This window comes from Sceloporus occidentalis, unplaced genomic scaffold, assembly GCF_023333645.1.
Source record: "Sceloporus occidentalis isolate IW3139 unplaced genomic scaffold, rSceOcc1.0.p SCAF_1, whole genome shotgun sequence".
Lineage (NCBI taxonomy): Eukaryota > Metazoa > Chordata > Lepidosauria > Squamata > Phrynosomatidae > Sceloporus > Sceloporus occidentalis.
Window position 1 is genome coordinate 264,737,572 of NW_028316981.1, and position 144,179 is coordinate 264,881,750.

General features: G+C 40.6%; 1 protein-coding gene and 1 long non-coding RNA gene across 2 annotated transcripts; both read left to right on the top strand.

The window, feature by feature from the left end:
• Window positions 1–12,075: 12,075 nt before the first annotated feature.
• PCSK1 (proprotein convertase subtilisin/kexin type 1) lies at window positions 12,076–69,690 on the top strand. Its single transcript, XM_089492906.1, has 14 exons — window positions 12,076–12,344; window positions 20,190–20,294; window positions 25,630–25,740; window positions 30,685–30,831; window positions 31,396–31,472; window positions 33,176–33,264; window positions 36,686–36,858; window positions 47,803–48,015; window positions 51,346–51,446; window positions 53,243–53,476; window positions 56,115–56,272; window positions 59,415–59,548; window positions 64,595–64,756; window positions 65,852–69,690. The coding sequence occupies exons 1-14, from the start codon at window positions 12,165–12,167 to the stop codon at window positions 66,209–66,211; spliced, it is 2,244 nt and encodes a 747-aa protein (XP_089349032.1). The 5' UTR covers window positions 12,076–12,164; the 3' UTR covers window positions 66,212–69,690.
• A 2,181-nt stretch (window positions 69,691–71,871) lies between these two features.
• Window positions 71,872–85,510, top strand: LOC149323831 (uncharacterized). The gene is made up of 5 exons (XR_016280250.1): window positions 71,872–72,086; window positions 77,827–77,956; window positions 81,573–81,642; window positions 82,277–82,411; window positions 84,462–85,510. It is a non-coding gene; the product is annotated as an uncharacterized LOC149323831 (long non-coding RNA).
• The last annotated feature ends 58,669 nt before the right edge of the window (window positions 85,511–144,179 follow it).

The following is a 144,179-nucleotide window of genomic DNA, read 5'->3' on the forward strand; positions in this document are numbered from 1 at the left end:
ACTGGGCAAAAGAAGTTGTAGCATAAGCTTTCATACACTTGGTCTTCATCTCCTGACCAAATCTACAAAAATTTATGCTACAATTTCTTCTGCATGGTTAGTCTGAAAGGTGCTACAAGACCCTTTGCATAATAAATGACTGTGAGTATATGTGCCTTCAAGTCACTTGTTTACTTAATATGCAGTATTAAATAGGGCAAGAAATATGGCATATGAGTTAGACAAAAAAATGGAAGAAGGAAAACCTAATGGGAGGGAACTGGGTATGTCTAGATATTTCAGCATACATATATTTCATAGAATCATAGAATCGTAGAGTTGGAAGAGACCACAAGGGCCATCCAGTCCAACCCCCTACCATGCAGGAACTCTCAATCAAAGCATACCCAACAGATGCCCATCCAGACTCTGTTTAAAGACCTCCATCTTGGGAGATTCCATTACACACCAAGGAAATGTGTTCCACTGTCAAACAGCCCTTACTGTCAGGAAGATCTTCCTAATGTTGAGATGGAATCTCTTTTGCTGTAGCTTGCATCCATTGTTCCATGTTCTAGTCTCTGGAGCAGCAGAAAACAAGATTCCTCCCTCCTCAATATGACACCCCTTCAAGTATTTAAACAGGGCTATCATATCACCTCTTAACTTTCTTTTGTCCAGACTAAACATCCCCAGCTCCTTAAGTCGTTCCTCATAGGGCATGGTTTCCAGGCCCTTCACCATTTCACTCGCCCTCCTTTGGACACACTCCAGTTTCTCCACATCCTTTTTGAATTGTGGTGCCCAAAACTGGACTCAGTATTCCAGGTAGGGCCTGACCAGAGCAGAATATAGTGGCACTATTACTTCCCTTGATCTAGACACTATACTTCTATTGATGCAGCCTAAAATCGCATTTTAGCTGCAGCATCACACTGTTGACTCATGTTCAACTTGTGGTCTACTTGGACTCCTACATCCCTGTCACATGTATTTGCAGCTGTCTCTGTCCACTGGCCATCTGTAGCATGGTGTGAAGCAACAGGCTCTGGTGGCACAGTGGTTAAATACCTGTACTGCAGCCACTCACTCATAAACCACAAGGTTGTGAGTTCAACACCAGCCAAGGGCTCCAGGTTGATGCAGCCTTTCATCCTTCCATAGGTCTCTAAAATGAGTACTCAGCTTGTTGGGGGCAATTAACTTACATTTTGTAAACTGCTTAGGGAGTGCTTAAGTGCACTGATAAGCAATATAGAAATGTATTTGCTATTGCTGTTGCAATTGGGGTTTTCCTCTGGTCCTTAAGGGTAACCCACAGGGTCTCACTCCTTTCTCCATGACACCATTGTTTGATGGTTTTCTGTTCCCAACTCACTTGGCATGCTGAGCTACTAGCAGCAAAAACTTTCAGCGCACAGAAAAATACAATATTCATCTTCAGTTGTTGTTTCCTTTTCCCAGAACCAGAACTCAAGACAGCTTACAAAAATTAAAACATATACAGACAAAAGTACATATCATTAAAACATGCAAAAAACGTAAAATATATGCATGCTATCTATTGATTTAAAAACATTTTATATTGCCGTGAGCCTTCAAGTAATTGGTTTTTTTTTTAATGACAATTGGTTTTTTTCTTGGCAAGATTTGTTCAGGGAGGGTTTTCCATTGCCTTCCTCTGAGACTGAGAGACTTGCTCAAGGTCAGCCAGTGGGTTTCCATGGTCTCCTAGAGTCCTAATCATACATTTAAATGATACATCATGCTGGCTCTCTCAATTTATAATATATCCATCAAAAAGGTGAAAAATAAAATCAGCACAGGATACTATTAAAAGCCATTTCTTTATAGAGAGCTTCTCCAAACCTGTTGTAATAAGGAAAAAAAGACTTCCTCTGCTGACTGAAGGGTAACAAAGAGGAAGCTACTCTAGCCTCCCTTGGAAACTGGGACTAGGGCCTGACAGCAGGCAACAAGAAGACCCTTTCCCATCAGATGTATTTCCAGCTCCAGTTGCTTGCTTTTGGTCCCATCCATGCCATATAGCTCTGCAAGACTACAGGGCAGAGCATATTTTCCCCTTATGCTGCTAAGAAAGAGAACTGCTATTTGGTTAGATATTTCAGCCTGCAAAAATAGGGATGCCCACCCATGCACTAATGGAAGGATTTCTTTTGTAGCAGGGCACCTTTAGATCCAACCATTTGTGCTGTGAGCTACAGTGTTGTTTTTTTTAATTGTTCTCTTCCCTTCTTTGGAGGGTGCCTCACTGCAATGCAAACTCTCCCAGCAATAGCTGATGCACATACCAGACTGCAAAGTTCTGATCATAATGAGGAACACAACCCTTGCCCATTTTCTTCAGAGAATGGAACTGAGAAGTCAGTGTTTATAAAAATAGCAGCAGCCATATGTTCCTCCTGAGGAGGTGATGCCATCAACCCATCCGCCAAACATATCTCAGTTTAGTTCTAATCTAAGCAATTAAAAAGGAAAACAAAGAGGAGATCCTGTCGTTCTGTTCACATTTGTATGTAAAATGTACCTTTTGTCAAATGATCTGAAAATGCATCACCCAAGCCAGATGCAACTACACTTGTCTCTCCATATTCGCTAGGGTTAGGGGCAGAAGACCCCCATGAATATGGAAAAACCACAAATAACAAAAACACCACGTTTTTAATGAGAGGACACCTCTCTAGGTATCTCTGGATCCTCCAGTGCAACTCTGTGGTTGATGTCCGACAGACACTGACCATAGAACTGCCCTGAAGGACTACAAAGGCCTAGTAGAGCATTCTCTCTTTAACTTTTAGTTAAAGTTGACCATAGAGTTGCGCTGGAGGACCTAGATATTCCGAGAGAGAACATATTAATCAAATCCGTGAATAATCAAATCCGCAAATATCAAAGCTGCAAATATGGAGGGATGACTGTAGATGCATCACTGAGAAGCCATGATCAGGATCTCTTTGGTGGTGTGTTTTTTTTTAAAGTAGAGATGGATAATACTTGGCCCTTCAGATTTCATTGGGTTGCAACTCCTATGATCCCTCATCCTCAGGTGCTCTGGCACCATTTATGGAAGCTGCAACCCAACAGCAGAGGTTCACACATTTCCCAACTCTGTTTTAAAGGTTAATGGAGGGGGGGGGGTAAACTGGGATCAATGGGACAGAAGAAGGTGAGTTAGTCCTTTCCCCCTGCATTGCTTTCTGAATGAAAATCATTTTCTTCCCCCTCAAAATAGCTATTTGTCCAATGAAAGATACTATCTCTTATCAGAAATGTTGCTTGCTTTCCATACTTCAGTGCTGAAAGGAAAAAAGTATTCATCAACCACTGGTGTTCATAGATACCATGTCACACTGTAGCTATCAATAGTTTTCTTCATATAGTTGCATGTTTATCCTGAAAATGCAAGACCATATCATTTGTTTAGTAGGTCCTTCCTCTTCTCAAAGTAGTCTGTCAGGATCACAGGGGAAGGAAGACCCTCCTATTACATCCACTTTATTACCATCTCTGGTTTATAGCAATACTGATTAGCATTTGACCTCCTCTGCAATTTGAAAGCGCATAAGCTTTGTAAGGTTGATACAGCATACAGTAGGGATGGGGAACATGCTACTCTCCAGATGCATTTAAACTCCCACCATCATCTCCCATTGTCTATGTCGTGTATAAGGCTTCTAGAAGTAAAGGTCCTTTGGTGGTCTACATCTTCCCCACCCTTGACCAATGAGAACAACATGTAGGAGAACAATCTATAATTGGATAGAAAACCATGTGCAAAGAGTTGTTGTCAATGGCTACACTTCAGACTGGAAAAAGATCTCAAGTGGAGTGCCTTGGGGTTCTATCCCTATTACTCTTCAATACTTTTATCAGTGAATTAGATGGTAGCGTGGTATCTGTATCAAGTTTGCGGATGACACAAAACTGGAAGGGGTGGCTAAAACATTGGAAGATAGGGACTTAATTCAAAGGGACCTAGATAAATTAGATCTAGATAATAAACTGAAACTCAATAGAGATAAATGGAAAATTCTACATTTACCACAAAACTCAACTGCACAGGTATAGGATGGAGGTACATGGCTCAGCAGTATTACATATGAAAAGACCTTGGGATTATTGTTGATTATAAGTTGGACATGAGCTAACAGTGAGATGCTGCAAATGTTATCTTACTCTGCATTAATAGAAGCATGGTTTCCAAGTCAAGGAAACTAATAGTCCCACTATATTCTGTTCTGGGCAGGCTTCATCTCGAGTACTGCATTCAGTTCAGGGTGCCTCATTTTAAGATGGATAGACAAGTTGGAGTAGGTTCAGAGAAGGGCAGCAAGATTGGTAAATATGGAAAACAAAACATATGAGGAAAATTTAAAGGAGTTAGGCTTGGTGAAGAGAAGACAGAGAGATTACATGATTCCATTTTTTAAATACTGTAGCTCAAGGCCTGCTGCAACAAGAAAGGTACAGACCTCTTCTCTGCTGCCCCAGGTCTAATGGTTTGAAGTTAGATTTCAACTCAGTATTACAGTGGCCCCTTGTTATCTGCTGGGGTTTGGTTCCAGGAATCCCCATGAATAACAAAATCCATGTATGCTCAAGTCCCATTAAATACAATGGCATAGCAAAATGGTGTCCCTTATATAAAATGGGAAAATCAAGGTTTGATACTTGAAATGGATCCTTTCTTAAAAAATATTTTCAAGCCGTGGATGCTTAAATCTGTGTATAAAAATTCCATGGATAAGGAGGGCCAAGTGTATAAGGATCTTCTTGACAGTAAGAGAAGTTCAGCAATGGAACCAACTGCCTAGAAAAGTGGTGAAGTCTCCTTCTCTGGCTGTCTTTAAAAAGAGGCTGAACCTGTTGGGGATGCTTTATCTGGAGATCCCGCCAATGCCCATGCAGCCCCTTGCTACTCTATGATCCTATAAAATGGAATGGTTAAAATCTTGATATTGACTTGCAAACCATGCATTCTTTAAGAAGTAATTTGGCTGGAACAGCAGGTCAGGCGCTGCCTTCATGCATTTAGCTAAGCAAGCTGCAATCCATGAAAATAAATGCCAAACAAAAATGGATGGTAAACATGCAGGGGTAGCTGTCTTGGCCATTTAGCAAATTCAATAATAATTGAATACCTTTTTTGGCCAACCAAAACGTTTTCCTCCTGTTTGGTTTGTAACATCTTGCCTGATGAAGAAGTCAGTGGAGCTTTGAAAGCTTGCCACAAGTCCTTGTGAATACCAGCCAGCCTGCCTCCTGAGAGGAACCTCTCCTGAATGCTGACCTTCCCTCCCTCTTCCCACTGTTCTGGGACTCCTTGGAAGTAGCAGCAGCAGCTCCAGCTCAGCAGACTGAGAGTTGGGGCAGCATCCCCTCGGCCATCCCTCCCTCCCTCACCCTTAGAACCTGGGACGTCCAGAGGCTCTTATAGCTACCCTTCTCCTTTCTCAACTCCCTCATGTCTTGGGATCGTCAGCCCATCCCATCCAGCACTGTTGGACTGCACCTTTATTTTTCTGCTTTTCTCTTTTCTACATTTTCTCCTGCCATCTGTTTGTCACCCAAACCTCTCTTCCCCATGGCTCCTCGCACCTCTCCTTCTCCCTATCTCATCCCTATCAGCCCCCTCCCTATCTCTCAACTCCCATTCTCCTGCGCTCTCTGGAACTGCCGCTCCGCTGCCCCAAAAGCAGCGGCAATCCATTATCATTTTCTGTCACAATCATTCAATCTTCTCGCCCTCACTGAAACTTGGCTTCCGGCCCATGATATCGCTAACTCTGCTGCCCTTTCCCTTGGCGGTCTCTCTTTTACTCACACTGGCCGCCCTGAGGATCGCAGAAGAGGGGTCAGCATCTTATTATCAAAGTCCTGTCAGTTTCAGGTTCTCTCTCCTCCCCCCAGCTACTCCTTCTCCTCATTTGAATTACACTCCATTAGACTCTATTTCCCTCTGCAACTTTGGGTTGCCGTCATCTATCGTCCTCCTGGTTCAGCGTCTCAGTTTTTCTCAGATTTCGAGTCTTGATTGACAATTTTGCTTTCAGATACTGTCCCCTCCCTGATCTTAGGTGACTTTAACATCCACCTTGACGATCCCAAGAATTCCTCAACCTCTCGCTTCAGCTCTCTTTTAGCCTCCTTCGGTCTCCAACCACATTCCAACTCTCCAACCCATTTCCCTTGGTCACTGTCTTGACTTAGGCCGGTTACAGACCGGCACTTTAGTGCGTGACGAGCACGCACTAGGGTTACAAAAGGGCGGTGCTTCTGCACCGCCCTAACCCTAGTGCGTGCTCGTCACGCACTAAACGGCGGCGGCCCTTCCATACGGCCGCCGCCGTGAGGACGTCATGGCCGCGCCGCCTCTAGACGGGACGGCACGGACGTGACGTTCTTGCTCCGCGCCAGGGCGCTTAGTGCGCCCTGAACACGGAGCAGGAAGGAGCTCCGTTTCGGAGCTCCTTCCTGGTTTAGTCCGCTGGGCGCAGCCTTCAGACGGCTGCGCCCAGCGGACTAAAAGAGAAAGGGGCCAAGCGGCCCCTTTCTCCTTCTCCCCACCACCGCGGGGTGTCCTTGGGGCTTGAAGCCCCAGGGACACCCCTTTTCAGGCTGCGGGGAAGCAGCGTTTGGCTGCTTCCCCGCAGCCTGAAAAGCGGCGGATCGGGGCCTCAGCGGCTGCCGTTCTGGCCACTGAGGCCCTGATACACTGGGGAAAGGGGCGGGTGCAGACCGCCCCAAATGGGCGGTCTATAACCCGCCTTAGTTCTCCTTTCCAAGTGTGTCGTGTCCAACTACTCAGCTTCTGATTTTCCACTATCTGATCACCACCTACTTTCCTTTACTGTTACCTACATCCCACCTCCCCGTCATACCGTCCTCCACCAGTTCCGCGATCTTCATTCTCTTAACCTTAACCATTTCACTCAGTCCTTGGACTCATCCTTCGCTTCTCTCAATCTTGGGGACTCTGCTGACTCAGCTATGTCTTTATTGAATTCTACTCTCTCCTCAACTCTTGACAGGTTTGCCCCAGTATCTACACGCGTGTCCGCCTCTTCCTCTACGACTAGGCCTCAGCCCTGCATCACTCCCATTGTCAGATTTTTCCGGTCCTGCTCCCGAGCAGCCGAACGTCTCTGGAGAAAGTCCAGGAGTGGGCCGACTTTATCCATTTTAAGTTCATTCTTTTATCCTTTTCACGCGCCCTGTCGATGGCAAAACAAGACTACTTTAAATCATTGATCTGCGCCAACGAGAGGCGCCTGCAGCGCTTGTTCTCCTGTTTCAACACACTGTTAAAACCCTCTCCTCCCTCCGTCTCTCCATTATTTTCTCCCTCCGACTTCGCCAATTACTTCATTACAAAGATCACTACCATTCGTTCTTAGTTAACTCCTCATGATTTGGCTCCCACCATTAATCTCCTCACCCCTCCTACTAATAAACTCTCTGTGTTTCCTCCTGTTTCTTTGGAAGAACTCTCTTCGCTGCTGAACTCATCAAAACCCACCACCTGCTCTCTTGACCTACTTCCTTCTCGTCTTCTAATCTCTATAGCCCCCTCTTTGTTACCCTCCCTCCTCTATATCTTTAATCTCTCTCGCTCTTCGGGTTCCTTCCCCTCAGTCTTCAAACATGCCTTAGTTTCCCCTATCCTGAAAAAACCCTCTCTCGACCCCTCTTCCTTGGCTAGCTATCGTCCAATCTCTCTTCTTCCTTTTCTCTCTAAGGTGTTGGAACGAGTTGTCTATTCACGCTGTCTTGAGTTTCTTGAAACCAACTCCATTCTGGATCCCTTCCAGTCTGGTTTTTGCCCACGGCACTCCACAGAGACAGCCCTTACTAAGATCTCGAATGATCTTTTGCGGGCCAAGGCGAATGGCCTTTATTCTATCCTTGTCCTTCTCGATCTGTCTGCGGCCTTCGACACCGTGGACCACTCTCTCCTAATAGATGTACTCTCTGACCTTGGTTTCTCGGGCCTTGTTCTTGATTGGTTCACATCTTACTTGTCAGATGGATCTTTTTCAGTGGTCTCGGGTGGTCAGACCTTGTCTTCTGTCCTCTTATCTGTTGGAGTTCCTCAGGGCTCTGTTTTGGGTCCCCTTCTGTTCTCTTTATACACACTCTCCCTTGGCAAACTTATCAGTTCTTTTGGTTTCTCCTACCATCTTTACGCCGATGATATCCAGCTGTACCTTTCCACCCCTAATCTCTCACCAGAGCTAGAGCAGCAAGTGTCATCCTGTTTAACAGCTGTCTCCCACTGGATGCACCATCGGCGTCTGAAGCTCAATATGTCCAAGACTGAGCTTCTTGTTTTCCCTCCTAAGCCCACCCTTCACTATTCCTTTTCTATTTCTGTCAATAACGTCTCTATCCAGCCGGTCCAGGAAGCCCGCAGTCTTGGTTTCATCTTTGACTCCTCTTTGTCATTCATCCCCAGATCCAGACTACTGCCAAAGTCTGTAGATCTTTTCTCTATAATATCGCCCAAATCCGTCCATATCTCTCAGCTTCTACCGCAAAGACACTGGTCCATGTCCTAGTGGTCTCACAACTAGACTACTGTAACCTCCTCCTGGCAGGGCTTCCTCTCTCTCACCTCCACCCATTAATTTCTGTTCAGCATTCAGCTGCACGCATTATTTCACTCGCTCACCGTTATGATCATGTCTCCCCTCTGTTGTCCTCCCTTCACTGGCTCCCTCTTCCTTTCTGCATCAGGTACAAACTCTTGCTACTCACCTTTAAAGCCCTGCATGGGCTGGCCCCTCTTTATTTAACTGATCTTCTCTCTCCCTACATCCCTACTCGCACTCTCCGCTCTGGTAGCCAAAGTCTCCTCTCTCAACCCAGGATTTTCTCTGCCCCATCCCGGATCCGTCCCTTCTCTCTTGCTGCCCCTCATTCCTGGAACCTTCTTCCTCTGCATGCACGGCTCATCACTTCCCTAACCAGCTTTAAGGCTGAGCTGAAAACCATATTGTTTAGGGAAGCATTCTCAGGGAATTTGTGATTGTCATCTGGCTGTCTGACAATATTTGATGTGATGTGATTGTTTTATATTTGATGTTTTTAATTTGTTTTTTTCTTCTCTATATGGTAATTTTATCTATTCCTCTTTTTAATTGTTATTATCTTAGAATGTACGCCTTGGGCAGGCTTTTATTTACTCTTTAATTTTACCGACTTTGTACAGCGCTGTGTATAATTACAGCGCTTTAGAAATAAAGTTTAATAATAATAATAATAATAATAATTTTGCTTGGCGAAATGTTTGATAGTTTTTTGTTTTAAAATGGCTGGTGTTTAAGGTATCAAGGTAGTCTGGTCCTTAAAGTCAAGCCTGAAATCCTGAGAATCTGGGGCTAAGTTGACAGGGGAGATTAGCAGAGACACAGCCAGAATAATTCAGCTGTGACTCTGAAGTACAGGCTGCCAGAATATAAAGTTCATAACTCCCCTGCTCACTTCCTCCCATCTATCTAAAGATGTAGAATTCAAGATTCAGCCATGTTAGTCTATAAAATCAGTAGTGAGAGAGATCTTGTAGCACCTTTGAGACAACTTAAAGAAAGAAGTTGGCAACATATGTTATGCATCTGAGGAAGTAGACTTTAGGAGTTTATTACATAGGGTTTATCCTGTGCAGAAATGGGATTTAAAATTGGAAAATCCCACAGCAGTGGGACCGTTTTCACACAACATCATGCATTAATGCACACAGAAAGTGGACAAATCCCACATTTTCACATGACATTGGGGGCATCGAGCATTAATCTGGCACTAACCCGCCCAGAAAGTGGAGTAAAATTGGCTGCTTTTTACTTTCGGGATTCTCCTGAAAGTAAAAAGCGACCAATTTTGTCCACTTTCTGTGTGGGCCGCTTTCGCATCCATGCTCAGTACACCTGGTGAGTCTGAAAATGATTCGACTTTTGTGGGATTTTTCTGGGATTTCTGCGTGGGATTTAGGCCCTTAGCCTCCTGTGTGATTAAACTCCTATCAAAGCTCCTACTGCCAACTTCTTTCTTTAGTTAGTCTCAACGGGGCTACAAGACCTCTCTTGTCTAAAGATGGTGAGGGTCCTCTTTTCTGTTGGTTTTTGTTTTTCCCTCCTAAGTTTTTAGCCTAGAAAGATTCTGCCTGGTTTGATATCATTGCCAGGGTTGAAGGGCAAAGTAGCTCCAGCTGAAGATGTGGGTTTCTTCCACCCCCATTTCTTCCTCTCCTTTTGACTCAGTGCAGACAATCCAACCTCATTGTGTGCCTAGAGACATCACCCCCTTTTTTTGGTCTCTCCATCCCCTCCCCTCCTTCCAGTTTATGGAGGATCTCTTCAGCATCCCTTTTTCCTCCTGGGGTACAAACCTTCCCAAGAAATAGCTGCATCTCCACCAGGGAAGCTGGACTGGCAACCACTGTCTCACCCCCCCCCCATCCCCACTCCATATATATATATATATATATATATAGAGAGAGAGAGAGAGAGAGAGAGAGATCTGGCAGCCTTTCAAAAGGCAATCCCTCTGCTTCCCTCCTTGCCACCCCAAAAGGTCTGAAGAGGCTCTTGACAGCCGGAGCTTCAGAAAAAGGATTGACACCGGATTAGGAAGCCCTGCCAAGGGTCTGGTAATTTAAGTCTCCATCCCTTTGTGAGGAGGGAAAAAAGACTGGGTCCAATGCGGAGTGCGGGGGGGGGGGAGCCCCATTTCTTAGCAGAGAAACCAGCCAAGGGCGCTTTACAGAGAAAGACAGCTCGACAGATAGGTAGGTAGGTAGGTAGATAGATAGATTATTGGTAGGTAAGTAGGTAGGTAGATGATAGGTTGGGAGATAGAGAGACAGACAAACAGGCAGATAAGTAGATTGATGATGGATAGATAGATAGATAGATAGATAGATAGGAGATGGTAAGTACATAGATGGATTCATAGATACAATGAAATAAATAAATAGATGATGATAGATAGATAGATAGATAGATGATAGATAGATAGACAAGATAGATAGTGAGAGAGAGATGATAGAGAGATGACTGGTAGATAATGGTAGATAAATGGGTACATAAATAGATGTTAGATTGATATATAGATAGATGATAGATGGATAGATAGATAGATAGACAGATGGAGCTTGATGGCTGCCACATAGCTAGAAGAGGCAGACTCTGAGGAGGCGGCGAGTGAGATGGCTTGGAGCCTGCCTGCCTGCCTGCCTTCCACCTTGGACAGCTCCTGGCTGTGTCTGGGGAGCTCCCCCTCCTCCTCCCCTGGGCTGCTCCTGGGGCTCCTCTTGGCCAAGGCCCCCTGGGCCCCTCCCTCCCTCCTTTCCCCAGAGACCAGGGAGCAGCAGCCCCCGCCAGGATCCGAGGGGGCCTCTGACGTCAGGGCTGGGCTTTCGTCGTCGTCGTCCTCTGACGTGGGAGCCCCTCCCCTCTGGCTGCTGGGCTGCGACTGGGGGCAGCAGAGGACCCGGCGGCAGCGGCAGCAGCAGCAGCAGCAGCAGCAGAGCCCTCCTTTGCTTCGGGTCTCAGGGAGCCTCCCTCCTTCTCTGGCCTTTGACTCGCGGAGGGGACGCCAGGCGGGAAGGGACCCTCCGCTCCTGCCTCCCTCAAAGGAAGGGAGACCAGCCCCGCTGACCCCAGCTGAGCTCCCCTGGAAAGTTGCGCTTCTTGTTGCTCTTGCTGTTATTACTATTCCTCCTCCTCCTCCTCCTCCTCCTCCTCCTCCTTTTCCTGCTGCCTGCCTGCCTTCTTGCTTTCCCCTTCCTTCCTTCCTTCCTTCCTTCCTTCCTTCCTCTCTCTCTTTTCTTCCTTCCTTCGTTTCTCATTCTCTCTCCCTTCCTTCCTTCCTTCCTTCCTTCCTTCCTTTCTTCCTTCCTTCCTTCCTTTTCATCTGTTTCTCTCTCCCATCCCTTCCTTTCCTTTTCTTCCTCTTTCCCTTCCTTCTTCCTTCCTTCCTTTCTGTTTCTTTTCTTCCTTCCTTCCTTCTTTCTTTCTCTTCCTTCCTTCCCCTCTCTCACTTTTCCTTCTTCCTTCCTTCCTCTGTTTCTCCCTCCCTCCCTCCATCCCCTTCCTTCCTTCCTTCCTTCCTTCCTTCCTTCTTTCCTTCCTTCCTTCCTCTCTCTCCCTTCCCCTTTCTCTGCCCCAATGGCCGGGGCCCGGGGCCCTCTGCTGCTGCTGCTGCCCCTCTTGCCCTGGGCTTGGCTGGGGTCAAGGGGCGCTGAGGCAGAGCGGCAGTTCGTGAACGAATGGGCGGCGGAGATCCCCGGGGGGCCCCAGGCGGCCCAGGCCATCGCCCGCGAGCTGGACTACGCCCTCCTCGGGCAGGTAAGCCCCCGCTCCTCACCCTCCTTCGGGGGGATGCAAATACGGGACTAGGGCCAGCCTGGGAGTTTATCAGACAAGGGAAATTGGACGTATAATCCAATGGCAATCTGAACGCAATCATGGGGTTTCACATTATTGCGTGATAGACTACCACATGCAATTTCACTCAATGGCAAGCTATTTTTGGGCAATGGGAAGTCCATTCGAATGCAATTTGAATTCACATAAATTTGCTGAACTAGTGAATTCACATGAATGCATTCTGGCCCCACTTTCTTTTCATTCAAAATTAAGAGAAATTCCTCCCGTGTGATAAACTCCCTGGTCATGACTCTTCTGGAGAGCTGGATTTGAATCCAGACTCAACCCTGAAGCTCACTGGGCAACTCTGGACATGCCACACTCTCTCAGCCTCAGAGGGTGGCCCTGGCAGACCCCTCTCTCTGAAGACCTTTCCCCAGAAAACCCTGGGGCAGGTTCCCCTTAGGGTCACCAGAAGTCAGCAGCAATGCCAAGGTGGCCCACAACTACCTGCAAATCAATAAGAGATGTAGTTGGCAGGAGGAACAAGGGGCAGAGAGCTGTATTTGCCCCCTGCTTGGTTCTGCCTCTGTGAGGGAGTTACAAAGATCCTCTCAGGTATGGGACTTCCTATGGCCCTTAAGCCATGCCTCCCCAGAGATTGTGGATCTGTGGTTGCTGCCTCTTTTGAAAGGATGGGGCTCACAAACTCAGGAAGGCAAGTTTCTGGTGGGTTTTTCAGGCTATCTGGCCATGTTTAAGAAGAGTTTGTTTCTGACGTTTCACCATCATCTGTGGCTGGCATCTTCAGAGAATGCTGGCATGAAAGAGAGTGGGGTATATATATATACTGTGTGATCCTGGGTGAGGAGGAGTGATTTCCAAGTTAATCTCTCTATTGTTCTGTTGTTGAATGGCAAGGCCATCAGGAAGGCAACTTGTTTCTCTTGACAGCAAATGGAGTTTCTTTGGGGGAGTCTCCAGAGAGTTCCTGAGCACCTTCCAGCCCTATTCCTCCCAAGAGACTCTTGGTGCCTGGTTCCCACTCCATCCCCACCAACCCCCCTGTTGCCTTGAACATGGCAGCATTTCAGTCAAGAGGCAGCTGGGTGCTAAGCTTCTCGAAAGGTGGCACCTTCCCCATTGAGCTCTGCGCTCTTTGGCTCTCTCAGCAACGAGCTGAAATGCAGCGGAGTGGAGCAGAACTGGCAGCAGATGTTGGAAACTGCAAGGCATGGGGCAGAGAGAAGCCTGGTAGGAAGGAAGCCCCCCCCCCCCAATCCAACCTTGCTTTGCCTTTAACCCTTGTAACTCCCTCACTGCCATTGCAGAATAAGGAATACATCTAGTTAGGTCTTCGGTGCCTCTTTTGCTTGTCAGGAGCTCAGCTTTTGAAATGTGTGACATAGCCACCTAGGGAGAGGTGCTCCTGGGCGTGTGCAGAGTACCTTCTCTTCACTCCTGACAAGCCACAGATATCTGGGATTGTGATGCCGAAGGCTTTCGTGGCCGGCACCCAAAGTTTTTTGTGGGTTTTTCAGGCTATGCAGCCATATTTTAGAAGAGTTTGTTTCTAAAACATTGCCACATAGCCTGAAAAATCCCCCCAAAAACTATATCTGGGATTTGCAGAAAGAAGTCACCCCACAGTGGGTGCTGCTTCTAGGAAGAGCTGAGCCCCAGGACTGGCCTCCTATTACTGCTTCTCTTTTTTCTTTGAAAAGAAGAAATTGATAAATAGTTTTTTTGTGGGTTTATTGGGCTATGTGGCCATCTTCTAGAACATGGCCACAAAGCCCAAAAAACCCACAAAAAACTATGAATGCCAGCCATGAAAGCCTTTGACTTCATACATTGATAAAGTTGCACCAACCCATAGGAATGGACCCTTCTGCCACCGCAAGAGCCATGTTCTTTGGAGATTTTTTTGCCTCTGTGTGTTGGTGAAGGTATCCAATGGATTAGGAAAAGAAAACTCCCAGATCCAAAAATTTCATTGTACTCCTTTGTGAGGAGTCCCCCCCCCCAACACACTTGGATTTCTTCCCTATTGCACCCCAACCACCACCACCACACCATTTTGGCATGGCATGACGTCAAGGTTGTCAGGGATGAGTAACTTGGTTTACGTAATAGCACAAGGCTTGCTTCTGTGGTCTTGTAGGGCTTGCTAACTGTATCCTGCTCTCCGACTATTGACTTTCACAGTACTGAAACCAATCTCCTCTGATTTGGTTTCTAAAGAAACAGCCAAGTTGGTCCAAAGACAAGCAGTGAGAGCTGAGAATGAAAGGGATAGAGATCAAGGTCTGACACTCACTTTTTAATTACAGTATTCTCATTTTACCACAGTTGTAAGCAAACTCTGTGCTGAAAGCAAATCTCTCTCCCTCTCGCACACACAGAGACATATATGTTAAAAGTACTGACTAAAGGACAAGTTCATTGAACTGCTCTGTGGACAAACAAAAGTACTTATTATTATTATTATTATTATTATTATTATTATTCCGTTTAGTTATAGCCCAGTACAGGGAGTCAAGGCGGCTAACAAATCTATAGGATCAGAGTCTCGCTGTGCCCTGCATGCCATGAAAAGGAGATGAGCTGCTCTGTTAGACAGCAGTGGGCATTGATTAAATTTGCACTGGCATCAACTCAGAGCACCCAGCAAAGAAGCACAGATCTGGTGTATAGTGTACTGATGAATACACCAACTTGCACACTAGTGGTAGGCAATTCTGAATGGTTCAGCGGATATTTTCTGTCCCTGGCATTTAACAGGACTACTACCATGGAGTCCCAAAAGTTCACCCCCCAACACAGAATGCCCCCCCCCAAAGTGGTTGAAAGTTTTTTGGGGTTTTTGAAAAAGAAGCTTTTTTAAAAAAACAACAACAGTTAAATGGAAGAGGGGTGGTGCAACCTATTTTAAAGTAAAATCCATACTCTTGGAGGATGCAATTCATCTTTTTTGCTAGCATCAAAGACAGTCTTGTGGAGTATGGGGAGGATCAGGGGCTGTAAAAAGTGCCTTCAGAACCAAAATTTGCCCAATGCTGTTATACACCATCCCATTGGCTTTTGCTGTATTGACACAAAAGGATTGACAGAGAAGAAGTTTGGAAGCTGTTTTTATAGAGGAGTTGTTGCCACAGATAGATAACACAGCAGGATATAAGCTTCTTTATTTGTATGAGGATGGCTCACTCTGCAGCAAAGCAGATAACACATATTTCTATGGTAAGGTTACTTATATACTTAATGAAAACATTATAAGCACTATAATATGTGTGTATGTGCCTTCAAGTCGCCTGTTGACTTATGGTAATGCCATGGGTTTCATAGGGTTTTCTTAGCTAAGGAATACTCAGAGGTGGCTTTGCCAGGTTGTTCCTCTGAAATATAGCCTAGAGAACATAATACCTTCCATTAAAACAGAGAACATACTTTGTGCTTGTTATCATCATGAGTCAGCATGAAAATCTGATATTGAAATCAATGAGCTCAACTCTACTCTGCAAATTTGTTAAACAAGAATATAGAGCAGCAACTTTTTGCATGTAACGTAACGGGAAGTTTACAAAGCAGTTATCCAAGCAGCAGTGTACTGGGATTTCTCAAATCATATTTAAGAAAGTAAAATTATGTAGAAATTCACGCAGCAATTGAAGCAAATCAGAAATCATAATTTAAAAAAGATATCGTCACAACATAATTTCTATTTATTTTGTATTTCTGAATCAGTGATGGATGTTTGCTCCTATAAGAAACCGAGCAGTGAATCTGCTCTCATCCAAACTATTGAACAAAATCCCCCAAATAGAGTTGACATTTCAGTTAGCAAACCAATTCTGTATGGTTAGAGATCCATTACAAATGTCACTATGGTGAGAGACAATTGTTGGCTCCAGCTTTTTAGTCTAGACTAAAATTTAGTTTAGACTAAATGTTAAAGTCTAAACTAAAATCCAGAATAGATCCATCTATTCACTAACATGGGAGCCATTGGTCACTACTGTGCTGAGGTCCTTTACTTAATCAAATTCAAATCAAGTAAGGATACCGATATCATCTTCCCATTAAATATGCACTTTATACCAGATATTCAAATTTCCTGAGATGGTGAGCATTTCCTTAGTCTACTAGTCCCATGGGTTTAGTCATAATATAATAGATATTATAAAAATGAGCTTCTTTATTCCGTTAGTAAACTTGTTGAGTTCTACTTTTTGTTGTTGTTGTTCCTTTTATTTTAAATTTTATACCAAACTGGGAGGGAGGATAATGGGAATGTGTAGTACTAAATGTAATGAAGCATATTGCAATGAAACTGTATTACCCAGTTCAAAAATTATAAAATTGGTGAGGTTGTCATTAGCAAACCATTTCTGCTTGGTTGGAAATCATGTCTTATTTGCTCCAGCAAATGCCTGTGAGATCCTTTGGGGCGGTGATAATGGCATGGATATCCATCAAGGAAGCAAGATGATTTGCTGCCTGAGGCGAAGAACAATGTGTTGTGTTCCCCTCCATTCCATGCAGTCAAATACACAGACCTGGCACTTAAATTTTACTTTACCTGGAGTCTCCTCTTCTGCACTGGTGGGCAACAGTTTAATCTAGAGGGGGCAGGACAGCCTGGATGGCAGACATAGCCCTGTCACCTGGCAGAGGGAAATACCTGCCAGGGATGGTGGCTGGTGCTCCTCCCTAGCATCTTGTTACTGGGACATTAACCTCAGTCTGCCCAATGGTGAGATGGCCCTATTACTTACCAAGACTTATGCAGGAATAGATGAATGGAGTACTCATAATGTCTGAATAAGGCAACACCTGTGGCTCTAGAAAGTTTTAGAGACACCACAGTTGCCTTTTTCACCCCTCAGTCACTCCACACTGTCATTTTTCTGTCCACCTCCCTGAAAAGAAAGTGATCCCTCCTGAAAGCCCGAGTGAATGGTAATCTTGTTTTTAAAAAGGAGGCAATCCCAAATGTGCTACACTATTAACACACTGTGCTAATATTTTTTTCAAAACCAGGAATGTTTTTTTTCCGGGGGGGAATTTTAGATGGCCCACAGATGGTCCTCCGGGTAGAAAATTGGCCCAGTACCTATTCCTGCTCTAGAAGCACACAGTTCATGCCCAAATCACTAACAACTGATGCTGAGTAGAAGTTAATTTAATAGATCGTACAATCATTGTATTATTTACTGATACTTTAAAAAATCACTGATAGTAAGAGACAATTATAGGATATAGGCAATTCAGGAGGTACTGTGAAGATTTTTTTTAAAATCCATAATACTTGGATTATTTGAATTAATCTCCAAGAGAGAATAGGCTGCCTCCAGCCTTCTTATTACCAAGCAAATACCATTTTATTCAGATAGACTTTTAGTAACTGATTGCTTGTTGAGGGATGGTCCTTCATTAGGTTGGTGTCCTACTGATGCTAAATTGCTTTCAGTTCAACTCTGCTTTAATAATATAACTGGTTCAATTGTGTTTTAATATTCTAACATTACTGTTTTTATCCATACCATTTTAGTTATATTGTTAGAAGCTGCACAATGCCAAGTTTTGGGAGAAAGAAAGGCTATAAATCAAGTAAATAACTATATTATACATATATAATTTTTACCAATACAAATTCCTGTATTGTTGAGCACAAAACCCACAAAGTAATGGAACATCTGTCAACCCTACTAATTTCAAAGTGTCTACTCTAAATATAAGTGCAGATCCAATCCAGTGTAAGTTTTATTCAGAGACCCAGCAATGTTTTGCCTTCAGGATCAGAGATTTTTCACACTAATTACCTGGGTTTGTGGCCACATCTCAGGCTCCTCCTGTTCATTCTCACAACCACAGGAACAAAGGAGTATCAGTTTCAGAGCCCCTAAACTGCCAGCTATTAGTAATCTATAACCTATACAGCTTGAATCCAGTTAATCCGATGGACCATACTGTTCCATAGGAGCTTGCCTGGGCTTTGAGATCTTCAGAGGAAGTCCTACCATTCCCAGAGATATATTTGGTGGTTATATGAGAGAAGGCTTTGACAATGATCACTCCCAGGTTAGCTCTCTCCCTCTTTTTCTTTCACTGCCAGATAATATCTTTTTTAAAATTCAGGCAAAATTTTGGTAACTGATCTCTTTTCACACTACACAGTTAAATCACATTGACAGCACTAAATGCTGTGTCAGCATTCTATGGTATTCTGGAGTTTTTAGTTTGGTGAGGGCTACAGCTCCCTAGCAAGGGCCTCTAAATAGCTCATGAAACAATAACAGTTTTCTGTAAAATGGACTCATGGCAGTTACAGTGGGAACAGAATCTTATAATTGTGAAATGTGGAAGAGAACAATTTGCTGACTACTGATGATGGAGCTTGTTAATAACTGGTTGTTGCACATTCTTAATACCATGTTTTTAAAATTTGCTATAATTGTTTTGAACTTGGCAGCTGAGTTAATTCTGTTTTAATTGTTCATCTTGTTTTGTGGTCTGAAATGTATTATTTTATTTCATAATAGAATTGTGAGCCACTTTGAGGCTCATCATTGGGAGAAAAAAATATAAATCCAACAGCTAAATAGCTAAATAAATCATATACTTATATGCGAGAGGAATAAACAAAAAGAGGAAGGAAATGAGACTACAATCTATCCTTGTCTGAGAGTAAGTCCCATCGAAATTAGTAGGACTCACTTTTGAGCAGGCATGCACAGGATTCCATGGAAAGAAAGCAAAGTGGGCAAATAAAGTTTAAACATTGTTTTGTAAGAAGCAAGGCAAAAAAATACTGTACTCTAAAAATAAATGCAGGTCATTGATCATTTACACACATACATGGGAAATGGACCTTATTTTATTCTTACTATTCTCGTATCTCTCATCTCACATGTCAGGAGTTGCATTATTGCATATGCTATTGTGATGCCATAATCTAGTAATGCAATATGTAGTAGTGATAGTATGTTCCAGGAATGTTTTAGAACTGTGCTTTAGAACTCTGAGCTCAGTCCAGGTGCTGTGATAAACCAGGAAAGGAGGGAAACATGCCCAGGGTGATATGAAAGAGAGTGTCTGATTATAACAATGCAGAAATGGAGTGGTGTGAGAAAAGCAGGAGAAATGTGTTTATTAATTTTAACAAATAAGAATTAAGCCTGCTTGATGTTTGAATTATGTGGTTGTAATAGTTGCTGGTCAGTTCTGACAATGAAAGTCACCAGACTGGATCAATAGTTTTCTTATTAAAGGTCTCTGAGTTTTTATTATTGTGCCTGAGTTTCTGAACTTTGCTATCCTGCTGGATCTGTCCACATTCCTGTTAGGCAAAGGCTGTTCATTTTGGCAATTGCTTTCCTTTTTGATTTAGGCTGCATCTATATTGCAGGAATAATGCAGTTTAGCACCATTTTAATTGCCATGGCTCAGTACTATGGAATACTGTGATTTGCAGTTTTGTGAGAGATTTAGTCTACTCTGTCAGAGAGAGCTGATGCCACAACAAACTCCAAACTACAAATCCCAGGATCCAACAGCATTACAGTAAAAGTGGTGTCAGGCTACATAATTTCTGCAGTGCACATGCAGTCAGAGAATACAGAGTATTTGAAAATATTGGTGAAGCATAGCTCTGGCCCCACAGTCCCCATGCCCCTGGTTTTGAGTGTTTCAAAGCATTACAGCTGGCAATATTCAATGCCTTTCAGTTTAAAACATTTCTAGGAAATTCTGACGGTCAGTTGCTGTTGATGGCAATTCACTTATGAGAAAGTATCTTTGGAATCTTCCTGTGTCTTACAGATTGGATCACTTGAAAATCATTATCTGTTCAGACATAAAAGCCACCCGAGAAGGTCTCGAAGAAGTGCTTCTCATATTACCAAAAGGCTGTCGGATGACCATCGAGTAAGTATTGTCTTTGCAATTTCTGTAGTCCACAGTACTAACCATAGCCAGAATCCTCTGACATGGTGTATGATATGTAACTTTATAGATACATAGCTACACAGCAGAGGAACTAAGAAGCCCTATTAGTGAATTGCAAATATGCACAACGAGACACTAGCAAGAGTGTCCCAATGCTCATTGGCAATCCCTAGCTGGTATTCGAGTGTACAATGAGACTGATGTGAAATGGGACCCTTGTGTATCAGTCCCAATGGGCATCAGTCACTTTGTTGGCTCCCCTCAGACACAAAACCACTTATGAAGATGTTAAATCCCCTACCAATTTCAAGCCCACACTTCAAAGGGAATAAATCCATTGAATACAGAGGGACCTACGGCTTTGTAAATATACATAGACTTGCACTGCTTGCCAGTCCACTAAATGGCTGATCCACATGGCACAAATTGATGTTGTACAGTACAATCCTCCATCATATTAAAGGTTTGTGTTTGAAGAAAAAAATATCTTTAGCCTGGCCTTTTCTTTGTTTATTAGAGGTATATTCCACCTTTGCTTGAAGTACTCATGATGTTGTACATTGAAACTCATCATTTGAATCCTTAGCAGTGGTGATTGTCTTAGGATTGCCCAGAAAGCTTCATGGTGGGATGGATTTGAATCTTCCCAATTCTAGTCCACCTCACTGAACCACACTGAAACATTTTATTGGAAAAGTGGTACATAAGTACCAAATATGTCATTGTAGCACAGGGTTCAGAAGTAGGTATTCATCCAAATGTTGTATCTCAACTCAAAGCTATCTTAGCCAGCACAGCAAATGGTGAGGAATGCAGGAAGCTGTAGTCTAACATTTAGAGAATGAAACAATGAACTCTGAGATACAGATTCAAATCCCTGCTCAACCATGGAAACCCACTATCTGGCAAGTCACAGTCTTTCTGCATCAGAGGACGGCAATAGCAACTTTAATCCAAATAAATCTTGCCAAGAAAACCCTGTGATAGGTTCACCATAAGTTAGAAATGACTTGAAGTCACACTACAACAAATTGTAGAGGGTTTTTGGAAACAGATGGCATTACCTTATGAAATCAAAAATAGTACAGTAATGTGAGAGGCTTGTATCCATTATTCTTTTATTGTTAACTGGACTGTTTTTAATCTGTGAGTATTATGATTGTGGATAAAAGGAACATGAGTAGTATGTTGGGATAAATCCAATATTAACCCTAGATAGAGAAGACTTACGTTAGTTATGACTTAATTAGTTAGTTAGGCCCAGTACAGACAGAAGGGAAGCGCCATCATGGGGCCAAAACCTGGGCTCGGGAGAATGCAGTAACCACACGCTCCCGACCTGTAGTACATGCGGATGGTGCAATTATTGAGCAGCACCACCCACACAGGGAGTGTGTCCATGACGTATGGGTATCTGAGCACCCAAACGTCTGTGCCAAGAAGGGGTGTCATAGGGCTGCATCACAGCCCTTAAGATGTCCTAAGGAAAAGTCACTCTAGACAGCCACGCAGTTTGGTTGCTGCGGCAACGATGTGCAGCAAAGAGGGGCGGCGTTTTGCCGCCAGCGTGTACCAGGCCTCAGTTAGTTACTGTATTACAAGACCTAAGTTAGTTATGACTAAGAAATCCCATTAATTTCAATGAGTCTGAAGGACTCAGCCTGGAGTTAGCCTGATGACTCACCCTTTCTTCTTTGAAACTTTGAATCTGAAATGTGTATCTTAAGATGCTTGATATCATTGTATCTGCAATAAGAAAACTATACAGTGGCCAGAATCCTGTTGGTGACATATGCAGGCCTAGGTTGTGCTGTGAATGTGGAGTGACTTTTTTGTACAATGGGAAATGGACATAGTCAGTGGATGATGACAGAGTGGAGTTCTGCATATGACACCATTGGAGATGAACAATAATGTATCTACAGTACTGTGTCAGTGATCATTGAGCATTACTCACTGTGCAATGTGGTGACAGCAATGTACATTCAACACTTTTCATATGGTGAGTATTAATTAAAGGGATTGTGTAGTGCTAACATAGCATAACTGCTGGTGGGTGTTCTTATACAACATGTTTTATGTCCTGATAAAATTTCCTAACATGAAATCATTACTTGATTTCCCTCAAAAAACAACAACAATTGGGCATTTTTAAAATGCAGAAAGTAACATTTAAAAGATAAGGACCACCACTTGCTTTCAGGTGACATTTATTATTCAAATTACTACTTAAGTATGAGCTTTAATTTGTAAAAGTGAAAGTTAACAAACATTCTGCAATGCTCTGCACTTGAACAAGATCCCCTGTTTCAGAAGTCTGAACTAAGACATCATGAGCATACTTCATTTGGAAGAAAAGGTGTGGATGTGAAAAGGGAAAAGAAAATATTGTCACAAATGACAAATAGTTTATAAAATAAAGGTCAAAAATGCCCTATAGTAGTTTGAAGAAAATATTCCTCGATAACCATTATACAGTGAACACAAACATTGCTTTGTTGGATAATGCTGTCTAGGCCCAAAAGCTTCCCTGAACCTCCTGGCATGCAACCTGGGACACATGTGACCAAGCTACATTGCAATGTGGTCAAGATGACAAAAGTTATTAATGAGGAAGTACATACAAGCTTGGAAGGTATAATACATTGTTTTTGCCTGGCTCTAATGGGAAGGGCAAGACTCCTCTGCTTCCCCAACTCCACTCCCAGTTAACTGAATGCAAACTCCATGTGTTTGAACTCGGTTTGCAGCAACTGAAATAGGATGAAGACAAATGGGGAAAGTGGGAGGAGAAGAGAAATGGGGACATTTTCAAAGCAGCTGAAAAAGTGGGATGACAAAGGATTAACTATGAATGTCCCTGTCAAATTGGGACAGTTAGAGGGTATGAAGATGTAGTTCCATCCCTGTTATTGAAACAGTCTTCATCCACCAGTCTTGTCAGCTTCTGTATGTGAGATAGTGAAGCATTGTCTTGTCATTTGTTTCAGAAGCAAAATGTCTTCTGACACAGAAAAACTTAGGGGGGATTTGGCAAATCATCAGGTTCAGAATCTGAGCCTGCTTTACAAATGGACCAAATTTTTATTTCTGATGGCTTTGTTAGAAAATTCAGCAGCATCATTGGTTTTTTTGTGACAGCTAGTGATACACATTACATTTTCAGCGGGGATTGCCACTGGACATGGACTCGTAGCAAGTATGTCCTAAAACCACAAAACTGCTGAAACTTAGCATTTATCGGAATAAGGAATTAATATACATGAGGATTTAGTTCTAGAATGTTTGTGCTATATTTTTTGCATTTCTAGTTAAGAATTTAATATGATTTTACACAATATATGTGTGGAGTGTGATATTAAAGGATTTTCCTTTGAGATGCCCACTAAAAGGACAGGTCTTGGGCCTTTGTTACAGCATTTTGTAAACACAATTACAGGTACTGCTAATATAAAAAAGATACACCAGAATAGAAATCAGAACATATGTTTCCTGCAGTGAAGCATGAATAGATTTCTTACGGTAAGGTTTATGCTCCCTGATTAGTCATATCTGGAAGAAGAGAAGAACAGATGGTTTCCAGCTGCATTTCAATTTGAGAAGCAAGCACTAAATTCTGGAATATGAATTCTCTGGGACTTTCCCTTTTATCTACAGGTTGGCTGGGCGGAAGAATATTTTTGAGAATGCCCAAAATTGCTTCTTTCCATTCTTTGTATCACTGCCATTTCTGATCATTTAACAGCCAAACTATATAACACGCATGCATTCAATATATCTTGTTTTACTTTTAGAATAAACCATGATGGAAAGCTAGCTGGGTTGGGGTCATACCATGCAAAGTTGAGTGAATCAACCTTTTTCTGCTGTGCCATTGTCCCAGTGAAATTTGCCTTTACCTTCTCCTTTGCTGTTAATCTTAGGAGGAAAGATGCTGGCCTGATCTCATCTCATCTCCTGCCCACTGTGTAACGATTATTTTTAAAATAAAAATATGACACAAGTACTGTTCTAAGCTGCTTTAGGAGGTTATCATTCTGGAAGGTGTGCATGTACATATAATAATAAACCATCATCATCCTCACCACCACAACTGGGTCAGAAGAACTATATTTTTCAGCAAGTCTGAATGACAACACTTGTCCTTTTTAAAAATTAGTGACTGTATGTTCAGTTACAAGAACCTGAGTTATATAAGCTACTCTTATTTTGTAAAACAAGTAATAACTCACATCAAGACACAAAAATAATCTAACAACATAAAAGGATTCTTCCCTTAAATAGGATCTCTCAAATGTACATAAGAACAAACATGCTACCGTATTTTCCGGCGTATAAGATGACTGGGTGTATAAGACGACCCCCAACTTTTCCAGTTAAAATATAGAGTTTGGGATATACTCACCGTATAAGACTACCCCTCTTCCAATGCACACCAAATACAAATTAAAAAAAATCAGATTTGATTTCAGTACGGTAATTTTAATTCAAATGACATGCAGGTACATATCAGAAACCTTGTTGTATACAAAGCCTGCTTGGACTGGTCAGCTCTCCCTGCCTGCCCAGCCCTCCCTGTCTCCAAGACTATCAGAGCGGTAGCTGCTTTTATACGATCGTTGCATACAGTGGGAATGGGGCCACAGCCATTTTTGAGCTCCCCCCACCATATGCGGCGACTGCAGATTCTCCAGTCCAGCTCAGAAGTTTCAGCACCTGCCCTCTAATATACGCCAGAAAATACAGTAAATTAATTGGAGTGCAGTCCCATTGTCCCTAATGTGCTTATTGACCTAATAGTAACAGTTTTCATAATGTGACTAGTTTGCTGTCAGATGCAGTGGTGCTGATATGTGAAGGAACATATGGGCTGTGAATAGCAATTGTTTTTAGTTCAAATGCTAAATGCTAAGCTGTCATTCAAAGCATGGAGGAAAGAGAAGTAAAAATGTACCTATTTCATTGAGACTTCTGCCATAGAAAAGATAATTTCTCTATGGGCAATTAAAAACAGGTTAAATGTACATGTGTGTGTCTTAGCAATGTCTGCGATGCACCACAGTAGTTCAATTCAATAAATGGCCCTAAATTAGTCATACTGTAGCACAGTCTCCCCCTGGGTACTTTTGGATGTTTTGGACTGCAGCTCCCATCAACTTAGTCAACATTGTCAGGGATGACACAAGTAGCATAGCAAGGGTTGGAATACAAATGTAAATAAATGAGATTTTGTTCATGATAACTAAAAGCCACAAACTCCATCGGTTTGTCTCCATTCTTACTTTAGAATGTTTCCTTTCTCATTCTGTTTCAGGTATCTTGGGCAGAGCAACAGTATGAAAAGAAACGAAGTAAGCGTTCAGTATTCAAAGGCTCAGCAGAAAATCTTTTCAATGATCCAATGTGGAATCAACAATGGTATCTGGTAAGACTTTACATTTATATATCGAGGGGTCGTTCCCACTGCAGTTTGCTCTGAAGCAGGATTCGGGGCAAATGACCCATTTGAAACTGCTTCCGATCCTCATTGGATTGATTCCAGGAGGAAAGAAGCAGGACAAACACAAATAACCCGGGGTTCCCTGACACTACTTTGGAAGTGGTGTTTTTTTTTTAGAAGAATCGATTCTGAAGTGTGCCCAATACGTGGGAATGCCAGATCAGAACTAATTTTTCATATAATATGAAAACTTTTGGAAAGTATTTTCAGGTTTTGAGACTGAACATATTCCATCAGTTTTACAGCTCTTCTGGACTGAATTAAAGAAGTGTGAGTTCTTGTGACATAGCTCATTGGATTTTGTTGGGGCTTCCTGGTTGTTGCCACTGCTTCTATTTGTGAATTATTTTTGGGGACTGTTTGCAGTGATTTCTTGAATCTTTACTACTGCTTTTCAAAGCTGTTTTTTAAAATGGGGATATGGCTTGATAAAGTGGCCCTATCATTTGAAGGGCAATTCTTTCCCCCCTTTCCCTTTTTTTTTAAAAAAGAAAACTCTTAAAATTATAGAACGATATGCAGGAGTGTCATTTCACTTATGCACTGATATTTTAATGCAGTGGTGCACTACAGTAGTACAAATCTAAGAAAAAGGTTTTTGTTTTTTTAAGAAAGAAGGATAAGAAAATGAGACACATTATTCTGAAATGTCTCTTGATGAAAAAGAAACCTACTTGAATGTGGGACTAAAATGATGCAGCTGGTGCTGGGAATTGCCAGAAAATTGTCCAGGGCAGCAAATATGCCCACAAATATTACAACTTCCTGACATACCTGCCTGTCTGAAGGAGCCTTCTTATCTTCTATAACACTGAGTACCAATTATTGGTATTTTCTCCTTCAGGTTCAGAAAAAGAAAGAACTAGTGATTTACAGGACAAACCTAGTGTTGGTGTTTTTGTTTGTTTGTTTGTTTGGGTTTTTTTTGTTTGTTTTTTGTGCATTCAAGTCATTTTCTGACTTATGGCCACCCTAAAGGGAAATTTATTATGGGATTTTCTTGGCAAGTTTCTTCAGAGGAGGTTTGCCATTGCCAATTACTGAGGCTGAGGGAGTGTGAGTTGACCAAGGTCACCCAATGGGTTTCCATGGCAGAGCAGGGATTCAAACCCTGGTCTCCACCAGCACACTACACTGGCTCTGGAACAAACCTATAGCTTAGATTAATTCTCTGAAGTGTAATTACCAAAATAAAAGCTATTAAAAAGCTGAAATCAGATATATACATGTTTGGAAGAAATCCTCATGACTGTAGCACAAAGTTGAGGATGGGTCCCATGTGACAAGAGGAACACTTGCTCATGGCTCACTGGAGCTGACTGAATGAGATGTACTTATGGATAAATAAAGATCAGGTTACAATTCTCAACACACTTACTGGAAACTAAATCCTATTAAACATTGTTGGATTTACTTGAGAACAAGTGTGATAGGACTGGGCATAATCCTATTAAAGTTAAGACCTGTTAATGTAACTGCAGACAGAAAAGATTATTCATGTCGTCCCTTCAAGTTGCTTCTGACTTCTGGCGATCCTAAGGTGAACCTATCACAGGGTTTTTATGACAAGATTTGTTCAAGGGGTTTTTGCCTTTGCCTCCCCCTGGGGCTGAGAGACTGTGACTTGCTCAAAGTCAACCAGTGGATTTCTGTAGCCAAGCAGGGATATAAAAGTTGCTCTCCAGACTTGTTATCCAACACTCAAATCACTACATCACAGTGGTGTAGTGAACATGGTGAACATGGGATACACTCAAACCATTGGGATATCATGTTCCCATATACCTTCTCTGCACAGAGTTGGAAAAGACTTTTGTTTGAAAATCTAGAGAGCCTTTCCAGTGGAGAGCAGAGATGAGGGGATATATGCCCCTGCAGATGTTGCTGAACTGAAACTCCCCTCATTTCTCACTGTGAGCTATGCTGAGTAGGACTGATGACAGCTGAATGCCAGCTACATCCTTATATGTAGAGGGTGCAGACCTAGATGGATTGATGACCTGACTTGGTATAGCAAAGGTTTATATGCACCTAAAATTCTGGCTTGAGACTTACAATAGAATGACTAGCATCACGTTAGTGACATATGGAGGCATAAATCCAATTGGCATCTGGAGAGCTATATGATCTCCATTCCTGGCTTAGATCAGTTAATTCTTCAGTTAGTGGAGCTCAATGAACTTCCTCTTATAAAGTTCATAAGTCTAATACCTACTGACCCACCCATCAATTGATAGCTGGATCATTAGTTCCACCCATCAGTTTCAGCAATCTCATCCCCAGACTGCATTCATATCCATACAGTGATATTTCTAAATTATCAGGGGTTATATTGGGAGGCTGCAGTGGATTGATGGTGGAGAAATCCTGTTTGTCAGATGGAACTCCACTTGTCATCTTTTTGAGTCAGAATGGTAAGTTCAAAGAAAGTATTAAATTTACAAATCTCCTGATTTCTAAGGGGTTGTCTATTAAAGACAGCCAGTGCAATGTAGAAGTTTGAATATTGTATTAGGATTCCAGAAGAACAGGTCTGAATACCTACTGAAGCCATGGAATACTCCTTCAAGATTATGCTCTTTTAAAAACATTTCCAAAAATTTAATGGAAATACAAATCCTACAAAGAACTATATCCAAATGACTTTGGGCAAGTCACATTCTTTCAGCCTTAGAGGAAGTTAGTGGCAAAACTTCATCTTTTCAAGAAAGCCCTAGGATAATGTTGCCGTAAATTGGAGCTGTCTTGAAAGCATATAACAAATGCAATGGTTACAAAAGGTAATAACAAATGGTGATTTAATGTTAGCCTTTTACAACCCAATCAGAAACAGGATGGCAAAAAGAGGTCTGCCTGATAAGCAGCTATAAAAAGGAGGAGGAGCCATTAAGAGAGGAGGAGTGTGTCAAGAACAGCAGAGAACAGTTAGAACGGCAAGAGGTGCAGATAAGGGTTTAGCCTTAATAGGATTCAGATTCCTATGTAAGGGAGGAAAGATTGGAAAAGGACAAGAAAAGTCCAGTGATATTAGAGGAGTGTGTTCTGTGGGGCATAGGACAGTGAGGGAACTGGAACAAAGTAAATTTGTAACAACTGAAGTACTATAATATACTTCAACCAACTACCAAGCAAGATACTATCATAAATTATGCATGTAAACAAAAGCTATTTTCTTCTTGTTCACAAAGGAGTGACCTGAAATGATTTATGTATAACATCAAAACATGCTGCCAAGAATATTCAAATTACTTAATAGTAGAGACTTAATAGTAGAGACAAAAAGTCAGTGGGCAGATCAAGGAATAGAGAGATAGTTCTGACAGAAAAGAAGGCTTAAACTATTTAGATTAAGACAGGAGAAGAATCCTGTGGAACCCAGTGGTTGTGACATAATTTGGTGCCAATTGGTGGGATCTGAAAGACCCAATCTGGTGGGATCCAAGAGACCCACTGTGAGGGGATCTGAAAGATCTAGTGTGAGAGATCTAAGAAATCCAGTCATCACAATACCCAACTGCTTAGCTGTCCTCAATACAAATTCAAGATTATGCTTTTTTGGAAACATTTCCAAAGATTTAAAGGAAATACAAACCTTCATTCCTACAGATAACTATATCCAAATGAACCAATGCATCATCCTATATATGTTCAATTAATATATTAATTTTTGCAATGCGGTAGTGAGCAATAGTTGTTAATTCTTATTTAAAAGAAGGATTCATCCTCTGGTGAAAAGCAAGAGTATAATCTGTCCTGGAAGCACTGACCTCCTCTATTCTCTCATCCATCCAGATTTAGAATTAAACAGTAAGAGTTATGTCTGCTGGAATTTTATAAGTTCTTTGACATTGTTTTGCTTTGCTTCATTCCTTAGATCCTTTGCTATGTGCGCCTAAATTTTGCCCTTGACTTATCCACAGGTCATAGCAAAATCCATAATTTTTGGCCCCAAAATTTTCCCTCGACTTATACATGAGGTCAACTTATAGTCGAGTAAATACGGTACCTCCTCCTTCTTTGCTACATGCTAGCACTATATGGGATGACCAACAGACACCACAAAATTGCTGAACAGAGATCTATACACTGTGTACTTTTCTTACAATTCAGGTCTCCTTCACACTATATAATTATAGGACTTTGATACCACTTTAATGATTATGGCTCCACCCTATGGGATCTTGGGATTTATAGTGTCATGATATGTTTGGAATTTTCTGCCAAAGAGCTCTGTTGTCTTGTCAAAATGCAAATCCTGGAATTCCATAGGATGTAGCCATAGCTGTTATCAAAGTGCTGTAACAATATAGTATGAAAGAGACCTCAGATTTCATTTGGTATATCAGTCATTAAATGGCCCAAAGTCGGATGAAAAGGCAACACAGTAAAATATATGTAGAATTATAGCTAAGTGAGTGGTGAAGAAATGGCAGAAACCTCTATGGTGAATTTCTTTAAAGAAAATAAACAAAACCATGTTTTCAATATGCCATTGTCATCATGTAGCTTGACTCAAAGTCTAGCAGAAGAGAGGTTGCTGATCAGGGACCCAGTCAATCAAGAATGATCCTTCTTTGGTTTTGTCAAAACTTCAGCAGCAGCAGCCATAAAGAGGCAAGAATCTGTGAGCAACATTTACAACATGCAAAAGTGCTTTTACTTGATAAAAGAATTGTTAAAATCAGTAGGCAATTAGCAAATGTGTGTGGTGCCATTCATTCACAGGGACTTGGGCAAAAGAGATTCCCATGGATCTTGTCCATTGCCAACAGAACAACTGGTCAACCCAGGTAGATTTTTGAAGCATATAAAACAATTTGATACTGCTGGTGTGAATAAATACATGTATTCTCTTTTATTTTTTCCTAGCAAGACACAAGAATGACTCCAACTCTGCCAAAATTGGATCTCCATGTTCTCCCAGTGTGGCAAAAAGGGATTACAGGAAAGGGGGTTGTCATAACTGTGCTTGATGATGGCTTGGAGTGGAATCACACAGACATTTATCCTAACTATGTGAGTTTGATGCTTCAATAGCAGTCCACCAGTGATTGCTGGCCATTGATTTCCAATGCTTGCTCAGCATTAACTCTCAATGGGTGGCATTCAGATGACTATCTGACAGCCTAATCTACCTTTCTGGGCTATTGTAAATATAAATGTGAGATAAACTTATGAGGTCCCTGCATTAAAGTCAGGAGGCTATAAATATGGCAAATAAGCCAATAAATTTTATTATTATTATTATTTTGTTTAAAGGCAGATTAATAATACATATTAGAATTAATGTACCTACATTAATGGAAGAGAAGAATATAAATGGCTACTAGTTATGGTGTTTACATATTAACTCCAGGATCAAAGGCTACAGCACTCATTTCCTGCTCATGGGCTTCCTGTAGGCAATTATTTTGGCTACTGTAGGAACAGAATGCTAAAGAAAATGAGTCTTTCCTGTGATCCATATGTCCTCTTCTAATGTTCTTACATTATGTGCTACTCCATTGCCTCAGCAGTTTGACTGAGAAGAGTTTTTTTTATCCATTCTTCTCTTTCTTTTCTTTTCTTTGTCTAATTTAGGATCCAGATGCAAGTTATGATTTCAATGACAATGATCATGATCCATTTCCTAGATATGATCCAACAAATGAAAACAAGTGAGTAAAGATCAACCCTTGTATGAGTTTCTGTCATCAATGGTTAGTGAAGGAAATCCTTGACTATTTCATCCTTGCATATTCAACATTCCTGAAGTGTTTCACAGGAATTATTCTGTGGAGAAAAAAAATCAAGTTTTTTGTGCAAACACGGGAAACAGAGTTTTTTGCAGGGGAAGCCCATTTTCTTTATAGGAAAGATTTCATACAAAAAAAGGGAAGTTTTGTTCACAGAATATTTTTTTTTCTTGACACTTAGTCTCTGTACTGAACCAGTGTCTGAGGTCAGTAACGACAGATGAGGGTGAGCAAATTGAAACTTAATTTGGGCAAGACAGAGGTACTCTTGATCAGTCAGAAGGCAGATCAGGGAATAGGGACTCAGCCTGTATTGGATGGGGTTACACTCCCTCTGAAATCTTAGGTTCACAGCTTGGGTGTGCTTTTTGATTCAGATCTGAGCCTGGATGCCCAGGTTTCAGCAGTGGCCATGAGTGCATTTGCACAGTTAAAACTAGTGCACCAATTGTGCCTGTTCCTTGAGAAGTCAGATCTGGCTATGATGACACATGACTTGACATTAGATCTCTCTGTCCCTGCCTAGGAAAAGATGATACTATAAATTTGCCTTATGACCTACGTGTCTTGTTTTGTGGGACCACTATGAAAGGAATCTACCTATTCTTTTCAAAACTGTGATATTAAATTGCCTTTCTGTAGCCTACCCAGTCAAGCAAGTACAAACTACCCAGTCATGTAAGAGATAATGGTTGTTCTGCAGGTCAGACTTTGAATAATGGCCTGAGAAGCCCAATGAAAGGAGAGGAAGTGATTCATTTCAAAAGTGGAGTTGTGAACAAGTAGCTTTTACAAGCCAGTGGAGATGTCACTATTTTTAATGACACATTAAAGAACTTTCACCTGGCTTCACCAGCCCCTATTTGAAAAAATCATATGTAGTTTACTGTATGGTTAACAGAAATAATATCATCAAAGTGGAAGGTTTTCAAAGTGGAAGGTTATCAAAGAATAAATGTTCCAATGCTTTTGAAAATGTATTACTCTCTTAGCAGCAGTATTTATCGGCAGTAGGGAACTATTATCCCCCAGTTGAAATGGTGATATCTCTACCTCTCTGCAAAAATCTACTCGTTATTAATATGAAAATGAAATTCAGAATGGAAGCATTCAACTGCTCCATTACATACAGAACTATACTAGTAAAGAAAGGGAACCATCTTTTTATGTAGTGAAGGTCATACAACCCAGCAAAAAATTTTTTTTATCACTGACCCTAGTAATAAAAATGAATTATACCTTTAAATGATGTGACCTTATGAGATAACTTGATATCTATAGATAAGATGCATTGCTTTAAAAATATCATTTTCAGCTCAGTGTTTTCTTGAGAAAGTCAGTTTGTTCTTTATAAACCCTGATTTACCATTAAACTGGATTACAACATCAATACATTCTATGACAACAGTCTGATCTTATCCCTGTTGGCTCAATTTGAGTTTGATAGATTCAAATGAATCATTATTGCATAATAATTTTTAAACTTTTATTGTGCTTTATTTAAACAGTCATAAGGAGAGAATAGCAACTAACATGTTTCAAATATTAGTTTTCAAGATGCAGGAAACTACCTTGAGTCTTTCCTTTTTGTACTTAATCTGTATGAAGTTGGTGATTTGTTGCAGGCATGGAACACGGTGTGCAGGAGAGATTGCTATGCAAGCAAACAACATAAAATGTGGAGTTGGAGTTGCATATAGATCCAAAGTTGGAGGTAAAACATAAGTTCAATAATTTCATTTTAGTAGAATTTTCCCCAACAGTGGAGTTGAAGGGGGTTAGTGCTACTAACTTGAGCAACTAGAGTAGAAAAGAATGTTACTGAAAGCTTTCTGTGGAGGTTACACATTATGGCTCTACAATAAACTAGAATATTCTTCTGCAGCAAATACATTTTGCATGTAATTGCTTTGTCCCCCCCCCCCCCCAAACGATCCTGTTATAAGATGGAGTGGGATGTAATTGCCCTAGGTAGCAGCTTCTGAGCTTCACATATGCTGAAGTGGTCATGAACTTGATTTGGTATACAGCCAAGTACTGATAATCAATATTTTCCTGCATGCAAAGAGATCTTGTAGCACCTTTTAGACAACTGAAAGAAAGAAGGTTGTAGCATGAGCTTTCGTAGACTTGAGCCTACTTCCTCAGATGCATACAGTGCATCTAAAGAGTCCAGGGGCAGACCCATATAAACTGGTGGTGTGTGAGGATGTCAACTGAAATTCAAAACCTTGTGGGTATAGAGATGAGGTGGCACGTTCATTTTTAACAATGGTCATTGGGGGACAAAGGCAGGAGGAAGGATATTGCTTAAAGCCAAGGAGATTAGATAACCATATGAATGAGTATTATAATGTAGTGTGGAAATCACAGAGAAGATGCCCTCAGAAGGATTGGGGAGGGGGGTTGATAGTGTTGAAATGTGTGTAGTGTGCCAGGAAACCATTGTTTCTATTCAACCCACTGCTGATGGACTAGAGTCTGTTGATAGATTCCAATTCTGCTATTTCTCTTTCCAATCTTCTTTTGAAGTTCTTTTTATCAAGGACCTATCTTCTGAGGTCTCAGATGGAATGCCCACAAAGGCTGAAATGTTCAGCAACTTCTAATGTCTGATTTGTGTCCATTTATCCTCTGGCATAGGGACCAGACTCTTTGCCCAATGTAGAGTGATGAAAGATATTGCTGACATAATATTGCATAAATCATATTGGCGGATGAGCAAGTGAAAGTCCCTCTAGTATTGTGGATGATGTGATTAGGTCCTGTGATGACATTTCCTGAAGAGATGTGTGGGCAGAATTGGCATCTAGGTTTGTGGCAAGGCTTTGTACCAGTGTCCACATCTGTGTTATGTGTCCCATTGTAGGTAAGTAATTTTTTAAGGTTTGGAAGCTGCATGTAGGCAAGTAAAGGCCTGCCACCAAGAGTCCTTGAGAGAGCAGCATTATTGTCCAGAATGGGCTGTAGTTCCTTGATGAAACACCTAAGTGTATGCGACCACTAGTGAACTCCTGTCATTTTCTCTCTTCAGTCTGTTCTGTAATCAATTAGTCCTTCATACAAATCTTGTTTTGTTTAGTTGTTTTTTATTTCATGTGGTGGGTACTGTATTTGAGGAATGCTTGTTGTAATTCCATGAGTCTGGCATCACTATCCTATGGGTCTGAGCAGATGCAACTGAATCATAGGATTGGCTGTAAACTATGGATCTGGTAGTGTGTTAACGGTGGAAACTGGTGGCATGTAAATACGTGTAGTGTTCAGTGGGTTTGCAAATATAGTGTGGTGCTTAGAGGTCCATTTTGTAGCTGTGCCATGGTGTCCAGAATGTGAACGTATTCTTTTGCTAATTCCATTCTACTGTCCAGGGTTGGGAATTTTTTTTACTGATTTTTATTTTGATGGGTTAAAACCATACCAGATTTGCACTTCTTGAGTCAATATGTGAACCAGAAGACAGTTACCCTTCAATATTCACAGTTTTCAGAATTTTGCATTGCAGTTCGATTGGGGGGAAGTTAAAAAAAAAAGTGCATGTTAGAGAGGAAAATATACCAAACATAAATACACACACACACACATTAAATGAGGAGCCCTGGTGGCACAGTGGTTAAACGTTGGTTCTTCAGTCACAACATTGTAAGTTTGAACCTAGAGGAGGGCTCCAAGGTCCACTGATCCTTCCATCCTTTTGTAGGTTGGTAAAATGAGTACTCAGTTTGTTGGGTGCTATTGGCTTACATATTGTAAACTTCTTAGGGAGTGCTAGTTCACTGATAAGTGGTATAGAAATGTACTTGCAATTGCTATTGCTTTGAAAAACAATTAGAAAAATATCATGCTTTTGGCAAAATATCATAGATGAATCTATATATTAGGGGAAATGCACACAGATAAATTTTCATGAAGATTACAAACTGATGTGGAAATGGAACAGAAGCAACTGGAGATACAAGAGAGGGAAACATGAAAAGGAATCAAAATTGGTAGTTTTATCCACCATATTTAGGGCTATCAGCACCAGCACAAATTACAGACTATCTGTTTCAGCTTTCATTATCTTCTGATTAAAATGAATATAAGCATCTGGTTTTCTACTAATTCTAAATTTGGCTTACCAACAAGAAAGTTGGCTAAAATGTTTATTTGAAAAGTACTTACAGACATTTAAAAGTAAAATAGTAAACTATGAAAAAATAAGAATCTGCAATGAAATATTAAAATATTAATTAATATTAAAAGAGTAATTAAAGTCAATATTTTCTCATTTATAACTATTACTTGATCATGTTTGCATGAATAATATACAATTAGCTGATAATTTCGCGATGTGTGAATGGTTAGGTTTTTAGATTACAACTCCCAGAATCCCCAAACCATCATTGGTACCAAATAATAATACAGAAATGATAGGTAGCTCAGATATCTTGTCAAGAGTAATCTAGCCTGAAAAGTAAAAGCCATTTCTTTTCTACATCTCTACTGGGTCAGACAAATTTCTAGATTATCTTTGTGTTTCACTTACTTATCTTTCATTTGAACTGTATGCTAGTATTGTAACCAATACTAGCATACTCTCTCTCTCTCTCTCTCTCTCTCTCTGACATACACACACTTTAAGAACTGTGATCAACACTGAATTCTGAGAAGCATGTGGTGTAGTGTTGTAGTGTTAAAGGGGACAGACCTGTTGTTCTCTTTCTAAAAATTAATTAAAATGGGACAGCTACAGATATCTGTGCTGGCTGCTTTCACATTTAAAATTCTTCTGAGTTAACCAGTATTCACATCGCCTCTGCTTGGCTTGCAAGGTGTTATTGTGTTATTTTCCAACCTGACATTACTATTCCCCTTCACACTTTTGTGACTTGCTAAATGAAGCAATTGCATCTCAAGCTAGAGAAAGGCCCCCCACCCACCCTGGTTCTTTGAAGGGGATGCCATTTAATGAGAATTTTGGAATATTGATTTCCCTCCATCCAATAGAAGTCTTGTGTTCACCAGCTCTGACATCTTATCCTGTAGGACAATGCATTTCTATTTACATGGCAACATGCAACCCTCTGTATTGCTAATACAGAGAGAGCAAAAAATAATTATCGGCTTTCCCCTCTCCTCGTCTTTCTATTAAGGCATAAGAATGCTGGATGGAATAGTCACTGATGCCATAGAAGCTAGTTCAATTGGTTTCAGCCCGGATCACGTGGACATTTATAGTGCCAGCTGGGGTCCAAATGATGATGGGAAAACCGTAGAGGGACCAGGCAGATTGGCACAGAAGGCTTTTGAATATGGGATCAAAAAGGTGAGACCTTTTAACAGTGTTATTTTAAAGCCTCTCAAATGCTAGAGAATAATAAAAAGACAAATCTTTTGCTTGATTCAAGGAAATCTATATCATTTGCTAGTTCTGCTATTTTATATAACATTTCCAGAAATAAGTGGTAGGAAAGTGTCTGGAATGTTCAGGAACCAGGGTTAATGTCTTGGTGATGGTAAGTTTCTCTTTTTAAAGATTGTTGGTGCCAGTGCTTCTTTCTCACACCGTTTTTGCTTTTTGCTTTTCTTCTTTCAAACAAGAGCTGCTTGTTTTATTGAATATTAATGAGGTTTTATGCAAAGTGCTCCTATAAAATATTCATACACATTCTTCTTCATGAATATTGCATTTACCTTTCTTTGCAAGCCAAGATATAGAGCATTATTTCATAAACCCGTGAATAACTCAATCTGTTCTAATTAAGAGAATGGGAACAAATGTGAAATCATATCTTCCATGTTGGCTCTTTAGATCAAGTGTGTTTTTATTGGCAGAATTTTTTATACATATCCACATATGAAACGACCATGCCAGCCATTTAGTCAGAGAGAGAGTTGCTCTTGGCTGCACATACAGAGGAAGTGACATTATCATTGACAAAAGGGCTTTGGTTTCAGTTTCCAAAGCAGTAATACTCATCATGGAAAATGCAACCTTGAGCCAAGGAAGAAGAAATTTGCTTGGCCCTTCAGATGTCATTGGGCTCCAGTTCCCATCATCTCTCACCACTTGCTCTACTCATTAAGGCTGTTGGGAGATGAACTCCCATAATGGCTGAGATCCTGGATCAGCTGCTTAGTTAAGTATACTTTTCTAAGGGGCTCCATAGATTGACACAGAAAGCTTTTGGGTATGGAATCAAAAAGGTGACATTTTTTCACAGAGACAACAATGTTATTTTAAAGCCTTTAAAATATTGGAACATAGAAAAATATAAACCTTTTCCCTTGATCCAAGGAAATCTGTATCGTCTTCTTTCCCTCTATCTTATGTCCTTAGCATCTCCTGCCCCACCTCATCCTGCTTTACCAGGCAGCAGTCACTGCAAGCAACAGAAGTCAGTCCTATCAAGGCACAGTAGACTGTTTCTACCCCTTCTCATCGGTAATTTCTGATGCTAAAATGAGAAGCAGGATCTCTGATACAATTTCTCCACTTGAGATGGGGTAGAAACATCACTATGTTGTGTCCTGATCAATAAGGCACAGCATCTGAATGATCACAGGTTCTTTGAACATCTTAATGAACACAAGTTCTCTGAATTGGACATCTGAATAAATATAAATTCTTTACCCCTATTCTAAGTACAAGATTAATTACAATAGGAACCTAGTAAACTGCCACAGCCCACATAGTGAGTCAGACCACTGGTTCATCATATCCAGGATCTGACTCTTGATCAGCAGCAGGTTCCACGGTGGATTTTTCCTAGATTTATTTGGAGATTTTTGGTATTCTTTGGAGGTCTCCCATCTAAGTAGTAACCAGGTCTGGCTAACTTTGTTCAGGTTCCAAGATTAGATGAGATCATGTGTGTTCATGGTGGAATGGCGACCTTCAGTCTGTTCAATCCTCCATTTACTGCAAAGAACTGCATATATTTCCCTGACCTTTGACCTGCATATTTATTCAACATTCACTCATTCATTCTCTATACTTTACAGATTTGTTATCTGTCACTTAGTTGATAGCCTATCAGAAAGTGGACTGTCCCAAGACCCTTTGCTGTGTGAGGCAGAACAGTTCTTCCCATGGCTCTTTCCATGGGCCAAGAACAAGGAGGCAGGAGGATTGAGCAGCCACAGGACTAGGCAGTGGGGGTGAGCCTCCTGCCCCCTGAAATAAGGCAAAATTGGGTCACAAGACTGCTGTGCAATCTAGCTCCTTCAACAACCATTAGTCAGAGGTAAACTAAACAACTAAGTACAAGCACAAAATCTTAGGACAGTTGTTTTAGTTGAGCAATATTAACAAGAGGAATAAGAAAAAAATCCCTGCAGCGTATCCAATGTATATTTACATGGGAGGGGACTTCTAAGTGTTCATAGTAAAGGCTAATTTTGTATATGCCCAGGAGAGAGAGGGGGTGGGGTCTCTTCCTGGTCTAGGAAAGAAGAAACAAAATACAGAATATCCTCTCCTTTCTTGTAGAAGGACCACACATCCTAATCTGTAGAAAGTCTGGAAACAACCACAAAAGGTGGTGAAGCACCCCTATAGTTGCCTTTCACCATTTGGACATTTTGTACAAACTCTTTGGTTCTTTCTTAATGGTCCTGTTAGGAATTTGTCCCAGCTCAAAATGGTTTCTATGTTGACTGATCATACTATCTCTATGAATGCATCACAAAAAATGAATTTTGAATTTTAGAGGGAATAGGTGCTTAGATATTAATGTACAATGCCATCATCTTCTGTCATACACAAAATGATCACTTTGAGGATTCCTTTGAAGGTAGTGGGCTTTCCATCATGTAGATTTTAAAGCAGAGGCTGGATGGCCACCTCTCAAGGATGTTTTAGCTGTGGATTCCTGCTCTGACAGAAGCTCAGAAGTGATGGCCTTTGGGGTTCCTTCCAACTGTATGATTCTGTGACTCACATCTGAGCCATCAGTTCTCAAATCCCTAAAGTACCCCAACCCTGTCATCTTCCAAAAGCCTGATGACATAAAAATATCTTAACTTGCTGATAGAAGACAAGCAAGGATAGGGCTTGCTCTGGCCTCCCTGTGGATTTGCATGTGTGATACTGGGGCTTTTTAAAAATTTCCAATCACTTCTCTAATTTTTTTACTTTTGGTTCCAGTCCTTGTACTAATTGCGCCCAACTTGGAGATCAGACTTTTATTTTAAAGCAGCCACACAGAGGGTTGACATTTCAATCGAGCTATCCATCATGAACTGTGATTTCTTGATCTCACCATCAGCCTACTTCACATCAGTGCATATGTAAAGTTGGAATTTTGGGCCTCACTATTTATCTCTTGTTTTCACTGAATGTTCATTTGCTATTTAGTGACGATTGTCCCAGTTTGGAGAGAAAGAGGAGATCCTTTCGGAACTCTTCCCAATCTGTTTTTGTCCCCACCATTAATTTATCAGCAGCAGTATGTAGACATTCTTAACTCCATGTTTGGCACCAAAACATTCTCTCCACTTCAGGCTTGGTAGCTATAAATGTCTTCCACTTTCCTTTGAGAGTATTTATGTTTTCTTCAAATTCTTGATCTTTTAATGTATCTTCATAGCTTTTGCTCTGAAAGTAATGTACTAGAGAGTTAGGCATGTTAGGTCTGTGGTAATCAAAATGCTGGTCTGTAGGCCAGTGCTGGTCCATAAGCCATCAGCTGTTGGTCTATGGTGAGTTTCCATAAAAGAAAGAAGCACGTGGTAAAAATATAGCAGTAGTCCCTGGCATACTGGGGAAAGAACTGCTGGTCACTAACATCAGATAGTTTGAAAAGCTCCATGCTAGGAGGCAGATTTGCATTTACTTAACTTGAGAAGCACTATGTTATTTATTTATTTATTATATTACTGTAATTTGTATCCTACTTTTCTCCCAAAATTGGGACCCAAAGCAACTTACAGTCTAAAAACATACAATTAAAAACTTACAAGCATGACAGCTAAAGTGACTATGTTAGGAGACCTTACAGCACCTTTACATTTACAATGGGCCCTTTGTATACACGGAGGATAAGGGCTTTAAGTCTACATGAACAGCAAGCCCCATTCGTTTTAAAGACTGTGCGCTCGTGTTTGTAGCACAGCATGCGCACCATAGGTGCATGTGCTATTGTAACAAATGGGCTTGCTATCCCCATAGGTTTAAAGCTGTGGCTGGCAAACCCATATAGGATGGGCACACTGTACAGTCGGCCCTTCTTATACACGGATTCAAGCATCCATGGTTTGAAAATGTTAAAAAAAGGTATACATTTCAAATATCAAACCTTGATTTTCCTTTTTTTATAAGGAACACCATTTTGCTATGTCATTATATTTAATGGGACTTGAGCATCCACTGATTTTGTTATCCACGGGGGATCTTGAACCAAACCCCAGTGTATAACAAGGATCCACTGTACTTTATAGAGGTTTATATATAATTTTTCCTCTTTCAATATATCTGTATCAGTTAACCAGTTACTGAATTATTTTGTAATATTTCCTTTATTATTTTGCCATTGCTTCCACAATAATCAGATTACCAGTCTAATTCACTAGTTATAATTATGGTTATGATTATTCAGTTCAATATACAGTGTGTTTTCATTGTTTTTTTCTGAAATATATGTGCAAGGAGGAAATTAATAAAGACCTAGCTGCTAGTGTTGAGCCTTCCTTCTTAAAAACATTTCCAGAGTCCCTGTCCACCACTCAAGTCAAGATGCATAATATCCCAAAATTGTCAAATTGCTTTGGCACATGAAGCAGAAAATCCTACAAACAAAATGCAAAAATTACTAAGTAAATAACTAACAACTTCATTTTCTTTTCCCCACAATCCCTGTAAACTCAGAAGTTCATATATATTTTTAATAAAACCTAGCAAAAATAAACAATGGCCTTGGAATATTTCCAAAGAACCTTCTGTTGGGAGTGATAATGTATCTTTGCCCTGAATTAAATAATTTAAACACACTTTACAACACCCACTGTCCATACTGGTTAAGGCTTCTAGGAGCTGAAGTCCATCAATATCTGGGGACCAGAATTTTGGATCTACAGACTTAAAAACCAGTGTTGCCATAATTTCCTTCTAATCTTTCTATTAAGCTAAAGAGAGGACAGCATTGAGGAAAGTATTAGAAAGCAACAACTTTCTTACTGAATTTATATCCCACCTTTCTCCCAAACTGGGATTCATTTCTGGAATGGGATTCACTTTGGACTTCATGGAAGTCCTATTTAACTTCTACAGTTCCTGACTACTGACTGTGCTAGCTGGGTTTAAGGAAGCTGTGATCCAAAACAATTAGAAGGCATAGAGTTTTCTATCTCTGCTCTATTCTATGGCTTATTGTTTACAATCCATCTGAGTTCCTACGTATAGGACTGCAAATCCCACACTGGGATCATAATGTGATTTTATCAACAATTAGGCTTTGATTCCTGTAGAAAGCAGACTGTAGGATTATTGCTTTCAAAGATCTCAATGACAAATGTATCATCAAAGAGGTATTTTATTAGACTTTAGAATAATTTGTGTTATTAAAGTCAGTTACAAACCAAATGCAGAAGGTTCTTACAAGCAAAAGAAACCATCCAGGCAAATAAAATAGAGAATTTCTGTCCTTGTAATTAGAAAAGATGTGAGAAAGAGATGAAAATTACATCTTTATTTTGCATTCCATAAATGATATAAATTGCATTCCATAAATTATGAAGACACTACTCAGATGGCTAATGGCTGTCTGAGATATCCCTATGTTTGATAAAGTAACCAGAACAAATACATAATGCAGGAAAAGCCTATAGATAAGAATAGATAGCTTCTCTTCATGAGATATGTTATTGTTAATTGCCTTCAAGTCAACTTTGACCTCTGGCCACTCTGTAAATGAGGCATCTCCAAGTCTTCCTATCCTCAATGGGTCTGCTCAGTTTTTGCAGACTTAGGGCTGTGTCCTCCTTGACTGAGTCTATCAGTCTGGTGTGTGGTCTTCCTCTCTTTCTGCTGCCCTCTATCTTTCCAAGCATTGTCATCTTTTCTAATGAGTCATGTCTTCTCATGATGTGGCCAAAGTACAAAAACCTCAGTTTAGTAATTTTGGCTTCTAGGGAAAGTTCAACTCCAGTTTGTTCTTGTACCCATTTGTTTTCAGCCATCCATGGTATCTGCAGAACACTTTTCCAGCACCACATCTCAACTGAGTTGATTTTCCTTCTACCTGATTTCTTCACCATCCAGCTCTCAACATCATACAAAGTGCTAAGAAATACAGTAGTATGAAGAATCCTCATTTTAGTGTTCAATTGTATATCTTTGCACTTTAGGATCTTGTCTAATTCTTTCATAGGTGCCCTTCCTAGTCCTAGTCTTCTTCTGATTTCTTGACTGTAATTTCCATTCTGGTCAATGATTGATCCAAGATGTGAGAAGACGTTGGAGTTTATCGCACTAGTGAGATCCCATGGGCAAATGGGAGTTAAACGTGATTTAAATTAAATTTGAATTTAAACAAAACTTGCAAATTTGGGGAGTTTATCACACCAAATTGCTTCCAAAATGAAATAACACGAAGTTAAACTGCAGTTAAAATGGAGAAAACCAGTAGCTTTTTACTTTCAGGATGTTCCGAAAGTAAAAAGCTGCCAGTTTTCTCCACTTTAACTACAGTTTAACTCCACATCATTTCACATTAACTGTTACGTCGTGTGATAGACTTTGGGCATTTCCAGGTTTTCTTTGCGTTAAATCACATTTAACTCCCGTTTGCCCGTGGGATCTTGCTAGTGTGATAAATTTATTAGACTATTTCAATTTCCTCATCATGTGTATTGAATTTGTGAATATCCTCCATGGTCATTATCTTAGTTTTGTTAATGTTCAGCATTAAAACTGCCTTTGTGCTTTCTTCTTTGACTTTCACTAATAGTTATTCCACATCTTTGTTATTTTCTGCTACTATTATGCATATCTTAGGTTGTTGATATTCCTGTCTCCAGTCTTCAATCCTCCTTCCTCTGAATCTAAGCCTGCTTTTCTTATGGTATTTTCTGTATATAAGTTGAATTAATAAGGTGCCAATATAAGATCTAACTTTCTTTCCAGTTGGGAATCGCTCTGTTTCTCCATATTCTGTTCTAACTGTAGCCTCTTGTCCCAAGTATAGATTGTGCATCAGGACAATAAAATGTTCTGATCAAAGGTATCATGAGAACCTTTGTGCATTTGCAACCACACCTCGGTGGCCATCCTAGGTAGTGGCTTTTGGGAGCTATAGTCCAAAAGAAGTAACTGTTGCCAGCACTGGATTTTGATGCCAGTGAGAATGATCCTCTTCATCATGGCCACTAACTGAGGATTAGTTCCCCAGGACTAGATTTTTATAAACTCAGGAACATCTTGCCCTGTTTATACTGGAAACAAGAATGTTGGCACAGTTATGAAAGTGATTCACCACCAAAAAGCACATAAAGCTAAGTGGTTGCAAGGCAATTTGAACTAGTAGCAGCTGCATTTCAAGTTTTCAAAGCACTTCACTTATATTCTCAGTTGTCCTTACAAATTAACTGTAAGGTATTCCAGGGTTATTATTCCCATGTAACAGATGAGCCTGATGAAGTTGAGGTCTGCTTAAAATGAGCTATAAGGCTTAATGCTGTACCAATTCCCTTATTATGGAAGTGTAAGCTAGAAACTGTCTCAGCAAAGAATGCAAAGAGTATAGCCACATCACAATCTAAATACCCCTCCCTAAACTGTAAGTCCCAGAAATCCATGGGATATGGCCATGGCATTATGGTGGACTCACAGTGCTGTGAGTGTGTAAGTATGAAAGAAGCCTTGAAATCTTCCAGGAGAGTAAATTCATCCTATTTCTAGCAAAAGACAGTCTAGGTGGCTTAGGAGGATCTCAGAAATAGCCTGGGGTACATATAAGACTGAAGGATTGCATTTTGCTGGCTGTTGACCTAGAGGAAAAGTTACTATTTAAGCCAAATAAAACTTTTTTAAAACACCAAATTGCTGCATAGAAGAAAGCAGAGCCAAGGAAGAAAGACCTCAGAAATAGTCTAAGGAGTCAAAAGCTGGTGATTCTCCAGCTTTTTAAAATGTTTATTTTATTAGTTTTTTGTGGGTTTTGGGGCTATGTGGCCATGTTCTAGAAGAGTTTCTTCCTGACGTTTCACCAGCATTAGCTTATTAGATTTTATATCCCACCTTTCCGTTAAAAAGAGGACTGAAAACAAATTCAACCATGAAACAATTAAAATCCCCATTAAAACAGACTAAACAATAAATCTGTGAAAATCAATAAAATTAGTAATATTTATTCATAACAAGGAAGCCAACATGGCATTGTGGTCTCAGTGTTGGACTAGGACTCTAGGTTGGTATCCCTGCTTGGCCATGGAAGTCCTTGGGTGATCTTGGTCTTCTCTCTGAGCCCTAGAGGAAAGCAAATGCAAACCCCCCTCTGAACAAATCATCCCAAGAAAACTCTGGAATAGGTTTGCCTTAGGGTTGCCATAAGCTGGAAATAACTTGAGATAACAAACATTAAAATCCTTGGCAGATGCTATTTCTTTGGATTGCATCTTGGGGTCAAGAAAATGAGTAAGGTGCTGAGTAAAGTTGAATCTCAGGATCTAGGTTTTGCAGCAGACTGTGGAGAGAGCTTTTCCTCCACTTTCTGCAAACATCAAACAATATTTTGCATCTTCTTAATGGGAACAGAAAGCCCTACATTCCTTGTTAGAATTATTAATTCATTCCTCATTAACATGACTACTTTATTACTACTGAGTTTCTCCTGTCCTATGAACCATGCATTTGGAAATACACCATGGAGAAAGAACAGTGAATCACACTGTTTTTTCTAATGAATGTCAGATTCATCAAACCATTATTATTATTATTATTATTATTATTATTATTATTATTATTCACATATTTACATCAGTAGGCTCTGTCTGCTAAAAGGGTAGGAGCCTACAAAATCCATCCACCATTTTTATTTTCATGCTGCTCTTACCTCCGTGTCTTTTGACTGTTTGCATTTTTATAGACAGCTCTAACTTGTCCTCCACTAAGGACTAAAGAAGCAGAGCAGGCAAACTGGTCCTTAATTATAGAAGGGCCCTGAAATTTGAAACAATAGGAAAACAGAGGAAATTATTGAACTACCCTTTTCCATCCTTCCATCCTGACCTTGACATGGGATGAGTTCTTCGAAGCACAGATTTTATTGCACTCCTCCATGCCCAGGTTGGAGGCATCCCATATCAAATCATGGCATCCTCTACCTGATCCACACTTCTCTGGCACTTTTTGAAATATTCTAGGATAGCAAAAATAAAATATTAATATTAGATTAACAGTATTTGCTTTCAACATATAGCTGATACACACAAGCACATAGATCACTATCACTTGTGTGAGACCACAAGCATGTGGAGAGTGCACCTATTAAAGGGACACTACCCCAACTTTATCCTAACATTCCTGCATGACAGGGGGTTGGACTGGATTATTCTTGTGGTCTCTTCCAACTCTATGATTCTATGATTTTCCCATTCTTTGCAAAGTATGGGAGAAGTCTGGATTGGGTATGGGATACCATGATCAGGGATTGGATGCCTCAAACCTGGGCATAGAGGCGTGTGATAAAATCGGCGCTTAAAAGTTTTCATCCTGCACCGAAGGACAGAAGAATGGAAAAGGGCAGTGTGATAATCTCCAGAGCATCTAGACTTTGCTATATAGAAATTGCTATTTCCCCCCATGGAAAATACATGCTTGCAGCCAAATACAGAATACTTGAAATACCACTTCACAACCACTGAATCATGCACTAGTCACATGCATAATTCATCAACAACATTATAAAGACGCAGATGGAAATTCAGTGAATTCCTAGTATTTAAGTAGTAGTTCCGCTTTTAAAAATAAACCTTGAACCCTTGAAGGTCCATCTGAATAATCATTAGTGTTGGTTACACTTTGTTTTTCTGCATATATTGACTCATATATTTGACTGAGCCAAATAGGACAGCTCAATTAAAAAAAAGAAAAACAAAACAATCACAGTGGTAAAAATTTGGGCTGGATGCTGGTATAGCTTGCATTTACTGTATTTATTATATTTTATTTATATCCCACCTTTCTCCCAAGATGGAATCTGAGGCAATGTACAACCTTTTAAAAAATAATCAAAACATACATTTTAATTATTATTTTTAACAGAAATAATCACCACATGGTAAAAACTCCCTGTAATTGTTCTCTGCCAAGTTGGGTGATAATCACTTAGGCTAAGTGATACAATTACTGGGGCAGCACATTTGGGGTGTCTCAAAAGGATAGCAAATTGACAGTCAATTATTTCTGGGGAGCAGAAGAGGTGACTATGAGTTGTCTGTCACATGTACCAAAATATCTTGGCTGGTTTGGGGTAACACTATGACTTGTGTTACTATTTGATGCTTAGAGAAAAATGTCATGAACTGTCCCTGAAATATATTTTTTGTTACTAGCAGCAACTATTTGGGGTCTTAAATGGACATCTCTCAGCTCACCTGCTATCTGATCATTTTCATAGGTGATGCCCGGTACTGAAGGTGGACTACTGTAGTTAAAAAGCGTAAACTTTACTATAGAACTTCTCAGTCGCCACTCACTCCTGTTATTTCAGTCTCCTAGCCCTATGTCCCCATGAATAATAATAATTTAATCCCACAGTGTCTCAACTTTATCCTACCTCTCCTTCCTGTCTCTTCATTCCACCTTTACAGTTTCTGAACCATTGCATCTCCAACACACAGTACTTGTCCTATCCCTAGAGCATAGGTGAAGACTTTCCCAGACAAATGAACCTTCCATTTCGGCAGAGAAATTGCACCCATTTCTAACAGTCCACGACTGATCTTTGCCCCTGAGACTACTCTTGAACATTCTGTAACCAGATCAGAATATGGAAATGTTACATTTTTGGATAGTCCCCCAGCCAACATGTTAATGAACCACACTGAGTGAGGAATTCTTGGAATGTTCATTCAAAATGACAATTTTTCATACTCTGGTAACAGACAGGAGTATTTTCCATACTAGAAAAAAAAAAACAACAACCTGAAAATGGCAAGAACTATTCCTTCATCCTTCTGTATATAAGATATAACTATGATCTCTGCAGGGATGTTCTTCAGTTATGCTTCCATCCTTGGCATAATCATGCTATCATTTCATTTCCTTTAGGGGCGAAAAGGAAAAGGCTCGATTTTTGTCTGGGCTTCTGGGAATGGTGGTCGACAAGGAGATAACTGTGATTGTGATGGCTATACAGACAGCATCTACACTGTCTCCATCAGCAGTGCTTCACAGCAAGGCCTTTCTCCCTGGTATGCAGAGAAATGTTCCTCAACCCTAGCCACAGCATATAGTAGTGGAGATTATACTGACCAGAAAATTGTAAGTTATTTTTACCACTTTTTACATGCAGTGAAAGGGGGAATTGACTAATCAGTGCTTTTTGTTTTAATATGCTAGTTCTTCTCAGCATGCATCTACACTGTAGAAATAATGCAGTTTGAAACTACAGTTGGTCCTCCATATTTACAGCTTTGACTTTTGTGGATTTGATTATTCATGGATTTGATGAATATGTTCTCTCTAGGAAACTCTCGGTCCTCCAGCATGTCACTGTTGTCAACCTCTGGCAAAAGTCACACTAGAGGACCTAGAGATTCTTAGTGAGAACACTTCTAGGCATTTGTAGATCCTCTGTGACAATTTCATTGTCAGCTTCTGGCAGATCTTGGCCATAGAACTGCCCAGGATCATCTAGAGCAGGGGTTCCCAACCTGGGGGCTGCAGGCATCCGTGAGGAGAAGGGGATGGGGCGGGCTCCCTCCTCCTCCCCTTCTTCCCGCGGCTGCAGGCATCCATGGGGAGAAGGGGATGGGGGCGAGCTCCCTCCTCCTCCTTTTCTTCCCGTGGCTGCAGGCATCCGTGGGGAAAAGGGGACGGGGGCGAGCTCCCTCCTCCTCCTCTTCTTCCCGCGGCTGCAGGCATCTGTGGGGAGATCGGGACGGAGGCGGGCTCCCTCCTCCTCCCCTTTTTCCCGCAGCTGCAGGCAACCACAGGGAGAAGGGGACGGGACTGCAAGCCCCAGCAGCGTTTGCAGCCGGAAGTCCTGCCCCTTTCCCCCCGGCGGCCTCACTAATTGTTTGCGAGGCTGGGAAGGGATGGGACTTCTGGCCGCAAAGACTGCTGGGGCTTGTAGGCGGCCAAAACTCCCACCCCTTCCTGGCCTCCCAACCAATCAGGGAGGCTGCGGGCAGGACTTCCGTCCGCAATGGGGGTCGTGGCCCAACAAAGATTGGGAACTGCTGATCTAAAGATTCCTAGAGAGGTGTTCTTTCAGGTAAAAAAGTAGGGGGGCTTATTGGTGGTTTTTCCACTATCATCAGAGTTCTGTGCCCCTAACTCCAGCTAATGTGGAGAGTCCACTGTAATTTAAGTGCTTTAGCTTCATCCTATGGAATCCTGGGATTTGTAGTTTTACAAAGTCTTCAAAATTACAAATCCCAGGATTCTGTAGGATGAAGCCATTGCAGTTAAAGTAGTCTCAAACTGCATTATTTCTAGAGTGAAGATGCACACCCAGAGTTTTGAGAACTATAATCTCAGAATTCTCACGATCAGTGGCCATTCTGGCTGGGGAATTCTGGGAGCCCCAAATGTAAGTTTTCCAACCTCTGGTTCCTTAGCAATGGAACCTTTGATAGGGGCTACTGTATATACTTGTGTATAAGTTGACCCATGGATAAGTCAAGAGTAAAACTTAGGGGCATGTGGCAAAGGATATAAAGGGGAAAAACACCACTTCCCTCCCTCCTTCTCCCTCTCTGGACTTCTCCCAACCACCTAACATCACTTCCCTGATACTGGAGAAGAAGGTTTTAACATCGGATTGAAAAGGGAAGGAACTGGAGGGAAATGTAGGGGGGTTTTAACATCAAATTGGGAAGGGCGTCACCTCTTTCACACACACACAACATAGATACACACACACACACACACACATATACCCTCCCTGCCTTGGCAGCTCTTTCAGAGATCACTGCTGAGGTAGGAAGAGTGGGGTATCGGGGCAGTACTTCTTTTAGGACCTTTCTGAGCAGTATTACTGTATTGACCCATATATAAATCAACCCAGGATTTTAGGGTCAATTTTGGGGCATAATTTTTTGACTTATAGTCAATTATAAATGGCATACTGCTTTTGAAACCTCCAGTTCTGTTATTTCCCTATACACACACACACACACACACACACACAGAGAGAGAGAGAGAGAGAGAGAGAGAGAGAGAGAGAGAGAGAGAATTTTTCATTTGAAAAAAAATGTTCCATACTTTTACGTCCATGCTTTTTGTTCTGGGGAGGAAAAGATGGTATTACTTGTATTTTAAAGGAAACTCTTTTAAATCTGATGTCCTGTCACCCTGAATGGACTATATCACCCCTGGGGGATGGGGAATCTAATTTCTTAGGTTTCATTGTGGAGGAAGAAAAGTGGCATGTTTCCAGGGGGCTTGTCTAATCAGAAACTAGCTGATAGGCATTGTATGGATTCATTTAAGCTTTCAATGACACATTTTCCCCCATAATTATGTGCCCAAACAAAATACAGAAACTATAACCACACAATCAGAAATGGTAACAGTAGAAAAACAACGATACCCTACAGTTGCTTTACAATTATCCTTACATTATTCATGTGCTATCTGAACTGTGATTCACACAAACAAAAGAGTGGCCGGGTGACCACTTTAAATGCAGTGTGGTAGAGCAATTAGAATGATGGGCTTGGATTCAATAGATTAAGGTTCTTGTTTCCACTGAAAACTCATTGGATGTCATTCACTCTCACCCTGACCTATCCTCACTGGGTTGTTGTTATGATGATACCGATTGAAAGAATAAACAGTGGAGAGGCTGCTTTATGCAACAAGCATCTCATTATTTGAAATAGCACACTGTGTATTCCCTAGAGATGTTCATCTTTGTTTAACAATATGTAATCATACTGATAATGGCAGAATCCCATTGAAAGTGAACATTTGTTTGTCTAAATCAGACTGCTGTTTCATAAGTGGGGGCAATGTTTCTTATTAACTGTCCTCAAATTGACCCCAACCCATGGTGATCCTATGGATCAGACATCTCCAAGACCCCTTGTCTTCTGCTCTGCTTGGGTCCTGTAAACTCAGACCTGTGATCTCCCTGACTGAGTCTAACCAGCTGCCGTGTGTTCTTCCTCTCTTTCTACTACCCTTTAACTTTCCTAGCATTATTGTCTTTTCTAATGAATCATACTGTGGAGTTCGGTCCTAGCCCACAGTTACAAACAAGAACAGAATGATGACTGGACAGCCATTTTTTGATTTAAAGCTCAGAGTTTATTTTTAGACAGAAGACAAAACAAAGACAAAAACAGAGACACCTAGCTAGGTGGGCCCCAAAAGTTGTCGGGACACCAGAGTCACATTTTTCAGGCACTTTTAAAGTATACCTCATAGCATATACAGGTGGACCATTCAGCTTGCTTGGTCCTGCTCACCTGGTACAAACTGCTTAAAATTGATTTGCAAGGAAGAGTTTTCAGTTCTCAACCATCTGAAAGAAGGAGAAGCACTCTATAAGGTGCTACAAAATATAGACAAGAATGGGTTTTGCCTTCCAGAGGCAAACTCAGGGAGACTTCATAACATCTGCAGGCTGTTTATTTCTTTCAGATAAGTGCTGATCTTCATAATGAATGCACCTCCACTCACACTGGGACCTCGGCTTCTGCACCTTTAGCTGCAGGGATTTTTGCCCTTGCCCTTGAAGCCAAGTAAGTCTTTATAAATATGCTTTTATTTAGAGATGCTCCATGACTGTGTTGTCCACATTTCAGAATGAACTGACTTGATGCCTAGTTCTTGGGCTAATGTGTAAATCAGAATTTAGTTACTGTTTGAATTGTATCCTTCCACAAACTTTATAATGCAATGCAGTTCTCAGTCCAAAATGTGTGCCAGAAAGCATATAAAAATGTTTATAAAGAGAGGGAAGAAGAAAATACAATCTAGAATACAGTACAAAAAGAAATACTATATAAAGAAAATACAATAAAATAAAGAGACAAAGTAGATTTAGAGAGAACAGGGGACAAAGAATATAAGTTTAGAAATGTGTATTTTATGAAAAAATAGATAAGTAGATTGATATTTTCTGGAAAAAAAAATCCAAAATATGTATTTGAATACTGGAGGGAAAGAGAAAAAATACTAAAAGTAGGAAGATGAGTTTGTTTTTCAGTTCATATCAGTTCAACACATTCATGTCTGTTATAATTTATACTGTTATTAATCTGAGATTTTTTTTAAAAAGCAACTAATCCAAATATATAACTTTTTATATATAAATTTATATTTAAACATATATTCAATTATAATCATGCAAATTTATTTCAGTATAGATTATAACTGAAACATAATGGACTATCGATGTAGAACATGCATGTGTCAAATTGAAATGGACCAGAAATAGACTGATTTTCTCACCCCTACTTTTACTACTCTGTTCTTTTGCTTCTGTCATCATTGTTATACACACTACAGCATCACCCACTCCAGTTCTTCAGGTATTTGTCGCTATGTAAACATTCATAGAATCATAAATGTTTAAACAGCTTCCCAAATTGTCTAAACATACAGTCAAAACAATAAAAAGAGCATTTATTTGGTAATTAAGTACCTTACAAGTTTCCAGCTGGTGATCATCTCCAGAAGATAAGGAATATCTTGGTTAGGATGATGTGTGCATGTGTGGAAATTTTGGTCCAGATATCTATATGGTCTTCCTCTTTCCAACACAGAAAAAAAAGCCTTCTAAGAAAGTGTAAAGCAAAGAGTAGAATGAGGTTACCATTAATTAAATCTAATACAGTAATGACAGAATAATAAATCAAGTTGACTAATAATCACACATAATAAATTACAGGTTGAGTCTCCCTTATCAGGAATTCCAAAATCTGAAAAACTCCAAAATTATCTACATGGGTGGCTGAGATAGTGACCTAGTGTACACAAATTTTGTTTCATGCACAAAATTATTAAAAATATTATGTATAAAATTACTTTGAGGCTATAACGTACATACAAAACATAAATGAATTTCATGTTTAGATTTGGACGCCATTTCCAAGTGATCTCATTATGCCTATGCAAATATTCCAGAGTCTGGAAAAAAACCTGAAATCCAAAATACTTCTGTTCCCTGGCATTTCAGAAAAGGGAAACTCAACCTGTATTATAGATTGCCTTTCCCATTACCCCAGCCATAGAAGTAAATGGCTTTATGTGTAATAGATTCCTTTTCATGGTGGCAATCTGACAAAAATATGGCTAGGTATCCAGTTGTTTTTGAAGCTATGAGAAATACAGTTGGAATTCTTTGTGTTGTGAGAAGAATAGCACCATATTTTGTTTGGTGATATTTTTCAGAGACCACCTGAATTCCTGTGGGTAGCCTCACCCACTGGGAAGAGTCTTTTGGGTGTGTAGAAAATTTTTCATCCCAGTGGACTGTGGCCAAAGACCATTGAGTGTGATATTTAGAAATTGACTAGAATTTTGTTTGTGATAGTCCTAATCTAACCTGGAGGGATATGCAACATTTGGTAGTCTGGACATCTGAATTCGATCCATTGGCCAACAATCCAGGATGGAAGAAGAACGGGGCTGGGCTGATGGTGAACAGCAGATTTGGATTTGGATTACTCAATGCTAAAGCACTGGTAGATTTGGCAGACCCCAAAACCTGGAAAGGAGTGCCAGAAAAGAAAGAATGCATTGTGAAGGACAACAGCTTTGAACCAAGGTAAGAGTCTGGTTGATAATTACTAGTTCAAGAGTTTCCAGTCCGGAGTACCTGCAGCCACAGGGGGCACAAGATAGAGTTTCAGGGCGCTCAACAAAGAGTGGCTTGTGTCCATGATTGACGAGTCACAATTCATCACTCATTTTTTCTGAATAAATTAGAATGTAGTTGTGCAATTTAAATTTGCATCTTATGCACTGAGTTAAAAGCTTATTTTTTTAAAGTTCAGTTTGTTCACTTTCAGTATTGATTGCAGTTCAATTTGTGGTTCAAAAATTAGATATTAGACTTCTTCGTCTTCAAATGTGATATTACTTTTGCAGGATCTGTGAACATTAATCAAATATTTCCTAGGCATGTGGGGCATAGAAAAGGTTGGGTGACACTCTTCTAGCTGATGTCTATGGGTATTATTTTTATCTTCACTTCAAGATTTAAAAGACATTAGACACACTTTTAAAAATGTTCACAGTGAATTGCTTCCATTCAGTAGTTCTCTTATATAAAATGGACAAGAAAGAGAGTGTTGGGGACCATCCAGGTAGATGGGCCCCAATCCAGAGATAGTGAGATAGCAGTGAAGTCTAAGACCCTGGAGGCCTGCTGCCGGTCAAAGCAGGCAATACTGTATTCAGCAAGGGCACATAGTGCTAATACTTCCTCTGAGCCCTCTGGATCTCCATGCTATGAACTGCCCTTTTAAAATTCTTACATTGTACATTGTACCAGTGATGTTATTGCATCTGGTGATCCAGAGCATTATGGAAAATTTTAAATGGGCTAAATAGACAAGAAGACTTACATCTTATGTCTTCTTCTGTTCCTAATAGAGCTTGGAAAGGTTACTTCCCAGAATTCCTCAGTAGCAAAATCCATTCTAGCTAGAGGATTCTGGGACTGTCAATCCCAAAAGGTAACTTTTCCAAATTCTTCTTCCTAATAATTTAAATGAACAGATTTATTGTAGCTGAAACAAGGGAAAGGTTTAGAATATATTCATATTTCTAAAATATTTTACATAAGTTAAAATTTTTGATACGTTAGTATGCTAACACTTATACATCTAATGGACTTAATGGGTCCACTCCAGTCAGGACTAAAAGAGAATTTAGACCAAAGAATGGTAATTACAAAGCAATTGTTGTAAGGAGGTGACTAATAGAGAGAAGCTATGTGTGGAAGGAGGAAAAGCTGTATTTCCCCACATAGAAATCTGGGGGTATAACTGAACTATTTGTGGTATTCTAGCCTCTGACAGGACCTAAATTTGTACATTACAAGGTGAGGCGGATCAGGAGAAAGACAGAGGTGCCCTTGAAGCTATTGCATCCAGTGCCCTTTATTTGCCAGAATTGGACTCCACTTTATCCCAGTCTGGAGATGAGGTATTTTCCTCCTCCCATGGGACCAAGCAGGAGGAGATATAAACACACATGCACACTTATCCTTTCCTCCCACCCTGCTTAGTGCTAGCCACCAGGCTTTCTGAAGTGGGAGATGGTCCACTATTTGGAACCTCATCCATCACACTTTGGATTGCTGTTAGTCCACCTGGATGACTGCATCTCAAAATTTTAAAGAGGCTATAAGAACTGAGTACCAAGGTACAACACTAATACTTATTCAGATAATTATTCCTTTGCCAGTTTTCTTCTAAAATGTGATCAGATGCTTTTTCAGTTTCTTTGGTTTTTCTGTGTTCATACTTCTCAAGAGTGTAGGAAGAGAGAGCAAAAGTCTGCTTGTTTCCCAAAGCTCTTTGGAATACTGATGGAAAGTCAAATTTAACACAATTAATCAAATACTGTAAAATAGACTAATTTATTTATCAGGACCTCAATATTGCATTGAATATATTTACAACTGAACCTGAGAAAATAAGGTCAGTCACACATGACTCACAGAACAAGGCTTTTCTAGTCTACCAAACTACATGCCTTGAGCATACCAAGTATCCCTCAATTTGAGGGCTAGTGCAAGTGATGCCACATGACCCCTATTTTACTAGTATTAAAGCATACTGAATAGCCATTCAAGGAAGAGGAGTGCTTTAGGTCTCAGCCTCCCATTGGCATCTCTATTGCCCTCTATATCTAAAGAGGAGAAGTTTCACTATTTGTAAGTTTGTATGTGAAGAATATTTTTAATCTGTTATAAGGTGGACTGTGTCTAAATCACTTCAACCAGAAGAAGAAAACAAGTGTAGCATTTTGATTCTCCTTCAACTGCTAAGGCTAAGCCCTGGGGGTTGGAGTTTAGCAAGACATTAGAGCTCTCTGCCTAAGAATTCTAAGTCCCATCCCTAAACTGCAAATCCCAGCATTCAGTAAGATTCAGTCATGACAGTTAATGTGATATCACAGTGTTGTAACTGTGTAGTGTCCAAGTTCCATATTTTGCACAAATGCTTTTCTCTGTGAGCGATAGCCTTTTGTCTTTTTGAAGCAAAGTATCCAGCATACATAAAAAGATTGCCTGACAGATTAAAAAGACTCCAACAAACCCTTCAGTGCTTCTCACTTTTTAAAGGCAGTGCAACTGCTATTGTAGTTCATAAGGAAGGTGTTAAATAAAAGCAGCAGAGCTTTTTGAGAGGAATAGGAGAAATAATAATTCCATTTTTTCCTAATTTTGCCAGGTTGTTAAAAGCTAGTGGTGAAGTTACCATTGAAATTCCCACAACAGCTTGTGAAGGTCAAGAAAATGCCATTAAATCTCTGGAACATGTACAGTTTGAAGCCACAATTGAATATTCCCGCAGAGGTGATCTTCACGTGACCCTAACTTCTCCATCAGGTATCAGAGAATAATTTATCTATTGCTGCTATCCATCTAAATGTATCATGGGCATCACCATCCATTTTCTTTCTTTCTTTGTCCTCCCACCACCCTTTACTCATTTTAAATATTCTGGTCAGTAGGAAGATTAGGTGCACTTTTAAGAAAAAAGGGAACCTACTGACACTTAAGTGGAAAACAGAAAGCCTGGACTTTCACATTCAAAATATGCATCACTGAAAATTAGCTGGTTATAGTCAGCCAATAGCACAGCTTGAAAAAGTAATTTTTGAAGAATAGCTTTTACAATTTCTCAGCTAGTATGACACCAGGATTTGTTGGCAGGGATATTGGAGGAATTGTAGTCCAAAAAGAAATTTTCCCAAGCTCTAGCTAACAGCACATGCCATCATATGGCACACCACATCTATCTATGTATTGCCTTGTAACGAACCTTCCAAAACATATAGGCTTGATTGTGTTAAAGACTGCATGCAAATCCCTTCCAAGGCCAATGGCATCAAATGGGTAGAGATGGCTGCATTTTAATTAAAAATATAAGCTTCCCTTATGGAGTGCATGAGGAGTTTAAGCCATAAACCACCCAGACCCTGTTGTCTTGGCAACAGAATACTTCCAAAAGAGAGCTCTGTATCTCATAAAATCTATGCCACATACTGAAGTATGGCTTGTTTTTTTTCTTCCTATTTAGGGGGTGTGTGAGTCATGGCCAGAAAGCCAGTGTGGTATAGTGGTTTGAGCATAGGACTAGGACTTCGGAGACCAGAGTTTGAATCCCCGCTCAGCCATGAAAACCCACTGTGTGACCTTGGGCAAGTCACATTATTCCAGCCTTCAGGAAGGCAAAGGCAAACCCCCTCTGAACAAATCTTGCCAAAAAATAAAAACAAAAACAAAAAACCCAAAATCTATGACAGGTCCACCTTAGATTTAGAAATTAATTGAAAGGTATGCAACACCAGGGTACACAATAGCCACTATAATTATGTTCAAATGGACCTTTGTCATCAAAATCAGCAGCATGTTTTTCTGGTGCCCATAGCAATGCACTATGGCAAGACCTTCCTCTACTATACATATGCTTACCTGCTCATCTTGGTTTTTAATGCCCAGTAATCCTCTGTTGTTTTTTTCAGCAGCTTTTTAAATGTTCCAGTTTTCTCTTCTCACTGCCTCCAGTCCTCAGTGTACTTCAGCTGATACAAACTAAGTTGTACAAGTAATTTGTAATCAATTAATGTAGCATGGGGAAAGCAAGAATGTAGGAAGAAGCAGAATCTTGCCCTTTCCAGTAGGCTCAGGCAAAAACAAACTGCTATAGCCACTCCTATTTCATCTATTCTTCCTTATTAATAACTTTTGTCTTCTTGACCACACTGTGATGTTGATTGGACCCCTATGTCTGTTTTATCTGTCATATGTTGAAAGGTATGGTATAAAAGTACAGTCAGCCCTCTGCATCCACAGAATCTGCATCCATGGATTCAACCGTTCGTGGCTTGAAAATATTTTTTAAAAATCCAAAAAGCAAACCTTGATATTTGCTATTTTATATAAGGAACATTTTACTCCCCAGTTATATATACTTGGACTAAAACATCCATGGATTTTGGTATCTACAATGGGTCCTGGAACCAAACCCTAGTGGATACCAAGAGGTCCCTATAAAGCAATTTAAACAGTTTAAAACAATGAAAGTAATATAACAAGATTAAATATATATTAAACCATGTAACATTTTAAAAGGGGCATTAATAAAAAGCCATGCTTTGACATGATGCTGGAAAGAAACCAACAGTGCCAATCAAACTTCCATAAATGGGGTGCCAGAGCAGGGCAGGCCCTTAGACCTTTGCACATTGGCTGTTAAGGTCCAGAGATAATTCCATAATGGCATTGTACTGAAAGTGCAGTAGTTGTTGAAAGGCTCCAGTCAATAGGAACCTAACCTTATCAGGCAGTATCCTGCCCCCAACCATTCCAACCTTATCACTGTCTCAGCATGCAGGAGCTTTGAAACTGCATTCAGTCCAAGCCCTCTTCAGACCTTCCAATTCAACATTCCAAGGTCTAACTCAAGTTGACTTACAGCTGTTAAAGCAACCCTAGGGCCAGAATAGATGGGCATGATGGAGCAGCCCAAGTCCGTTTCAGCCAGAAGCGGGTCCAAACCCTACTGACTGCATGGCCCATGGGCTGTGCTTGCTGGGGCCAACTGGTGCTTCCAGCAGCCAGATTATGCTGGCTTCCTTCTGCTCTGGTCCAAAGGGCTGGAGCGTGGCCTCGACACAGCTTCCTGCCACTTTGGAGGCACACAGCATCTAAACACCTTCTTCCTGACCATGTGTTTTCCTCCTTAGTTAAAAATTCACAACATACAAATGTTACAACTATAATTACACTCTCAAAAAATTCAAACTTGTTTAAAAAATTAGATGATGAAAAAGAAATGAGCAAATAGAAAATCCAGTCCATTACATAAGGCCCTATGCCCCTTGACCAATCAGTCTTCTAAGACCTACCAAAACTAAACAAAAACACCTTTGTGAAGTTGAAGGCTTTCATGGCTAGCATCCATAGTTTTTGGTGGGTTTTCGGGCTATGCGGCCATGTTCCATTTTCACATAGCCTGAAAAAAACCACCAAAAAAGTTATAAAAACACCGTTATCTGTCTGTGGAAAGATAGTGCCAGTCAAATATCTCTGAGAAGAGAGTTCCAGAGCCTGAGAGCAACCATTGAGAAGACCTTTTCCCATGTTGCCACCAGATGTCACTGGGAGGGTAATGGGACAAAAAGAAGGGTCTTTCTAGAAGATCTCAGAACATGGAGAGATTCATAAGGAAGAATACAGTCTTTCCAACAACCTGGGCCAGTAGCTATACAGTTCGCCACCCCATCCCCAATTTTAAGCCAATATATCTTTGGGTAAATGCTTGAACAGAACTAGTATTTTGTTGGGTGGCAAATCCATGTATTATCATTGCTCTGAACAGACTAGTTAATTGCTTTTATCCTCAATGAACATTTGTTTGTTGCTTTACCAACAGCAATGGTGTATCTCTGGCTGCTAAGCAACACCTTTCTTCCATGTATAAGCTTATACTGGGACACACACTGATTCCATTTCTCTGATGCAGGAACCAGCACAGTCTTACTGGCTGAAAGGCAAAGAGACAAGTCACCTAATGGTTTTAAAGACTGGGATTTCATGTCGGTTCACACCTGGGGAGAGGATCCAACAGGAACATGGACTTTAAAAATTGTTGATACGGTAAGGAAAACTTCAGAAGCAGTCATATGCATGGAAGTAACTATAAAGAAGAAATATAGTCCCTGACCCTCTCCCAAATTAGAACTAAAGAAATTAGAATGGGAAGCTTTTAAGAAATCAGAAAACCTGTTTAAGTCATAAACTAAACACGACAGCAATTTTCTCTGTGTAAAGAAAGAAACCCAGACTGATAATAATAATAATAATAAAAATTTTATTTATATACTGCCCTTCCATAGATCAGGGCGGTGAACAACATGATAAAAACAGTACATACATTATACATATTAAAAACAACTTAAAAACCCCGGTCAGCCATCCATCTTGCCAACAACATAGGGAGGGAGGCCATCTAGGACTTCACTCGGGGAATGCAGTTCGAAATAGAAGGGTTTTTAAGTCCCTTCTAAACTGAGCCAAGGAGGTGGCCGAGCGGAGCTCTGTGGGCAGCGTGTTCCAAAGGGTCGGGGCAACGATGGACTACGTCCTCCTCGTTGTAGAGGAGAGTTTGGCCCCTGGAACCCTAAGTAATTGCTGCCCAGAAGTTCTGAGGGTGCGGGGCGGAATGTATGGGGAGAGGCGGTCCTTCAGGTATCCTGGGCCCAAGCCATGTAGGGCTTTATAGGTAATCACCAACACCTTGTACTGTGCCCGGAAGCGAATAGGCAGCCAGTGCAGATCTTTGAGCACAGGTGTAATATGGCTGGTCCTGGAAGTACCAGTGACCAGCCTGGCCACCATATTCTGCACCAGCTGTAGCTTCCGGGTATGATACAAGGGTTGCCCCATGTAGAGCGCATTGCAGAAGTCCAATCTAGAGGTTACCAGAGCGTGTACCACCGTTTCAAGGTCCCTCTGGGCCAGGTATGGGCGCAGCTGGCGAATGAGCCGAAGCTGATAACAGGTGTTCTTGACCGTCGCATTCACCTGAGGTGTAAGGTGAAGCGACGAATCAAGAAGCACCCCCAGACTGCGCACGGAGTCCTTCACAGGAAGCGTGATCCCGTTCAGGACAGGTGGAACCACCGCCATTCCTGGACCAGGGGAACCTATCACGAGTACCTCCGTTTTCTCTGGATTCAGACTGAGTTGGTTTTTCCTCATCCAGCCCATTACTGACTCCAGGCATGCCACGAGAGGAGAGATGCCGTCCTCAGTCACTGCATCAGTCGGAGACATAGAGAAATAGAAATGGTGCCTATCTATGTTCAGTTTCAAGGAGTTAAATATAATGATTTCTTACTTTACAGATTGTATATTTCATGGTTTATTTCAATAGCTTTAGGGTTTTTCTGGGTGGGCTGTCCTTGGTTTTAATTTTGCTCAAGGGTATAGTTTTTCGCTACCAGCCAAGGTTTATTTTGACCTAGGGATGAGTAGCCAGTGTGTCATAGTGGTTTGAGTGTTAGACTACGACTCTGGAGACCAGGATTTGATTTCCCACTCGAACATGAAACCCACTTGTGACCTTCAGCAAGACACATACTCTCAGCCTCAGGGGGCTTGGAGGATGTCATGTATAAAGGAAAGTATTATTCTTAATGAAAATCTGTAATAAAAAAAAGTTGAATGATCTACACATTTAAAGGAGGCTAGACTTTCTGACTGAATACTGTGATTCCCAAACTTTGGTCCTCCAGATGTTTTGGATAACAACTTCAAGAATTCCTGACTGTTGACCAAGTTGGCTGAAGTCCAAAAACAGCCAAAGTTTGGAGGAAAAACATTTAAAATTCCTGCTATATGCATACATAAGCTTTATTCATACAGTGGACCCTTGTTATCCACTGGGGTTTGGTTCCAGGAACCCCTGTGAATAACAAAATCCATGTATGCTCAAGTCCCATTAAATACAATGGCATAGCAAAATGGTGTCCCTTATATAAAATGGGAAAATCAAGGTTTGATACTTGAAATTTATCAATTTTTAAAAATATTTTCAAGCCGTGGATGCCTGAATCCATGTATAAAAAATCAGTGGATAAGGAGGGCCAACTGTACTAGTATTCATAACCACAGAAAAAAGAGAGAGAGATGTCTACTTAGCTTCAAATGAATAGTTTCTAGCCAGATCCCTCGAAACTACCTTAAGGGCCAACAACCACACCAAGAGAGGGTTCGGCTAGTGATTGGGATGCAGCAGAATGGTGTTTCCAGCTCAAATCCACCAGTGAAAGAAGCTATGACAATCAGATGGCAACGTTATATTGCAATTCCTCGTCACATTATTATTTGTTGGCAGGAGGCAGCTGGGTGTATGCCACCCTGAGGAACCCTGATCAGAAGCAGAACAAACCTCCATGGCTCAGTGTGATTGTTAGCTATTAAGACTATTAATGTTTATGGGTAATTTGATCATGACAATAGTGCCATAATTGCAGGGTAACCAGATGTCTTCCTTTTCCACGACATGTCCTACATTTCAATCTTCTATCCAGGAGGAATTCCAAAATGTCCTCCATTCTGAACATGAATTTACATTTATATTAGTGTTTATAGCTTTTATTTGATAATGTCCTAGATTTTTCTTGAATGTTCTACATTTCAGTCTGTAAATGTTCTTTAGCCCTCCTCAGGGGTAAAGACCACCTTTTAACATCTTGAAACATGACTCCTTTCAATTTATCAATTTGATTAGATGTGCTTCAGGTTGCTGGTTTATTTCATAACATCTATAGATTGCATTCTCCAGCAGATAAACAGCAAGTTGTAGCATTGACTTATAGCCTAGAGGACAGGATCCACTCTGGAGTCCCTTCTGTACAGTCTTTTTAAACAAGTTTGCGATATCTATGAGCATATCTGTACATCTGCATCATAAAGTTTAAATGTTATACTCTGAATCTAATAGTGCCATACAAGCTGATTAGCAATGCATTGGCTCTATCAGCCTTTCATAGTGTATTGCTGTCTAGCAATAGGAACAGCAAGTTCATTTCGGTATTGCTTATCAATGTACTTAAGCACTCCCTAAGCAATATACAATGACCCCCAACAAGCTAGGTACTCATTTTAGCGACTTATGGAAAAATGCAAGCCTGAATGGACCCTGGAGTTCTGCCCGGGATCAAACTCACAACTTGTGGCTATGAATAGCTGCAGTACTGGCATTTAACCACTGTGCCACCAGGGCTCCAGAGTATCACACTATAATTCCCCTCAACCGCAGCCAGCATCACACTGAGGAAGTCTGGCCTAAATGCTTACAAAAATAAATGTGAAATAGAAGTTGTTATAACAGCAGCAGCCTCCTTTAAAGAAATATTCAATGTGTGTCAGACTCTGTCCCCACATTCTTCAGTATGTGTGACTCAGTCAGACTGCTTATTATACCTATACACTAACTCAGCCTTATTTATTTGAATCTTTAAAATCCCATTCTCCAATATATTTCCCAGAGTGGCTACAGAATTTAAAGACCCAACTATATATAAAATAGTATCTGTATTATAATAATAATAAAAAGATGACAGCCAGAATCCTATATGGGAAATATATGAATCTCTTCCCAACCTCCCATCCTCAGCTTATTGGGAAGCAGCCACTATGATCAATAAAAGTTCATTCCCTGTGGCTTGGGAAGCAGCTGATTGCTGTTTCCACTTCCTCCTATGAGAGATTTCTAATGCAACAGGCAGAAGGAGAAGCCCTGTTCCAATTTCCCCTTGCACTAGAGATTGTTCCTCCAAGGGGATAGGAACATCAGCCAGCTGCTGACTGACTGACAGGTGAACAGACCCCTATTGATGGCAGCAGCTACTGCCCAGTAAGTAAGGATTTGAGGACTTTCACAGTCCCTAAGTAATTCCTAAATTAGGAGCTACATAGAGATCATAAATATAACCATCATGAATACAGAAAAAATAGAAAAGAAGGGGAAGGGGGAAAAGAAAACCAAGCTGCACTTTACGGCTAACGGGGGAGTTTATTGCACACACTTTTGTTTCCTTTCTGGGCACGGGCAGGGAACATGTGTGGCCAAGTGAAAATAGTGTTTATCGCATACTAAACTGTCAGTAAGGTGTCCCCATACTATCACCAACCCTAACCCATCCCTGAGCTGGGCTGAGGCGCGTGAATTTTGCTCAGTTTCCAGCTGAGAAAAATTCACTTGCCTCAGCCCAGCTCAGGAATAGGTTAGGGTTGGCAATGGCATGGGGATGCCTTGCCAACAGTTTAGCATGCAATAAACTCCATTTTAACTTGGTCACAGGCGTTCCCTGCTCATGCCCAGAATGGAGACAAAAGTGTGTGCGATAAGCTCCTGGGTTTATTTTCTCATCATTTTTGGATTATGAATTCCACTTGATACTGCATCTGAAAAAGTGGCTTTATATTCATAAAAGCCCATGTACAATTTAGTACAATTTAGTTTTGGGTCCTTTGCTTAAAAGCACTGGGTACAGAAATTAATGGATCTTCCTCATCCTCATCCTCCATATTCTCCCATTTAAGAATCAAGTGAGATTACAAAAATGAAAACAAATACAGCTTTAAAGACCACATCTTACAAAAGTCAAATATATAATTAAACAAACAGAAAACAGAAAACAATACATTACTTTTAAAAAATTAAGTACACATACATTTATATCTACACACATAAAGGCGTTAACAGTGTTCAACGCACAATTGCTTAACAAGCCAAAACAAGTCAAAAGTATTACCATATGGATTCACTAAAACAAGTGTGGACAATTGTGGAACAGGTGGGAGCCAATTTTCTCCCCAGTACCCCACCAGTAGGTGACACTGTTGCGTTTTGGCACAACAGAAGTGATGCACATCACATCTGATGCACAGGTGGTGATGAGACTCTACTGAATGGGGTGTGTTCTGGGGTAGATGGAAAGGAGGTATTCTGCAAAATCAGGTGGTGCAACCTTCTCTAAGTAAGTCTGATGGAAAACATGACCTGGCTCCAAGGCTTTAAAATTCTGTACACATTTTGCACTGTTCTTGGATACATTGCAGTCACCTGTTTTTTGTTTTTGGCATTGCACCTACACAATGTAGAAGACTAATACTGATGTTGCTGTCCCTCAGTCCAGAAGAATGCAAAATGAAGGACGAATTGTGAACTGGAAATTGATTTTGCATGGCACATCTACCCGGCCTGAGCACATGAAGAAGCCTCGTGTCTATACATCGTACAACACTGTCCAAAATGATAGGAGGGGTGTGGAAAAGATGGCAGACTTTGTGGAGGTATTTCTCTTATCCTCATACCTATCCATTTCTTCCTGTAGTATATGGCACATCAGAGAAGAAATACTGTTTTCCTTTTAATTAAAGTTTTCTTATCTTTTCTGGATTTATTCCATTCTTGGTTCTGTCTCTCATTCACTAGCAAAACAGCCTGGCACAGGTTGTGATGAAAGTTACTAAAAGGTGGGGGTTAGACAAATTCATGAAGGCAAAACTAGCAACCATTGTTAGCTCAGTGGAACATCTAGGTTCAGAACCAGTATTCTGGTGATAGTTATCTACACCTTTGAAAAATTACTTTGCATTGGCTGTGCTGTCTGATGAATTCTGGGAATTGAAGTCCAAACAAGTAACTTTTCTGAACTCTGTAAGTATCTGTTAGTAGGGAGATAACAGTGGGGAAAAGCTATTAATTCAAAGTCCTGCTGATAAGCTTCTCTTAGGCATCCATTTGACCACTGTGGGCACCATTGGATCCTTCATACAATAGAAGTATAGCATTATAATTCTACTTTTATTGCCATGATCCCATGCTATGGAATCTGGGCTTTGTAATTTGGTGAGGCACTAGTGCGCTCTGGGTGGGAATTCTAAATGCCCCTTGTAAACTGCCAATCTCAAAATTCCACACCAAGGAGCCATGATAGCTGAAGTGAAACAATAGCACCATAATTTAGTGTGATGGGCCCCATGATGCTGGACTAGATGCATTCCAGCATGAGTGAATGCAAAAGCACTTTGAGATCTTGCATATGCATATTTCCAAACTACTGAAAATCTTCTTTATTGGCCCCAGGCCCCAATTCTTCCATGGGGGGAGCAATGACAAGGGGTTGGACAACAGAGCTGTGTGGGCTGTACAGTCTGTCCTCATTCTCTAATCTGACCTGCTGACCTATGGTAATGGAGGAATGCCGTCGCATTCAAGTAAGAGCCAGCTGTCAGTCCAGCCAGTGTCAGTGTAGTATGGAGAGAGATGCCATCTTATCCTTTTTCTCAGGAAGTGAAATGTATTAGGCCAACCCTGATCCCTGGCCATCCAGCACTCTTGTATATGTAAGGCACTCATGTTTGGCACCTTCATGTATGTTTCAGGACCACACTACACAGGAGAACCTGAGTGAAAAAATCAAGGAGGCAGAAATTACCAGCAGCAACGAGAAAACACAGGAGAGACCCTCATCAGATGCAATGCTCCGTCTACTGCAAAATGCATTTCGGGCCCAGATGGCTGGCAGTCATGTAACAAAGAAGATACTTAATAGAAACTCCAATATTCCATATGAACATTTCCAACAAGCTCTCGAGAAACTAAACCGAGCCTCCCAGCTGAAAGACTCAGAAGAGTCTTTGTATAGTGACTATGTTGATCTTTTTTACAATTCCAAACCCTACAAGCATAGAGATGACAGACTACTGCAAGCCTTGGTTGATATTCTGAATGATGAAGATTAAAAAGATACAGAGAAAAGCACTAGGTTGGAAATATTCACCCGCTTCATCTCCATAATACTCCTCATTTCAGATTAAGTCCTGCTTATTCTGGCAGTTTGCATGAACACAGCTTTCATTGCATTATATTTATGAATGACCTAAAAAAGAAAAAAATGCAGCTTGCTAGATGTGAGGTCATCAATCCTTTATTCAAAGCATTGATTAATCCTTTCAGAAGGGGCAACCTCGTTCAAGAATAAAACACAGTAAAACCATGATCTTTACAAAACATTCAAGATTCAATGTAGAAATATTTTTTCCATTAACCCACAAATATAGACATGATTTTTGGTGAGACTCATCCCAAAATTTAATGCTTTCAGAAACATCCATGGAGTACTTGTCTGTTTTTGCCAGGCAACAGTGCACATCTCACAGTGTTTTTTCCCCAGTTTTGGAAGCTAGATAGGGATATCCATACCTTAGTAATAGAAAAACATAGGAAAGATAATTAAAGATGGCTTGTTGAAAGCCCAGTCCAGGTCCAAAATACTCATTCTGTTGAGTTCAGGAGGACCTTACTTGAGATCAGAGGAGACCAAAGCTACAGCAATTTGCAGACGAAATAATGAGCGAACAGCTTTCACAATTTTGTGTGTGTGTGTGTGTTTTTACAATGCAACCTGTGCATGATTACTCAATGGGTTTTACACCAAGATGATTTCATTGGAGCTTACTCTCAGTTGAATAGAGTTGCCGTGAAATACAAGACAGGGCTCTTTTGTCTTTATTGGCTGTGTAGAAGAGGAAGAGTTATTTTTAGGACCATCAGTCATGCTGGCTGGGGATTCCTGTAGTCTTCCAAGCTCTTCAATCCTATGCCAGTACATAGGGAATGGAACTGGTTCCCAATGGAAGATCACCAGCTTTGCCCTTTTAGTGGTATGAGAGGAAACCTAATGCTCAGACTGGTATTAAATTTGATAATTTTACAAAATTGCAAACTATGTACATACATTTCAAACAGTACGTCAGTAAGAAAAAATACTAAATGAAACAAACAAACAAAAAAAACCCTCAATATAAATTCTTAAATAATGAATTTGATTCAGTTGGCACTATTTTCATGCCTCTCCCTGTGAATGACACAGAGACACAGTTTTGTCAACATTCAGCTACCAGACTGATGAGCTTTTTAGAAGTCAGTGAGAAAACCAAGAATTTGTTTTAAATGAAAAGAAAAGAAATGGGAAATGTCATTTTCAAAAAACAAAAAAAGATACTATGACTGGGTTAGCTGCTAAATTAGGCATGGCAGCGCCTGCAGGGAATGCACCTTAGTTTGAACTCTGTTCTAAAATGAAAGCGGTAAGACAGCCAAAAAGATGACATAAAAAAAGAAACAGTGAAACAAAATGAGGGCATGGAGCTGGCAAGGTTAATGAAGAAGAAAGTAAGAGGATGGGAGAGAAAACACAGTGTGCATAGAAAGCTAAGGTAGAAAACATCCTATTCATAATTTCAACCTGCCAAAGGAAGCAACAAATCACCAAGGACGATTCAAAATAAAATTTAAACATCTTCAAATCTTTAAAGTTTTTCAAAAGTTTAAATCTTTTTCCCCACGGGGACATCTTTGTAGATGGCCAGGGGTGGAAATGATGCATTCCTTGCGGTGTTTTTGAACGGCAACTCCCAGTATTCCTCACTATTATCTAAGCTGGCTAGGGCTGCTGGTGGTTACAGTCCAATAACATCTAGAAGACCACATGATTCTTACCCTACCCCTGTTTTAAATTCTCTTCTGTTGAAGATACATCTCTCAAATGAGAATTCATTGTTATCTTAATTTACGCATTGTTGAGTGAATGAATGTAATTAAATTAAGCAAACGAAAAGCTAACAGTAGGTTAGTAGAATAAATAGTGATGGTAAATTCCAATCTTTCTCTCTCACACAATTTCTTTGTTTCTGTCTAATCAATATAATCCTAATTTCATACCAAACTATAGTCCAATTGTTATGTTGTTTGTTGTTAATTGCCATCAAATCAGCCTTGATGTATAGTGATGCTATGAATGAGAAACCTCTAAGACACTCTGCTGTCAATAGCCCTGCTCAGAGTCTGCCAATTCAGGGCTCTGGCTTCCTTGATTGAATCTGTCCACCAGTAAATGTGGTCTTCCTCATTTCCTACTGCCTCCTGCTTTACTAAGCATTATCATCTTTTCTGATGATATGGCTAAAGTATGATAACCTCAATTTGATCGTTTTGGCTTCTACAAAGAGTTCAGGCTTGATATGCGCTACCTACAATCCATTTCCTTGGGGTGGGGGGTTAGTAGTCTGTGACATTCATACAACTTTCCTCCAGCATCACATTTCAATTGGGTTTATTCTCTCCTTGTCAGCTTTCTTCATTGTCCAGCTTACACAACCATGAATAGAAATTGGAAATACAATGGCATGGACAATCCTGATTTTGTTATTCAATGATATGTCCTTATACTTGAGTATCTTATCCTGCTCTTTCCTAGCTGCCTTCCCGAGGTCAAGTCTTTTTTCTTCTTCTTATCACTAGTTGCTGCAGATGTCTTCATCATATACTTTAAAGTTACATAAATCATCTGTGGTCATTATTTTTGTTTTCATAATATAGGTTTTGACAATGGTTTTAGTTGAACATTCTTCAATTCCAACTGCATGTAGGCCCTAAACTTTAAAGACCCAGGAAGTTCAGTGATAAAATGGCCTAAACTAGTGGAAGGAATGATTGAACAAAAGCAAATAACAGTGTTCTCCCTCAGTTCTCAGAACCTGGGCACAATATTATGTACATCATAACGTTTTTAGTCCTAATCGCTATCTCATGTAGATCACTGTACAGAATGCTTTCTTGAAAAAAATAGCAGAAAGCATAACTGTCCATTGCTTATTATCATTTCACACTTTAATAACAGCTGCATCAATGGCCAGTACCTGATCGTTGTATTCAGGCTAACTCTTTATAATATGTGGTTTTGCTTTTTATTTTTTCTTTAAGATCTTAAGATCATTGCCTATAATGCAACTTAAAGAACCAACAAAATCTATATTTAAATTAAACTGATAACAGCTTGTGCTGCTTGAATGTTTCCAACCTAGAATGCACTGTACAGATTAAATTATTTTTGTTAGTCTTTTCCTGGTGCCAGTATGTGTTTTGTGAAAATGAAAGATACAAATGTTTTATCTCAAAGAAACTAAACATTATATTTTCTTTACAGGTATTTATAACATATTAAAGATTTTATCAGATGCAATTTAAAAAGAATAAATGATGACAAACTTTTAAAATAATAAATTATAACAAACAATTTTTTTATTTGAGCAAAACAAATTTTGTCCAATAAAGTATTTTTGATGGCATGTTGTAATGACAGCAGCCACGTGTATGTGATGTGATGTGATGTTAAAAGTTACATTTGTTTTATCGTAGCAAATGCATAATACAGCATAATGTGTTAGCAGAGCCCAGAGTGTGTGGTCTTAACATTTGTAAAAACAAACAAAACAAAAACATGACACATAGTGATATCATTTAAAATGAATCTGTTGGGAAATAATAGGTACAATGGTTTAATTTGACTGCACAAAGACATTGCAGGGCTGGCTAAATGGAGTGGAGAAATTATTATTATTATTATTATTATTATTATTATTAACCTTTATTTATAAAGCGCTGTAAATTTACACAGCGCTGTACATACAATCTTTTTAATTGGACGGTTCCCTGCCTTCAGGCTTACAATCTAAAAAGACATGACACAAAAGGAGAAGCGAGTGGTGGAGGGGAAGGGGATGAGGTCCAGCAGTTCCTCTCTACCTCCAAGGCCTGGACCAAGGCAGGTGGACTGGAGGGAGGGCTTAGCTTCATAATGGATGGTTAATCTTCTACCAGGGAGGCCTGTTGGAGTTAGCCTGCCTCACTAGTAGGATAATACATATAAAATACATAGCAATACAGGAAATGATTCAATAAAACAGGCAACAAAAGAACATCAAATAGCAAGTGACAGTTATGCAATGCCTGGGAAAGCTTCTCTGAACAGGATGGTCTTCAACACCGTTTTGAAGCTGGTTAAAGAAGTGATGTTCGTGGGGGAAGAAGATTCCAGGAGTGAGGGGCAGCAAGTGAAAAGGGGCGAATCTGAGATGGGGCAGAGGAAATCTTGGGCTGGGACAGCAGACCTTGACTACCAGAACGGAGGGCCCGAGTGGGAAGGTGAGGAGAAAGAAGGTCTGATAAGTAAGGAGGGGCCAGCCCATGGAAGGCTTTAAACGTGGACAGCAGGAGCTTATACTGAATGCAGAAAGGGAGGGGAGCCAGTGAAGGGATGCCAACACAGGAGAGATGTGGTCAGAGCGGTGGGTGGAAGTGATAATGAGTGCAGCTGAGTGCTGGACAGAAATTAAAGGATGGAGGTGAGAAAGAGGAAGCCCAGCCAGGAGGACGTTGCAGTAATCAAGTCGTGAGATCACTAGGGCATGGACCAGGATCTTGGCAGTAGAGGCAGAGAGAAATGGTCGGATTTTGGCAATATTGTATAAAGAGAATCTACAAGCCTTGGCTGTGGTCTGGATCTGAGGGATACACGACAGAGAAGAGTCAAAGATAAAACCAAGACTGCAGGCTTGCTGGACTGGTTGAATAGAAATGTTGTCCACAGAGACAGAAAAGGAGTGTTGAAGGGTGGACTTAGGAGGAAAGACAAGAAGCTCCGTCTTGGACATGTTGAGCTTCAAACGCTGATGGCGCATCCACTGCGAGACAGCTGTGAGGCAAGACGAAACTTGCTGTTCAAGCCTTGGAGAAAGGTCGGGGGTGGAAAGATACAACTGGGTGTCATCGGTATATAGATGGTAGGAAAAGCCAAAAGAGCTAATGAGTTTTCCTAAGGACAGTGTGTAGAGAGAAAACAGAAGGGGACCCAGAACAGAGCCTTGGGGAACTCCAACAGATAAGGGAACAGGAGAAGAAATCTGGCCCCCTGCAACCACTGCAAAAGATCTGCCAGACAAGTAAGATCTAAACCAGTCGAAAACAGAGTCTGAGAACCCAAGGTCAGAAAGTATATCAACTAGAAGACAGTGATCAACAGTGTCAAAGGCTGCAGACAAATCGAGAAGGATGAGTACAGAGTAAAGGCCATTAGCCTTGGCCTGTAAAAGGTCATTCGAGATCTTAGTGAGAGCTGTCTCTGTAGAATGCCTTGGGCGGAAACCAGACTGAAAGGGATTGAGGATGGAGTTGGCTTCAAGAAACTCAAGACAGCGCGAATAGACAACCCATTCCAAAACCTTAGAAAGAAAGGGAAGAAGAGAAATCGGACGATAGCTAGACAAAGAGGAGGGGTCAAGGGAAGGTTTTTTCAGAATTGGGGAAATGAGAGCATGTTTGAAGTCTGAAGGGAAGGAGCCTGTAGAGCAGGGGTAGGCAACCTGTGGCCCGCGGGCCGGATCCGGCTCGCCAAGGCCTTCCCAGCGGCCCCTGAGCAGTCCTGCCACCGATTGCCGCCAATTTCCCCCGTTTTTTGCCGCCCCGGGCGCCATTTTGTTTTTCAAAATGGCGGTCGAAGTCTCGCGTGACCTCAGGATGTCAAAGGTCACACGAGATTTCGGCCGCCATTTTGAAAAACAAAATGGCAGCGCCCATGTAGGAGGCCTGGTGCAGCCCCTGGAGCACTCCAACAGGGCTCCAGGAGCTGCAGTAGGCCTGCAGCAGGCTCCACCTCGCTCTCCGCCCTCCTCCTCCTCCTCCCTAAGAGCAGGGAAAGGAGGAGGAGGAAGCAGAAGGAGTGCAGAGCCAGGGAGAAAGGGAGCCAGAGCGGCACCTGCAGCCACAGCAAGGCGAGAGGTCGGTTCATTGGGGGAGGGGGTTAGCTGGGTGTTCTTTCTGCAAACTTCCCTCTCAGCACCCTGTGGATTTTCTGGGTTGAAACTGTGTGCATGCTTGCTGCAGCTTATTTTCAGTTGTATTGTAGTAATTTCCTTGCTTGTAACTTTATTCTTAGTATTATTTATTATTATTACTACTTGCTCTGGGTGTTCTTTGTGCAAAATCCCCTCTCAATGAGAAAGAGCAGGAGGAGGAGAAAGAGGAGGAGGAGGAGGAGGAGTGTGACTTTCCAAAGTGCATTTCTGTGTATTTTTGGTGCATTTATTGCTGAAAGGTCTGCTGTAACAATGATAGTAGTGGAGGTGGTGGTGATGATGATGATGATGCTTCGGTGGAAGCTCCGCCCCGTAGGGTGGAAGCTCCACCCCTGGCATGTGGCTCCGCCCCTGGAGGGTGGAAGCCCCACCCCCGGCATGCAGCTCCACCCCTGGAGGGTGAAGCTCCACCCCCCGGCTTCGGCCCCCCAGTTGTCTGAGGGACAGCAACCTGGCTCCCGGCTCAAAAAGGTTGCCTACCCCTGCTGTAGAGAGAGAGAGATTGAAGATATGGAGAAGCGAGGGCAGAAAAGAGGGAGCTATAGAAATTAGAAGACGAGTAGGAATCGGATCAAGAGGACAGGTTGCAGGTTTGCAAGAGTTCAGAAGTGTAGAGAGTTCATCCAAAGAAGCAGGAGGAAACACGGAAAATTTTTTAGGCGAGGGTGATAGAAGATTATGTGCAGAAGAAGAATCAGGAGGGACTATCTCAGAGTGAATGGTGGTAATCTTTGACATGAAATAGTTGGCAAAGTCGTTAGGAGAGAATGATGAATATTATGGTTATTGTGTGCCTTTAAATCATTTCTGACATATGGTGACCCTAAGGCAATCCAATCATGGTGTTGTCTTGAAAGCATTTGTTGCAGGAGGGATTACCATTGTCTTGCTCTGAGGGTGAGAGTATGTGACCTGCTCAGGGTCACCTAGTGGGTTTCCATGGCCAAGTGAAACATGGAACCCTGGTCTCCCAGAATCCTAGTCCAACATTCAAACCACTACGTCACATTGGCTCTATTATTGTACATCTAATATTTTACAGCATTTTACAGTGGTGGCAGTTTCCAGTGCAATTATACCATTGCACACTGTTGAGACAAAATAACATCCTGAATCAGGATGTAGGTACAGTTAGGCTGTTGGTACACTAGTATGCAAGAAGAGGTGATACCACAGTAGTTATAACAGTAGTTGTGTGTACCATCCTAAACACATGTTTGGTGCTGCATGGAGTTAAAACAATTCATGGTTTAAACCATCTTAATTCAAAGTTTTTCACATAAAGGGAGTCATAAAACAAAGAAGGATCCCCTTCCCTTTTCTCTGTGATAGTGCTGTTCATCGTGGCATTCTCAAAGGGAGAGTCCATCCCCACTCCTCAACCCTGCTTGTGCCATTTTTAAAACTAATGTTCTTGTGGGGTGAGGGAAGGAGATGCTATTTAGTTAACGATACTTAACTAAACAAATCCAAAATCCACTAAAGAGTGGCTACCTTTATTGGCTAACCAAAATGCACAAAATTCATTCTGCAAGCTTTTGAAGCTCCACTGGCTTCTTCATCAGGCATAAGCTGTTTTAAAAAATCATACAGGAGAAGAAAAGTGATAATGTTAAAGTCACAGATATAAATTTTACATCAGATCTCATTTCTATTGTAGTTCAGTTGGGTTGGAGGGATCAAAATAATTGTTTTATTTTGCTGCATGGCCAAAACAGCATGTGTGTGGCTGAATAGGTTTCCATGATACTTAATTACCTGATCTAGAACCTCAGCCATAATTTAAGAGATATTATGTATAGGGAAAGAGAGAAGGGTAAAAAAGAGGAAAATAACAAAATTCAAGTACTAGTTTTAACAAGATATTTATTGTAATGACCAACTGTGAGCATTCAAGGAATGGCCTGGGGAGCTGGTTATGTTTAGCTTGGAGAAGAGACTGAGAGGTGCTATGAAAGTTGTATCTAAATATTTGGATGTCATGCAAAAGTTGGAGATAGCTTTTCTTTGCTGTTTGAGAGACCAAAACATGAATTCAAATGGATTCAAATTACAAGAAAATATATTCCAGCTAAACATTAACTAAAACTTGTTAACAGGTGATAAACCCAGTGGAATAGACTGCATTGGAGGGTAGTGAACCTTCTTTCATTGGAGATCTTTAAACAGAAGTTGGATGGGCATCTCTCAGGAGTGCTTAATTGTAGATTCCTGCATGGCAGAGGGTCAAACTAGATGATCCTTGCGATCCCTTCCAACTGTATGATTCCACAATTCTGTTTCTATTCCTAATAAATACATTTATGGATTGCCTTTCTGCCACTGTACTTGAGGTATTGGAACATTTAAGATAGTGGCATACAGTATAAAATACAAAAGGGAAAACAGGTGGGAAAGAAGGAGGAAACAAGCAAATTCATTCTAACATAAAATAATGGTATAAGAGCTGGAATTCACAATCACAGTTCCAAAGTTTAACCTAGAATTATGCAACTGTAGCTGATTTGTATTCATAATCCCTACATATTCGCAGATATGGCAAGAGTGTGGGGAATGTGTAGGGACCATAAAAGTTCCCCAATTCTGCCTTACCAGGCAGCAGCCACTACAAGCAACAGAAGTGTGTTCTGCTGCCAATCATGATCCAGCAGAGTGATGCTTCCACCTCCTTCCCAGGGATCTCCAGTGTGAGGAAGACTTGTGACAGGATCCTGCTTCTGATAGTCACACCAGAGATCACTGGTGGGAGGGGATGAAATGCCAGTCTGCTGCACCTCAGCCTACAGTACTCCATCACTTGCAGCAGTAGATTAAGCAGAATTGGAGTGGTGGGGCCTGGAGACACTATTTAGTTAAGTATACTTAACTAAGGTCTAAAACACACTGGAGAAATAATCTAGTTCCAGACCACTTTAACTGCCCTGTCCCAATGATAGGGAATTCTGGGAATTGTAGTTTTGTGAGGCATTTAGCCTTCTCTGTCTGAGAGATCTGATGCCACAATAAAGTAAAATTCCCAGGATTCCCTAGCACTGAGCCAGGGCAGTTAAAGCAGTCTCAAACTGGATTATTTCTGCAGTGTGTTTTGGACCTTAGTAGCTGCTCTAGAAACTCAGTCATAATTTAATAGATATGAGCTATAGTGAAGAAGAGGAAGAGGAAAATAATGAAATTCAGGTATCAGTTTTTACATGATGTTTGTTGTAATAACCAGTTGATGGTCTGTAATCAAGCAATGGCCATGTTGTAATGTGCTTTTCCTGCCCTTCCTGGGAGAAAAGATTCTATGATTCTATGAAATGGAAGTTGGTTCCTGGCCAACAGCACGGGCTACATTATCTTGTTTCTCCTTCAGATGTTATCAGGTGGATTTCCTGGTGATGGATAAATTTTATTTCTCTTTAAAATACTAGAGATGAGCATAAACTCTACAATGAAACAACTATGAGGAAAATAGCTCTTAAAGATTGTGGTGCTTCAACTATTTAGATATCTAAGAACATATAGAAGAGAGGGGATCTTAACTTGGTGTGATATTGGTGTCCAGCAACAAATGGATTTTCCCTCATTTTGCTTTGCAATGTTTTATTTAACAATGATTGTTACCAGAACATTTTCAATGATAAACATGCAATAATGCAGGCCTGGGTACATGATAAGGAAGTGCACTTAGAACTAAAGATTTGCAGGCTTATTAATGAAGTCCAGTGTTCCTTCATGGAATAAAGCAATAAATGCTCAACTAGTAATAAATCCATTGCCGTATGTCATTATAGGTAGTGAACCAGGGCAGAAGCCCTTCGTTTGAAGATCTATAATGGATGACACAGAAAATATTCTTGCCTAAAAAGAAGGGAATGTTCAATAATCTATATTTCAAACGCCAAGTCAAATAGTGTGGCAAAGAGGCATGAGAGTTGTAAGATAACAGATGGAAATATTGAAAGCAGTTAGTCTGTTGTCACTTTTGTTTTCTGATAAAACATTCTCAGTTGGGACTTGCTTCAAGTGCAAACACAGCATTTGCAACCATTAACCATAGTTAAGACTATAGATCCCTTCTCTAACTCCATTCTTTTCATGTGTAAAATCTCCTGGCTCTTTCACCAATAGTCTTAAAACTTTTAAAAAATTTATCACTACATTAAACGTAAGCAAGTTTCCCATCCACTCCATGATTTAAAGCTGGATCTAAAGCCCAGTTTGAGAGGAAACTGGTTAAGATAAACCATGGTAAAAGAAAATGCAACTATATCCTCATCCATGGTTAAGGCTGAATTATAGTTAAGGATCTTGGGGTAAGAGAGTTTGTTGGGAGGAAGCAGAGAGGAGCTGGGAAGGGGGAACAGGTAGGGTTAGTTAAGTTTAGCCATCAAAAGCATTCCTATGACACAACAAATGGCTTGTTGGAAATGCTGCCATGTCTTGAACACCCAGCTAGATGGTATGGACTGCTTCACTTCTTTTCTTTCTATGAGGTCATTCACACTCATGTTTTTGTACTGAGGAGATCCAGAGAGATTTGATGATTTACCACTACATATACCACGACTGAATCTCTCCATGGCTCTGAATGAAATCGAGAGTGAAAGCCCATGATTCAAAAGTACAGGGTTAAGTGAGGTTTTTGCCAGCCACCCCCCCCCCCAAAAAGTGTTATTTCCTAGTTTGAATGAGTCCTTTTTTCTTTCCATCTGTCTTTTTTCTTTTCTTTCTTTCTTTTTCGGTTTGTTTGGAAGGTATCAGTGAGGGAAGGGAAGCTGCCTGCCATGTGATGACACAATAAACCTACCACAAAGCTAATCTTTGTGCAATGGTGCACGATATAGAAGCATAATGCTTGTTCATAACAAGCCACATTTTCCAGTGAACCTTGGTTTGTTCTGTTATGTGACAGTGTCTCTACTCCACTGAATCTTGCAAGCCTTACAAAATATCTTGGGATGGACTGGGTTGCATTTTTGTTATTTACTAACTGTTCTTCCTTGCCTTCCCACTGAAGTTCTTTGTGAATGAAATTTTCAGGTGAATTGTGACCAGTTCTGTGGGTAGACTCAGGGGCATTCCAGGAACTATCTCAGGCTATATTCAAACTGCAGAAGTAATCCAGGTTGACACCACTTTAACTGCCATGGTTCAATGCTATGGAATTCTGGGATCTGTAGCTTGTTGTGACACTAGAGCTCTCTGACAGAGAAGGCTAAATGGTTCAGAAAATTATATTTCCCTGAATTCCACAGCATTGAGCTATGGCAGTTAATGTGGTGTCAAACTGGATTATTTCTGCAGTGCGGATGCAGCCTCAGATGTCTAACCTTAAACTATCTAGCATTAAAATATATGGACAGGCAGAAATATGCTTGGGAGAAGATTCACGGTGCAATGGCAAATTAATCTTCCCAGATAGATACAGAGGCAGAACTTACTGCCAGATTGGTGTGTAAGAAATGCACCTTGAATGGTGTTTGCTATAGAGAAAAATGTGGATACACACAATGTCTGACAGAATGGAACAAAAATGTTTCCTATTTACCTAGCTTTGTTGTGGGTGGGTGTGATGTTGAGGCTCTGAGACAGGTAGTTAATTACTGCATTGCATGTTGGATGCAAAAAGGCTGTTATTATGTCCATTCCATTTCCTTTTGACACCTATGATTTTCTAGGTCAGCCAAGGAATTGATCCAGTATTCCTAATTGCTTTTCACATTGCCAGAGCTGTTGTCAGTGAAACTCCTGGAAATAAAAGAATTGTGATAAAAGGCTGCCAGGCTACTTAGCTACTAAAATTAGAAGGTGAGCTCATTTTTCCAGCAAGAATGTTCCTAAATCTGGAAAACAACGAATTATAAAATTAAATATTAAGAGAGTTTTCCTGTTATGTGTTGGTCAGGACCCTTATTATTTAGGAGAGCCTACCAAAAGGATTTATCATCTTCCCTCAACAAGTGTGTTTTTTGAACATCTAATTTCTCATTATGTATCCAACAGAATAGTGCTAATCTCTTCAGATCATCTACCTCTTGTCATTTTTGAAAGCCAGAAGCTGCTCTTAGTCAAAGGTTATATCTCCAGAAACCATGTCAAAGCCCAAATGGAAGGGACTGGTGTGGCTGCTGGACAAACGAGAAAGGGATGTGATATCTTTTCTCACTCACCCAGCAGCAGTGCCAGGTGTCCCACCCCACTGAATGGCACACCCCTCTGGGATGTCACTTGGTGTCATCTGCACCCCCTGCAGCTTCTAGTGACATCACTGCTTTAATTTATAGTCCAAATGAAAGGACTTTTTCCAATGTCACATGCGGGGGGGGGGGGGGGGGAGGCATCCTACCTTTATAAAAAAAAGAAACTGGATGTTCCAAGGGCCATCTTTTGGGCCTTAAGCGATGCAGAACTATAGAGAACTATAATCTGTTCTAGAATGGAAAATATGAAATGGTCTTAACAAAGTACATCCCCATGGAGGCAGATTTGCACTTTACGGAGAGGCATTTAGTATTTTCTGTCAGAGACCTCTAGGTTCTCACCAAACTACAAGCCTCATGATTCCACAGGATGTACCCATAGCAGCTAAAGTGAAATTGTAGTCTTGTAACTGTGTAGTGTGAAAGGATCCCTGGTTGTGCATTCACTTGCACATTCTGGTGTGCATTCTGGTACGCAGCATTGCAATTCAACCAGAGTTTCCCAGTCTCATATTTTGAACACACTATCCCCTTTGGGAGATGCTGAAGTCTCAGTCTGTATCAGGATGATCTGAGGCACTCAAAATCTCACTTTTGAGACCAGTTGCCAGCTGTTTTTCCATCACGCTGAGCTCCAAGCATGAGTATTCATGTAGCCACCAGGCCATACATACCAAATGCCAGGTACATCTGTTGGAATTATGGTTGGTATGGTGCTGTTCTTCTTCATCTTCATCCCACCAGGCTGACACCAAGCAGCAGACTAATGTTTTCATCCTACAATGGTTGTCATTAGATCGTGAGATTTGCATGGGGTTTTAGGTTCCTGCGAGAGCATGGAGGTACACTGAGATCCTACAAGAGGCCCCTCTCTCATGAGACTTGAGATGGCCTGATATAGGTCTCAGAAAACTTGGCAAACTTTTATTCAACCCAAGGGTTGCATAATAAACCAATGTGTAACTCTACATACAGAGATTTGCATTACAGAACCCCAGTGTAGCATCTTAGCCATCTTCCTTCTCTTCTTCCTCCCTACTACAAGTACTATGCTGAGGAAACAAAGAAAAGATTCTTTATTAGTTAATCGCTATTTCTTTCCCATCTCATCCCTTCCTATAAGACTCATCCCATATATGGAGAAAAGGCAAATTGGAGCATTGGCAACATCCAGTCAGAGTGAGTCTGGCATCAGCCACTGGGAGCTTAGCCAAGAAAAAGTGGGGCCTACTTGCAGGAGCAAGTATAAATAGGTTGAATGAGGAGTGTGGAATTAGATAGGGAATCAGATAGGGACAGAGCTCTGCTTTGAGTTAGAAGTTTATTGGACCCTGAGGGGTTTTAATAGCCAAGGTGGCTGAGATCCACTGCTGAAAGGGGAAGCTGGAAGGGGTTTGAGTACTCAGGTTGGCCTAAAAAGAGGTCTAGTGATCAGGTCTGCGATCAGGCAGACCCAGCAACATCAGGGACTGCCTGAAGGAAGAGGCCCCTCCCTCCTTTAACTGTCACTGTGTATTTTGTATTGTATTCTATTGCAATTTTTACTGTACACCGCTATGATCATTGCGGAATAGCGGTCTATAAATAAAACATATTATTATTATTATTATTATTATTATTATTATTAGTGTGGAAATTGAATTGGTGTGGCTGGAAAAGTCTTAAAGTAGCAACAAAATTTTAAAGCTCCGAGCCAAGTCAAATGTCTTATGTGAAACTGTAGCTTAGAGACCACTTATAGAATATAATAACAGATACTGTAAATCTTTGTAACTATTTAAGCACATTAACATTGTATCAATTCTGAATAGCAACCAGAAGAGAGATACTGTAACCAACTATCATTTAAATAAAGTTTTCCTTTGTTTTTCTTCAGCGTGTGGTCATTTGAGGTATTTTAAGAAACTATAAGCCAAACACAATAATACTTTTATTGCTCAAAATAGTGAGTGCCCTGTCTTCCTACAAGTGGCCCAGAGGTAAAGGAAAAGTGTGGGAGTCACTCAAGCAAGGGATCCGAGTTCAAGGGTGGCAGCTAGGGAGGTAGCCATCATATTGGTGGCAGCAGTAGGATAAAAAGACACATTGTACTACCAACAAAGAAAAATAGTTGGGTGACTGAGACTCCCCATCACACTATCTCATTTTGTCTTCCTTCCTATAAGACTTACTATATTCTAAACAAAGAACAGATGGCTTAACAGGAGCTCTTGCGTTGCTCTCTTTTTTTATTACCACAGTTTGATGCATCTGGTCAAAAAGCAAACACTTGTAGATAGCCATTGCAGCTTGTCTCATCTTTTTACCAAGCCCACTACCTGAGGCTGTAAGAGTTGCACTAGCTCTTCAGCAAACAATACCTCACAGCCACGATTAACTTTTGTTTGCTCTCCAACTATGGAAAGATTAGTCATCTCCAGGCAAATATCAAGTTTCTGTTACTCAGAGCACCATCTGCTGTTCACAAATTTGTCAATCGCTTGCTCAATTAATTTTCTTCTTGACATCATCCTGTGAATTTGGCCATCTTGATTACCGACAATGAGCCTACCACTCTGTTTTCCTGAAAACGCCACCTATTTGAGCCAGAATGTTCCTTAATAATTGGGAATATTTCTTCATTCCTTAGAAGGCACTGCCACACGTAACTGGACAAGGTGATTTGTTGTGTGTCATCAAGTCTGAATAGGATTTATTCAGAGGAGGTTTGCCATTGCCTTCTCCTGAGGCTGAGAGCATATGACTTGCCCAAGATCACCCAATGGGTTTCATGGCCAAGCTGGAGCTTGAACCCTTGTCTCCAGAGTTGAAGTTCATTGCTCAAACCACAACACCACACTGGCTCTTCACCCAGGGTAGGCCCACTTAATCAGTGGAATTTACGAATGTGTTAATTTGCTATTCAACAGTTTGATTCAATAGCTTTACTTCTGCTGATAGTAGGTTTCAGGCTATAAAGTGAGCACGCACATGTGCATGCATGCGCGCACACACACTGCAACTATCCAAATTAATCCACTGCCATCTCACATTTATAGCTGCTTTTGGGATGTCCCATTTTCTCTCTCTTCTTCCCACTTTCCTCCTTTGTTCTTAGTGTTTGACACTTTATGTATCCCACTTAATGACATCACCAGGGCCCATCATTTGTGACTCTGAAATCTCAGGACTTCGGATTCTAGTAATCTGCCAAGTTTACTAGGTTAATTTTGATTTTTTGCCAGAGCAAACATGGGAATGAATAGTCCAGTTTTATGAAAATGGGAGAAATGGTTGACACTGCATGGCTGAAATGTAAGTAGATGATTTTAATTGTCTTTACATTTTTATTGTAAAAAATTTAAAGTATTTTATCTGTGAGCTGCTTTGGGACCCTTTCTGGGAGAAAGATGGCATAGGAATGAAACAAACAAATAAATAAATATTTTTGGGTCAGTATTTTATACTGTTGTAAGTATGGAAGCTGAAGGACATTCTGTGCAATGTGAACCATCTGCATTGAGTTCAATATTGCACAAACATAATTGTGTTGTCATTGTGGGCCTGTACAGACAGGCCAAGATAAAGCTGCTTTAGGTCACTTTGGAGGTATGCTGTTTAAATGACGCATGCAACTTAAGAGTCCAGAAGCTGCACCAAAGTTGCACTCCAGTCCTTAGGACTGGAGCGTGGCTTTGGGGCAGCTTCCGGCCTCTTAGGATGCACGCAGCATTTAAATATCATATCTTGAAAGTGAGACTCACATGGCCAAGGAACATCAGAGTATGGTTAAAATGGTAAAAGTTATTAATGAGGAAGAACATATGATCTAGAAGACACTGAAGCATTTTGCCTTTGCCTAAACCCATTGGGAAGGGCAAGAGTCTGCCCCCCTCCTCCCTGCTGAGTTAATTGTAAACTACTTCTACACTTTGAACTGAATTTGCAGCATCTGAAGTAATCTGCTGCTAAAAGGGGGAAGTGGAAGGAGGAGAAAGAAATTGGGACTTTTGAAAGCAGCTGAAAAAGTAGCACTGCGAAGACTTAATCAGGACTGTCCCTGCCAAATAAGAACAGTTGGAAGGTATGGATTTCTTTCTTTTTTTTTAAAAAAAAGTATCCATCTTTTTTTTGGGGGGGGGTGCATTATTTTCAAATGTGTATATTCTAAAAACTGCACATATTCCTTTGACACATCCACCTACTCCGTTGAGTAAAATATGTGTAAGTAATATTTTGAATGTCTTTAAAAAGTGTATTTTTCCTCAATTATATTCATATTTATATTTATACTGGATGTAGTGCATAGTCTTCTGGCATCACAAACTGCATTCAGCAAAGTCCTCACAATGGAATAGTTAAAGTGGACTCATCATGTCCCATAGCATATAGATGTCTCCTAGGAACTTTATCACATAGGGGAAATAGGGGATAATTGGAAAGTCAATGCAGTGTGATGCAATCATGCGGATTCACGTTATTGCGTGACAGCTTATCACATGTAATCGAAGTCAATGCTAGGTCAGTTCGAACCCAATCCAGGGCCAACTGAAAGATATGTAAATTCAGGGAAATACAGAATTTACAAATCCTGTTCCACTCCAAAGTTGCGTCCAATTCAAATTTGGAAGGTATGAAACACATATCTCGGTCACCCTTGGATTGCCTTCGAATCAGACTACAATTCCCATGCTCCTTTGCTGGCTGCAATTTTTCCCTCCCTCCCTCCCTCCGGGTGTGGGGGGCTTTTCTCTCAGCCTCTCTGAGTATTTCTGGAGCTGTTTTGGGAATGAAGCAGCCCTCTCTCCCCACAGAAACGCACACACACTGCCTCCTCTTCTCCCTCCTCCTCTCAGCCCTTTCTGGCTCTTTCCCTTTGCAAACTCATCCTCTCCAACTGGAGGGAATGGATTGGCTCTCTCTTTCTTTCTTGCGACCCTGACACAGGGTTTTCTTGGCAGGTTTATTCAGATGGGGTTTGCCATTGCCATTTTCTGAGGAGGCTGAGAGAGTGTGATTTGCATTAGGTCACCCAGTGGGATTCCATCCCTGCCTTCTACAGTCATAGTCTACTGCTCAAACCAAGTACAAAGTTGCTTTGGACTGATTTTGAATTGGTGAATTGCCTAAATAATGTGAAATAAAGGGTAATGAATGAACAAATAACATGAAACAAGGCAAAACTATGGGAACTGGAGGCAAGCCCCGCCGGAAGTGTAAAAAGGTGATGATCCGATTCTGCCCTCACTGTGCATGTGCAAGGATGCTAATTCGAATTCTAGACTACGAAGGGTACATACTCATGTGATAATTTCTTTTGCATTTGCACTACTTTGGCTTTGGGCTGGGCGCTGTGTTCTTCTGTGGTGTCATAGCTATCCACGTACTTGTGTTCATTTCTGAATTGGTCCTACTTTCTTTTCTTTCGAAATTGAGAGACATTCCTCCCATGTGATAACGTCCCTAGTAAGCTTGATGGACAAAGCTCCATCTAGTGGTTATTGTAAGAATTATTGTGTGTGTATGTGCCTGTCGACTTATGTCTTATGGCATTCCCACTAACTTCACCCTACATTGAATTCATGCACATTTCTATATGTAAAGTACCTCCCTTCAACAGGCATATTACTAGGTGAGGGAAACAGTTATTTCCCATTCTCTTATTTTCATTTGCAAGAAAAAACAAATTTGCTGAATGCTTGTGAATAATCAAAAGTCCCTTAAGCAAAGATACAAAGACTATGACACAGTCCTTCAGCATCTTGAAATGCTATATATTATGTGTTCTGGTGCAGTGCTGGACTAGGATTCTAGGAGACCAGGGTTCAAATCCCTACTCAGCCATGGAAGCCCACTGGGTGACCTTGGGCAAGTCACTCTGTCAGCCTCAGAAGAAGACAATGGCACCTCTGATCAAATCTTGCCAAGAAAACCTTGCAATGAGAATGTCATAAGTTGAATTTGAAACACATAACATCATCATGAACAACAATATGTTTCACTTGATCCTACTTCTATGTTAACATGCATAGACTTTTGCAAGCCATTCCTGTACATGTTTACTCTGAATGGAATTCCACAAGTATCTACATTTTAATTCAGCTTCTTTCATTTTATTTGTCATTTCTTTTTAGAAAATTACATAGGATGGATGTTAGAAACACAAGGACAGCAAGGAACACATGGCAACCATGGAAACTGTATGAAGATATGGAATGATACAAATCCTGATAAATATAAAAATGCAGTGTTAGGAATGTGTTCCAATAATTTGATCAGTAAAGTAACAAACTGAAGCTTAATTGAATGAAAAACTGTTTTCTGTGAACACAGAAGCAATGCACCAATTCCTCACCTAAGACAACATTTATTAATAGTACAGTGCTAATTATGTTTATTCAAAGGTTAAGCAACATTGAGCTCGAAGGAGCTTAACTCCCTAGAAAATCTGTTTTGGTTTGTGCTGTTAGAGACCTGAAGTGGAAACTGCTGCTTAAGAATTCATATTTCTCTATTTAGTACTGAGTCTTGCATATTGTACTACCAACTAGCACTAAGATGTGGATAGAACCACCAGTTTATTAAAAGAGTCCAGAATAGCTGTGAAAGCCTTGTCAGTTTAAGTTATTTCCATTCACTTTTCAGATAATTTTTCCAGAGCAGCTTCTCATGAAAATACGTAGCAACAACACATCATAAAAATGACATCCAAAATGTTTAAACATACTAACATTAAAACCAAGTATAAAGGAAAAAAGAAAAGCAAAAGCATGGTGAGAACACAGGCAGATTAGAACGCTGGCAACAGCCAAAGGAAGCTAAGCCAGGAAAAGTTGGGGGCTGCTTCCAGGAGTGAGTATAAATAGAGGGACAGAGCAGTGTTTGGAGTTACTTAAGAGAGTTTTATTTTACCCTGAGGGGTTTAGCAGCCAAGGAAGCTGAGGAAGACTGCTGTGAGGTGCCATTAGAAGAGGGTTTACGTACTCAAGATAGGGAGAGATGTTGATTGTACCCTGAGGGATTAAAGAGCCACTAGGACTAGGACAGGTTGTTGTGAGGGGGAGTTGGAAAGGGGTTTTAGGTAACCAAGGTAGGGACGAGGAAAGTTCTTAATTAAATTGTTGTGGTAATATCCTGCAGTAGATATAGTGCTTGGTGACTAGTGGAGTCACAGATAACCAGAAGGTTCTGTGAGAACTTAGATGGTAAAGGAATAGTTATAAGGCTATAAAGAAACAATTACAAAGATAAGCAAAAGAAATAGTTAAACCATGTAACTACTAAAGTATTTATACATCACATCCATCTTAAATGCCATCCACTGAGAAAGATACTGTATTCATCCTGATTTGTAAATAAAGTTCTTTTGTTTGTTGAACAAGCAGTTGTCTGAAGTGCTTAAAGAAACATGAAAGAGAAAAGTCTTTTAGGTTGGGGACACATCAGATAGTGGGTGTGTGGTTGTCAACAAGTAATTGGTGCCAAGATTGGGGGGGGGGGGTTGGATTTGAAGACCCAGAGGCTAGCATCTAGAGAGAGTTCTAGTGCAGGTGGCACTAGAGGTAAGAACCGAGTTTGAAAGTCACATCACAAATTAGGAGCCAAACTAGTGGGATAGTTGCCATCCCATGACGCATTGGTGGCAGAGGTAGGATTAAAAAGACCCATTGGACTGCCATTTGAGAAAAGTAGATGGGTGAGTGAGTCTCACCTTCACATATTGGTGGCAGCAGTGGGACACAGTGAAATGGAGTGAAAGGTTTTAAGAAATTTTGGCAATGCCACATTATCACTGTGACAAAAACACTCAGGGCTTCTCTACACTATGGATATACATTGGACCCCCCCCCCCCCCCGCCCTGGTCCTGGTGTGATCTGTTCAGATGACTCAAACTACTGCTTTAAGCTATTAATCTGGTTTAAAGGAAAAGGTAAGGTAAAGGTAGTCCCTTAACATGAAGGGGGCAGTGCTAATCATTTACTAAACCACAGAGACATGGCTGTCCGAGGACTGCTCTGGTGCTCATGTGGCCAGTATGACGGCACCAAACGCTGTTACCTTCCCATCAAAGTGGTAACTATTTATCTACTTCAATTTTGCATACTTCTCAACTGCTAGGTTATCAGAAACTGGGACTAGTGACAGGAGCTCATCCCATCATACAGCACTCAAGCCTTGAACTGCCAACCTCCCAATCTGCCAGTCGTCAGAATTGGAAATGATCTGTTCAAATGATGTATGGCCACATCTCAGCAAAACTACTGCTTTAACCTGCTAATCTGATTTAAGAGAACCCACAGTTTACGTTAGAGTTTCCAGGAAACTCCCATACAATCAACAAGTAGGACAACCTCATCCTTTTTGATCACATGGTGAGGAACCTCATTCTGTCCTCAGCAGAAGCAACAGCCAGGCTGTCATAGGGAGATCTGGCGGCAGCAGTGGCAACGAAGGGGACAAGCCAATGGGGCCAATGCAGTGTCCAGGCCTTGTGCACAAAAACAGTTAAGTTTATTACACAAGCCCTGGAATAGGCCTGTCGCGTTACAAAAGGGAGCGGGATGGGAATGGAAGGTGGCATAAAACGCATCTTACCGCACAGAAGAATGCCGCCACCACTGTGGGAGTTCCCATTCCATTCCGGATGCATTCCCCAGGAGTCAATTTTTGGGAGCTGTTTAGAAGCGTTCCCCAAAATCACCCAACTTGCCTAACATCACCCAGTGGGTTTCCATAGCTAAGCCAGGATTTGAACCCTGGTCTTTCAGTGTCAAAGACCAATGCTCAAGCCATTACATAACACTGTTCAGAAAAAAGATAGCTGAGGGAGGATGAGTACGCTCAGCTTAGCCAGATCAGTCAATCTGGAGATGCTCAATAAAGAGACAGATCAGTGGGGAGGTGGATGCAATGACCCACTCGCTTTCTTACCCACGCTGCCTGCTAGATTAAATTAATTGCAGTTTGCTTTCTGTCTTGATGAGGCCAACATTATTATTTTCTCAGCAGCCAAACACTGGGTCAGTCATACTAAGTCAATGGGACCTAACTTAATCACAATTAATTTTTCCCATTGATTTCTACAGCTCTACACTACTCATGACTACAGACCTGCCACAATGCAGAAACAAAGAAGTTTGAACCACTTTAACTGTTATGGTTCAATCCTGTGGAATCCTAGGATGTGTAGTTTGGTGAGGTATTCAGGATTTTGTAGGACAGAGGCATGGCAGCTAAAGTGGTGTCAAACTGCTTTATTTCTACAGTGTGGATACCCCCTTAGGTTGCATCTACACTGCAGAATTAATGCAGTTTGACATTGCTTGAACTGTCATAGCTCAATGCTGTGGAGCTCTCAAAGAGACCTGGTGGTGCCACAACAGACTACAAATCCCAGGATCCCATAGGATGGAGCCATGACAGTTCAAGCAGTTTCACCATACATAAATTCTGCAGTGCGGCAGCAGCCTTAGTCTGGACCAAATCAATGGTTTCCACTGTAGACATTAATGCTTGATGATAATTATTTTTTCAGATTGTATACTATATATGTATGCACATCTGATGAGGTGGGCTGCAGTCCACAAAGGCTTGTGACACACACTTTTGTCTTAAAGGTGACACAGGACTTTTGCTGTTGCTTTTGCAACAGACTAATATGTCTGCCTCCTTGAAGTGCATTCTGTATTTTTTTTCCTTTCACTCACCCTATGTATGATAGGAGTTATGTATTCTGAGTAACCAGGAAATGGATCCTATTTGATAATTAAGTATGCAAGTCTCTTTCTGTATGATCAGAAGGAAGCTCATTTAAACTGTGCCATAAATATTACCGAATTGAAATTGCAAGAACAACACTTAAGGAAAGGGACGAGGAGGCTGAACAATTGTGGGAATGATTAAGATGGCCACATGACCAACCCTTTCAAAGCATGTCTATTGATTGGCATATGGTTCTATTGTAATGAACAGCCTTTTCAAAAGTGTAGCAAGATTGATGGTTTTGTCCAAAAATCTTCACTAGAGGGCACTATGCTCTCAGAGTTTATTTTATTTTTAACTCCATATTTTGTGCTTATCTTTCCCTTTTTATAACTGCAACTCTCTGTAAAAGCTTGTCTTAAAAGATTTTCTTCTACTGTATGCGTGAGTGAACTAAGAGAAATTTAAATCAAATGCAGTTTCCAGTTCATACATATAAGTGAATCCTCATGTTTACAGAAGCAAGTAACAGGAACACAGAAAGACAATAACAACAAAACATTTTCCACCTCTAAATATTACTGTCACTATCATCATCATGATCATTGTTGTCTTAATTTATATTTCTTTATTTATAAAATTTGTCCCAAAACTGGAACTTAAGGCATGCCGCATTAAGAATTACATTTGCTTGTGAAAAGACAGGAAAGAGCAACTGCAAAAGAAAGCTTGCTGCTCCTATAAACTGAGAGGCATTGGACCATTTTTGAAACCTTAAAAGAGATTTTAGTAGTCAATGGCTCAAATCCTTTGGTGATTTACATCGGAATTAGGAGGTATCCAGACATTCCTCCCTCCCTAACAACAGGCACAGCTCCAGTCCCCCCACAAACATACTGACTCAATATAGGGGTGCAACTGGGCATTGTCCATCTGCATTTGTGCAGATGGAGAAGAAGTAGAAGATTTCGCCTTCCTGGATCTTGAGTGTAAGTATGTTGGTGAAGCATATTCAACTAGGCTCAAACAGACTCTTGACCAAAGTTATCATGTGATTGTCAGCATTTGCTAAAGTTTCTTTCTCCTTCTCCTTCTCTCTCTTTCTCTCTCTTTCAACACACACACATTTTAATCTTGTAGTATTCATACTGTATTGTCAACATTCCCAGATTTTGGACATATGCTGTAATAGAGCACAAGGAAAAATGTTCTCCAGATTGCTGGCCACAACTCCCATCTCCACATGGGTCGTGGCTTGGGTGATGGGCATTGTAGTCCATCTTGTGTTTGTATGTAGAGAGATTTTGTAGCATCTTTGAGACTAACTGAAAGAAAGAAGTTGGCAGCATGAGCTTTCGTAGGCTTCAGTCTACTTCTTTAGATGCTTTTGGCTACAAAAGTCTACAAAAGCTCATGCTGCCAACCTCTTTCTTTCAATTAGTCTCAAAGATGTTACAAGATCTCACTACATACTGATTATACAGACTAACACAGCTCTATCTTTGAATTCTACCATCTTGTGTTTGTTTGTTTGACTGATTTCTGTGCTGCCTTTCTCTGAGAAAGGAGCCCAAGGCAGCTCACACACATACACAAATAACCAATAAATTAGTATTTAACTAATGTTGTTCTAATAAACAAATATGTTTAAGGCCTAAGCTAGAGAAGGCTGGTGAACAAGCTGAAATTGTCTCTAAAATAGGTGCATAATACCAAATCCACCAGATGGCACTAGCAATGCTTAGGTTTATGCTCCATGATGTCTGTGGCTGTCTAGGGGTGTGTGTGTGTGTGTGTGTGTGTGTGTAAAAAAATCAGCATGCCTCTTTTTTAACATGTATGCTAAGAGGACAGTTTCTTCTTCTGAAGCAGAGCAGTTACTACAGGACTAAATCTTCTTCTACTGCTTCAATAGTGTATTATTATATACTGTACACTCTACCATGACTACACTGCAAGTCAATACAATACAGCCATCTGTTTAAGAATATTAATAATAATAACTGTAAGTGGAGGAAACTGAGTTTTGGTGCCAAACATACAATCTGGGGCCCAGATACCCAGTCCTATGCTTTAACCACAACTCCATGCTTCCTTCTTGCAAGTTCATGATGATTACTAGTTGCCAGATTCAGCAAACAGCTATGTCTGGCTTTTGTCCTGGGACACCATGTTCTGGCAAAAGCAAGATGATTTAAGAAAGGTTATTTTATGCAGGCATCCTTGCTACAAAAATTGCAGAGGAACATTAGGAAACAGGAATTCTTAAAAGCCCCCACCTGGCCTGTTAAAACTTAGCATTTTGAAAGTTGTTTCCAGAAAGAAAGAAAAAACAGTTGGGACATCTGTGCCAAGATCAGAGTTTCACACTCACTCAAGGAATTTTTAAAGTAATAGTCCTGGCTTTTGGACGCATACAATTTAATATGTGATGTTCATGACTCCCACCCCTGTTTAAATGCTTTCTACAAGTTATTACAAAGCAAAAGCAAAAATAATTCTCAAATATATATATCCCAGGTCAGCTATGTTTTAAAATAAATTTTCTAAGCTTTGATAAGAATTTTAGGGATTTTTCTTCATCTTAATTGAGGTATTTTTAGGTAGTGGTAAGGATAACAAAACAGATGAGAGGATACCAATGTCTGCAAATGTATTCACAGCTCTGTATTGAATTCTTCTTTAAAAATACAGTACTTTTAAAACAATCTGAACACCAGGTTTGTATGTTTCTGCTCATGAACATTTTGAAGAAGAGTATTGACACCCAGTAACAATTGGTGTTGTTTTTTTAAAATGTGCTCACTGTGGCCACTGCCTTTTGGACTAGCAGCAGCCTCTGAACAGGGTTTTGAGGCTGTTTCTGCTTGCTGCCAGAGTTGAGAAGAGCAGGCACAAGAAAGGGGAATTTATACAAGGTCTCTTTAAAGAAGGTAGAAACAAAAAATATGGAGGGAGTTCATTATATGAGTGCTGGGACACTGCACAGTTTTTCTAATATTTTACAGCTCAGTGCAGATCATCCCTCACCAGTGGCTATGCTGCCCAGGGATAACAGAAACTGTATTGCAACATCTAGAGGCCCACACATTGGTCAAGACCACAAGAAGTATTAAGGCAATGATAGGCAACTATGCCCTGCCAGATATTTCCAGCTTACATCATTTTTCATTATTGTTTATGCTTGCTAGGGCTGATAGGAAATACAGTCCAATAGCATCTGGTGAGTCATGGTTTTCTCACTTTTGCATTAGGCAGAACTTAGAAATGTTGCTTGTTTGGATTACATCTCTGAGAATCCCCCAGAAAGAATGGCTAATAGGAATTACAATATAAACTATAAAACCTGCCCAATTTCCAAGCTCTCCTTAGGGGAGTGATAGAATTTTGCTTTAAGGTTGTTGTTCAGGAAGATAGTTGAGGGCACAAAATGTAAAGACAAACTCTACTTAATTATGGACCTTAATTATGAAAACATGTCCAGAAAAAGTGGAACGTGGCTCTGAGCACCATGTTCCCCCAGAAGTTCCATCTCATTGGCAGCTTTGGATGCTACACATTCTCAGCATGCTAGGTCATATTCTTTGTTCATTGCATGATTATGTAAGCATAAACGTTTGTTCAGTTCTAATTTTGGTGGTCTGACTCAACCCTGGAGAACTTGGCATTGGACACAGGGGTGCCTGAAATAGTAATAATATGAAGCAGCTGGATTGCATTTTATTTATTTCTTTTTGCTGTGTCTTTATTACAGATATTTGAATGTGTAACCTACTTTGAATCAATGGTTCAACCTCAGTGGTTCAAGTTCTAGACACTAATTTCAATTTAATTTTAGGAGACAAAAACACAGATCATAATCAGCTTCAGACACTTGACTAAGAGTGTGCAATGTTCCATTTGGGTCCAATCCAGACAGTATCCTTTTTTAGGAGTCATGGTGCTAGTGGAACATAAGATTCCCTCTCTAAATATAGACATATGTTCCTTCAAATATATAGACTTACTTGGTGTTTGGTTATCATCTATAGACATCAGCTAAGCAAGTCATGGCACAGGACATACCTGGCAAGGGAAAATCAATCATTTTTCTTTGTTTCTAGATATTTTTTAAATAAATAAGATTGCAATGACTAAAAACCAACTCAGATGCAAATGACACCAGTGTGGAATTTTATATTAAGGAAGGTTCTCACACAAGAGTGGTATAGTGGTTTGAGCATTGCACTAAGACTCTGGAGATCAGGATTCAGTTCCCCACTAAGGGGAAAGGAAACCCATTGGGTGACTTTGGACAAGTCACACATTCTCAGCCCCAGAGAACCTTGTGATAGTGTCGTCGTAGGGTTGCCATAAATCGGAAATGATTTGAAGGCACACAGCAACAGGTTCTGACAGATGATGTAAGATCTATCTGCCATCATTAAACAACTAGCTTCCCTCCTCTTCATCAGAGTGAACAGCCTGCCAATTCAGAAAGTTAACCGGCACATATCAGACAGTGGCTCCTAGCAGGCCATCACTCAATGTTAAGCACCCAGGCCAAGAGGCAAAACAACTGAGGATATGACAAAAGACTCTCAGGCATTCTAAAGCCTTCTGTGATCTCTTTAATTATATGTATGCATTCTATTTAAGTGTTGTTATTTCTGAAAGATCTTGTGCTGGAGCTTCTGACAAAGGCAAAACCCTGCTGAATTTTCACTTGTTTCCCTCCTTCTGCAATTTGCTTAGACAAATACCCTTCCACTGATATCACAGAAAGATCTGATTTGTGTCAGCTCTAGGGCCAGCATAGATCTGTTGGTGGTGCATCCTGGAGTGTAGATCCACAGTTTTTTCTGGCACTCCTACTGTCATATGCCTGGCAGACATCATTTTCAAGACTCCAGAGAGGGATCAGCTACTGGGAAGGGGTCATCAGGTTGACTTCCCCTCCCCTGGACAGATCTTTTGCCCTCTATCTCCCTTTGAAAAGGACATCCAATATATCCTATTCCTCTTGTGACATCGTCACAGGGTTCTTGTCTAAATTTTCTCTGTCCCTCCCTCATACTAGCATTTAAAGTTCATTATCAACCAGGAACAGCACAAAGGCTGTCAGAGACAGATAGGTATGACCTCATGGGAGACTGTCATAAATAGCCTAGCTTTTGTCTCTTGGGAGGGAGTTTTTATACCATCTCCAGCATCTATCTGTCTAATCAGAGATTAACCCAGCTAATCACTGTTAATGTCAAGAATGTTTTTTCCATTTTAATGGTAAATAAAATTTCACTGACCACCCAGATGAGACCACAAAGTAATCAATCATTGAACATTGCTATGATGTTTGTCAACAACTGATTGCATCAACCTGATTGAAATGATTACGTCAGTAGGATCAACACTATTATACCATTATTTTCTCTATCTCTTATCTCTGTTTTTGGTTAGGTGACTGAAGGCCCAGAACTTGATGGTAAGCTTGTATAGATATGGGCTTTTACTCTATAAAGACATGCTTATTTCTTTAGTATAAAAGCTTAATAGAGTTTAAATTTTGCAGTAGTGTCCATTGCTGGTGTTCTGTTAGTGGCATATGCAGACAATATGAAACAAAAAGTTATATAGTGCATGCAGGATCAATGCTTTGGTTTTTTTGTTTTGGACTATGGGCAATATCTATATCCAATTGAAGGTGGTGTAAGCAGAGTTGTGCATGCAAGAACAGTGCACACACATATATGCAACAAAGTTAATCAAGTAGTACCAGATTCTATGTATGAGAGCTATTAATGCATGTGTGCTCAACCAGGGGCATTTCTAGCAGCGTGCAATAGGTGCAGAATGCACCAAGTGATACTTTGGAAGGGGCACTTAGCCTCCCCTCACATGGGAGGCTAAGTGCCCAAATCCCTTACAGAAACAGGATTTAAATCCCAGAAAAAATCCCACAAAAGCGGGATCATTTTCAGACACATTAGGGGCACTGAGCATTAATCCAATTGGCTGCTTTTTACTTTCAGGAAAATCCCGAAAATATAAAGCAGCCAATTTTATCCACTTACCATGCGGGTTAATGTTGGATTGATGCTCAGTGCCCCCTAAGTCATCTGAAAACAATCCTGCTTTTGCAGGATTTTCCCAATTTAAATCCCCTTTCTGCAGGGATAAACTGTGTGTGATAAACTCCCTGGTGTGCTTGTGGGAAGGGACTGCCTTCCAGTGTGTACTTCTGCACCTTTCATTGGGTAGAGTGGTACTCCCAGAGATGGAAGATCCTGATTAGCATGCCTCAGTGAAAACCTGGAGGCCACTCCCTTTGCTGAATAGTGCCTGAGCTGCTTTGACAGCTGCAAACAGCTGGGGACAAAGACAGTCTCTTCGGATGCCACGGGTCCACCATCCATTGGAGCATTCCTCTTCCACAGTGGGCTGACCTACTCCTACTCTTGGTCTGGCTGGGGTGTGTGTGTGTGTGGGTGTGTGTGTGTGTGTGTCAGGCAGCCTGGGGGTGACAGCATGAGTTACCACACTGGGTCAATACCAACCCTGGTCATGCTACTGTACTCAACCTTATGTGCTGTTACTGGGTGAGGGACAGCTGATGCAAAGGTGGGAAATACTGTATACCTAAATACCAGAACTTGCACAAGCTGTATTTTTGAACTACAACACACACACAAGTTCTTGTTATTCTAACTGTTTGTGTTATTCTAAATTTGTGTTATTCTAAATGTTCCAGACTCTGGTATAAATGGCTGAAATTAACATGAAGTTAACAATATAAATATGCAAAAAAAAAAAAAAAAAACACAAAAAAACCTTGTAATATTAGTGTTAACATGTTTGCTTTTAATTGACATTTAATCTTTTAGATCTGCAATGCAATCTATGTTATTTTTAATATGCTGTTGCAGAATAGCTTGTCCAAGTGTGAAATATCATACTATGAATGGGCATGAAGAACACTGTTACTAACACACAAGCACATATCAGAAAACAATTTGCATTAGGCATAAAACTGCAGGGAGCTATTTTCTCCACCAACTATAACAGAACAAGGAAGACTTTTTAATCATTTGGCACCTAAATAGTTGAAAATGTAAACAGTGGTCTGTTTTGACAATTCTGCAAACCAGCTTCTACATATATAATGAACTATGAGCTATGGGTAGGTTTCATACTCAGAAAATCCAAAACGTAGGCCAATGACTTGTGTATATAGCAGAGGAAGAATTATATGTGTGTAGCACAACTCTCACATCTTCAAGGAGCTTCTAGTTAGAAGCATTGACCTAACAGAAGGGTGAGAAACATAGAAGTGGCAGAACAAAAAAGTCTAGGGGAAAAAAGGAGCAATAATCAATATATAGCAAAAGTTTTATGGGAAGCAAACTAGAAGAATGGGATAAAAATGGGAGGGATAGGTAAAATACAGTCCAAAAATAGGACCAAACGCGTTTCGACATGAAGTCTTCATCAGTGGTCAGGATTGGCTGTTATTACAGCATAGAAGATATAGCAATATATGTGGATATATCCGGTGAAAGTAAGTAGTTAGTTGTCCAATATGGACAGTAACCTGGATATCCCACAGATGAATAAGGCTTTATGTCAAAAGGTGTTTGATCCTGTTTTATCAATTCATCATTTGTAATGGGCTTGCTATGTTATCCCTCCCATCTGTTTCCTTGGAGATGTTGAAAACTTCATTTGTATTTGTATTTGTATTTCACAAGTATGACATTTCCATATACTCGATTTATTGGTTGGGATTTATAGTTCCATAGTCTAGTACATATTGGTTACATCAGCTTTTTTATTCATTTGTCTCATAAGCTTTTGATTTTATCTTTGGGCTCTGCACACAGACCACAGCATTCCTGTCTGTCTGCACAATTGACTGTATTTTACCTATCCCTCCCATTTTTTATCCCATTCTTCTAGTTTGCTTCCAATAAAACTTTTGCTATTTTTTTATTATTGATCCTTTTTTCCCCTAGACTTTTTTGTTCTGCCACTTTCAGTTTGAGAAACATAGGAACCAACAGATATTGTTGGACTACAATCCTTTTCTCTGTAGCCAATAACTGAGGCATTATGGAATTTCACCTTCAACATCAGGAAGAACAACTTTTTCCCAATCCCTAGCCTAGGATCACCCATTTTAAACTTGAAGTTCCTTTGAAGGCCTTTGAAATGATTGAAGAACAATTATTTGAGCATACACCTTTCAGTGTACAGACCATTATGGCACTGACATATAACAGGCTTTGATGTACATAAGTTAATAGGCCATTTAAGGCTCTGTTAATTTCAAGAACTACACAGATCAATATAATATGTAGCTAAACTGGATTCAAACAGAATTAGTTTATTTCTTTTTCTTTTCATTCTTTTTCTTCCTTGTTCCATGGCTGTTTGGGTTAAGTTTACTGTTTGTAACACAGGGTATTGGAGGGGGGGGGGGGGGAGAGAAGCCTCTGATGAACAAAGGTGATTGTGTTCCTTTTGTAAGAAGCAAAGCAAAGACCATCTCTTCTGGAGAGTGGAATCAATGGGTTCTCAAGCAACAAAACAAAGAGACCCTGAAACTAATTTTCCACAGTGACATCTGGAGCATTTCAAGGGACGAGTGACACTGATTTTGTACCAAATGCATGTTGGCAAGCTGTGGCAAAATGTGAAGATTAAAAGCCTGCCATTACCTAATTATCACAAATAACTAAAGCTGTGACTGATTCCTTCAGCACCATTCAGAAGGGACTAAGAAGTCCGGGACTGCATCATGCTTCACAGTCTTAACGTTTGGACTGGGTAGTAATTTCTACTGACATGTTTATCATATTTCATCTGTTTTATATATACATTAGGAAATTATACAAATATTTATGCACTGTTTTATGTCTTTCTCTGTTTTACAGTTCTCATGACAAAGATTTTAACAGTAATACTTTTGGGCAAACATTTTTGTGCATTTTCTCTCTTTACCTGTCAGCATTGTCCACTGGTGGACCTGAAAGAATCTTTTTGTTTGAGGTGCCAAAAGTATGGCACAACCTTCTGAGTCCCATTTTTCTCTGTTCTGGGAAGCTTCATGGGTAAGAGTCTGACAACCAGCTGGGCATGAACAGGAACTCACAGCCATCAGTTATGGGCTATGCAGTTTGACACCACTTTATCTGCTATGACTCTACCCTATGAAATATGGGATTTGTAGTTTGTTGTGGCACCAGAGCTCTCCAACACAGGTTAAATATCTCATAAAACTTCAAATTCCAGAATGTCATCGCATTGAGCCATGGCAGTTAAAGTGCTGTCAAACTGCATTATTTTTGTAGTGCAGATGCACTAGTTTAGCTTAGACTGAAAAACTACATAGAAGCTAGGAGGCTCTGCTTTTTCCTGGCTCTCAGCTGGGCCCTGATTAAGATAGGCACCTATAGGTGAAATATAGATTTGCACAACTAGTTAGACACCTTGCTGGCAGCCCAGAAGCTCTGAAACTTGCCATCTCCTTTGTTCTTGTGGTTGTGAGAATGAACAAAAGGAGCCCAAGTTCTGGCCAGAAACCCAGGCAATTAGTGTGAAAGACCTATACCTCAAAGCTCTAGAGAAATGGCAGATCCAAGGTAGCAATACAGATGGGAGGCCCCATTGCTCTAGTCCTCACTGCATTATAGTATACATGCTTCCTCACATCTCAGGCCAAAAAGAGAGACAACATACAGAAGAACAGACAGATAAATATTTATGAATTGGGAAGCATATGAACCTCCCACAAGTGAAATTTACCACTCCCTTCTTCAAACAAACATTGTATGGTGTCTATGCAACTTCTGGATGTTCAAAATTTCAAATATCTTGGATAGATAGCTACATGAGCTTCCTGGGCACTCAGAAGCTATGGTTTTATTTGGTTTTGTTTTTGTCTGTTTTTTTGCATAGAATCTCATGAAATAGAAGCAAAAGATATGTTAAAATCAATAATATTTTTTGTGTTTTGGTTGGCTTATGATAAATGTAAAAGAGTAAAGGTTTAGTATTGTTTACATTGTCTTGTTTCATTTTATTTCACTGTTTTATTTTGTTTCTATTCTTATTATCTGCCTCTCTGAGGAACAAGGTGGATAACAAATCTGAATGAAAAATGGTAATGAATTCCTGTTCTCTAGCAACCTTACCATTAGTAAGCACTTGAGTCCTGGGGAGGAGATTAAGCACAATTCTTCTATTGTTGGACAAGTTTCCCTATCTAAAGCAGAGGACGGAAACAATGTACATTTCATAAGATGAAATCCAACTACATTGAATTTTTTGTGAGTTAACAAAATAGTTTTGCCCATTTCTGGCATAGCAGACTAAAAAGGTTTCAGAACACTGTATGTCTTTTTGGTTAGAGTAACTCTTTTCTCATTTATAGGCTGCCACTCAACGATGACATGCACTTTTCAATATGCCTATAGATATGATCACCTCTGCTTTATGAAACAGAACTGTTTGGAAGTGTGTCCTACTTCCACTTGGAAAAGGAAAGTAAGATATGTGGTATTAAGAATAGAGGATTTAAGCAGACAATTGTGTTATCCAGGAACAGATGTGCTATATAGAAATAGTCCTCTCTTGCCATGTGTACTGGTCTGTTGTTGTTGTTGGAGTTGCAGCCCAACAGCTTTTGGAAGACCACACTTTCCTAACTTCTTCCATAGAAAAAACTATAGATTCAGTCTCCCTTATCCATAATTCCAGAATACTCCAAAATCCAGAATTTTTTATTCGATGACTGAAATGGTGACATCTTTGCTTTCTGGTGCTTCAGTGTACACACACTTTTTATTTATTTATTTATTTAGGTATTTATATCCCGCCCTTCATCCCTAATGGCTCTCAGGGCGGCTTACAATATTATTTTTAATCAGACAGTTCCCTGCCCTCAGGCTTACAATCTAAAAGACACGAAACAAAAGGAGAAGGGAATGGTGGAGGGAAAGGGGATGAGGTCCAGTGGTTCTTCTCTCCCTCTGAGGCCTGGACCAAGGCAGATGGATTGGAGGGAGGGCTCTTCCTTCTTCCAGGCTAGTCCTGATGGAGCTGGACTTGCCTGGCCAACTCCCTCTCAGGCTTTACTTCATGCACAAAATTACTTAAAATATTATGTATAAACTTACCTTCAGATTATGTGTATAAGATCTATATGAAACAGAAATGAATTTCATGTTTAGACTTGGGTCCCATCTCCAATATATCTCATTAAGTATATGCAAATATTCCAAAATCTGCAGAAGTCCAAAATCCCAACCACTTCTGATCCCAAGCATTTTAGATAAGGGAAACTCAACTTGTATAGATTACTTCTCTGTAACTGGTAGGAATTGGGTCACATGCACAAGCACAATGACTTGCCTTTAATAAGACATCATCTTACTGAATTATGATACTAAAATGTATCACCTGTGTAATAATGCCTTCCTGAGAGTTTTACACAAGGAAAATTACACTTTCCAAATATGTTAGTATGTATCTTAATGTTGTTTCAGACCTATGGTGACAGGTCTATCACGGGGTTTTCTTGGCAAAATTTGCTGGAGGGGGTGTTACCTTTGCTTCTCTCTGAGACGCTAAGAGAATATGACTTGCCTAAGGGCAACCAATACTATGGAATCCAAGGTGGTTTAAAACAAATTAAACCAAAATTCAGTTGAATCCTTTCTGATACAAAGGTTTAAAAACATTATACTAAAACAGTTTAAAAACATATCGAAATATAATAGAAATATAGTAGAAAGAGTAAAAGCAAAACATCCCCCCATCAATAGACCTTCTGCCACAATAAGTTAAGAACCAAAAGCCTGCCTATATAAAATGTTTTTCGCTTGCCCATGGAAAGAGGGCAGCCAGGCAGACACCTGAGCCTCTTATGGGTCGGAGTTCTACAACCTGGGAGCAATCTCAAAGTAGGCTCTTTCCTGTACCTTCATCAAACACATCTGTGATGGTGATGGGACAGAGAAAAGGCCTTTCCCCCAACATCTTAAAATTCAGGCTGGCCCATAGAGGGAGATAAGATTTTTCTATTAGTTTGGCCTCAAGTTGTATCATCATGCCTTATATTAAATGGTAGCAATTTGAACACACATACTTCAGTGTGTCCCTGTTCATGTTGCTGTCATTTAATAATATGGGGTATTATCATCCACACAAACCATGTTTTCCTATCCATGGGGAGTAGGGTGAACAGAGCAGAGCTTCTGGACCTCATGCAGTTGCCCACCACTGCATTACAATGATGTTTGTCTCTGGTTATATTCTAGTTTGTTCCCTGCTTCAAAGAGACTATTATAACATCAAATTGAACTGTTTCTTGATCTCCCTCCCTCCATATCAGTGTCTGAAAGTGGAGGGATAGCAGGCTAACACATTAAAGACCTGACAAAACAAGACAGCAGTTTCCACCAGAAATTACATGTTAAAGTTCATGTTATTATAGTGATTATTTAAATAAGGGTAGAATGATCCCCATACACAACAGTCCTTAATAAGTGAGTCATTCTACTAATGAATCAAATGTGTAAAGCATAGAAAGAGGGGTGTTATTATATATCACCTAATCGGCATAAACATCAGAGTTCTTTCCTTCTCTGTAGGGAGACAGTAACCATCTTTTGCTTCATGAATATGAATATGACTTGTTTATATCAGCAGTCTTTGCTTCCTTGCAGCATGCTGAGGAAGTGGGGGGGGGGGGGGGATCTGAGAAGCTTTTAATAGGATGCAGAGGGATTTTCACATGTTTGCACACATTTGGGAGAACTTTGGGAGTCATTTGGGCTATTTCAGTTGTTGTTTGTCCCACACTTTAACGTTTCAGCCTCTACTGTTCTCTTGTTACTGTTGTGTGCCTTCAAGTCATTTCTGATTTATGGTGGTCCAAAGGCAAACCTATCATGGGGTTTTCTTGACAACATTTGCTCAGAGGGGTTTGCCTTTGTTATTCTCTGAGGCTCAGAGAATGTGACTTGCCCAGAGGATTTCCTTGTCTGAGAGGTGATTTGAACCCTGGTCTCCAGAGTCATAGTCCAGTGCTCAAACTACTCCACTATGCTGGCTCCACATTGCTGCTGTTGTTGTTGTTACCCTATATTTTCCCCAAGACTAAGAATCAAGGTGTCTTGCAAATGATTACAATATATTTTAAAACAAACATGAAGATAGAACTAAACTATTAGCAATATTACCATATATACTTGAGTCTATGTCAAGAAATTTAGATCAAAAAATTGACCCAAAAAAACCTGGGTTGGCTTATACCTGGGTCAGTATGGTCAGTACTTCGTCCTGAGCCCCTCCCCAGCCAAGCTACCTCTGGGGAGGCGCTGGGAAGAGCAATCGATCGCCTCTCAACTTCTCCCCAGCTGGGTTGCCTCCTTAAGTCTGACTCTCAACTTATCCACAGGTCATATAAAAATTCATAATTTTGGCCCCAAACATTGGCCTCAACTTATACATGAGGTTGCCTTATAGTCAAGTATATATGGTAAAACAATTTAAAGCATACATGTAAAATGAAAAATAGCAGTGAATATATACAAGTATGCCAGGCTGAAAGGGCATTAATCATCTCTGAAATGTAAAAGCTACATTTGTCTTTCAAGAAAGTTAGTTTTACTGAGGACAATCTCTTCTCATAGAAGACTATCTTGTTTTACAAATTAGTATAGAGTGGCCATGAAGTCAACACGAATGCTGCAGTTCAGTTGTAAATACTTAGAGTACAACCTTCTAGGAGCTTCTCTTGCACTCTTCAGCAGAAAACAGTCCCAATAGAGGACTGCCTAAATACCCTAAAAATACCAGATCCTCTCTGATCTTGGAAGCTAAGCAGGCTTAGCTTGCTAGTACTTGGTTAGTACTTGGATGGGAGACCGCCAATGAATACCAGGTGCTGTAGGGTATATTTCAGAGGAAGAAACTGGCAAAACCACCTCTGAGTATATTCTTGCCTAAAAAACACTATGAAATCCAGGGGGTTGCCATAGGTCAACAAGTGACTTAAAGGCATACTCATACACAGACAGAGATTGCATCCCAGTTAATTAAAATGTATTACAGCCCAATAGAATGTGAAAAAGGAAACATTCCAACATCTACTATTCTTAGTTTTGGTGTTTCTAGCCCTGCCTATGAAATTTGTGTTGTCTCTGAGACCCCAGCCAAATGTTGGTCATATCTCTATCTGCCATATATGCACAAGGATTCATTGCTATATTGACCATTTCCCCCATCACCGCCTATTAGGAGAAAAAGAGAGACAAATGTGCTCAGACATAACATTTATCTTTGTGCAAAGTCCTTTCTCATTACTTTCCTTTTCTCTAATTACTAGGATGCATTCCCACCAGGCTTATTAGTTCTGTTCAAAATAATTAGGTGTGTACAAGGAAGAATGCAACCACTGCATTAGTGACTATTTTCTGTATTGTTAGGAAGGTGATCTGTTCATGCTCAGAATATCTACATGTACCTTGATCAGAGTATGACTAATACTTGCTCTTTAGCAATGCATCTGCTTTTAATGAAACTTTAGAGGCAATTAGTGACGCAGTGTGTCAAGAAATAGGCTTTACACATCTGAAAAGGAGCCAAATCCTTGCCGACAGTGTTGTAAATGAAAGGGTCTTAATGACTGTGGTGCTGTCATCAGTTACTTCCATTATCCTGCGAATTATCTCTCACCAAAATTCCTTGCAAGCTGAATGGCTTGGTTTCATTAAAAATTAAAGATCAGAACATTTTCTGGGCAGCCATAACATCTGCTCCAGCAATCAGCTGTTTGTTGACAGACCTCAGTGGCCAGTTGTCATCTTGTCCTCATCCTCTCAGCACACTGTGCATCATCACCGCTGCCAAAGGTTTGTGCATTAACAGCTCACTCAAGATTCAGGAAGCAAGGGGGGAGGCAAAGTGGATGGCAGGCCTTGGTTTGGAAATGCTATAAAATGTTTCTCTGCAGAAAACTGAAGTCTTTATTGCCCATTCTGTGCAAAATGACCTACTTTTCTCATACCATCATCATGCCTTTCTTTTGATGCATCATCATTTGGTTTTTTATCCCCAAAAGGAGTGGGGTTTGTGGATAAAGGAAAATGTATCCACAAAAGATATGACACAAAACAAAAAAAGATCAAACATGTATAATAACACTGATTTTTAAATGTACAATATAATTAATGACTGAAAAGAGAATATTCTAATAAAGTGCACACCTGCTAGCTGATATCATATGCAACATGAAAGATAGTACAATATTCATCTAAATCCACATAATATAGTGTTATAAGGCTGAATTTACCTGGATTCTGTCCATGTTATTGATGCCCACTTGGACAACTATTAGCCTGGATTCCAAGCATTCATTATACATCTTCTTTATATTTGTATGAGTGAGAATGTGTCTGTTTCCACATTCCATATCGCTAACCCAGAGGTGGACAGTTGTGACCCTTCCATTGTTTTTTGCCTACATCTTCAACACTCATTCACCATTAAGCTATACTGATCAGAGTACAGTCGGCCCTTCTTATACACGGATTTTTTATACACTGATTTCAGCATACACGGTTTGAAAATGTTCCAAAAAAGTATAAATTTACCTTGATGTTCCATTTTTTATTAGGGACACCATTTTGCTATGTCATTATACTTAATGGGACTTGAGCATACACGGATTTTGTTATACACGGGGGATCTTGGAACCAAACCCCAGCATATAACAAGGATCCACTGTAAATGGATTTATAGGCAAAAAAACATGACAAAAGACCATAGTTATCCACCCCTGTTCCAGCTGTTCTGGAAGCCAAGCTATGAGACAAAATGTACAGACCTAATGTTTGGACAGAAACAAGACTGCTAATGGCTTTCATTGTTTAGTGAATTAGTGCAGTCTCACACCTTCATAGAGGTTTAAGCTGAATGCAGAGTGACCCATTCCCAATTTCCTGAGTAAATGTTGCAATTCTTTAGAAAATCCTGGTCTCTTTGCAAAGAGTTAGAGTCCTTATTTTTACCAATCAACCTGCAAATAATACATAGAAAACAATGGGGCTGAGCAACAGGAATGAATGGGGGTGAAATGATAAAGAACAAGCTACCTGGAGAAACCAGGGTAAAATATCATAATGTTTAGTATTAGACTGTCTTGTATTTGTTGCAGTAGATGTCAATATTATGAAATTTTACTGTGCTTCCAGAAAAATAGTTTTATATTTCACAGTCTTTTGGAGACATAAGCTGCATACTGCCAGGAGGAAAATGGGAATGAAGAGAAGGCAACCAGGAAGGAAGGAAGGCAGATAGCTAGATAGCTAGATATTCAGTTAAGCTGAGTAGACTGTTGTGAATATTAGAAATCAGTTTTGAATACTAAAGAAATGAGAAAGACCTTTTGGAAGGAGTAAATTGTACATTTCTTGTCTTTGGGTGTATGTTAAATGCTCTTTGAATTGTTTACAGATGGCCCTTTCACACTACACAGTTATAATGCTATGATCCCATTTTACCTGCTGTTACCATCCCATGGAATCCTGGAATTTCCAATTATATGAAGTGTTTAGAATTCTCAGCCAGAGAGCTCTAGTACCTCCCCACTCTACAAATCCCAGGAGTCCATAGGATGTAGCCATGGCAATTTAAGTGGAATCGAATCATAAAGTGAAAAAGGTCCCTACTATGTTAAATGAATCTTAAGTACGTACAAGAAATTTCGACAGCGTATTTCATTTATTAAGAATTTACACCACTTACTACTGCAAAGTAACCCACAGCAGGAAACCAAAACAGAAGCTACAGGCTAGGCATAGAAGGCATTTATACTAAGAAGACCCCACTTTATTTAATTTTTATATTAATTCCCTTGTTTCTGCCTTGAAAAATCTTTCTTTTCATCCTCCAAAGCTGGCTAATAAGCATATAAACTCATTGCTCTATGCGAATGATGTCTTTATCATCTCATTATCTCCCATCGGACTTAAAAGAGCCCTAAATTCTCTTGCTTTGTTTTGTAAAGAGGAGAAATTAACAATTAACTCCTCCAAGACTAAGATTCTTACCTTTGCTCACCGCCCCAAATTGAGACAATGGAGACTTGATAGACAACATATAGAGCAGGTTAAGACTTTCAAATATCTCGGGATTGTATTTCATACCTCTGGTAGGAGAACAGCCCATTCAGAACTTGTCATTAGTAATGCCCAAAGAACTATAACGGCTATTTTAAGATTTTTTTTCACTAAAGGTGCTCAGTTCATTCCGGCCGCAATTAAACTGTTTAATGCCAATGTTCGCCCTCAATTGCTATACGGAGCCCAATTGGGACCATATAGTAACATAAATGTAATTGAACGTGTGCAAACTAAGTTCCTTAGGAGAATCTTTCAGGTTGCCCATTGTGTTCCGAACGCTGTTCTCAGAAGGGAGGCTGGGACTATTAAAATAGAATCTAGTCTGTGGATTAGTATACTCACCTATTGGCAAAAATTGCATAAAACTTCTGGAGGTCTGACAAATTTAATTTTCCTGGATTCCTTTAAATCCTCTTGGGAAATTTCCCTCCTTAAGAAATTAAATGAGCTTGGTCTCAATAAAAATGAAATTTTAAAGCTTGACACTGATAGAGCCAAATCTACTATTAAAAAAAATATCCTAGAAGCAGAAAGATATATGGACTCAACTTCCCTTTCAAAATATGTCATGTTCAGTGCTCAAGTTTTGGTCCCCTCCCCAGCTCCATATCTGTTCCATGTTACTCTCCCGAAGTTCAGAAGGGCTCTAACTCTGGCACGTTTCAATGTGTTGCCCACAGCCATGTTGGAAGGTAGATTTAAAAAAACACCTTTTGAAATCCGTTTTTGCCCATGTGGCTCGGGCACTGTTGAAACCAATGAGCATGTTTTCCTTTATTGTCAATTCTATAGAGACATTCGTCACCAACTGATTAGCCCACTACTGTGTAAATTCCCAGACAAACCTGACTCCTTTTATTTACGCCTTCTATTGGACAACAATGATCCTACAGTATCCCTTAAGGTGGCTAAATTTTGTTATATTGTTGGTAAACTGCGCCCTCAACTGTCAAATGGCCATTTTATTACCATGTAGAAAGAACTGTTTGATACCGTACATGTACAGTCTACTATCAGTTTATATTTTAATTTGTTATTGTTATATTGATATGTTGCTTGTGTGATTTGTTTTTATACTGGTCAATGACCGAATAAATTTTATTACATTACATATACTAAGAAGAAACAGAAGTAAAATGTAGGAATAGGATGTTAAGCTGAAAAAGACATATATCCCCCATTAGATTGGTTTTTCGTAATGTACCTTCAAGTCATTTTTTATTTATGGCAACCCTAAGATGAACCAATTACTGGGGTTTCTTGGCAGAATTTATTCAGAGGGTGGTTGTCTTTGCCTTCCTCTGAGCCTGAGAGAGTATGCCTTGCCCAAGGTTGCCCAGTGGGTTTCCATGGATGATCAGGGATCTGAACCCTGCTCTCCAGAGCCATAATCCGACACTCAGGCCACTGGACCATGCTGGTTCTCTCAGATTGGTACTTGCTCTGATTTTGTTTCCCCCTTCCATTATGGAACACCTTTCAAAGTTTTCAGGAAGCTCACTGTCTTAATCTATTGCAGCAAAAAACAAGGATACTTTGTTAAAGACTAAGGAGTTTTGTTACAGTCTTGTTAAAGACTAACACGTTTAATTTGGCTCTTGGGAACAGTAGAAGCTCAAGCTTTCCTGCTATTCAATTGACAGTCCTAGTGGCATCTATCTCTGGTATCCTGAGGCAGTTGCCTCATTCTGCCTTATCATAATGCCAGCTCTGTTTGTAAACTGCAGCCCACTTCACCAAATGTATGGAGTGCTTCTTCAGTTGGGAATTCACTGTGTTAATTCTTTGTCGGGGGGGGGGGGGGGGTTGTGATCAGTGGGTTGACAGAAAATTGAAATGCAAAAGTTCGTGACTTAAGTATGGTTTTTAATAAGCAGACATTCTGGCATAAATGAGCTGATTAACATATTTCTTGGGATAAAAATGTGACTACGACAAAAGAAGTTAAACTTGAATACTTTCTAATTAAAATAAATAAAATCCATGTCTTTGAAGGAAATAGCATCTTGTTCCCTCCCCTGCCCGCCCCCCAGCAATTCTTGCTAGTTTGCTTTCACTTTACTCTTCATTGCCCCCTATGAATCACATGACAATGCATCACAGAGCTTTCTGTAGTATTCTCATAGATATGTAAGTTTTGGCTGTCAGTAAAAAAAATGTTTTTTAAAAAAATCCAAATGATGAATAATTAATATTGCACTATCAAAACCTTCTGTGTCTGGATGCGGATGAGGATGGAAAAGGAAAAAACAAAGAAGGTGAAGAAAAAGAAGAAGCAAGATAATGTTTCAAGACTGAAAACATCCCAATAATTAATATGCTGAATTTGTGTAACAGGAAAATGTGCACTGCACCGTGAACTTAATCTGTGCATATTAAATAAATTCTGCTACCTGTATTTGGGAAATGGGAGTATGACAACTCTCACATAATACTACTGAATGGAGAATAGATTGTCCTCATGAATAATGCAGCAGACTTCTCCCATTTTATCATGACTTCAGTTATTGTCTTTTATGTGATGATCACTAACATCTGATTTCCACATGTGGCAGTCTGTTCTCCTGTACTGTTAATATCCTAGGTTAGGCCCTTCGGGAGAGTTATCAGATGAAGCCTAAAAAACTTAAGAGAAGTGAAACAGAGAAGTAATCAGTTAAAGGGCTCTTTGGAAGCTGGCCATAGTTCACATGCGGATTTATTTTGAGGCTCAGAAATATGTAAAGGGGTTTTCTAAACCTACAAAACATTACTGAATGGTATTTTCTTTGCTTCTAACATCATTAGCTGAGATCATCTTCATGGTACCTCTGTGCAATAGATTCAAGGTGCAAAATATTTTCAGAGATCCATTTTACGTCTCTCTCCTGCACTGGCTTTTTCTGCCTCTCAGCTTCCGGTGTAAGATTAGCTATATATTCACTGGAATAATTCACCTTGCCTCAATCCCTTCTGGATGGAATAATGGAAATCTATTCCATTTGAAGGGTGCTGGGTTAAGGAAGATTGCCCACAAGGCTGAACCATTGCTTTTTAAATGGCCAGATGCAATTTAGGCTGCCTAATGCAGACCTAAAAAGACAATCCAACATTCAACAGAGCAGGGATACAGTTCTAGCTGAGTTTATTTCCCTTTAGAGAAACACATGGAGGACTGCATGACTGAATAAATCCTTAAATTTCCCTATGTGTGCAAAACTCAACTGCACAACAAAGTGTGTTGAGTCCACAACTTTGTTGGAAGACAGTTCCTGTGATAAGTGTACTTTTTATGTGACTAATGGGACCTTACCACACAGGGCACAGAAGTAGGGTCAGTTCTCATTGGTCGATGCGTATTCGCATTATATCGCATTGGTGTTTCACACCTGTGAGCTCAGAATACGTATTTAACAATGCGATATAATGTGAATACACTTTCGCCAATGCGTATTCACGGCGGGGTTCCGAACTGAAGGCAGCTGGCTCCTCCATTTTGCGAGTCCGCAAAATTAGTGGATTCATGGGATCCGTATTGATGGCCAGTGCGAAACCTCTGCTGCTTTGGCTGGTGTGTACATCCAATCCACTGGTTCTCCTGAAGACCACCGGGTTACAAATTTCCCATGATGCTGCGCTGGAATTTCCCCCATCTCCTTCCGTTGGCCCTTTCCCCTTTCAGGACAACCGCCGGGGCTGGGGAGCGATTTTTCCACTGAACGAGATAAAGCAGAAACCTTTTGTGTCGGGGGGGATGTATATGTATATGTGTGTGTATATATATATGTATGTATATACACACACACACACACACACACACAAAGATGTGTGTGTAAGCATATATATGCAGCATTACAGTTTCGGTTGCTCCACAGTTTGTGTGTGTGTGTGTATATATGTGTGTGTGTGTGTGTGTGTATACACACACACACATACACACACACAAAGATGTGTGTGTAAGCATATACATGCAGCATTACACTTTCGGCTGCTCCATAGTTTGTGTGTGTGTGTGTGTGTGTATGTGTGTGTGTGTATGTATATGTATGTGTGTATAGATATATATATATATACACACACACACACAGCTGTGTGTGTACACATATAAATACAGCTTCACACTTTTGGCAGTACCACTATGTGTATATGTGTGTATATCTATATGTGTGTGTGTGTTTGTGTGTGTGTGTGTGTGTGTATATATATATATACACAAACACATATATATATACAAACACTCAAGCAAACAGATGTGTGTGTACACATATAAATATGGCGTAACCCTTTTGGCTGTGGCACAGTGTGTTTTTGTATATATGTGAGTGTGTTTGTGTGTGTGTGTGTGTGTGTGTATATTAACACTCATACAGACAAATGTGTGTGTACACATAAAAAAGCATCACACTTTTGGCTGTACCACTATGTGTATATATATATAAGTATGTATGTATGTATTTATGTGTGCACGCACACACACACACACACACAGATGGTGCATACCCCTTTCGTAAGTGGCTAAAGGCAGCAATTCTCGTGATATCACGCGCTAAACAGTGACCTCATTCTTCACCCCGGAAGTTAAAAATGTTGTGCCCCATTCAGAGCCCCACAGAGCATGCGCAAGGCTGCCGATGCGAATCGGCCAATACACATTGTATTGGGCTGGTATGGTAATCCAATCTGCACTTGCCTCACTTTGCCTGAATACGCATTGGCCGATTCGCAAAACCTCGATTCGGAAGGCTGCCCAGGTGTGAAACAACAATGCGATATGACGCGAATACGAATCGGCAAAGCGTATTCAGAGAACGCGGGTGTGAATGAACAATGCAATATAATGTGAATACACATCGACCAATGCAAACTGACCCTACTTCTGTGCCCTGTGTGGTAAGGTCCTAATTTGTTCCTTATATAAAGTTCTTTAAAGTTTTGAATTATTATCATTCTTTATGATGTTTCTTGAAAAGGTACCCACCCATGGTTTTAGCCCCCTGTGGCAGATCACCTTTTAGGACTTTCCAGTGTCTTGAGCATAGGCCAGCAGGGCATCACAAAGTCCATGCCCTGGTTTGTTCTGCAAACAGCAGCATTGTTATTTCCAGTATCTTGTGCTGTCACCATAGATGTCCTAAATACCTTAAAGGCACCAGATCCTGTCTGATCTTGGATGCTAAGTAGGGCCAGCCCTGGTTAATTCTTGGATAGGAGACTGCCAACAAATATCAGGTATTGTAGGCTATATTTCAGACAGACGAAGGAACTGACAAAACTACCTCTGAGTACTCCTTGCCTAAGAAAACCCTATGAAATTCATGGAGTTGCCATAAATTGAAGGTACATAAGCATGCATGACAGACTGGCATCAAAGGCCGGCATCGGGGCAGAGTGGGGACTTGGCATCCACACAACACATGCCCCATCTCCACTCCCATGCCAGCATGATGCCGCACCCCACCACATGGCAGGCAGTGTCATGGTGCTCATCTGGTGCTGGCTTCAGATGATGCAGTGCCAAAGGACTACTGAAAAGTTGCGGCACCAGTGGCTATGACGCCCTTTCTGTGGCACAAAAAGGCCAAATTGGGGGCATGCTGTGTAATTGCTGCAGCCCTGATCCAGCGAAGACAGAGGCGGCTGCAGGCCTCCCGTTAAACCTCAGGATTATACATATTTTTCATCCCACTCATATTAGTCAACAGCATCCTGATCTAATTTTTCTTTCCATTTCTGTATTGCAGAACCTGTCAGGGCATTTTTACACCAAAGTGACCCCTTTTTTCAAAGTGAAGAATCCCTGTAAGATTGTGGCCTTTTTTCAAGCAAGAGTATTACACAATATCTTGGAAAAGGCAAGTGATATGCCACTGGTATTGGACATCAAGAATTTGCACAGTTTTCTCTTTGGCAGCAGTTAGTGATAAATTGAAAGATGATGAAATAATTGTGTATATGAATCATTTGAAGCAGCTTTATATGATATAGAAGTTCATCTCTATGATCTGATAGACATGGATATTCCAGCCTGGGTAGTTGATCCATTTGCTGTGAATGCTGCTGACGTTGATGTTTCTTTCCAAGAAGAGCTCATATAACTACAGAGGTACATAGCAGCCAAAGTAATTTCAAGTCAAGCCAAAAACACCATTTTGGGATAAACAGTACAATATTTAAAAAGTTTCCACAACTTTGAGATAAAGCAAAATTGTTTTTCATGGCATTTCCTACTTCGCATTTGGTAGAGTCAGGTTTCAGTCATGTGAATTATTTACTCAGTCTAACATGGAGTCGCCTTAACATAATGGACAGAGGTGATCCCTCACAGCAATAGAACAAGGTATTTAAAAAGCTTGTTTCAGATCATCAAGCACAAGCGTCACATTGATCGAAAAATACTTAAAAGTATAAACTTTTAGGTAATATTGTTTTGTACAAATTATAAAAATTATAAATAAAACATGTTCTGTTTACAAACAAAAAATTTAGCTACCTTTCTACTAGTAGGGCAGGAGGACCACAGGAAGGAAACAATGTTGGAAGGGGACCGCAGTCGGAAAAAGGTTGAGAAACACTGAACTAAAGTATCTCTCTGAAGCTTTTCTACTACTTAACTATTACTTAATAAATGAAACAGCCACTTGGTCATCTTCATTCTCATCTGAACATGAGATGTAGTTTGTTAACACACCTAGCAGTTTCTGCAGATGAGAAAATAATGCAGATTGCCTCTTAGGGTAAACCACATTTTCTTCAATTTTAACCATAATGCTCTTTAACGTTTAGTACAAAGATGAAGGTCCTATCCATCCACAAGTGCCTTGTCAAAAAGAAAGGTGTTTTTTCTTCTTATAATAGGGCTCTTCAAGAGGGTCTTTTATATAAAGCATCCCTCCTCCTTATATAATTAAAGATCCTGAGTATTTCAGACAAAAGTCTTAAAACCAAGGTTAACTGGAAAATGAAAGTTTTAAGTAAACCACAAACATTTGTGTTCTGGAAAGCAGCAGATCTGAAGCATCTAGTTTGGCGTTTAAAATCAGTTTAAATGGCACATTCGGTTAAAATAGGGCAGTAGAGCTCTCATCTAAAAATATGCTTCAAGGTTTCTTGCTGTATCTTGACAATATCCAGAGCTGTTGCTGAGTCACAGGTACTTTAAGGATAAAAGTAAAGAGAGAGTATGGCCTGTTTATCACAGATGATGAAGTGGCAAATCCATGTTTAGACTGTGCCAAGTTCATATGTAACATATGGGCTCAGATTATTGATGAAGGGAGAGAAAACAGGAATGTTAGGGAGAAAGCTAGGCCAGTGGTACTCAAACTTTTTACCCTTGGGACCCTCCTTTATATATACATGTGAAAGACACACACATCCCCTCAACACAGTATATGAATAAAAATGTTTTATTTATGTAATGTGCATATTTTAACTCACATTCTTTTATACTCCTATTTTAACATTTTATAAGGAAATAATATTGTTCAAATTAGGACAGTTTTATTTAAGTAAATCCAATATTTAATGCAAAGCATGTGCAAATTTTACACGTTAAAAAGTTTGGGAAGAGAAAGAGGAGGAGAAGGGATCAGGGCCTCCAAGTCTCTCTTGAGCAATTCTCTCTCACACACACACATCGAGGATTCCCCAATTCCATTTGAGAATCACTGGGATATGCTGAAAGCAATCTGATTAACATCTCATTTTCTATGTATAGGATTTTATTTATTTATTATTATTATTATTATTATTATTATTATTAAACTTTATTTCTATAGCGCTGTAATTATACACAGCACTGTACAAAGTCGGTAAAATTAGGAGTAAATAAAAGCCTGCCCAAGGCGTACATTCTAAGATAATAACAATTAAAAGAGGAATAGATAAAATTACCATATAGAAAGGAAAAAACAGATTACAAACATCAAATATCAAACAAATCACATCACATCAAATATTGTCAGACAGTCAGATAACAATCACAAATTCCCTGAGAACGCTTCCCTAAACAATATGGTTTTCAGCTCAGCTTTAAAGCTGGTTAGGGAAGTGATGAGCCGTGCATGCAGAGGAAGAAGGTTCCAGGAATGAGGGGCAGCTAGAGAGAAGGGACGGATCCGGGACGGGGCAGAGGAGATCCTGGGTTGAGAGAGGAGATTTTGGCTACCAGAGCAGAGAGTGCGAGTAGGGATGTAGGGAGAGAGAAGATCAGTTAAATAAAGAGGGGCCAGCCCATGCAGGGCTTTAAAGGTGAGTAGCAAAAGTTTGTACCTGATGCGGAAAGGAAGAGGGAGCCAGTGAAGGGAAGACAACAGAGGGGAGACATGATCATAACGGTGAGCGAGTGAAATAATGCGTGCAGCTGAATGCTGAACAGAAATTAATGGGTGGAGGTGAGAAAGAGGAAGCCCTGCCAGGAGGAGGTTACAGTAGTCTAATCGTGAGACCACTAGGGCATGGACCAGTGTCTTTGCGGTAGAAGCTGAGAGATATGGACGGATTTTGGCGATATTATAGAGAAAAAATCTACAGACTTTGGCTGTAGTCTGGATCTGTGGGATAAATGACAAAGAGGAGTCAAAGATGAAACCGAGACTGGGGGCTTCCTGGACCGGCTGGATCGAGATGTTATTGACGGAAATAGAAAAGGAATAGTGAAGGGTGGGCTTAGGAGGGAAAACAAGAAGCTCAGTCTTGGACATATTGAGCTTCAGACGCCGATGGTGCATCCAGTGGGAGACAGCTGTTAAACAGGATGACACTTGCTGCTCTAGCTCTGGTGAAAGATTAGGGGTGGAAAGGTACAGCTGGGTATCATCGGCGTAAAGATGGTAAAAGAAACCAAAAGAACTGATAAGTTTGCCAAGGGAGAGTGTGTATAAAGAGAACAGAAGGGGACCCAAAACAGAGCCCTGAGGAACTCCAACAGATAAGAGGACAGAAGACAAGGTCTGACCACCCGAGACCACTGAAAAAGATCCATCTGACAAGTAAGATGTGAACCAATCAAGAACAAGGCCCGAGAAACCAAGGTCAGAGAGTACATCTATTAGGAGACAGTGGTCCACGGTGTCGAAGGCCGCAGACAGATCGAGTAGGACAAGGATAGAATAAAGGCCATTCGCCTTGGCCTGCAAAAGATCATTTGAGATCTTAGTAAGGGCCGTCTCTGTGGAGTGCCGTGGGCGAAAACCAGACTGGAAGGGATCCAGAATGGAGTTGGTTTCAAGAAACTGAAGACAGCGTGAATAGACGACTCGTTCCAACACCTTGGAGAGAAAAGGAAGAAGAGAGATTGGACGATAGCTAGCCAAGGAAGAGGGGTCGAGAGAGGGTTTTTTCAGGATAGGGGAAACTAAGGCATGTTTGAAGACTGAGGGGAAGGAACCCGAAGAGAGAGAGAGATTAAAGATATAGAGGAGGGAGGGTAACAAAGAGGGGGCTATAGAGATTAGAAGACGAGAAGGAAGTGGGTCAAGAGAACAGGTGGTAGGTTTGGATGAGTTCAGCAGCGAAGAGAGTTCTTCCAAAGAAACAGGAGGAAACACAGAGAGTTTATTAGTAGGAGGGGCGAGGAGATTAGTGGTGGGAGCCAAATCAAGAAGAGTTAACTCAGAATGAATGGTAGTGATCTTTGTAATGAAGTAGTTGGCGAAGTCGGAGGGAGAAAATAGTGGAGAGACAGAGGGAGGAGAGGGTTTTAACAGTGTGTTGAAACAGGAGAACAAGCGCTGCGGGCGCCTCTCGTTGGCGCAGATCAATGATTTGAAGTAGTCTTGTTTTGCCATCGACAGGGCGTGTGAAAAGGATAAAAGAACGAACTTAAAATGAATAAAGTCAGCCCACTCCCTGGACTTTCTCCAGAGACGTTCGGCTGCTCGGGAGCAGGACCGGAGAAATCTAACAATGGGAGTGATGCAGGGCTGAGGCCTAGTCGTAGAGGAAGAGGAGGACACGCGCGTAGATACTGGGGCAAAGCTGTCAAGAGTTGAGGAGAGGGTAGAATTCAGTAAAGACATAGCTGAATCAGCAGAGTCCCCAAGATTGAGAGAAGCGAAGGATGAATCCAAGGACTGAGTGAGATGGTTAAGGTTAAGAGAATGAAGATCACGGAACTGGCGGAGGACGGTATGACGGGGAGGAGGGATGTAGGTAAGAGTAAAGGAAAGTAGGTGATGGTCAGATAGTGGGAAATCAGAAGCCAAGTAGTCAGACACGACACACTTGGAGGGGAGAACTAAGTCGAGACAGTGACCAAGGGAATGGGTTGGAGAGTTGGAATGGGGTTGGAGACCGAAGGAAGCTAAGAGAGAGCTGAAGCGAGAGGTTGAGGAATTCTTGGGATCGTCGAGGTGGATGTTAAAATCACCTAAAATCAGGGAGGGGACTGTATCCGAAAGAAAAAATGTCAACCAAGATTCAAAATCTGTGAAAAACTGAGACGCTGAACCAGGAGGACGATAGATGATGGCAACCCGAAGTTGCAGAGGAAAATAGAGTCTAATAGAGTGTAATTCAAATGAGGAGAAGGAGTAGCTGGGGGGAGAAGAGAGAACCTGAAACTGGCAGGACTTTGATAATAAGATGCCGACCCCTCCTCCGCGACCCTCAGGGCGGCCAGTGTGGGTAAAAGAGAGACCGCCAAGAGAAAGGGCAGCAGAGGTAGCGGTATCGTGGGCCGGAAGCCAGGTTTCAGTGAGGGCAAGAAGATTAAATGATTGAGATAGAAAAAGATCATGGATTGCCGCTGCTTTTGGGGCAGCGGAGCGGCAATTCCAGAGGGCGCAAGAGAATGGGAGTTGGGAGATAGGGAGGGGGCGGATAGGGATGAGATAAGGAGAAGGAGAGGTGCGAGGAGCCATGGAGAAGAGAGGTTTGGGTGACAAACAGATGGCAGGAGAAAATGTAGAAAAGAGAAAAGCAGAAAAATAAAGATACAGTCCAACAGTGCTGGAAGGGATGGGGTGAGGATCCCAAGACATGAGGGATTTGACGGAGGAGAAGAGTAGCTATGGGAGCTTCCGGATGTCTGAGGGGTTACTGCCCCGCCTCTCTCTCTGCTGAGCTGGAGCTGTTGCTGCTACTTCCAAGGAGTCCCAGAAGAGTGGGAAGATGGAGGGAAGGTCAGCATTCAGCAGAGGTTCCTCTCAGGAGGCAGGCTGGCTGGTGTTCACAAGGGAGGAGAAGGCTGAGACAGTGCCCTTTTAAGGGGAAAGGCAGGCCCCACCTCTCTCTCTCTGCTGAGCTGGAGCTGTTGCTGCTACTTCCAGGGAGTCCCAGAACAGTGGGAAGATGGAGGGAAGGTCAGCATTCAGCAGAGGTTCCTCTCAGGAGGCAGGCTGGCTGGTGTTTTTATTTTCATTATCAATACATGTGCACTGGGTTGGCCTTGTGGTTAAGGGCCTGTCCCAAATAATTTTTTGAGAGCCAGCATGGCATAGTGGTTTCACTATTGGACTATGACTCTGGAGACCAGGGTTTGAACCCCCACTTGACCATGGAAACCCACTGGGTGACCTTGGTCAAGTCACATACTCTCAGCCTCAGGGGATGGTAGTAGTAAACCTCATCTGAACAAGTCTTGCCAAGAAAACCCCATGATAGGATAGTCTATGGTTATTCTAAGTTGGAAACAACATGAGAGCACACAAGAACAACAATAAGAAGAACAACAATAACAAGCATGTGAGCAACATAGAGAAGGAAGGATCATGGCTATCCTACCATAAAAATAACAATTGCACACTCATGGAAAGCCCATTCTTTATTAATTTGAATTCTCCTTTCTGCCACTTCTAGATCAGCTCACATTCTCTGCTACAAAAACCTACTGCAGCAGAACATATGTATGTATATAGACACCAGTCATGGAAATGAAGTTCAAAGTGTGGGATTTCCAAATATATGCTCAAAAGACTTAACCCCATTGTGAGCTGGTTTTAGACTCTCTCAAACTTGCAAGTAGCTTGTGACTGAGTTTGCTCCCACCCGGTAATGACAGGTAGCTCTGATGTTGGTGGGGGCAATGAACCTGCTCTGGCTTTTAGAACAAAATTTTAAGTAGCTACTCAAGATGTTTAATGTATTCTGGAGGCAGGTTTCCATACCCTGGGTAGATCCTTTAAAATCTGGGCTAAAACTCAGAGCAGATCATTGCCCCACCAGCTATCACTTGTCCCATCTGCTTCTAGTTTCACTCCTTGCCTGTTCCCAACTTTCTTTGTAAAGTAAAACAGAAGGAGATTATCAGAAGGGGACAGAAACAAAGCAGATCACTCTCCCGTCCTTATCCCATCCTTATCATGATAGTGTGAGACTATAATAAACGTTGTGATTATTAGATCATTATTCTGTCAGCAAAGTGCAATTGTCCTGTCACTAGTATTAATGGGTTATTCTGTTATTCAAAAATGAAGGAAAATGATGGGACAATTCCACCCCCCTGATGGTACAATGATGTGATCAGCGTGACGTCATCAGAAAATCTTTCACATGATCGCATATAATTGCATGGATGGGATAATGTCTGGATAAGCACAACATCATTTGAAAGTCTTTTGCCAATCGCACGATAAGGACAAGGAAAGGAAGGGACAAGCACATCCTTTTCCTGGTGTGATAATCTCTTGAGATGGAACAATCTCTCTCAGTAGTGGTAGAAGTATCTCTCTAATGAGAAGTGCTTCTGTGTACATTTTAAAGCACCTATTTCATCATGGCAACATGTAGTTTACAGTATCCTACTTCAGATACAGAGAGAAACATGACCCAAATACTTGAAGAGCTGGAGCTCAGTGGTAGATTACATGTGTTGAGTTTTAGTTCCTGGCAACTCCAGGTCTAGCTAGAAGAAAATCCTGTTTAAAACTCCAGAGAGTTGTTACCACTAATTGTAGACAATGCTGAGTTAGGTGTCCCAATTGTCTGTTTTGATATGAAGCAGTTTATTACATTTCCCAGAGGAAAATGACCACTAGGGAATGTTCATTTTGGGAAGCAGAAGGAATCCATAGTTTCCATGCTCTCCAGTAAGAAACTGCATGCTGGGGGCACAATTTCGAGTTAAGGAGATGTCCAGAGATACCTGTTCCTAGGAAGTGTCCTGTCTTCCATTGACAATGTCAATGGAAGTGCCTGCAAGCCAGCCAGCAAAGCAAGGAACAGTGAAACACAACCTGTACACTCAAGGAATGCCCACAAAAAGTGCTTGGAACTGAGGTGAGCCAAGATGAGTTTGCCCATTAGTAGTTGGAACTGCTTCCATCATGCTTAGAAAATGTTTTTATCCTCATGTTCAACTTAGAGGAGGTCTTACTTTTCTGTTAAGCACTTAATCTTCCTTGATTTTAAATTGTCCCTGCTCGCTAAGCACTTCTTCAGACATGAGTTCCTTTGTATATACTGTGCTCCTCTTTTTAGGTTGAGGATTCAGCTACTTCTCACACCTTTCTAAGCTTGACTGAAAGAGCCCTGAAAAACTTTAAGTGATTTATTTCCTGGATAGTACACAGCTGCCTGTCATTTTGCTTCCTATTGCCTGCAGAATGCAGCAACTCTGTTTTCAGGAGCTGCAAAATGAAGGCTTTAGCAGCAGCCAAACAAATCACAGCCAACAGCAAAAATTAAGTGGTGTCAGTGATGAAAGAGGAAGATGTGTTAAAGGCTATGTTGGAGGCACAAATGCCTTACCTTGCTTACACTTTTTTGATATTACAATAGGAGTATTTACTGTAATAATTGGCATCCTTGCCTCTTTTAAGATTAGTCATGCAAGAATAGCACACATACCATGACATTTGCAGCAATATAGCTCAATAGTAACACTATGAATTTGGCTAGTTCAGTTTGAGTTTTTCAATAGCAAAGTTAGTGTCTTGCAGTAGTTTTGAGACTGTGTAAAAAAGTATAGCATGAGTGTTTGTAGATTTGGTAGTGCATTTCAAAGGAAAAATCTAGTCTTTCTCATTATTTCCCCATTCCAGAATAGTCTATGTGAAGGAAACCAGTTTCCAATGCAATAAAACAAAGTGTATGTAACACTTTTTCTGTATATTTTCTTATATATTTTTCTTAGGAAGAAGATTCATAGCTTGCATCAGATTCTCAAAGGGACCCATGACCCAACAAGGTGAAGAAATATTTTATAACCACAAGGGCCAGCCAAAGACATTTTACTGCCTAAGTCAGCAAATAATATTCCTCACCAAAAGTATTCAAGGGGCATACTGCCCAGATTATTCTGATGAATGGGAAAGAAAATCCATAAGCTCCTCTCTCTACCCGGGTAATAAAAACACAACACCAATGAAATAAATAAAAATTTGTTCCCTTTGTTAACAGTCAAAATCTGCTACCTCACTCTGCCAATGGGTAGGGACAGCCCTGTTTTCCATACAACTCAGTTATAGATTGCTTGCTTGTTTGTTGAATTAAAGTATTTACTACTTTAGAACTGAAGACTTTATCTTTTGGAGGACTCTCTATCTGATCTCTGCAGCTGGGCAAGGAGAGAGAGGAATCACTGAACACATGCTAGTCACAGCCCTCCTCTACTATTGGCATGAGAAAACTATTCAGATAACACAAAGCTTCTAAATAGAGAGGTGGGGAGAGAGAGAGAATTTGTCTTGCAAGTCAAATGTTTCTTAGAGCTTAAAAAGCTATGGCTAGATTACATTAAGGCAGTTACAAATGCATAACCTACAGTTACACATTTGTGACTGGTTCTTGTTCACAATCCCTACATATTGACTAGTTTAGGGAATGCTTAGGAACTGTAAAAATCCTCACTTAACAGGCAGAAGCCATTTCAAGCAACAGGGGTCTGGTCTCCTGTCAACTTTTGGTTATCACCTTTAAAGCCCTACATGGCTTGGGCCCAACCTATCTAAGGGATTCGCCTGCTTCCATATAATCCGCCCTGTACACGCAGGTCCTCTGGGAGGAATTTATTACAGCCCTTAAAGACCAGGTTGACGGCGACCTCCCAGAGGACATTCTCTGCAGCCGCTCCCAACTTATGGAATGGCCTGCCGGACAAGATCCATCAAATTACCAATCTAGAGAGCTTTAAAAAGGCCATTAAAATGGATCTCTTCTGGCAAGCCTTCCCGGAATAAAATGCTTGGCCACAAATAAGACCTCCCATCCAGTGAACTCTGCCCATGATGATTTTATTTAGCTTAGTCGGTTTTAATATGTAGTTTTTAATCTTACATTGTTTAATCTTGTTTTAAGGGGGGCATTATGTATATATGGATGTATTTTAACCTGTTGTACGCTGCTTTGATTGCCTGGCAAAAAGCGGGATAGAAAAAATATTATTATTATTATTAAGTGGGAAGCAACTGACTGATGTTCCCCACCTCCCTTGCTCCAATCTCCAGCACGAGGAAGAACTGTGACAGGGAACTTGCTTCTGACTCTTTCACTGGAGATCATTCATGGATGTATGTAGAAACATCAGTCAGCCGCTTCCCAATCAGGAAGGGAACAGATCCCTGTTGTTCACAGTGGCTGCTGCCTGGTAAGTGAAGATTGGGGTGGTCCAGCTTGGACACACTTTTTATTTATCTAACTACAGTGGTTATGCAGCAGAAAAGGTTATACAGAATCACGGTCAATATAGTTAACTCCCTCACTTCCTGCCAGTTTGGGGAGTTGTGGAAATCTAATGAAGATGCTGTCCAGTGCCTGTAGTCTATTCTTATGCATATTTACTTGGAAATGTACTCAGTTATAGGAGTTTATCACACATGGGGAAAATCTGGTATTTAAACAGTCATCCAGTGATATTTGCGCAATTGCAGTGAAGATTTTTACACGCATTACAATTAAACATGACATATCCCAGGAATAATCAGGGAACAACCAGAAACAAATCATTCATGGGGAAATCCTGTGAATGATTTGTTACTGGTTATTCCTGGAATAAGTAATCTTTAGTCACAGTCATGTGTGAAAATTCCCATTTAAACCCCCAATTTTCCCTGTGTGATAAAATCCATAGTCGATGGTGCTCTTCTCAACTAAATATACACAGGATAGCAGTGTGAAACAAAATATAATTTTATATAATTCTGCCTGACAGGAAAGCACGTCACCTTTTAATTTAATTTACTTAGCATTATTTTTTTATGCATAATAGACAAACTGGATACGATAAGAGAGCAACTTGCATTTATTCATATGTCTTCTCCAAACCAGTTACAATTAGGAATGTGGCTTAACTCTATCTGTTGTATAGATTGTGGGATAAACTAACATAGGAGATTATCACACTGGCAAAAAGACAAGCGCATAACAGTATGCTCCTGTCAATATTGCACAATAACACTATGATCATCACATAATGTTGCAATTATCCCACAATTATCCCATGAATAAAGAGGAATTCTAGCCCTGCTTTTTATTCATGGAAAATCCCCATGAATAATAAAAAAAAATGATGCGAGAATTTCTCTTTATTCATGGGATAATCACAACATCGTGTCATAATCATAGCGTTATTGTGCAGTATTGACGAGAGCTTACTGCTATGCTTCCATCTTTTTTGCTGGTGTGATAATCTCCCTAGTGGTTCTTAAACTGTGGTGTGGGTCCTCTGGGGGAGCACAAGAGTTGCTCAAGAGAGGCACAAGATTTGGAGACCCTAATCATTCCCCCTCCTCCCCTTCCTAAATCCTTTCTGTCCTGGAGAGGAAGAGTAGAGGCAAGCAGGGCACATGTAGCCTCTGTCTGAAGGAGGAAGAGAGTGATTTCTTTATAAGATGTAATAATAATAATAATAATAATAATAATAATAATACACATAAATAAAAGATTTATTTCTAGCCTGCCCTATCACAGAGAATCCAGATGGGTTACAACAGTAAAATACATCAAGGTTACAATCAAATAAAAAAATATCAATCCCTATGCCCACCCCCCGATCCCAATGCTAAATCAAGATTAAACAGTCATAATATAAAAACAGTAGAACAGTGGAACAATAAAAATGTTTGATTAAATTTGAAGGGAAATAGGCAGATGAGGAGGCATTTTCATGGTCGTGATCATGTTCACGTCAAGTTTGTATCCAGATATCTATATCTCAATGAATGTGTGAACAAAAATATGCATACTAAACAAACTGTTTTATTCATATACTATGTCAAGAGGGGGACCACAACATCTTCATGTAGATATAAAGGGGGTCACAAGGGTAAAAAGTTTGAGAAACACTGAACTAACCTGTTTCACTCCTATAGCATTTACAAATAAATTTTGGAAAAATGAAAGGACCTGTGAGGATCAGGGAGACAATGTGAGAGACAGCACAAACAGAGTAATTATTATATGCAAGAAGATGGTGGGCAACAGCCAGTCCCATACCATCACCACCCACAAGGCCCAGCATAGAAATGAAACAGAGTTAAGTCTTCTTCTTCTAAGAACACATTAAGGAGGGGTACTTACAAATATTAAAAGTTTTATATCACCTTGCGGTAAAAGACATTATAGCACATGCTTTTCAAAAATGAGGGAGAGAGAAGAACTGCAGACTACAAAAAAGCAGATGAACAAACTGACTGACTATAGACTGATGCAGGAAGAGAAAGGGTGTGGCTAAAACTAGCAAATGATATGAATACATGTCTAAACTCCTACACAGACATGCTAATTAGCAGCTACTGAGCATAAGCATGCTAAGGTTGCTACTTCTAACAAGGAACAGGCTTAAGCCATTATACCACGAGCCAAATGATCATCGCACTGACTAGGAAGACAATATTTCTGCTTGCTGTCACACAAAATGGATACTACTTTTTAAAAACTAAACTAAAACAGAAAGGAGCCTTCTGAGGAGAAAGAGAATGCGGAGATTCCAAACTATAAGTAAAACTAGAAACAGAAGGGAAAGTCAAGAAGATCAGACACACCCAAAACTAACATCAGGTCACAAGCAGACACCCTCAAATGAACCTTTATGAACTGCACTGTCAAGTTTTCTTTTTAAAAAATAAAGTCAGGAGGAAAATGTAGCAGCATCTGGGAGCAGATGGCAGAAGCAAGAATATTAAAGTCAGAGAAAGTTGCCATACAAATTGCTTAAAATTACCCTGTCTAGAAAAGCCCTATATTTGGGAAATATAAACAAATACATATTTCACAAATTATTACATGGTGCAGTTGTTTTATTTCTTGGTTAACGTTTTCTTCCATTTAAAAGAAAACTCAGTTCAAAGCCCTTTGTTCTCCTCTCCTTTACATAAATGTGCTGACTAGACATGTCAGAACTGGAGGACGGTCAATGGTATGATGAAAGTGATCTATTATTATAGAATCTCTTGTGATCTCTGACTAGACCATAATTATAGGCATGACTTTATGATACCTTGTTCTGATAGGGTTCTCTCTGACCTCCAACCATTCATCCTAGAAGTGGTATTGAAGATGTCCAGACATAGGGCTCCTTCACATATTCTGAATAAAGAATGCAGCTGCAGTTCTATTATCACCTACTGCATTGTGCAACCAATTTAGTTATGTAGCTATGTAGCGTCTCCCAACCAAAGCTCTCAATCTTGACTTACTGGCAACTAGCCACTGCGAGCAACAGGGGTCTGTTCTCCTATTGATCTGCCAGCATCTGGCTAACATTTCCATCCTCTCCTGTGAGTCATATCTAGTGCAATAGGCAGAAATAGGGTCCTTGTTGCAATTCCCCTTGGCACTGGAGATTGCTCACAGGTAGGGAAGTGGAAATGTTAATCAGCTGCTTCCTAATCAACAAGAGGAATAGGCCAGTTGCTTGCAGTGGCTGCTGCCCAATAAGTAAGGATTGGGGGACTTGCATGGCCCATATGTTGGAATCATGAATACGAACCAGTCACAAATGCATAACTTGGTGACTGGAATTCAGTTTGGTACATCTGCACATGTATGTGTCCCTTATGTGTGAACCTCTGATATTTCAGGTGCTGTGAGGGTTGGTATTCCCATCCTGTTTGTGCAACATCCAAAGCCCTCTCCTGACATAATTTAACACCCCAAAGCCACCTGATACAGACATTTCATGCTTCAACGTGAACAGGCAGGATCAGAGAAGCATCTGGCAATCTCCATTCAAGATAACAGAGTTTGTGAATCATAATGAAAAAAACATACACTCAAACAACTTTCAACATAAACATGTGATTTATGCTATCAGGTGTCCCTGCAACAAATTATTTGTAGGAAAAACATCTAAAGCCTTAAAAATCCATGTAGGGAACATTTTACCAATATCAGGAACAGAAGATCAGGTGTCCCTTGGGTTTACCATTTTCTGGAATGTGATTTTACTTTTAAGGATCTGCAAGTTTAGGTGCTTGAGAAATGTTTTTTCAAGAATGAAAGGACACTGCTTAAAAATTTGATTGGATATTAAGACTTGCCACATTAGTCCCCCATGGTCTAAATGTAGACTCGATGTGTACATCCATCTACATTAAAATGAGTTTTTACATATTCTCTAACTTTCTATTCTGCTGTAAAATTACTCTGATAAGGATGTCCTTGGTACATGATGAAAAACATGGAACAGTATTCTACTTCTCAAACTATCAATTATGAGGCATAAGCTCTGGAAACACTTTTTTGGAATGCTTGAATGCAGTTTTAAACTTGCAGTGTAAGTAATATTTTGTACTCATCTATGTTTATTTGGGTTAATATTTGTTTCTAAAATTGAGACATTTTACATGCACCTGGATACAAGATATATGTGCACAAAATTGATATTGCAAATTGTAACCTGTCTCTCATTACAATTGTTGTTGTTTATGTATTGTTCCTTTTCTGTCTTTTATCAGCCCCTGAATAAGGCATAAAATGTTAGTAGGCTAAGATAATCTTTTTCAACTCCCTGAGACAGTTTCTTCTCTACATCCCTTCTATTTGGTGTTACTAGTCCTCTTTGCTTTATGGGAGGGAGATAGCAAGACCTTCCGTGATTCTGCCTGCTCATGTTAAAGCACAGAATGCCTATGTGAGGTGGCTTTGGGGCATAACATAAGGTCCACACATGAATCTTTACGGTATGCTGATGTTGCATTAAGACCATTGTTATGCATTCATAACTGTCTTAGTAAATTACTTATTCGTTACTGCTCAAATGAATTCCATATAGATCCAACATCTAGATGGACACATGCTATATGGCATCACCTTTGATGTGCTATATGCATCCAATCCCATTTTGTATACATGGTTACAGCAGGGAATTTGAAATAAGTTTTCCCATTGTGTGCCCAGAAAATGTACATGCAGTGAAACAGTTGTGTTCAGCTGCTTTAAATTCAAAGGTGTATATTTAAAATATATTAAAAAAACCCAAGTTTTTTTTAAAAAACCTTCTCTGCTATTTGCAGAGTAACTTTGCTTCCTCACCTTTGGAGGAGGTGTGTGGGGGCTAAACTGTATTTCTAAATGCTCAGCTAAAATGTTAATTTATAGCAATGCTAGAAATGTAGGGAATGAAGGAAAAATTCATTGGCGAGGGAGAATTCTTATGGGGGGAGGTCAATTCTGTGATTCTCCCTCCCACCCCCAGCTACATCCCTAAGCTTAGGAATATTTCCAACTTAATTTTACACTGAAGACATGACATGACACCTGTTTTAAGAATCTTAATGCCTACACCATGGAATAACATTGGCTATGAATTAAAATAAGGTGAATTAATACTTAATTTAAAAAGCACCTAGCTATTTCAGTATAGTGATCAGAAGAAGGAATCCAGCTGATACACTTAAAAAGAAAATATTACATTAATTTAAATTGATTAAAACTGGGACTTCACTCCTAATCCATATAAATTTGTCCTTCAGAACAAAGTAAGGGACTATACAGACAGCCCTGAAGGGGCGGCTTGCAGCCACCCCTATTTCAGCCTGATCGGGGTCACGGCAACCGCACACTGCAGCCCTGATCTGGCCTTTACAGAGAGCAAAAAGAAGCCACAAAAAGCAGCTCCCTTTTGCGCCTTTCAAAGGGCACGATAGCCACATTGCTGTGGCTTGGCAGTGCTCTTTTGGCACTGCATCGCAGTACTGGAGGAGGACTGTGACACCGCATGCCATGCAATCTGGGGTTGAAAAAAGGCACATAACTCACAGTTAACAGAAACAATTAAGTTTTGCAGGGACAGAAGTTAACTGAGAAAAAAGGTGGAAAGTAGGGGGAGGAGGAACACATTGAGACATTTTAACAGCAGCTCAAAAAATGGGGCAATAAAGAATTAATCAGGACTGTCCCTGCCAAAAAGGGTCAGTTGGAGGGTATGGCATGCCAGTGTTGAGCCCCCCCCCCCCCCACCTCAAAAAGTGTCCCTGGTCTCCACTATTGGAAATCCTGGGACAGCAGGGATTGAAATCATGAGGAGAAAGCCTACACACAAATAAGTATGTACAGTACATACAGAAACTGGCTTTTTCCATAATGGTCTGGCTATGGCTATAAAACGAGGACAGTAAGCAAAGCTTTACTTCCCCTTCCACGTATTGATTCTACAGGCTGGAAAAGATTTTATATTGGACAAGAGTATTAACCACTAACTTGTGGTGGCTGATCATTAAAAAAATACATTAAAAAAATAAAAATCCAACCATGACTGCATGTGAGTTTACAATGACACTGAATCCAGCTGTATGTGCATATTTACTCAAATTTGCACTGTTTGGATATGAGGAAAATCAGGTTTATTGTTTTTCCCCCCTTCTGGTTTTATTTTTTAGTTTCATATAAATATAACTGACAGACTTGGAAAGGATTTTTGCTCAGCTCTTCCAGCCATAACATTCCTCTGTTTTACCATCAGTTCCCACTACATTCCAGGCTTTGAATCAGAAATTGTTCCCTGTCGCTGCTCAGAGATATGCTATAAACCACAGGCGAAGAAATTCCAGTCGTTGTAAATTATTGTGTTGGCTCAGTATTGCAATAACCCTTTTTACAAAAAGTTATTCACAGTTCTTTAGGACTGGGCATGTGAGAAAGATTCACAAACAGCCTAGAACATCTGTAGGGTCTTCTCCAAGTTATGGTTCTAGCCAGCTGCTTTTTTCCTTTCCCTTTTCCTTTCCCTGTCATTTCTTCCTTCCATTTGAGATCTAGTTCAACAACACTTTTTCTGCTACTTCTTCCCTGGGACTGGCAATACTGTGCACAAACTTTGCACCTTAGCAGTTGATGCAATGTCCAAGCTAGGAAAAACATCTTTTATGCCTACAAATGGAGCTTGGAAAATGACATTTTGGATTCTCTGGCCATGTTGGCTAGGGAATTCTGGGTGCTACAGTTACAAACAATAGTGTTTGTAAGCTCTGTACTGTGGCATACAGGATCCTCCTTCCCAACACCAACTGGGCACTCTCTGGATGTGTTGGATTGTAACTTTCATCATCCTTATCTAGTGTGGCTGTGCTGGCTAGGGATGATGAAACTGCAGTCCAGCATATCTAGAAAACTCTATGCTAGCCAGGGGTGATTGTCTTTGGGCATTCTGCACTGGGGTTCTTGCTGTCAAATGCTGCTGCCTGTCCTGGCCTGAGGAGACAACTTCAGACATTGACAAAGCAAACAGGAGTGCAAGCCAGAGCTAACAACACTATTATTATTTTTTTGTGCTATGGCTCCCAAGATGCCCCAGTTAGCGTGACCTGTGACCATGCTGGCAGGGGAACTTGGGAATTTGTTGTAACTTTTTCCAAGCTCTGATGCAAATGGGACAGATAACTTCCTTCTATGTGAAGACAGTTATAATAGCAGATATAGGAGATATATTAAGGAAAGGGAAGACACCTGGAGAAACCAACCAAGCTGGATCTTCATAACATGTGGAAATTGTAGACCTCCTCCTCCTGATCCTTTATATTCCCTTTTCCCTGAGTCTGGAACTCAAGGTACTCTGCAAAAGTTAAAAACAGACATAGCTAAACAAACAAACAAACAAAACCTTGCATGGTTGTAAGGATAGAGTGGGGAGGAAAAGAGTAATGCATACTACCTTGAGCCAATGCAAGAAAGTTGGAAGCTAAATGTAATTAATAAAAATAAATGAAAGAAAAATAACTATTGGTAAACCTTTTTTTTAAATCAGTGGGTCTATCTTTGTGAATTTAGGAAGAAGTGTAACTGTATTCCCCCCCAATCACATCATTAAGGGTTAATCTTAACAGTTCTTCCAGGTTTGTTGTTGTTGTTATTGTTGTGTGCCTTCAACTCTTTTCTGACTTATGGTTACCCTAAGGGCTTTTTCTTGGCAAGTTTCATCAAGGGTGTGTGTGTTTGCCATTGACGTCTTCTGAGGCTGAGAGAGTGTGACTTGCCCAAGATCAAGCAGTGGGTTTTATGGCCAAGTGAGGATTCGAATTCTGTTCTCCAGAATCATAGCTCAAACCACTACCTCATGCTGGTATCTTCTTACAATATATACTATTGTATGTTGAGATCGGACATACAACTTGTGATGCAGTTGTTATTGTTAGACAAGGAGTGGAGAGACCAGTGTTCAAATTCTTCAACCACCTTTATCCATACTTTATGGTGCCTCTTAAACTCAGTGCTTTCCCTTGGGCCAACACTTTCAGTCTGAAGGAACCTATTCCACACTGATGTTGTGAAGATAAAATGGGTCTTGCAGGCAAACACCTGAGCTCCTTGCAGAGAAGGTTGTCTAAAACAGCTTAAAAATATACCCACATTTGGGGAATATCTATACAGCATTCTCAAAATCTTCCCAGACTTCAATATATCAAAAGCTTCCAATTCTTTTTGACTTGATTGTACCTGCATATTCATAAGTTTGCATCCATTCCACTCTTTTGAAATATGCCATATTTGCCTCCCCCTCCAAATGAGCACCTGTTACATACAATCTCATGCAATATTTCAGATTTTGCTTTTAACCAGTTTTTACTGGCCCATTATATTATTATTATTATTATTATTATTATTATTATTATTATTATTATTATTCAGAAGTTATAGCCTACATGCTAAATTGCTTTAGCCATAATATACTAGTTAAGCATTAGGATCACTTTGCTTTAATGCTTACATTCTTCTTTCTCTTGCTTGATCTCTGTTTCCCTATGTGCCCTATGCAACAGCCATCTTTACTGCTTTCAGAACAGGAGAAATACATAGCAAGTACAGATACATTTCATTTCCTGAAGTACTAGCTTAATTAAAACCAACCTGTGGAGTCAGAATGAAAAGTGTTTGGTAATACCAGTTGCTTCTAGGAAATACTTTGGAATGAGGGAAACATCATATGGGTTTCCAAAATAAAATCAGTTTGTACAGGAACAAAACCTGGGACTTATTAACTCATCTAGAGGTGGCCTGAGGCCACTTTAAAAGCTATGATTCTATTCTGGGATTTGGAGTTTATTGAGGTACTTCTCTGTGAGAGAATTCCTCTAGTGCTACTGTTCAGGAGGCCACTAGAATTTCTAGTCTAGTTCTCTAGTCACCAAAAGTAAAAATCTGAAGATTCTGTAGGATGAAGCCATGACAGTTAAAGTAATATAAATCTGCTATAAATGTGTAGTGTAGGTAACACTTGTGTTCAAATTCTGCCCTCAAAACTGAATTCAGAGTAGCATGAACATGGACTGATAATTTCTCTTTCTCAGAAAACAAGCCTGCCTTATAATGCTCCAGATGTCTTTATCAAATATGTGACAGTTGGTAGTAGTTAAAAAACCAAACTCTTCCCTTAACTATCACATTATGGATTGTCTGATATTATCAGTATTAGTTTGCACTGCACTGTTAACAAGCTGCAGAACTCAACACTTCAAACTGCAGTTCTACAGGCCACTTACCTGGCAATAAATCTCATTGAACTCCATGAGGTTTACTTTTGGGTAGACATGCACAAGACTGCACTTTCTGACATGTCAGCTTCTCCACCGGGCCGGCTCTGTAGGATAACTACAGTCACGCTACAGAAACGTTGTGAATATACTTTTACATCTGCATTCAAGTTATTGTAATAGATGTCAGACCATAATGAAACAAACTAGATGGCTCTTAAACCTGGCATAAATGATTTGCATTAATAAAGGAAATAAATAATATGTAAGGCAGGCTGTTCATTAGGATGGCATTATTTGAATGCAATTATTTCCTGGATGTTCTTCCAAATATAAATATGTATGCAGCTGTAGAAGAATTGGCAGTACAAGTAAAACACAAGTGGAAACTGAGGTTTCCATGCTTCCCATGTTTAATGAAATGATTTTGACAAACAGTGCTTGCAACTGTCTGAGAAAATAATAACTTTTAAAAAATTGTCTGGATCTTCCTGAAAGATCCAGAGCAACTGATAACTTATTTTACTTCATTTTAATGGTGTTATCACCTGGTTCTGGTGCTAAATGGGCCAGCTATTGTCCAGGCTGCTCACACCAAAACCAGGATTTGGACCATGTATAATTTGGTCTCCCTGCCAAAAGAACAGGTAGGAAGGCATTTTATTTGGCCCATACAGAAAGGGCCTATGAATTTATGAATTCACCATTTATGGGGCATGTGGTGACAAAGGAAGTGAAGTGAAGAGAGAATTCGTACAGCCATTGCTTTAAAAAAATCAGTTCAATTGTTAGACTTGGATAAGTACAGATGCTTATGTATCAGTGTGATTTTTTTTTTAGGCTTTTGAATGGATTTTGGTGTTTCATATTTTGTGAATAAAAGTGTTTTGAAAATCTATTAGAAGACTTTAACCAGTTTCTTAGTCTTTGTTGGATAATTCTTTGTGGGATAGTGTCATTCAGTCACATATTACAACATAAGACTTTTTCACACTGGGACCTATGTGCTTCATCACAAAAATTGTTAAAGTGTTGGCATTCTGGAAAAGCAAGCAAATGTGCTAGTACTTATCATACACAGAGCACAACAAGGGGTTAAAGCACATTATGTAGGCAATAAAGTGGGTAGAAAGCGAATTTGGGTTTCAGACAGATGATGACAAATCTCATTGCTAGCTTGGAAATAACTTGTGCATACTCCAAACTGTCATTTCCACAAGTGCATGCACACACATGCTCCAGAGAGGGAAGGGAAATGGGGAGGAAAATCCTCTTTGCCCCAGAAGCTGTTTCAGAGGAAGAAAGGCTGAGGTTTCCCTTCCATAAAACCACACACAAACACACACACACACACACACACACACACACACACACAAAGAGGAGGTGGCTGATCCATAAATCTGCCTGGTTTCAGCAAGGGCTGAAACTCCCAGATCAGGCCCGTAGCTAGGCTGGGCCAACTGGGGCAGCACCCTGGGGCCCCCAGCCAAAGGGGGGCCCAAATGGCATTGCGCCAAGATGGTGCCCACAGCGTGTGGTAGGACTCGGGAGCATGCGAACGCTCCATGCTAACAAGCCCTACTTTCTACCCCAGGAGCCCTAAAGGCCTAGCTATGGGTCTGTCCCAGATGTCCTCCTTTTCCAAGACATGTCCTCCATTTCTCCCTCTTGTACAGGAGGAATTCCAAAAGGTCCCCTCTCTTGCTCTCCCACCAGCTGTTCCCTTAGACTTAAGGCTTAGAGGCTGCAGGAAGAGGAGACCAGCCACTCAAGGGAAAGAGGTGTGTGCGTGTGTCTGTGTCTGTACGTGTGTCCCTTTAAGAACAAGGCTTCCTCCCTGTCCTTGGCACAGCAAGGAACCATGGGAAATCTGGGAACAGGGAGAATTGGGGACATGGTATTCAGACTGCTGCAATTATGTGAAGAAAGCAAATTCCTGAATGAACTGGAAATGAAAACACAGTATTTTTGCAAAAAGGTTATTCCCTGATTCACTTCTCAAGGGGGATATTATGACTGTCATGGCATGCTGGGCATAGGGATACCATGTCCCGCTTGTAGGCGGGACAATCCCTGTTTGGGCGGTGCCATCCCAGTCCCGGTCCGGTTTGGCGCCAAAACCGGGATGGCACCGCGCACGCCGCAGGGTCCTCCAAGGCCTTGCTGAGGCCTGGGAGGGCTCTCCGCGGTCGGAGCTCCGGCCGTGGAGATGCTCCCTCCCAGGCCCCAGCCAGGCCTTGGAGGCGGAGGTCTCGCTGAGGCCTGGGAGGGCTCTCCGCGGTTGGAGCTCCAGCCACTGAGACGCTCCCTCCCAGGCCCCAGCAGGCCTTAGAGGCGGCTCCGCAATCGCAGGGTCCTCCAAGGCCTCGCTGAGGCCTGGAAGGGCTCTCCGCGGTCGGAGCTCCAGCCGCGGAGACGCTCCCTCCCAGGCCCCAGCCAGGCCTTGGAGGCGGCTCCGCAATCGGAGCTCCAGCCGTGGGGTCCTCCAAGGCCTCCGTGAGGCCGGGGAGGAGGAGGAGGCCGCTTGGCACCAAGGTTTCCTCCCAAGCCGGGGAGGAGGAGGAGGACAAGGTTTAAAAATGTAGGACCTTTTTTTTTTTTTAATTTCCTGGCCAGGAAATAATAATTTTTAAAAAAGGTCCTACATTTTTAAACCTTGTCCTACATTTGTCCCGGTTTGGAGGTCCTCAGGTATGGCAACCCTAGCTGGGCAGGGAATCCTAATCCTCTCCACCCTGTGTGCTATGATACAGATGAGGCTTGGACCTTCAGGTGATCTTCATATTCACTTCAGCATGCTGTTGCTGTGTGCCTTCAAGTCATTTCTGATTTCTGGTGACTCTATGGTGAACCTACCCTAAGGTGAATCTATCATGGTTGGTTTTTTTTTTTGGGGGGGGGGGGCAAGATTTATCCAGAGGAGATTTGCTCTGGGGCTGAGAACCTGTGACTTCCCCCAAGGTCAACCAGTGGGTTTATGTGACCAAGCCAGGATTTGAACCCTCATCTCTAGAGTCGTAGTCCAACTCTCAAACCACTATACTACACTGGCTCTCCTCACTTCAGCATCCTGGAAGAAGAATTTTAAATCTCCAGCATGTTGCAATGAGTAATAAAATTGTGCCTGAGCTGGGAGAGTGCTGTGTCCCACAGCTTTGCCATCTCTCAAGTAGCCTTAGTTTGCAAACAGAATGGCTGAAAATCGATAAAGTCTAATGGCGTAAAAGTTTATAGACATGGAATTCATACAATGTTGCTAAGGAAAACTCAACTAGCAGCAAAGTGAAGCAGCACCTCCATGCATTGCATGCAGTGAGCCCAGCCTTTGCAAAAGCTGGATCCACAGCTGTATTTTCTATGTACTAATAGGCGGAATGTCTCCAAAGTGGCAGAGAACATCATTTAATATATATATGAGACTAGTCTACATTACCTTATATACTCGACTATCAGTCAGTCTCATGTATAAGTCAAGAACAGGTTTGGGGGCCAAAATTATGGATTTTGATATGACCCGTGGATAAGTTGAGAGTAAGACTTAGGGTCATATTTCAAAGGATCCAAAGGATGAAGTCAAGGAAAACAGTGCCAAAGAACGTACAAAGATTACACAGATTACACTCTTGCATTTCACCAAGAGATGGTTTCTGGTTTTATGAGAGTTAAAGTACAGTACTTACATATACCCATGGATAAGCTGACTCAGATTTTTGGGTCAATTTTTTGACTAACATTTCTAGACTTATACATGAGTATATAGAGTATGTGAACATTATTAGAACTGAAAGCCTTATATGGCTTAGTGCAGGTGATTTGAAAGACCATATCTCCCCATATGAGCCTGCCCAGGCTCTGAGATCTTCAGAAGAGGCTCTTCTCTCAGTGCCACCACCTTTACAGACATGGCTGCTGGGGACAAAAGACAGGGCCTTCACAGTGGATACCTCAAGGTTCTTAAACTCCTTAACCAAGGAAACCAGAATACCTTCCATCACCCTGTCCTTCAGATCACAGAGAAAGACTACAATCAATCCTCTGTATTCATGGATTCAAACATCCACAGCTGGAAAATGTTCAAAATAATATAAATTCCAAAAGCAAGGCTTGTTTTTGCCATTTTATATAAGGGATACCATTTCACTATGCCATTGTACTTAATGGGACTTGAGCATCCATGGATTTTGGTATCCACAGGGAATCCTGGAACCAAACCCCAGCAGATAACAAGGGGCCCAGTGTATTTTATTCTGACATACTATTAAAACTGTAGATCTTTAAAGAAAGACTTTAGAGGGTGCTGTACTGTTTTTACTGACCTATTTATTGCTTTTATCCATTTTTACATATATGTTTTAAATTTCTTAATATTGTGAATAGTTTAATCCTATTTTTATTTTTACCTTTGTATGCTTTGAATGCTTTAGCTTTTTGTTTAAAATTGTTAGCCACCTTGAGTTTCAATCTGAAAGGAAAGATGGTGTATAAGTAAAGTAACGGAGGAAGAGTGGGAAGTTGTGACCAGGTAAAAACCTGTAGGACAATGAATTCCATCAGACTTGTGTGTGTCTCCCTCAGAAAAGTAAGGGAAAAAACTTCTTTTTTTGCAAATCTTGTCTATAACTTTTCTGAAAAGCAGCCTTCCTATTGTTGCGACTGTATAATTTAATTCATACACTAAATTGTTGCTAAGAGAATAGGTCAGTGAAAAACAAAAAGGGAAAGCTGCCAAAGATTTAGTGCTATATTTTCTTTCACAAAGAGCTTTCTGTTTGAAAACCCACAACCCCTGCATGCTAAATCTAATGTGTTGGCCTGAGCCAAAGTTTAGAGAGTGCCATTTGTTTTCCTCATTATTTAGCTTATAAGACAAACCAGGAGAGTATGTTTGGCATTGTTGAGAGTTTGGATGTGAAAAATTCTTAAGCCTTTGAGCATACAACTGCAGCCCTTTTTAAAAAATGACCATCTGCAAGAAAACCCTAAAAGTCAATAGCATACTCATTAATGCCTCCAGTTTGATGAATAAGAAAAATCAGTACATCATTAGTACTAAGATTGTAACAGACAGCATGGTGTACTGAGCAGAGTGTTGGACTAGGACTCTAAGAAACCAGGGCTGAAATCCACGCTCATACATAGAAATACACTGGATGATCTTGGGCAAGTCACACTTTCTCAGCTTCAGAGGAAGACAATGGCACCCCCCTCCCCAACAAATTTTGGCAAGCAAAACTTGTGATAGAATTGCCTTAGGGTCACCATAAATCAGAAATAATTTGAAGGCACACAACCACAACCACCACCACCACAACAACAACAACTAAAAGTTATATTGCTTTAGAGCAATGGTGAGGATCATGTAGCCCTCCAGAGGTTGTTGGACTAGAACCTCCAGCACTCCCCACCTCTGGGCTGATGGAAATTGCAGTCCAAAACTTTCTGGAGGGCTACTTGATTCCCACCCCTGCTTTGAAGGGATTAGAATGATGATGGCCAGGTTGGGAGACCTACCAGCACAAGTGAGCAGTTTAATTCTGAGGTGCACAGACTTCAAGTTTGTGGGGTCAACTAATTTCCTTCTCTTCTCTGAACAGTAGAGATATAGTGTGGGCCCTTCCTTTATGGCCAGCATGTAAGGGCTCTTAAAAAGGTCAAGCATCCAAGTAGGATTGCTCACAGAGATGTAACTTCCTCATGATTATCAGCCCTGCAGAAATATTTCTGGCATATAAAGCAAGCAAAAGAAAAAAAAGAGGAATAATCGAACTATCATTCTGAACACAACAATTTTCTTCCCCTGAAATATATCTATGCACATCAGGGCCAGTCATTTTGCTGCCTGAGGCAAAGGACAAGGTGCCCCTCTTTAATCCCATATTCAGAAGCCAGTTGGATTGACATTTTAATCTAATTTAGATGAGACATTGTCCCTCAGCTAGAGCTACCAGGTGAAAACTGTCTTGTGAGGTTTCAGGACCAGGCCATAAGCTTTCAAAGCCAAAATCTGAGTTCCCTGGGATGACTTCTTGTGATAGGGGACAGATTCTGGTGATTATGCAAACCCTTGGTGATGTCATTCAGTATGATACACTGAGCATCAATCACCGTTGCACAAAATATGCTAATCACAAAAAAAGACCAAGTTTAACAAGTGAGGAACACAGAGAGAAACACGCACATCTTTCCAGGAAGCACACTTGCCCTGCAATTCCTCCTCCTTGTTCTGAGGACTAGACAAAAGGGGCCAGGCCCAAGGATCTGCAGACTATCCCATGTACTTCTTGATCATCTCAGTTTCCAGAGCAGAAACCAAGACCTAGGGATGGCCCCTGGTGATGTCCTTCCGCATTAGACATTAAGAATCAACCACAGTTGCCCATAGTTTGTCACTCAAATACACGAGAGAGAGAGAGAGAGAGAGTTCCTGTTTGGACATTAAAAGAGAAATCTTAGCTATTTGTAGAGCAAGGTAAAATGAGGGGATTATTCTTTCTCATTTAGGAGAGACAGGATAAGGAGCATTTAATCTAGCCTATTTGCTTCTAGCCAGAAGGTGAATGCAGAGCAGAGTGGAGAATGGGCCCTGGTGCTACAGTAGTGGGAGGGAAAGAGGAAGATAACTAAGGGGCTGTGCAGACCTCCATTTTTGCTGGATTGGGGCTGTGGCAACTGTACACCATGGCCCCGAACAGGCCTTTCCAGGGCGCAAAAAGGAGCTGCACCAGAAGAGTGCTGTGATGCCACGTGATGTACAGTGCAGCCCTGAGGGCAGAGCCGGGGCATGTGTCCTGTAGGCACTAGGCCCCGACTCCACCCCCAACCTGGCCTTTAAGACTGGTGTGTACAGCAGGTAAGTAACTATAAACTCTGCCCCCTCTAGACAGACTTTGCAAGTTGCAGCAACAAATATATTAAATAAAGCACTGAAAATTGTAGCACGTTGGTGTTTACTTGCTGAGCTGGAGATCTGCACACATCCATTTCCTCTTGCCAGAAGCTAAGCCATGAAAACTATATCCTTGTCTCCCTACTGGAGATGAACCACAAAAACCGAAGACTTGGGCCCAGGCCCTAAGATCTGGCAATCCTACACCTGAGTCAACAGACTAGTTTAGCAGACTCAGGACAGGCGGTGTGACATATACTGCTTTGCCATCCAAATGAAGAATAGAGCTGAGAAGTTCAGGAAGAAAAGATTGTCAGTGCTGCCCTCCAGCATCTGTTGCCTAAGGCTCCTGACTCACTCTATGTCATGACAGAACAGGATTTGATAAAGAAACTATTACTTTTCTGTTTGTATGTCCCCCAGAAAGAGAAAAGTTCCTCAGTGTGCTCCTTAGAAAAACACCTTTATTCCCAAGAATGTTGATGTGCTGGATAGGTGTTATCCTGTCCAATGAATGCCTTTAAAGTCACTTTGCCAAGTCCCTGATCATCCAGAGGTTTGTCTAACAAAACAATAGTGACAATAATAAAAGAGATTCATTCATGATAATATAACTGTGATAGCCAAATTCATGACATCTTACTGTACCCTCTCTCATGAAGGACTGATAGCTAAAAATGTTTAGCTAGTTCTTAAGACTAAGAGCTGCTGGTGGTGTGATGGTTTAATCAGTGTACTAGGACTCTGGAAACAAGGGTTCAAATCCTTGTTTGGCCATAGAAACCCACTTGGTGACCTTGGGCAAGTCAAACGGTCAGAGAAGGGTAAAGGCAACTCCCTTCTGAACAAATCTAGCCAAGAAAATTCCATGACAGGTTCGCTTTAGAGTCATTTAAGTTGGAAACAACTTGAAGGCACACAACAACAAACCCTTAGGAGCTAAATTAAGATAAATAGACAGGCTTACAACAATTAAGATGAAAAAGATGACACTGTAATCTCTTTAGGGCCTTTTCACACTACACAACTATAGTCCTGTGATTCCACTTTAACTGCCATAGCAACATTCTATTAAATCCTAGAATGTGTAGTCTGGTAAGACACTAGAGCTCTCTAGCTGAGATTTCTAAATACTTGCCCTCCACCATCTGCATATTCCAGCATTCCATAGGATGGAACCATGGCTAAAGTGGGATCACAGAGTATTGTGAAACAATACTTACGTGCTGTTTTGTAGAGGGGTTTCTCTTTTAACAGAATAAGCTATCAGTATTCTGATAACCAGTTCTCCTCCCTCTTAAAACAACATTATATCCATTCACACCATTGCCATTAGCAAAACAAAAGATGGGGTTTACTCTTTTACATAATGTGCCAGTCTTAGGTACACACCATTGTCCCACTCTTAGGTACACGATTATACTCATGAAGATAGACATCTTTTCATCCACCCAGTGTTCTTTCTTGATGTTCTCAAACAGGTTAAAATTTTCTAACCTTTATGGTCCTTCTGAGACTTCACACTTTGCTAGTTTCTAGGTGTCAAACTATGCACTGTATTAAATATGTAGTGTGCCACTGACCTCTCCTTCCCTCTCTCTCTCTCCCGCCCTTTTTTTCCCTTCACAAGTGGATCATCCTGCATACATGAAAAAGGTTTCAATTTTTCCAAAATTTGCCTCCTCTTCTACTAGGGGAACAGTACATTTTTAGAAAAGGGGAAAGCCTCCATTGCTGATCCATGTCCTGAGTAAAAAAAGATGTTCCAAGAAGGACCCATGAGCTTAGGGATCCCACGTGGCCCATGGACTGAAAGATTTCCACCTCTACACTAGCGAGAACATTCCCTGAATGGAGTTCTGCTTATATATCTCCTGACAGAAAGGAAGAGGGCAGTTTCCATTTATTCATCCCTTCCTTTACAGTACTGAGCACTGTCTGTCTTCCACTGTTCTGAAAAATCCGCAGCCTTTTAAAGTAGATTTTTGGATACATAAGAGAAATGGGCTGCAGGAAAATGGAGGGGAATCAATAAAGATTTCTTCCTCCTCCTCCTCCATATTGTCAGGGTAATGTTGTGATGGGTTAAATTCTTCCATGAATAGAATAAGCGCTTCCATTAGACACCATAGTCATCTTCCTATGGTAATGAACACAGCAGTCTACTTTGGGCAGTGCATTTATTTAAATATTTATATTCTGTCTCATATTTTAGGATCTCAGATCCTTAAAATGGTTTATATATTAGTATTGCATTTGGTATTCCACATGTGACAGTTACCCTTTGCATAGCAGCAGTGTGTACCTGCACCCATTATCTACGGTTGTAACTACCAAGCCCACAGGCTATAAAAGAGCACAGCAACAGCTTGTGCATAATGTTGAGTCCTTCCCTTCTTGTTATGATGGGGGAAGAGAAAAGAGTTTCAACTGGAGAATAAAAACAACTCCACTGCATAATTGCTTGGCATAAGAACCATGTACCTCTGACCCACTACCACCACAAAAGAAAAGAATCACTACTAAAATGGTACCATTACATACCCTCCAATATTTCACAGATAAAACCTGGAACATGTGTGGGCAAACAACATCAGAATGTGGTCAAAGAGGAAGATAAAACAAAGTGCTGCAGCGGTTTGCTTTTGCTTGTGTCCACAGGGAAGGGCAAGATTTTGCTGCTTTTCTCCTCTCCCCCTTGCGGAATTAATTGAGTGGAAATTACTTTTGCACTTCAAACTTAGTTTGCACCAATTAAAGTAAGTGGAAGATCAAAGGAGAAGTAGGAGGAGGTGAAAAAAGCAGGTCACATTTAAAAAGCAGAAGCAGATGAAAAAGTGGGGTGACACAGGATTATTCAAGACTGTTTCTGTTAAATTGGAAGGGTATGCCTTTATAAAGCAGATGTGCCTATCAGGGATGGGCAATCCACATTCTCCTCCTCCATTTCATTGTGTGGCTGTCCATCCTATTGAGCAATTTTCTTCTCGAATGGTTTATTAGCTGTATCACTCAGGGACACATACTCATGGCTAAAGCATCAGAGCACAATGTGGAGTGATATGGCATGATGCATATCATTCTCCTCCCTCACAGCACAGGCATATGGCTAGTTTGGCCTTTGTGAAGGTGTCTGACTGGGGCTGTGAATAACTCTCAGTTTCGTGTTTGTTGCTTTTCAGCAGAATCTCACTAGAATTCTAGTCATATCCCGGTTCTGTATTGCATTGTGAATTTATTTTGCCTATTTACATGGAAATGTGGACATATTTTGCTGCATAGTTCCCTTATCTGCACATGTGAATTCATTTTTCTCCCGTTGCCAGAAGCATCGTGTGCCTTCACATTGTTTCCAACTGATGGCAACTATAAGGTGAACCTATCACTGTTTTTTCTTGGCAAGAATTGTTTAGAGGGGAATTGCCTTTGCTTTTTTGAGACTGAGAGAGTGTGACTTACCCAAGGTCATCCAGTGGGTTTTCATGGTTGAACAGGGATTAGAACCCTGGTCTCCAGAGTCATAGTCCAGAGCTCAAACAACAACACTACACTGGCTCTCATCACTCAGGTACTTTTTCTCCAAAGTAAGTAGGGTTTGTGTGAATTTTTCCACCACAAACAGCAGAAGTACACATTGCCAACTCGGAAGGTGTGTAATGGATATTTTATAGGGAAATATAAAACCAACCAATTTTTTTTTCCATCCCCAGTTGTGAGGGTTGCTTCCCCCCCCCCCTTCTTGGCAGCTTGTGAGGGGTGTATGTGTGTGTTGAAGTGGCTCTTGCTGAGAGGAGAAAATGTGGATTTTCCTGAACCAGTCATTCACCTGGGACAGTAGCCAAAAGATGCCCCTGATGTATCATGACAGTTGGAATGTATGTCTTCACATTCAGTTAAGGAATCTGGGAGTGGGGTGTGGGGGTGGGAATCATGCAGTCTTCTAGATATTGTTGGACTGCAACTCCCAGTGTTCCCAAGCTATACTGGCTAGAGTTGAGAGGAGCTGAAATCAAACAACATCATATTTAATAATAATTTAGAAAGATTATCTATTCAATGGTTTTTAAACTTTTGTACCTCATATGGTTTTAACTTTATTTTGTTTTAATTCTACACCGTAAACTGCCTTAGTCCTCATATTAGGGGAAAGGTATGATGTAAGTTAAAATGATTAAAATAAAATAACTGTATGTCCACATGATTTCAACCACTGGCCTACAGAGGCTTGCATGTGTCCAAAATGGAATGCACTTTCATTACTACCTTAGAGGCCTTTAAGAAGGCACTCAAAACGGATCTCTTCCGGAGGGCTTATCCACTGAATTCCATCTAAAAAAAGGTTATGATGACTGCTTTTCCTTGACTCTGATTGTTGGTTAATGGACGAATTGTAATTTTTAGAGAACTAATAGGAATTCTTGGTAAATTCAGTGTTAGTATTTTATTGTTGTATTGATTGTAAATTGTACTAAGTGTCTTTTAAGGTTGTAATCCCGCCTCAATACGTGGGAGAGGTGGGAGGTATAAATAAACTAGATGATGATGATGATGATGCTAGTGATTCTGGGGTTGAACTACAACAGTCTATCTAGTCATGTCGCAGAGTCTGTGCTACTTTGGACTGTCTTGATTTATTTATGAAAGCAATTTCCAGTGTTTAGAAAGCAGCTTTTAAAACACTGCAGCCCACATTCTGGGTCTTTCCTGTCCCACTTTTTTTCTTCTTACCTCACCCTTATACAGTTGAGCTAATTAAATGGAAGAGACTTGGCCCAGTTTGAAATGCTAACATCAATTTCAAATGATGCATTTATTTTCCAGAGTTCACTTGAGGTTATTGTCACATTTTAAAACTGTAATAAGATGACAGTGCTTAATATAATTAACAGCCAATGAAAATATCAGGATTGAACTGCAAGAACCCTGGGCCAAAGAATATGCAAACACAGACTGCATTTCCTCTTTGGTATTACTGCCAAATCCTCTCTCTTTCTGCAATGTGAATTTGATCCATGCAGCCTTTTGGAAGCACTTTTCTCAATTTCACCCTGTGAAGCTTTCTTGGAAGTGAAACTACCATAAAATTGTGATTTAATTCTCACCCAGTGTCCCTAGCCTTCTTCACATGTCCTTACTGCATTCTGACACACGAATGGTATCTTGGAAAGCAGGAATTAATGTATAAAGAACTCTGTATAGGCATAACACTGAGCCTTCCCCAATTATTCTCTTCTGTGTAGCTCAAAATACAGAAGATTTTGTGTTTTGGATAGAGATCAAGATTTTCAAGAAGTCTGGGCTTCCCAAGTACAATGGAATTTAAAATTGTATTCATGCCTACATTTTAGATCAGTGGGGCTATATGGGAATATTCCTACCTGAAGAACCAGAAGTCCCAATAAGTTAGTTTGCAGAAATTTTTGTATTGAAAACATCCTGTAGTAAGATTTTTGGGACTAGCAAACACCCAAAGACCAAACTCAACCACATCTAACCACTGCTACTGGAAGGTAGGTTTGTAAGAAAGAGCAGAGGCAAAAGCTGAGCTTTTTTTTTTTAAAGCCAAACTGAAATTGTTGTGATTTTAGCTCAGATTGTTAAATATTTCAGCTTATCTATCTCCCACCTGACTATTCCAAAACTCAGAGCAACATCACAGAGAAAGATAAAAAAATATATGCAACTCAGTTGACCAATAATTTGTATATTCACACACACACACCACATACACCATTTTCTGGACACATGTCTCTCAAAAGGACTGAAGTGTTTTGTAATACTTTACTGTACAGAGAGATGGCCACCATGATGTGTGTATATGGGGGGAAAAAAGCACAGAGGAAGATATCTGAGTTGCAAAGGGACAGGTATTCTGCATTCCATTTAGATTTATACTGAGCTTTGGAGAAAACAAAGCTTATTTTCACCTAATACATTGTGATTAAAACTGTTATGAAAATTATTCAAGATAGAGTCCAAGAAAATGATCAATTAAAATACATTATCATCATCATTGTAATCCGACTTGTGACCCCCTCTGTCCCCTCTCTTTCATCCGCCATCTTCATCACTATTCCCTGGTTAGGAGTAGCTGGCATTATTTCCAGCATGTTTATCCAAGCTCAGTGTTTGGTTACAGCTGATTTTGTTTTTCAAGCCAAACTGAAGAAGCGTAAAGCACAAACTCATCAAGGTGAACATACAAACCATGCAGAAGCGCCTTTGTTTAGCAGTATTGATAGCTTCAGTAAACAGCACATCAGCAGCTTGGGGTCAGATTTTTGAAGTGGTATCAATTCTAGATAAAGGTACAGGTCTGCATTCTCACTTGAACATTCTTAGCAAAAGTTCCAGTTTTATGAATATCTCCTGACCTCCCTTTCTCATTAACTCAGGCCAGGTCACAACACTTTTCTACACAACTAAGAAAATATTTGACCATTTTGCAGACAGAAGTGGGACTGGAAAAATACTGTAAATGTTCCAGTGGAGATGCAACCAGCCAATTAACTCTTCTTCCAGGATATTTCATTCTAGTTCCCTTCCCATATTCTCCAGCTATTCTATCCCTAAGATTTTTCTGTGACCACTGTGCATGTTCAGTTGTCACTGGGCACATGTGAATTTCTAGCCAAGAAATTGTAAAAATTCAGGTTTCTTCTGCTTCTCCTGTTTGAGCCCTCATGAAAGCCTTGTGGTTGCTCTGATCACCCATCATCATTCAGCCTTTCTCTCCCACCCTCACTGGCCCTGTACATACATTGAGAAGGAGACAAGTGGCAGCTACAAGTTTTTAAGGGTCTCCAAAGTAAGTATGCAAATTGTGGGTAGCATTTGGACTACCAGTTCCATCATCCCAGGGAGAAAATATTTGCATCATTTCTATCAGAGTGAAGGCTTTCCGAGCACTCCTAATCTCAATATTTTCAACATTGCTAGTCTCAACAAGCTTTTTGTTATTGTTAAAATGAATAAATGTAACACGGTCTTTAAAGCAAATGGTGAAACCAAAATTCATTCTTTTCTGGGCCCTCCTTAGTTCCACAGTTTAATTCACATATGACCTGATCACTTTTGCTCTTATTTTTAGTGACACCATAAAATTTTGCAATATGCCACTAGATTCCATGAAACAAAGACTCCTTTTCTATCTGATGAAATAAACTGATGTTCACGTAAGCATGTGCCACAGTAAAACATATTTCTCTGGGGCATACATTCCTTTAAAGAGTCAAAAGGCTGGAAGCATGGTTATTAATTTGCTCTTTTCGTTC

Bases quoted from the DNA above. Each gene is read 5' to 3' on its own strand.
- PCSK1 (XM_089492906.1), top strand. From the start codon at position 12,165: ATGGCCGGGGCCCGGGGCCCTCTGCTGCTGCTGCTGCCCCTCTTGCCC. The intron at 20,295-25,629 runs GTAAGTATTGTC...ATTCTGTTTCAG, and splicing joins GGCTGTCGGATGACCATCGA to GTATCTTGGGCAGAGCAACA. The intron at 31,473-33,175 runs GTGAGTAAAGAT...GATTTGTTGCAG, and splicing joins GATCCAACAAATGAAAACAA to GCATGGAACACGGTGTGCAG.